Below are 124864 nucleotides of genomic sequence, written 5' to 3'. Positions count from 1 at the left end.
GTCTTTTTGGGTTGTTTCCCAATATGCCCAGGCTGCCCGCTTATGTTGCCTCTAATTTGTGTGTGTGTGCGTATCGCTTGTCTGCTGCCGTCCTGCCTGTCCCTCGGCTCCTTTTTTCCGTCATATTTCTGTATCATCCAGTCACGTTACCCTGCAGTAGGTTTGCATGGCGCCTCCTGATCTTCGACCACAAATGGAGGTCCATAAAAAGAGGGGACCAGCACGTTTAAAAGAGGCCAGGCCACTTCACTCCATCTTATTTCTTTATTAAAGTGGGGGTCCAGTGCAGTGGACTTTCTTCAATGCCAACACTGTTTTCTGATCAGGTGTTAACTGATCTACCAATCATAATGGCACCTGCTGGATAGGAGGAGCTTAGTGGCTGTGCATTCAAAGTGGGCGTGCCCATCCTTTGTGGCCACGCCCCTCTGCATGCCAAGTCAGGTTACAATGGATGAGAAACTCGTCAGCTCCCCCAGTCCCTGAACATGAGAGGCCGAGGAGCTCTGAAAGCGCAGGAAATGCAGCCATGCTGGCTTCCTCTTCAAACAGTCGTTTGTCTTTGATGGTTGATTTCACTGAATCTTCACACAAGCATAGTCTGCAGCTCTTTACTTTGATAAAATAACAAAACAAAAGGAGTCACTAAAGAAGCAGAAAGGAAGGAATCCCCCCCCCCATTCACCACCCCCCCATGTCCCTGTACAGTCCGTATCCGTGTGTCTTTTCTCCCTGTGTCTGCAGGGTTTTCTTTTCTTTTTTTGGATATTTTCCGGTTTCCTCTAATATCTTAAATGTGTGATGTTAGTTTCCCCCCCCCCCCCCAAACCCCTCAACCTGTTTGCTCTGATATGGGGGGGGGGGTCATAATTGAATGCGAGGCAGCAGCCAGCCCAAGAGAAGACATCCAGACTTACTCACCCTGGCAACGTGGCATCCAGTCTGCCCAGAGAGCGCGACCAACTTGAACCCACATCTCTAGCACTGTGAGGCAGCCGCCCTAACTGGTGTGCCACCCGTCTACTTTGAAGTGTGCCCTGGCTGTTTGAAGCCCCCTAGCTGAAGCTTCCTATCAGCTGAAAAAGATCAAATTAGAGTAAGTTTAAGGAAACTATAGAAATGTTTATTTCAACGCCTTTTGCGACAACACTGTGGACCAAAGTCCACAAAGATGGAATTCTTAATGAGTGCAAATAAGCCTGTAGTAACGAATATAATGTAAACTTAAAGCTCTCAGTCAAGCTTTCTTGTATATAGCGCCTTTAGCGCGGAGCAGATAAGCATTCCAGGCCGTGGATCGATGAGGGTGTCCGTCACTGCAGTTGTAAAGTGAGGTTCTCCATTTAAAAGTGGGGCTTAGAGCTGCGGTGGGACGGTGGTCTGTGAGCCACAGGGCTGTCTATTCAAGCCCAGCTGTGTAATGAATTAGATTTCTATAGCGCTGTTCTAACCTAGGGCGGCACAGTGGCGCAGTGGGTAGCGCTGCTGCCTCACCGTTAGGAGACCCGGGTTCGCTTCCCGGGTCCTCCCTGCGTGCAGTTTGCATGTTCTCCCCGTGTCTGCGTGGGTTTCCTCCCACAGTCCAAAGACATGCAGGTTAGGTGGATTGGTGATCCTAAATTGGCCCTAGTGTGTGCTTGGTGTGTGGGTGTGTTTGTGTGTGTCCTGCGGTGGGTTGGCACCCTGCTGGGATTGGTTTCTGCCTTGTGCCCTGTGTTGGCTGGGATTGGCTCCAGCAGACCCCCATGACCATGATGTTCTAACCTACTCAAAGCGCTTTCTGTGGACAGTGGGGATCCGCTGCTTAGTGGCGCCTCCTGCCTGTGCTAAAGTTAATTAGAACAACTTGCTAGAGAAAGGCACTATATTATACCCATTATCAAGTCTCATTAATCCACTACAGAGTTGTGGGGGTCTGAAGCTAAGACTGGGGTGGACGCCCCCAACTCGCTCACACGCCACCATTGTCACATTCCCCCTCTCTTACTTGCTTGTGTCACTGAGGTCTGACAGTTCGTTTCGCTTAGTGACGCCATTTTTGTTAAGAAGCATCTTTAATTAAAAGTCCTCCTCAGGGGGATCCGTAAGCCACGCCGAGGCTGCACACCTGCCTTCAGGATGGCGGTTAAGTGAAGCCCCCCACCCCAGTCGACACAGAATGGCTTCTGTTCCTGTGAAATAAAAGCCGTGCCGACGCAGGAGCCGCGTTAAGCCTCTGAGCTTAGCAGCTTATTTGTGGAGCTCAAAAACAATACGCCGAGTGTTTGGGACGTTTTGTTTGTGCTTTACTGTATCCTCCAGGAACGGGGACCCTTTGCAAGGGAACAAGTGAAGCTTTTGAAGGCGCAGAGCTTTTAGCATGTGGCGCTGGTCTCAAATTCATTATAAATGTCACCTTTCACGATATAGTGCCTTTCAGAGGGAGCAGCCCGGTGGCATGACCTGAATCTTTAGTGTCGTTCTTAATTCTCAAAGTCATGACGCTGGATAAAGCTGAGCGGCCTGTGCTGCAGCTCACTTTGAAACCCTGCCATTCAATATATGGTGCCTTTCAGAGTTTGGAGTTGAACAGCCAACACTGGGGCATTAGTCTCAATCACTTGAAATGCTCTCGTTTATTATACAGTGCCTTTCAGAAGGTGTGCTGGCATTTGATTGCATATTTTGACATTCAGCGGTGGGACTTGGAGGCCTGGAGTGCAGCCCGAATCTGAAATCCACTGCAGATGCTAACATTCACAACATGGTGCCTTTCACAGGTTACAGATCTGTAAAGCTTATGTTAACAGCCTCCAATTCATTATATAGTGCCTTTCAGAGGAAGCAGCTGAATGATCTGACGTCCACCGTAACATTTAAAACGCTGACACATGACGACACCGGAAAAACCTGAGCAGCCTGTGCGGCAGTGTTTGTCTAAATTTAATTTGAAATGCAACCATTCATAATATGGCGCCTTTCAGGGTGCTGCGGCACGAGCGTTTAAAATATATAGTGCCTTCCACAGGGTGCGATCCCAATCAGACATAAACGCTCTCATTTATTATATAGTGCCTTTCACAGGTCACAGCTGGGAGGACTGACACGCAGCACCAGTCACACATGCCTTATAAGTGCTAGCGTTTGCAATATGGTGCCTTTTGGGGCTGTGGCAGGGCAGCCTAGGCTCGCATTCATTTTAAAAGCTAAATTCCACAATGTAGTGCCTTTCACAGAATGCAACTGGGAGGTTGTAGCTCAAGTCAACAGATCTTCACAATATAGTGCCTTGGAGTGAGTGGGGCCAAACGGCATTTCAGCACTTGTCCCAATCACTCATAAACGCTCTCATTTCTTATATAGTGCCTTTATAGAGGCCTGCCACGCAGCACCAGTCACACACGGCATTAGAAACACTCCCCTTCACAATATGGTGCGGTAAACGCTATCATCTCTATCCTCTTTAATAAAAGCCATGTGTGCGTCCAGGGTGTCCGTGTGTGTGTCTTCTGGTGAAGTGCGCATGGCACCGTGGACGCACACACACTGGAAGCTGGGCACACAGTGAATGGCGCGCATGATAAGCAAATAAAGGACATCATCACACATACAATAATCAGCTGCACGCCAGCACAGATTAAAATACTTGCTGGGGAGACGCCACAGGCACGATTATCAGCTGCACGCCACACATTACGTCGGTTGCTGCCGATTGCCCACGGTTGTGACAGAAAATGAAAGGCATATTACGGACATCAAAGCCAGTGTTACTGTCTTACAAGAGACAGAATGAGGTCAAGGTCCCCGGCCATTTAATATAAAGTGTTCCTACTAATGTTTATGCACTACTGTCCTAGCGCCTGTTATTGTAACGGGCTTAATGTCTAGTATGTACATAAAATCCAACGTCTCTCTCTCTGTCTGTCTGTCTGCTTTTCACGAGAGAACTACTTCACGGATTTAGATCGGGTCAGTCAGTCGTTTTCCAGCCCGACATTCCGGTTGATTTTTGCGACTTCTCTCATCGCGCCAAGTATCACAGTTTGCTTGCAGGAGCGATATATTCGTGCCAATCCGAGACAGAGGCTGCGGGCCGAGGGGAGTGGGGAGCCGGGCAGGAGCCTCCTCACTCACACACCAGCCACTGTTCGAGTCGGTCTTCCTCCTGCCACGGTTTGGACCGCACCTCGCCTCCGCTTAGCTAGCAATACCCGTTTGTTTATTGATTTTTAAAGTTTATTATCCTGTTTCACGACTACCTGGATGGACCCACAGGGGACAGCTCGTTTATTATGTAGTGCCCTTCACCTGATGCCATTGAGAGGCCAGGACAGAATTCATGGTAGATGTTAGTATTTGCAATATAGCGCCTTTCAGAGGACAGGGCTTGGTAGTTCAGTTTGCACTACTGGTCTCATTCAACTGAAATATGGTGCCAGGGCTGCAGTGCTTTTCTGATATTCATTTCGTACGCGGGCACTCACATGTAGTGCCTTTCAGAGGTCTTCAGGTGGTATGGCGGCCCAAGGTGGTGACTGAGGTGTCCAGCATGGGGTCACCCGCAGCTGGTGACGCTGCCAACCCACTCATTGTGTCTCTTGCCCGGTCGCAGGAGACAGATGTGTGGCTGGTGAGAAAGTCTTGTGTTGACGGCCATGGGGGGGCTTGGGGTCAAAAGTTGAGACAACGAGAGGGACCTGCAGAAGCAGCAGCAGAAATTCAAAGGAGCTTTACAATCCAGAACAGTTGATGGAGTTTGAAGACGAATTTAAAGTGCTGCACTGTGTCAGTAGGAATGGCGATTTGACCCGCACGGTGTTTTATAGCGCCTTTCATGCTGTCAGCGCTGAACGGTTCTTGCGTTTTGAATGGCCTTTGTTACCCAGCTGTTGTTTTCCCCTTGAGTGCCATCATGGCAGTCTGGTTGGTGCAGGACTAATGCCAGTCGGCTGTATGGCACACTTTGTGTTTGGGTGGTCTCCGTAGACAACACGCAGACTCCACACAGAAGGACCCCTTCACACGGTGCCTGCTCATTGAATTCTCGTCTCGTCACTCGTGACTGGCACTGCCCGCCGGCGGGTGGGTTTTCAAGTGGAAGTGGCCACCGCTGAGCGTTTCCAGCAGGTTTATCTCCTTTTATTTGTGCAGCTGGGCTGGCTGGGAAATCAAAAGCACTGCGGGGGGAACAAAGCGGGTCCAGAGAGCACGTCAGGCACTGCCAGCCCACATGGCCTGCACTTTGGTGGACCTTTCAAAGACGAGCGACCGGCTAAGAAGGGGCAGGAGGGCCCAGCGTGGGATAGCCGGTGAACTTCCCTCAGGGAAACTTTCAAAGAGGACACTCGGTCTCCAAGGAGAGTGCTGGTAAAGTTCGAAAGGTCGCCTCTTTTAACTGAATCAGTAAATATTGGCTGACTTGACTGCAAATGCTGTAAATCACGAGAAAGAAAGAAGGTTACTATAAAAGCCCCCCCCCCCAAAAAAGGAAACTGCGTCTGTCCATCTCTGTCGAAACAAAAAGAAAAAAAGTGCGATTTAGAAAGTGGAGGCCAGCGGCTGGCTGTGTGTCTCGAAACACTCGCTCCAGGCTGAAGGGCGTCCGCGTCAGTCTCACTTCCTTTATCTCACTGCTTGTTTGCCACGCCAGCAGCGGGATTGGCCCTGGATGAGTGCCATCACAAAGGGGCATCATACAGTACCCAAGAAATGGCATGCGAGGAGAGTGGCACAGCGTTTAGCGCTTCTGCCTGCCTCACTGCAGTCTGCACGTCCTCCCGGCCAGGGTGGAATAAGCTGTGACTGTGGACTGCACGGAGAGGAACTGAAACAGGACGGACGGACGGACACGTAGATAAAGAGGGAATACGGTGCCATGGCTGTCTGTTTGTCTGTCTGTCCAGGATTTTAAATCACCTGTAGCTCCCAAACCGTTTGAACTATTGACCTGAAATTTGGTAAACATATACTATGTGACGTCTACTATCTGCTTTCTAGGTGATTATTGACCTTCAAGGTTATTCCTCTTTTTATTTTATTTTATTTTATTTTATTGTAGAATCAACTCTCTGTAGCGCCCAGCAGGACGGCCATGTTGTGCATGCGCACAGGCGCTATTCTCATCCCTACCACCTTTGCCATCACTTCCCCTACCTCTTCATAACTTAAATCTTCAATCTGCCTCAAGAATGATTTAAGTGCCAGGTTAAGTGAAAAATTAAGGAAAACGTACTAAGTAATTACAACAGAAACACTGACTTCATCAGTTTCAATGCCAACAAATGAAGAGAAGAAGCGGGCCGCTAGGGTGGAGAAAAGAAGAGCTGCTCAGGAAGCAGCAAGTGCATCAAACTCTGAGCAAACTAATTCTAAATGTACAGAGAAAGAGTCTGAAAACTATAAGTCAAGTGTAGTGTGCAGTGTGTCGTTACTGGTGTATATGTATATATATATATATATATATATATATATATATATAATATGGAAGAGAAGGTCTGTGATACGGTTTGCATATTTGCAGTTCAACTGGGACAACGTAAAAGTAAAATTTAAGGCCAGTACAAAAAGCGCCAGAGAGTTGGCCGAGTCTTGGCTATCAGATGAAAACGCCATCAACAGACACTTGGACATAAACCCAGCATATGCCAACTTAAGAAGGACATATGCACATTAATTAAACGATACACCCTAGCCCCCCCCACCCCACCCCCCCACCCCACCCCTTGATCATACTGACTTAGTTTATTGCCATTGTACAGTTACAATGACATCACATACCCCTTGGGGTCGGAGCGCAGGGTCAGCCCCATTGTACAACGCCCCTGGAGTTACAGTTACGGGTTAAGGGCCTAGTAATAATAATAATAATAATTCTTTACATCTATATAGCGCTTTTCTCACTACTCAAGAGTAGAGTCCTCTTCTGACCGTAACTGGATTTGAACTGGCAGCCTTCTGGATACCAGCACAGATCGTTCGTCTCAGACCCAGTCACTGTAGTGACTCTGAATCCCTGTCACTGCCTGAGGGGACTCTACTCCATTAGGCCCTTTACCTGTAACTGCTCCAGGGGTGCTGTACAATGGGGATGAAGCTGTCCTCAGACCCCAAGGGGTATGCGAAAACTAACAAGTTCCTAATACACAAAATTGTACAAGGTGAAATAAAGAGGAGGAGGAGAAGGTTAAGAGCAGACGCTGTTACAGCGCATTGCCGCACCCACCACGTGACAAACCACCTCAGGATCCCACATTTGGACTCGAGTGCCGGCATACAACGGGTGACACCTCAGCACCACACTAGTTCAGATGGAATGGAGCAGTGGGAGGTGTTTTATGGTGTCTGGAGTGCCAGTCCTGCCACCAACCCACACGTTTTCCCTGCAGGTTGGAGGGCCTGCTTGCAGGGCTGAACAACAACAAATAATAATGACGCTATAAATTATAGAGTGTTAAGAGAGACAGATGTGACACTCTGAAAGGGATGAATGGATAGATGAATGGAAAAGGTCTGGCCACATTATAGACACAGTAAATAAATAAATAAACAGATCGCCAAAAGGCACAATATGAGATAAATAGAGAGACAGGCGCACAGGTATGGAGAGACGATAGATAGATAGATAGATAGATAGATAGATAGATAGATAGATAGATAGATAGATAGATAGATAGATAGAAAGGCACTATATACTAAATATTCAATTCTTTCTTACCATGTACAATGTTTATTGCATGTGCCCTCGCAGACAGTGAACATAGACAAAAAACACAAAACCCACACACAGTAAATAAATTAATATAAATAAGTAAATAAATAAAACCAGAATCCTAGGAATAAATCGAGACAGTGGCAGAAGTATATGTGCAGGTAGCAGTGGAGGTGACACAAGGTTACTGATTGTTCATGAGTCTGATTGCAGTTGGGTAGAAACTGTTTCTGAACCTCCGAATGGACTTTAGTTGCTTCCCAGATGTAGGAGGGTGAAAAGTGTCAGTGCAGGGTGGCTGGGGTCCCGCCTGATACGGTTCACTTTCCTGAGACAGCGTGCAGTGTGGATGTCATGGATCGCAGGGAGCTGTGTGCCTGTGATCTGCTGTGCTGTGTTCACCACACACTGCAGAGCTCTGCAGTCCTGAACTGAGCAGTTCTTGTACCAGGATGTGATGCATCCTGTCAGGATGGATTCCACAGTACAACTGTAGAATCTGCACAGGGTTGTGGGGGACATCCAGGCCTTACTCAGTCTCCTGAGGAAGTAGAGGCGTTGTTGGGCTCTCTTGACTACTGCCGCAGTGTGACTTGACCATTTAAGGTCATCAGTGAGGGTGACTCTGAGGAACCTAAAGCTGCTGACCTGCTCCACAGCCTCACCTCCGATGTAGATGGGGCTGTGCTCTGTTGCCTGTTTGCGGAAATCCACAATCATCTCCTTAGTTTTACTAACGTTGAGGGTGAGGTTGTTGTCCTGACACCATTCTGCCAGGAGTCTGTCCTTCTCCCTGTAGGCCGTCTCATCGTCCTCGCTGATCAGACCTATTCCAGTGGTATCGTCAGCAAACTTGAGGATGGTGTTAGAGCTGTACTTAGCTACGCAGTCATGGGTGTAAAGAGAGTATAGCAGGGGGCTCAGCACGCTGCCCTGTGGGGTGCCAGTGTTGATGGTGATGATGGAGGAGGTTTTTCCACCAATACGCACTTGTTGAGTTCTGCGGTGAGGAAGTCCAGTACCCTGTTGCACAGTGAAGAGCTAAGCCCCAGATCCTGGAGTTTAGCGATGAGCTGGGTTGGAATGACAGTGTTAAATGCAGAGCTGTAGTCCACAAACAGCAGCGTGGCATAACAGTTCTTGTTCTCCAGATGAGACAGGGTGGTGTGAAGTGTTATGGAGATCGCATCCTCACTGGACCTGTTGCAACGGTAGGCAAACTGGAGGGGGTCTGGACTGTCAGGGGTGATGTCCTTGATGTGTTCTAGCACCAGCCTCTCAAAGCACTTCATGGCTATGGGAGTAAGTGCTACTGGGCGGTAATCATTAGGCAGTCTACTTTATTTTTCTTTGGGACAGGGATGATGGCTGTGTGCTTGAAGCAGGTGGGGACAGATGAAGATCTCAGAGATGTGTTAAAAATATCCGTAAAGACAGCAGCTAGCTGGTCGCAACATGTTTTTAAAACATGACATGAGACTCCGTCTGGGCCGGGTGCTTTGCGGATGCTGAGTCGGGAAAAAGTCTTCCTCACGTCATCCTCAGAGAGCCTCAGGCTGGAGTCTTGCGCCGTTGTGGGGGGTCGCACGGGCCTGTCTGTGTTAGCGAGCTCGAAGCGAGAGATAGATAGACAGATAGATAGATAGATAGATAGTGTGATGGATGGCCGGCTACATATTCCGGCCCTCACCCCCAGGCCGCCAGGAGGAGCTCTCCCGACAGCATGATCGTGTCCCGAGTTCCAGCAGGGCCTCATGGACTATGTAGTGTTTATACACAGCCATGCTGGATACCTTGGGGGCCACCGGGAGTCGCTGTAGGGGGGCTCGTGGGCTCTTGTGTGCCCTATAACCCGGGAGTACATCACGGTCACGTGACAGGAAGGAACGACGTGCTCCCGGGTTGAAGAAAAGGACTGTTTACCCTGACCCGGAAGGAATAAGGAACTGTGGACTGTTGGACAGGAACACCTCCAGGTCAGGGATTATAAAAGGACTGTGGGAAAGCCCAGACACTGAGCTGAGCTGGGAGGTAGGAGGGCGAAGTGTCTGGGCGAGGAGGAAAGAGTATTATTTAGTGGTACCTGAGGGTTCAAGAGGCGGAGCAAAGCTTCTACTGCTACAATAGACAGGAAAGGCACTATATACTAAATAGATAGATAGATAGATAAGGCACTATATAATAGATAGATAGATAGATAGATAAGGCACTATATAATAGATAGATAGATAGATAGATAAGACACTATATAGTAGATAGATAGATAGATAAGACACTATATAATAGATAGATAGATAAGGCATTATATAATAGATAGATAGATAGATAAGGCATTATATAATAGATAGATAGATAGATAGATAAGGCATTATATAATAGATAGATAGATAGATAGATAAGGCACTATATAATAGATAGGTAGATAGATAGATAAGGCACTATATAATAGATAGATAAGGCACTATATAATAGATAGGTAGATAGATAGATAAGGCACTATATAACAGATAGATAGATAGATAGATAAGGCACTATATAACAGATAGATAGATAGATAGATAGATAGATAAGGCACTATATAGTAGATAGATAGATAGATAAGGCACTATATAGTAGATAGATAGATAGATAAGACACTATATAATAGATAGATAGATAAGGCACTATATAATAGATAGATAGATAAGGCACTATATAGTAGATAGATAAGGCACTATATGATAGATAGGTAGATAGATAGATAAGGCACTATATAATAGATAGATAGATAGATAAGGCACTATATAGTAGATAGATAAGGCACTATATGATAGATAGGTAGATAGATAGATAAGGCACTATATAATAGATAGATAGATAGATAAGGCACTATATAATAGATAGATAGATAAGGCACTATATAATAGATAGGTAGATAGATAGATAAGGCACTATATAACAGATAGATAGATAAGGCACTATATAATAGATAGATAGATAGATAGATAGATAAGGCACTATATAGTAGATAGATAGATAGATAGATAGATAGATAGATAGATAGATAGATAGATAAGGCACTATATGATAGATAGATAGATAGATAGATAAGGCACTATATGATAGATAGATAGATAAGGCACTATATAATAGATAGATAAGGCACTATATAACAGATAGATAGATATAGACAAGGCACTATATAATAGATAGATAGATGGATAAGGCACTATATAATAGATAGATTAGATAAATAGATAGATAAGGCACTATATAATAGATAGATAGATAGATAAGGCACTATATGATAGATAGATAGATAGATAGATAGATAGATAGATAGATAGATAAGGCACTATATAATAGATAGATAAGGCACTATATAACAGATAGATAGATATAGATAAGGCACTATATAATAGATAGATAGATAAGGCACTATATGATAGATAGATGGATAAGGCACTATATAATAGATAGATTAGATAAATAGATAGATAAGGCACTATATAATAGATAGATAGATAAGGCACTATATAATAGATAGATAGATAGATAGATAAGGCACTATATAATAGATAGATAGATAAGGCATTATATAACAGGTAGATAAGGCACTATATGATAGATAGATAGATAAGGCACTATATAATAGATAGATAAGGCACTATATGATAGATAGATAGATAGATAAGGCACTATATAATAGATAGATAAGGCACTATATGATAGATAGATAGATAGATAATGATGTGACATAATGATTGTGTGTGTATATAAGAAAACAGGCTGATACACTGCAAAAAATGCACACATGAAAACAAGAGAAAAAACTTTTAATGGGTGTTGTTTTGCTTTTAGTTAGCAGAAGAATCAGCCAATGCAATAAGCAAAATTTACTTAAAGTTAGCTAAATAATTGGAAATACAAAATTTTTGAGGAGTCGATAATTCTTACAATAAGGAAAACGAGATTTAATGTCAGGATATCAATACTTTTCGCTTGCTTAGATTGCATTTTTTACAGTGTACGGCTCTGTAAAATGCATAAAGAGGGGCTAATGATGGTCGTGTGAACACCCAGATTGGCAGTTGACCGTTAAGGAGCGACTCATGACAGGTGAAGATGCAGTATCGACGCTCCGCTAGCTCTGACACTGTGAAGTAGTAGATGGTCTGTACGGATCGTGTAACATTAACAGCCTAATGCTGCCCAGGCTCAGTGCCTTGTGGGTCCGTTGCCTTAAAGTTACACAAATTCGGAACTTTGCTACTTTCTCCATCCATTCACTCTTTCTTTCGTTCTCTCTAGATCTCTTTTAGGGTCACAGTGCCACAGATCTGAACACCACAGCCTTGGTTACAATGCAGGATGCCAGCCCATTATTGGCACATTCACACGTGCCAGGCCAGTTTTGAGTGACCAGTTAGTCTAGTAGTCCATGCACACTCTGGAGCTGTGAGGCCGCAGCACTAACCACTGCGTCACCGTGCTGCCTGAAGTTACCCACTACAATTTTGCTCTGAAGTTCCAGAATTAGTGCAAAGACTGGGAATTGTGAGGTGCAACTCAACCCTGGGCGTCCAGGGCAGCAGCCACAATGGAGGCCGCAGCACTGTGGCCCTCACTGACCGGAGCTGAGAAGTCGTCCTGTGGTGTGACACATTGAGAGGCGCTGCACTGGAGGGGGTCTCAATGTGCGCACTTCCACTGCTAGTTCAGAGGGGGCCCAGATGATATCACGGTCTTATGACGTACTTCAGACTCGACCTCGATGAGTGTGCTTTGGGTTTTGTTTTCTGTTTTTGAGCAGACAAAGAAGTGAAAGTCTGTTTCATTGAAAAGGAAGTGCCAAACAGAAGTGCCATCTGTAACAGAAAAAAGACAAAACTGCAAAATAAAAAGGAAAGTTCAAGATGAGCAAACGTTTGGAATCGGCCCAGAAATCCACCATCCACCGTCTGTGCTCTTGGGCCCAAGTGAGCCTTTCCTTTTCTGTGCTGCAGGCCTCACTGGTGTTTAAGGAAGAAGCCAACTGAGGACCGACCCGTAAGGCTCTGCTGTGCTTGTCCTCTGCGCTCGTCTTCTTCTATCCCAGTTTGATCCATCGCCTCTTCTCCTCTCAAGACAGTAACAGAGAGCTTTGTGTGAAATCTTGTTTCTTGGCAGTCTATCACATGAAATTTCCTTCATTCTGCAAAACAAAAGCAAAAACCCAGCCGGCTGACTGGTTTCTCAAGAAAGCTGCTTCATTTTGGCCATTTTTTGAACTTCAAGAATGCTAGCAGCTTACCAGCCAAGGACTGGCGGCAGGTCGTTTGCTTTATTGAGGAGGATGGCAGGTTGGTGCTGCGCTGACACAATTCTGAGGGTTTCTCTAATAACCAGTTGGTATTTCTAGTTAATGATAAGACAAGGGAGTTGACCATCAGGAAGTGCTGCTGAAAAAGGGGCTTTGCAGTGATTGAAAGTCGGCCATTTCAAGCAGGAGTAGCCCTTATATACGGTAGTAGCTCATAGGCTCTATTTTTAAAATCAATTTAACGGTATCTTCAAATAACAAGTGTTCATTTCCTACTGTTTCATAGACCTTCCCTTTCACTCTTACAGTTACTCTTCTGTCACAAATCACTCCTGTCACTCTCCTCCACCCTGCCTGCACTCTCTTCTTCACCCCTCTACCTTACGAGAAAGGCGCTGTATAAATAAAATTATTATTGGGTGGTGAAGGCAGACAAAGTCAAATACTTGGGTTCAACAGGCCAAAGCAACGGAGAGTGCGGCAGAGAGGTGCAGAAGAGTGAGAGGTCAGGTCTACAAGATGGTAGTGAGGCCGGCTATGTGGTGCGGTTTGGGGACGGTGGCACTGACCAAAGGACAGCAGGCAGAGCTGGAGGTGGCAGAGGTGAAGATGCTATGATTTTCGCTTGGAGTAACAAGGGTAGGATTAGGAACGAGCGGACAACACAGGGACGACAGTGTGGTGACCGAGTGAGTGGGGTCAGATTGAGATGGTCTGGGCACGTGCAGAGGAGACATGAGGGGCACATCGGGAAAATGACGTTGAGGAATGGAACAAAGAGGAGGTCTATGGATGTGGTGAGGGAGGACAGTGTGGCAGAAAACGGTGTAAAAGCCAGGGATAGATGGAAAGGCGCTATATGAATAAAATGTAGTATTATTATTATTATAGATGGAGACGGATTATCCGCTGTGGTGACTCCGAAATGGGAGCAACCGAAAGTTCCCTTAAAATATGAACATTTCTGGGTGAGTCCAACAGTAATAATAATTCATTACATGTATATAACACTTGTCACGCACGCGCACTTAGGAGACAACAAGCCCTAAGGTGAGTGGAAGTCTGCGAGACAATGGGTTGATAATAAGCACCGACTCCTCTCTGTATTTCTACAGGCCGCATACTAACATACTTCCGGTCCTCCAAAATGGCCACCAGGCATCCCAGAATTCCCTTGCTACCATCTCCCAGAATCCATCTTCCCTCTCCACCCCTTGATGACATCACTTCCGCCCTCTGTTCGCTGCCATTTCCTGCCACGTCACTCCCTATCTCCATCTTGTCCGTATAAACCCGGTTACCGATTGTCAAATGTCTTTGAGTTTGATCGTGTGTTTTGGTTTATTGCAAACGTCCAACGGACATTATACGGGGCTAACTCTTTGTGCGCTCTCCAGAGTGTCTTTATTTAAGAACTCAACCTGTTACACACTTTTCTCACGCAGGGAGGAACCCGGAATAAGAACCCATGATGTCCTTCCTGCGAGACAGCAGCACTGCCGCTGCACCTCCTGTGTGGCCTTGACTGATAACATTTATTTAAAAATCGCTGCACATTGGGACAGCCTAAGAATTGGAAGCTTAACAAATGTTAACCCATTACGCTGAAAGGCAGATCCAAGAAATCATTGGCCAGAAAGCTTAAAATGCATTGTGGTTAAATTACAATTATTAAGGACAAGATGGAGCAGCAGGTCTGAAAGAGACGAGTTAGTGATCCGTCAACATGGCTTGGCACAGGGGACGTCTTGTTTCCGAAATATGACAAAGCATTCAATATGTGACGTGCATATGATGTTATTTATCTTGATTTTCAAAATGTGTGTGATAAAGTGCCACATGCGGGGTTGGGAATCAAACAGAGACGTGGGAGTTGAGGGTGTTGTGTGTAGGTGGGTGCACAGTCGGCTCTGACACAGCAAGCAGAGGGTGGTGGTGAGGGAGGAGAGCTTTGTCAGGATGAGTCAATGCTAGGGCCGCAGCTATTTTTAATATTCATAAAGGTCTGGTTACGTCTGTAGATGATACCAAGCTGGGTGGAAGGGCAGATGAAGTAGAATTGGCTAAATCATTACAGAGGGACTTGGACAACACACGGGCTTGGAGGTGAAATAAAAAACACAGCAAGTAGAAATGTTAGGCTGGAATCCCCGATGGGAGGTTTAAAACTTGGACCTCCCATCAGTGGATTGCAAACCCTAGGAGTCACAGTGGACTCCTCGCTTCCTACATCCAGACAATGTGCCGAAGCCATTAAGAAGGCTAACGTGTGTGGAGCGCAAGTCCAAGGAGGTTGTGCTCAAGTCATACAGTGAGGCCTCATCTCGAGTACTGCGTGCAGCTTTCAAGATGAGGCCTCACTGTGTGACCTTGATTTGATTTGATAAAAGCCACAGATCAGCTGATGTTCTCCGTATTCCCGTCTCCATGCCAGTAAAACCTTCTATGAAACTCCCAGAGAAAACCAGCTGTGCAGTCAGCTCTACCAGACCGACTTCATGGAGTCCTCTCTGGCTGTGCTGATTGCTGTTCATTCACCTAGTGCTCCTGGATTCTACACTTTGATCTCGATGTTCTTGGTTGACGAGTCCAAAATGATGTTGTGGGCACAGCTCTCTTTAGGCAGGGTCAAAGGTTTTAAAGAGCCGAGATGTGGGCTCTGACCGGACCATTCTAGGATATGGTGCTTCCTTCTTGGAGGCCATTCCTAAACTCAGATGGCTCAGATGTTCTTTTTTTTTTATGGAAGTGGCCTCCTTGTGCAGCTCAGTTCTGCGTTAGTCTCATCAATTCCGGCAGCCCCTTGGAGGTAGTCACCCCGACGAGCTGCTCACCGGTTCTGGCGGGATGTCCCGCTCTTTGCGATGTCTGGATGGTTCCTTCCGCTCCTTCAAGAATCGGTTTGGGAATTTCAAAGTCACTCAGTCGGAAAGAGAAAATGAAAATGACCCAATGGCATCTCGCTGTGGTGGGAAAAGAGCCAAAGTGGTCCACGTGTGCCAGTGGGGGAGGCTGGGAGTCTGCCTCGAGGTTAGGACCACTGAGCCGATGTCGTGCATTTTTGTGTTTTTAAAGTAAACACAGTGAGGGTGTGATGGGGTTAGGAGGGGTGGGAGGATTTGGTTGGGGGGGGGGGGGGGTCTTCTTAATTGTTTTTCTTCACAAGCAGTCGAGCCAATGAGCGCTGCCTCCCCGTTTGCAGCAGTGCAGCCCCCTTTTTTTTTTTTAATTTTATTTTCTTCTCTGCTGGCTTTATGTGCCCCCGGGGGATGTTTGAGACAACAGATGATAATCTTTCCACTTATTTAACTGCAGACAGCATTAAAGATGGAGATCCTCGAGAGACGGCGAGGGCACCCTGGGTAATTGGGTTCACTTCTAATTGAGCCGGAGACGAGACGCATGAGTGGGGAGAGACGGAGCCTTTATTTGTAGTTTTTGTGCAGTAACTTTGAGTCAGCATGATGGCTCCCTAAGGACCCTCAATGGCTGGAAGGGCCAGCTAGTGCCATCCCAAGGGGATAACTGTTTGCTTTGTTTGTGTTTAATTCTTGATTTCATTAAAAATCTCTCCCTCTTTCCCTCTTCCTCGCTTTGTTCACTTTCCCTTTTTATTTTTGTGTGCAGGCTTTCTGTGAACTTCAAACGCTGCTGGCCATCCTTTGATATGACGGGGGAGTGAGAGTACACTGTGGTGTCCGCCTGACTGAAATGTCACCCTGCCGAGAAAGTCGGGCCACCTTTCAAAGCAGGACCGGCCGATTGATCTGCTGCTCTTTTCACGTTTGTTTAGAAAGGAGGAGAAGAAGAAGAGGAAGAAAAAAAATACACTCGAAGTACAGGAGCAGTAAGTAGTACCGGCTTAGGCATCATACAGGGACGAAGGGGCTCGATATAGCGCCTTTTAGCACTGTGAGGCCTGCTCGGGTAACATCAGGAGGGTCCCAAGGGGGCCAGCCAAGCTTCAGGTGTTTATCCCAGGCTGATGGACACACAAGGGTGGCATTGTGCCACTACCCACAGGTGGCACAGCACCTTTTATGGCATTGGCCTGCCCACTCGGGGCCCTGAGGTTGCAGTTCACACACAGTCCAGAGATACACCGACTGTAAACTGAGCCTTTGTTACTGAGCATGCCCAGAAATCGTCTCCAGTTCTCCAAGACCCTGACCAGAGGAAGTGGGGCTTCACTGGATTATGTGTGGACTGGGCCACTCTGATAGTGATGACATTGGCAGGAGGTGGGCACCATGCCACCTGAGATACAGGAAATGCGAGCAATCCTTTTTTTTACAAAGAAGTTGGCAGATATGGCTGTGTGGTAGAGGACTTCTAGTCCCTTAGCCAAATGTGCAGGACTTCTTGTCCTGAATGATAAAATGGCAGTGACCTGCCGAGTCAAATGTCAAGTCCACCTTTAACACTGAGATGGGCCTTTCTGGGGGTTTCTGTGAAGCAGCTGGTAGGTGAAATCAGCCCATCTTGCAGGGTCCAACAAATGTGACATCGTCTCCAGAATCACAAACTCCTGACAACCAAATGGAGGTCAACGTTTTGCTGGTAATGGCTCAGTGTAGCACCACGTCTGCCAGCAGCTACTATACTTTATGGTTTGGACTGTAAATGTCCAGTGCTGACCCGTCTGAGGGTGGGTGAACTAGAGAGCAACTGCTACACCAGTGACGCCAAGATCAGGGCATCGAGAGGCAGCATCACTGAGGTGCAGAGGTGGGTGATGCCAGCCTGGAAAAGTCCAATACCCCAGTCAGCCAATCAGGAACTGAATTTCTGCCCAAGTCGAGCTTCACGCCAAACCCTCACAAGTCACAAGACTAACTCCAGCATAGTCGCCTGTGTGCCACACTCACTAAAGAGTTTGGGCTGGACACCCCAGGTTTAATCTGCACAGCTCATGGCTTGTATGACCCCAGACATGGCAGCCAACCAAGCCGGGTTCCTGTCATAAAACTCTGCATCGCAGTACTCTGACTGTAGAAAATACTGTAGATGGGTATCTCAAAGGGCGGCCATGTTCTACTGATCATCTGCAGTGACTGGAATGGGTCTCACTGTTAAATTATACTGGGCCGCACTGGGCCAATGTCACTTGACGTGATTTTGTAGTTGCTGGGTATGTCGGATTTGCCAACCAGCTGGATCTCAGCTGAATTCTTTCAACTAAACGGTGAATCACAAACTCGAGGACACCACACACATTGATCTCATTGCCGGACCATGTCAGTTTACACGACTGAAAATCGTTGGGCACGTCAAATTTAGAGTCTTGTTGTGCTTGCGTCTTTTTCTGACAGCCGATAACGTGCTGCCTGACCGAGCCAGCATTGTACGAAGGATTACCAGGTATGGCGATCACGGCTGCAATCTTGGCCCTTGTTTTTCTTATCTTCTTAAATGTTGCTGTGGTTTGTAAAACACGAGACATCAGACAGACGAGCTTCTCTTCTGTTTGTGAGGTCCTTACTCCTCGTCACTGCCTTGTATGCGTTGTACTTCTGGATGACCATTCATGGATTGTCCACTTTCACGCTCACCGAGCTCGCCCCTATGACTTCACACAAAATCAGACTTGTTGTAAGTGGAGTGAGTCACTGGGTACATCACCTTACACGATTGGCTTCAGAGGAGCGTGCCACCAAATGCCCCCGACTCGCTACAATTATGGAAATGAAGACTACGACTGAAAATCACTGGAAAAGTCACAGAATGTGATAGCTGTTATGGGAGTTTTACTGAAAGACAGTAGCACTGCACACAGGAGAACAACCAAGTGCATCATAAGGACACCTCTCTAGTCTTGAGAAGAGGAGACTGTGTAGTGACCTACTTCAAAAATCTCAAAGCCATTGATAAAGTAGATCAAGAGGATTCTCCCAACTAAATGGGGAATCACAAAGTCGAAGACACCACTGGTAATTAATGAAAGGTCCTTTGAAAGTCGCAAAGAGTTGTGGGAATCTAGAACAAACTACCGAGACATGTTCAAGGAGAAACCTTGACAACTTTTAAGAAGGATGTGGACGAGATATTGGGAGAGCTTAGCCATTAGCCAAACCAACGGGCTTCATGGACTGAATGGTCTCCTCTCATTTGTCAAATTTATTACATTCTTATACACCTGAGATGGAACCCCACCTGCACCCGAGTATCACAGAATGACCTGTGCTTTAACTCTGAGTGGTACAAGGCAAGTGCCATGCTAAGGCCTACACGAAATAAACGGCTCAGCCACCAACCAGAAGAAAACCCCCGACGACATCGCAGCCCCCCATATGTGCAGCAGAGAGGAATGGGGCACTCAAAACTGCAGGACGCTGTTCAGATAATTAGAAAGGCAGCAGGCCTGAGAAGTTCCACTGGCTCAGATCCCACCGCTGCCACACTGACATCCCGGGCAAGCTACTTAAATGTGTATTTGTGTGGCTGCCACTAGGAAAACAGTTTATAAAAGAACGATTACAAACCTCACTCCTCAAATACGGGCCGACACCCAAAGATATAAAAAATTACACAAAATTAAACAATCAGATTGTATATATGAGCTTGTAATGTTGACTGGATGTGTGTGTGTGTGTGTGTTCGCTCTGTGGCTGGCTCAGGTTCTTCCTTTCATTCCCAGTGCTGCTGGGATCGTCTCGAATTGGGACTGACCAGGTTAGAAAATGGATGGATGTCAGTTCCACAGCACAACAGGTGGCAGGGCCTCCTCATTTTTGTCCCACACCAACATCTGGGCGGCCAGCCGCCTCCTAAATTGTGTAGTGCCGCAGGACCCTCTGCTGTCCCTCCTGTGACCCCATAAGTGATGTTCTGAGATGGCCACAATGCTGGCCAAGCTTGATTACCTGAGATCACTGCATGACAGGACCCTTAGTGGGGAACAGGGTGGGATGGTGGGAGCACCTGAACACTTGGGGAATCTCCAAATCCGTCGTGTAATGTATTCATTGTCAGTTTTATGTCCGAATACAAATAAATCAAATAAAACATTACAACACAACATGTCTGAGAGGGACAGATGAGAATAAGACATTCAGAGTCAACCCCCAAATCTCTCATTTTAGAGGGTGAGATTCCAACATCGCCCTTTCTCCAGTTTGTGGAGGACCCTTTGCCTGGACACCTCAAAGGGGTACACAATACTTTCTAGACCCCCTAGGAACACTCCAGTCCATGATAGAGTCCTGCACCCCTATTGTTCATAAGGCACACTCTCCAGTATCCAGTGACTCGGCACCCCCCTGCTCAGTCTTTGATGACTTATTTGCTGGCACCTGACTCCACGAGATGGTCAAACACAAAATAAATGGGACATCCTAAAAAATTTGGAAGGAAGAGAATGGGGGAATCCCCAGTCCCCCCTTCATGTAAAAGTCTGGCAGACGTAGGCCAGCTGACCACTTGAGCCCTCTACACACGTGCAAGTGTTGAGGAAGGCAGCAGTGACGCGACAGAGCAGGCCCACCACTGGGATCAGACTGCAATGAATTTAATCTGCAGTTAGCCTCGGCAGTGGGCCACGAGGGTCAGCCTTGAGGGATTTTCAATCAATCACTCTTTATATGTTCTGACAGGCTTGGGGAATTAAAGCTCCTTAGACTCGAGCAGAGAAGGCTGCGTGGGGACCTAATCTGGGTTTTTAGAATTCTCAAAGGCATCCATAAAATTGATCCAGCAGGATTCTTTCAGTTAAATGGTCAATCGCTGACTTGGGGACACCATTGGAAATCGAAGGGAAGAGCACTCGTGTCAGGCATAAAGAGCCTTGGAAATCTGCAACCATGTAGGAGATGAAGGAAACCTTGAAGACTAAAACAAAGTGACATATTGGGACATTAGCTGACCAAACAAATTTGATGGACAGAGTGGGCTTTGTATGATAACAGAGTCCAGCATCGTACAAAGAATGAAATCCAGAAACACTTGTGGGTAACCAAAGTATTGGAGGTGAATGCATGCCAGTCATCGGCAGGAACACATGTGTCCCACTTGCCACGTCAGTCAGTCCATCCCTCATCTCTGGCCTGTTTCCTCCAGCTCTCCACATAAACCTTTCAGTAATGGCACATGCAACCTGCCTGCACTCTACGAGCTTTGAAGCCCTGATACCCAAAAGAAGAGAAGGCCCAACTGTCCAAGCTTGGGCTGTGGTTTGGCTTGTGGTGGCCTGACATTGCGTAACAGCAGACTTGAAGAGATACTGGGAGAGCACTAGCTTCAGGATGAGATGTCTAGATGGCCATGCATTTTGTGGACATGTTCTTAAAGAAGACTTCAAAGCTTAAAAAGGCTAACGATGACTAAAGGTGGGAAAGCAGGCAACCAAAGTCAAAAAGCACCTAAGAGATGAGATCAGAAATGTTTGAGGACCTAACAGCTTCTGTGTGAACATCAGGAAGAAAGGAGTCTCACCGACTGACTGAGGAAAGACGTTCACCAAGCTAGGCGAGAGTTCACTTTTAGATAACAAGAGGCTGGCTCCTATATAGTGCCTTTAAAACGTCTTCACCCACCCATTTTATTGCTCTACAACAGTGAATCGCAGTGGACTTTTGACACTGATCAACAGATTAAGAATGTTTGATGTCACAGTGAATTTGCAAGGTGGTCTAAATTATTTACAGATATAAAGATGGCATAAGTATTCACCCCCGTTAACATGACACACCAACTGTACATCATCGGTGGAGCAGACAGTTGGTTATGGAGGTCACCTGTCTGGGGTTTCACTTGACTGCAGTGTAAATGCACTTGTATGTGGAAGGGCTCAGTGTGGCATTTAGTGCTGCAGATGCACCTTTGTCAGCCATGACAGCCTTCAGTCCGTGTGCTCAGGTCTCCATCAGCTTTGCACACCTGCACACAGCCATTCTCCCCCATTCTTCTTTGTAACTCTGAACAAATCCCAGTCCTATGATGTGGTATCACCTACTGCTGAATTCTGCTCTGTACGTGTACTATTACTATTGTACTGTATTGAGGATTACTTGTGTTCTGTTCTGTGTACTGTACTGTATTGTATTGTATTGTATTGACCCCCTTCTTTTTGACACCCACTGCATGCCCAACCTACCAGGAAGGGGGTCTCTCCTTGAACTGCCTTTCCCAAAGTTTCTTCCATTTTTTTTCCCTAGAAGAGTTTTTATTCTTTCTTCTTAGATACTCAAGGCTGGGGGGCTGTCAGGAGGCAGGGCCTGTTAAAGCCCATTGCGGTACTCCTTGTGTGATTTTGAGCTATACAAAAATAAATTGTATTGTAAAACTGCTCAGGTTCTGTCAGGTTGCATGGAGATCATGAAGGGACAGCCTTTGTCAAGTCCAGCCATGAATTCTCAGTTGGATTGAGATCTGGACTCTGCCTTGGCCACTCCAGGATATTCACTTTGCTGTTTTTTAGACATTCTTATGTAGCTTTGGCTTTCTGCTTGGGGTTGTTGCCTTCCTGGAATATAAATCTTCATCCATGGTGTGCAGGTTTCTCACAGACTGCTTCAGGTTTTTCCCTCTCAACCCTTCCAGAGCTGGCATAACTCTGCCACTACTGTGCTTCACAGTGCGGACTGAATGTTTGTGATAATGTGCAGCGTTCTGTCTTATACCAAACGTGGCATTTAGTCTGATGGCCAAGCAAAGCTCGATTCTGAGGAAGATGCTTCCTCCAGCTGATTTCAGAGTCTCCCATTTGCCTTCTGACAAACTCTAGCAGAGATGTCATGTGTGTGTGTGTTTTCTCTCTGTACACTTGTTGTCTGCACGGTCTTTTTGGTCTCGGCCGCTGTGTCTTGTAACTCCTTCAGACTTCTCTTAGGTCTTTCGTTGGTGTGCAGATGTGTAAGGCTGACCGAGTAAGACGTGTGCTTACAGACTTGGGGCTGTCATGGCCGCCAGGGGTGCATCTGCTCCATTCTGATTTGAAGGGGAATACGTACGCTGTTAATTATTATTATTATTATTTTTTTCTGTCCTCCCAGTCATCTGACCTTACCTTGTTTTGTTGTTACTAACTCTATAATATCATTGTCGAATCTTAACTGTTTTTCTTTTCTTGCAATATTCTCTTTGTTATCGTGTAAAGCACTTCAAGCTACATTGTTGTACGCAGATGTGCTATAGAAGTAAATGTTGGTGTTGTCTCATTTATCTTCTTGCAGAACCTCTCAGTTTCTGTTGATGCTCTGCACCAGGCCGATTTCCAGCTGTGCCGTCCTCTGTCCATTTCTTAATTTAACTCGACTCCAAGTGATATTCTGTGACTTGGATATTTTCTAATCTCCATCCCCTGACTTGTGCTTTTCAATCACCACTTCCCGGAGATGCTAGGAGTGTTCTTCTGTTTTCAAAGTGTAGGTTAGACCGCCATACGGACACACCCCAGGTTGGACCTTCCACATATGGGGGCATTTATACTTCAATCAACTGAAGCCCCTGACAGGTCATCGCCACTGGACTAATTCTGGGACTTCTAAAACCAATGGGCTGCACCACCAAACATTGAGAGGTGTCATATTGAAGTCTTATGAGGTCAATTATTTTTTGTTTTATTTTTGTAATTATTTTTGGTATTGCAAAAATACGTAACAAGACCTTAGCAAAGACTTCTTTTGGTCTTCATAACTCTCACTAAACATCAGTAGTTCTGTTATTCATCTCTGCGCTGTGTGGTGTCTTGTTGACTTGTTAACATGAAGGAGTCACAGGCCTTACACTAAACCAATAACGGCATTCTGCATGATAACGTGCAGTGAACACAATTGACGTGAGCATTCCTAGTTTTCCTCCTCTTTCTCTGTACGTTTAGCATTCATTTGCTCAGAGGTTGATGCGCTTGTTACTTCCTGAGCAGCTCTTCTTTTCTCCACCCTAGTGGCCTGTTTCTTCTCTTCTTCCATCGGGATCTTTTCACGTTAAAACTGATGAAGTCAGTGTTTGTGTTGTAAGTACTTAGTAAGTTTTCTTTCATTTTTCACTTAAGCTGGCACTTAAGTCTTCAATCTACCTCAAGAATGATTAAGATATGAAGAGGTAGGGGAAGTGATAGGGAAGGTGGTAGGGAATGAGAACGGCACCCATACACATGCGCCGCAAGGCTGCCCTGCTGCCGAGAGTTGATTCTACAATAAAATAAAAATAAAAAGTGGAATAAAATTTGGAGGTCAATCATCACCCTGAAAGCGGATAGTAGACATCACGTAGTATATGTGTACCGAATTTCAGGTCAATAGGTCAGACGGTTTGTGAGCTTCAGGTGATTTAAAATCCTGGTCAGACAAACAGACAGCCACGGTAGTGTATTATATATACAGATACTGAATGTAATATCAAGAGAAGTGTGTCTCAGTTAAGCCCCTCAGACCACTCCAAAGTGAAGTGTTCTTAGCAGGTCACATTACAGAGATGAACAAACACTTCACTGATGTTTAATAAGAGTTATGAAGTCTTAGTTAAGGTCTTATTACATAATAGGAAATGAGTAAGAGATTTTTGCTGTTCCTAAACTAACGTGTTACCTTAGTTTAGACCACTTTACAGAAATCTCTCTTCACTTTGACCTTAAAGAGTCTTTTTCTGTTTGTCAACGTCAGAAGCACCAAATGAAATCCACTGAAAATCTGTGCCTGGACGTGAGATGAGCTCTTCACTCGCAGTCCTCATGCAAACCAGAGCTGGAGCCATTTAGCAAACGAGAATGGAGAACAAACTGCAGTGTGCAGATGTGTAAGGCTGACCGAGTAAGACGTGTGCTCACAGACTCGGGGCTGTCATGGCCGCCAGAAGTGCATCGACTACATACGCTGTAAATTATTTTGTGTTTTATATTTGAAATTATTTAAACCTCTTTGCAGAGATCTGTTTTCACTTTGACATTAAGGATCAGTCTGAAAAAGTCAATCCGCTGTAATTCAAAGTTCCATAATAATTAAACATGGAAACTCCCAAGGGGGTGAATACTTTTTATAGGCCCAGTGTGTCATGGTGGTCCCTCGTTTAGTTTATTCAGAGTAAGCAGTGCAGACAGCAGCGCAAGCATGTTCACTGTGGGGAATTTGGAGGTGGACAGAAGACGATTGCTGGAAAACACCTTTCATTACAGATACTTGGCCTGTAAATCCTTGCTCTTATTTCCAGATATCATGGCGTACCTGAGCATGTGCTTCTCAGGCCTGTCTTAATGTATGGGCATAATGGGCCCACGATGTTTCTGATGCCTATGTATGTTTCTGTTTTGCTATCCAGACAGGGACCGCAGTGTACTGAGGGGGCCTATGATGCTGTTAAGACGGCTCTGCTGCTTCTCCAGTTACACAGTAAGTAAAAGGTAATAATGCTGACTTGGACTCTATTCTGCCATGATAGAAGTAGAACTCTCTAGACAAGAACAGGCCATTCAGCTCAACAAAACTCACCTGTTCTATCCATTAATTCTTCTAAAATAACATCAAGTCAGGGCGGCACGGTGGCGCAGTGGGTAGCGCTGCTGCCTCACAGTTGGGAGACCTGGGGACCTGGGTTCGATTCCCGGGTCCTCCCTGCGTGGAGTTTGCATGTTCTCCCCGTGTCTGCGTGGGTTTCCTCCGGGCGCTCCGGTTTCCTCCCACAGTCCAAAGACATGCAGGTTAGGTGGACTGGCGATTCTAAATTGGCCCTAGTGTGTGCTTGGTGTGTGGGTGTGTTTGTGTGTGTCCTGCGGTGGGTTGGCACCCTGCCCAGGATTGGTTCCTGCCTTGTGCCCTGTGTTGGCTGGGATTGGCTCCAGCGGACCCCCGTGACCCTGTGTTCGGATTCAGCGGGTTGGAAAATGGATGGATAGATAACATCAAGTCAAGTTTTGTAAGTCCCTAACGTTTTACTGTCTACCACACTACTTGGTAGCTTATTCCAAGTTTCTGTCGTTCTTCGTGTAAAGAAAAACTTCCTAATGTTTGTGTGACATTCACCCTTAACAAGTTTCCAACTGTGACCCCATGTTCTTGACGAACTCATTTTAAAATAACATCCACCGTACTAATTCCCTTCATCATTTTAAACACTTCAATCATGTCACCTCTTAATCTTCTTTTGCTTAAACTGTAAAGGCTCAGCTCTGTTAATCTTTCTTCATAATTCATCCCCTGTAGCCCTGGACTCAGCCCAGTCGCTCTTCTCTGGACCTTTTCTAGTGCTGCTATGTCCAATGTATGTATTAGTTGAGCTAAGTTAAAGGACCAGGAGAGAAAAGTGCCAAACACACACAGCAGACGACACCAAAAGATCCATTGCCCCCGAAAAACCAAACCAAACCAAACATCACCCTAAACTCAAATTCAAAAGAAACACACAAAGTCCAAACTCCCTGAAAAAGTGAACCTCAAACTAGCACCAAGACAAGTTTTGTTTGGAATGTCAAGCATCTTGGACACCAGAACTAGCAGGCCACCATCTTAAATGTTTCCCGAGTGATGACATCATGCAGTGTTGGGTCACATGATGGCAACTGTTACCAACAACCTTATGACCACCATAATGGAAAAAAAAAATACCCAGCATAGCAGTAACTACCTGCGATAAACAAAATGGTGACACGAAAAGCATAAAACTAACAGGATGAATGAAGAATTATAACCAAAATGGATGAGGACGTATAAAATAATAAAAAAACGAATCCTGAAGAGTTTAATTCACAACAGACTGCAATACTTTGTAATAAGAAACAGTGAATTGTGTTGCCACATTCCGACTGTTGTGATTCACTTTTGTTTTTTTCTAGATTTATGTATGTGGTGATAGAGGACATGAAGGTGATGAGTGTGACGGAGCAAAACGCAGAGGACAGGAAGAGATGGAAGAAGATGATCTGCTGTGGCGACCCTAACAGCTGAAAGTAGATGAAGAAGAAGATATGGCATCTGTTTGTGGTACCTTTGCACTCTTATTATTTTTTTAACATGCAAAATTCACTTCTATTATTAGTTGTATATTTTGGGATCATTTTAATTGTATCAATTTATTTTTGCATCTTATCTCTCTATTATATAAAAAAATCCTGGGACGAGACGAGAATTTTTAGCCTGGGAAGAGACGAGACTTTTTCAGAGAGATACTTTCACGTCCCGCGAGACGAGACTTTTTCAGAGAGATACTTTCACGTCCCGCGAGACGAGACTTTGTGCCAAGAGAAAAAACCACACCTGGGGCCGGAAATAAAATACAAAGAGTAGAAGACAAAGTAGAATGTCGTAAAGAATTCAAAAACATTGGTGCGATACACATGCAGAGCAGGTTAGAGATTATGAAAGTACAGTAATCCCTCCTCCATCGCGGGGGTTGCGTTCCAGAGCCACCCACGAAATAAGAAAATCCGCGAAGTAGAAACCATATGTTTATATGGTTATTTTTATATTGTCATGCTTGGGTCACAGATTTGCGCAGAAACACAGGAGGTTGTAGAGAGACAGGAACGTTATTCAAACACTGCAAACAAACATTTGTCTCTTTTTCAAAAGTTTAAACTGTGCTCCATGACAAGACAGAGATGACAGTTCAGTCTCACAATTAAAAGAATGCAAACATATCTTCCTCTTCAAAGGAGTGCCTGTCAGGAGCAGAGAACGTCAGAGAGAGTGAGAGAAGAGCAAACAAATCAATAGGGCTGTTTGCTTTTAAGTATGTGAAGCACCGCGGCACAAAGCTGTTGAAGGCGGCGGCTCACACCCCCTCCGTCAGGAGCAGAGAGAGAGAGAGAAACAGAGAAAAACAAACAGTCAAAAATCAATCCGTGCCCTTCGAGCTTTTAAGTATGCGAAGCACCGTGCAGCATGTCGCTTCACGAAGCAGCTGCACAGAAGGTAGCAACGTGAAGATAATCTTTCAGCATTTTTAGATGAGCGTCCGTATCGTCTAGGTGTGCGAACAGCCCCCCTGCTCACACCCCCTACGTCAGGATCAGAGAAAGTCAGCGCAAGAGAGAGAGAAAAGAAAGCTGGGTAGCTTCTCAGCCATCTGCCAATAGCGTCCCTTGTATGAAATCAACTGGGCAAACCAACTGAGGAAGCATGTACCAGAAATTAAAAGACCCATTGTCCGCAGAAATCCGCGAACCAGCAAAAAATCCGCGATATATATTTAAATATGCTTACATATAAAATCCGCGATAGAGTGAAGCCGCGAAAGGCGAAGCGCGATATAGCGAGGGATCACTGTACTTAAAATTCGAAAGTCTCAAAAAACTGATAGTAAAGATCGCATTAGCGCTAAGAAATGGAAATTATTACTCAATGAAATAACGGAACAGCGAAAAGAGATCAAATATATGGACATAGGTGATATGACAGAAGTATGTAGATATTGTTTGGCTTTAAACTTTAAGTCGGAGACTTGTAGATCGTGTAATTCGTGTTGCCATCAGGGAAAAGTAGTGTTTCTTCCCAATGAAGAGGCTTATCTGTGAGAATTAAACGATTTGTTGTTTGGTGAAAGTGAAATCCACATACGAGAGTGGCAGAGATGTGAAGTGGTTGGCGCGTAGCGCAGGCCGGGGGGTTGGTGAGCGAAGCTCCCTAGTTTTTCTTTATTTACGTAACACAATTTTGTGTGATCGTCACAACCTCCGACGTCATCAGGTCTTCTGGTATACATATGGCGGTGATCACACAATCCAGTATCCATCCTTCCATTTCCAAACCCGCTCACCCTGTCTCTGTCTGTGTGAATAACATTTTAGTTAGGTCATCTTCAACAAGGTTACTTTAGGCTGCCTTTTAGATTTCTGACTTTGATTCCTTAAAACACTTTCCTTCTCGGGTTTGCTCTTTAAAACAACGTTGCTCTGGTTTTTGTGCTTTTCCTACTCTCTTGATCAGGGATCTCCAACTCCGCTCCTGGAGGGCCGCAGTGGCTGCAGGTTTTCAATCTAACCCTTTTCTTAATTAGTGACCTGTTTTTGCTGCTAATTAACTTCTTTTGAATTAATTTTAGTTCATTTGACTTGCTTTTTAAAGATTTGTTCCCCTGAATTTCTTCATCGTTCCTCTCAATTGCTTCATTTCTTTCCTTAAATGGCACCCAAACAGAAATGAAATGTGAAGTGAGGGAGCCAACAGAAGACCAACTAAGTCAGGGCCTCAAACTCCAACCAATTTCACTCCAATTAGGCGCTGAGTCTTGTCGTTAATTAAACCCGTTCTTTAATTCCACGGCTTGTTGCTGCTCTCATTGTGCAATAGCAGACATTTTTGAAATTGATGATTTTCTCTTTTCTAACAGTTCTGGGGACCTGAGCAGATCAACATTCCTGAGACCTTCATCTTTCTTTATTTTCAGATATTTTATCATGGACACAGTGTGCTGGTCATTTTATATCTCATTATTGTTTGGCTGCTAAGTAAGGAAAAGGAAACAATTAAGGGGTCTGAGTCTTCAAGAGCAAGTCAAATAAAATAAATTCAAAAGAAGTTAATTGGCAGAAAAAATAGGTCACTCATTAAGAAAAAGGTTAGAATGAAAACCTGCAGCCACTGCAGCCCTCCAGGACCCCCTGCTCTTGAGTAATCATCTCCTGGTCTTTCTTCGCTACTCTCAATAATCCTCAGGTGCTTGTTGTTACCTTTAAGGCTGAAAAGGTTCCGGAAGCCAATGACGTCCTGCCAGCTGCTGGGTTCCAGCACTCTGCATGGCCTTTGTCAGGAGGAAGGACGAACAGTTGTGTGTGTGTGCGGATACAAAGCAAAGCAAAAAGGAGAATTCAGAAATGAGGAACAAGCGGTCACTGGGAGGATCGTAAATGAGAGAAAACAACACAGCAGCAGGAAATATTTAAGATCTTGATTACAGGATGCCAGGAAGGAGGATGATTAAAGACAGTAGCCGTACCCTGCCCTCTCCGTGGTCTGCATGGACAATAGGGTAACTGCAGTGGCCGTCCTGAGAAGAGGAAAAGTTGTTGCATTCAAATCCTGTTTTTTTTCGGGGGTGGGGGGGGTGATGTCATTTTTCTTTCTCACCTAAAGACCTGCAGGACACATCTGAGTGGCATCTTTACATGTCATCCACAGGTGGCAGAGCCCACTCCGGCGTATGTGGGATCGCTCAGATGGGCTGACCCTCTCTTCATATGGGGTTGGGTTGAACTTCTCAATCAGATTACCGATGCTTGGGTTATTGTGTATAATTGTCTACTTATCTCTGTACGCCGCCTGCTGGGCTCCATCGTCCAATCCCATGGGTTCTCTTTATCAGTGCTATGAGGATGATGCACTTGATGACAATACGGTATCAGCTAGGGTCGTCATGTCTTACTGACATCTCAACTTGAATGAAGGACCACCATTTACAGCTCAACCTGGCAGAAACCGAGCTTCTTATGATCCCAGCCAGCCATCTTGGCTCACTGTCGCTGCCATGTCAGTACCCAGCCTTGGGGTGGTGATTGATGAGCAGCTTTATTTTTCTGACCACATTTCTACAGTTTCTCATTCATGCAGGTTCACATTGTACGAGATCCACAAGATCAGACTTTATCTGACAGAGTATGCAGCACAACTTCTGGTCCAGGCGCATCCGGGCTACTGTAACTCACTACCCACTTTTACTATCGAGCTGCTGCAGGTGGTCCAGAATACAGCGGCCCATCTTGTATTCAACCTGCCGAGATGGGCACACGTGCCTTGGCTCCCTGTGGCAGTTCACATTAAGTTCAAATCTTCAGAGTAGTCAGTGGGTCAGCAGCCGAGTGTACGGAGACACTGGTGAAGTGCTCTGCTCCTTCTCGCCCACTTAGGTCTGCCAGTGAACAGCGTCTGGTGATGTCACCTCTGCGTGGCATCAAGTCTCAATCCAGACTCTTTTCCTGTGTTGGTGGAATGGGCTGCCCACCTCCATCCGTACTGCTGACTCCCTCCATGTATTTAAGATGCGATCTGTTCTGTGAATGTCTGTTGAATTGATGAGGAAAAACAAAACTTTGCTCTGTGATCTTTTATATTGATGTTTAATTTGTTGTTACGGTACGTTTAATTGCTGTATCGACTGTAAATGTATGAGTTATTCCATCTTTTTACTTGGGGCAGTCAACTTTGGTTACCCGACCTCCTACACTTGTTGACCAAACGGGCCCAGGCCTAACGTTACTCCATTAAGTTTACCTCCTCTGAGAAGTCAAGCAAAGTGACAGCTGATGACAAAGTGCCTGAAGAAGGGGCCGCAGTTGCCTCGAAAGATGACATTTTGTAATCTGTTCAGTTGGCCAATAAAAGGTGTCATTTTGCTTGACTTCTCATTGCATCCCTTATGGCTCACCTGGTACAACACTTTACCTCTTTTGTAAGTCACTTTGGATAAAAGTGTCTGCCAAGCAAATAAATGTAAACATATGACTGACATCCCACCCAGGGTAGTGCTCTCCAGGACAGGGGTCTCCAACCTTTTTTCCCCTGAGAACTACTTTTACAAAATGAAAATGGCTGAGAGCTACTCATGTTGTCTAACGTTTATTCTCATAGCTTATTTCAATCCAAATAAACTGAATAAGCTTGTTGTACCTGAACATTTACAAAATGTTGGTGTCCACAACTCACGTTTTGCATTAAAACATCACAAAAATATCTAGTTTACCTGCAAGTGCATTTTGTATGTCTGTATGCATTTTCTAGTATATCTCACACTATTGAATTAAAACATAAATGCTGTCAAAACAAAACAATGCAATTCCAAATACACAGATATGACTTCTTCATTTGTCATTTTGTTCCATGTCACTGTGTCACTTTATTCACATGTCCAGTTGAATGTGTGACGTGTTTTTTTAGTTAGTCAGATGACTGGCACTGCATGGAGTCAACAAGAGAAGTAGGTGTATGGTGGAGTGTAGCCACTTAGGTTCACTCTTCTGGAGTCATTTAAATGTTCATCTGTCAGTCTTGTTCTGAACTTTGATTTCATGACATTCATGTCAGAAAAGGCCAACTCACAGAGGTATGGAGACCCAAACAAAGCAGACATTTTCAGAGCTGCTTGGTGAAGATTCTTACAGTTTTCTGGCTCTACTAAGCTCCAGAAATGCTGAGAATGCTGTTGAGACTTTAACTGCACATTATTTTGAAGGTTTACTAATATATAATATATAAAATCCAATGTCTGTATGTCTGTCCGCTTTAAACAAGAGAATTACTTAATGGGTTTTTTTCTATAATTTGCTTGAACATTTTGGTTGATTTTGCGACTTCTCTCATTTTGACTATGTATCATAGTTCACTTGAGGTACCGATTTATTTGAGCGAATCCAAGAAACACGCAGCGGGTCGAGGGAAGGGGCCTTCCTCACTCACTCGCCAGTTTCAGGGCGTGTTCCTTAACTCCGCTTAGCTAGCGAACGAGAGAACAATTGAATTCAACTTTGTTTGATATTTAAAATAAAGTGTTACTTAGGTCTTGACGAGTTTGAGTCCGGATATTCTCTTAAGTGTATGCCACATTGAAAAGACAGATTGCAATTGAGATTGTGGATCGTGATTTTGTGTTAAAAGAATCGTGATATGATTTTTTGGAAAGATCGCCCAATCCTAATTTGACTAATCAAGTTTCCAAATTTATGTAGGATTCATGAACCCTTTGGCGAGCTACTTGGAACCAGTTTCTCGCGAGCGGACGTGTTGGAGACCCCTGTTCTAGGGGAACCCATCATGGCTCTCAGCAATCCCAACCTCTATAGATGAATTTGAAAAACAAAGGAAAGCAACAGACGGTAAGCATTGGAAATGGTGAGGATTTGGACACATGGAAATCTTAGATCAGAGGAAGGCCGTTCCCAGTCACATGGCCCATTACTGTGTTTATCATGGTGCATGCTGGCCTGACGTGACAATAATAACACTTAGCCTTAAATTTATTACGACAATTGTATGCCAGGAGTGTCCTCCACTGGACTGGTGGCCTGGGCAGCCGTGGAGGAAAAGACAAGCCCAGAGAATGAAAGGGAGTGATGGACAAGCCTCAGCAAATTCAAATACACAACTGGCATCCATCACCAGCCCTGGCACACACACACATAACTGACCACGATTCTCTGCAAATCTCTCTCTGTGCCACGTCTCAGTCTCACTGCCCGTGTTGTCCATCCTGCACACAGCAGCGTCTTTACATACAGTAACTCGTCCCTACCCTGCCACCCGGGAAGCCTGTTGAGTCTCAGCAGTGCCACCTCAGATTCCCAGCCTGTTCCAGAGACGGAAAGTTAAAAAAGACCAACTGTGCCCACTTCTGGTATGTGGCTTACCACACACACTCAAACAAAGCAAAAAACTAAGCAAAAAAAAAAACCCAAGCTGACCTGGCAGACCTGAATTTACGGTTTTTGCAGCTCATCCACTTTTTTAAAAAACCGCTGGCCACCGCTTACTGGAATGAGGCCTAGCGTGGCCTGTGCCTCCTCTTTCTGTTTCGCTGCAGTCCCCTGCCTTGTCATGTGCTGCTTATTCAGTGCACTGGAAAAATATCGTCATGAGGAGCGAAGGGTATTGGGGGGTCGCACAGAGCTGCATCCCCCAAATTGCCTACACAGATGTTCTGATGGCCACGTATGCCACTTCTGACCTACGGAGGAAAATCTACAAGGTCAGCCCTACTGCGCAGCCCCCAAAAGCTACTTCTGAGGTACACCGGGAGCCGAAGGGTCCACTGAACATTATGGCCCCCCCGATGCTGACCTGGTAAACCGTCACACTAAATACAGAAATCAAAAATGAACTCAACATCAGGTCGGCAGTTGGCTCCCTGCTTTCCCACTTAATCAACCCATTTGCAAACATATTAGTGAGCTCGCTAATTTAATAAATTATAAATTAATTTAATACACTGTTAGAAACAGGAGAGCAAGAATTTCATTGTACTGTGTATGCAGAAGTATCTTGAGCAAGGGAAAGGCACTATATAAATATATTATTATTATAATTCTTATTATTATGCTGCATGACAGTAATGGACTTGAGTAGCGGGGCTGAGCTCACATTCGGCCTCTCTGGAGGTCACATGCTCTCCCTTTGTCCCTGTGGATTTCCCTCTGATGTTTCAAAGAGGGGTGTTGGCACGGAGTGTGGCGGTGTACTCGGTGACAGGTGGCGCCCGCCTGCTCTTGGCTCTCATTTTGAGCTCATTGAATCCTTGAGCTGGACAAACGGGTGAGAAAAATGGAAGGGTGAGACGGTTCATACTGTGAAGGATGTGATAGGAATGACTACTGACCTAATTCATCAGTTAAAGTCAGAACTGAGTCGACTGATATGTGCAGCAGATCACTCATAACTCAGGGCGATGGGCAGATCTGATGATTAAATTAACTGGGGCAAATTGGCACTTGTTTTCTTCCCTTACATAACTAAAGTGGGTTCAACTACATTACTGGCAAGCCAGCTGGTGAAGCTTTTATGTGAAGATGGCATCTGTCTCGTTTCTTTGGTGGGGGGGGGGGGGGGGTGCTGTCATTACGTTTGCCTTCTTAAGTTCTTTGTAACGCTCCACACGATGGCCTTCTCTGTAAAAGACTCAACGATATGCTCAGCACAGATCCAGCACCATTGGCTCGGGTGCCAAACGTGGCCTTTGTCCCTCAGATTTCTGCAAAAAGCTGGCCCTGACTAGAGGTCTGCAAAGTGGGTCCTGTGATGGACCTGGCACCCAATGCTCATGGGCTCTGGCTACCTTTGATCCTGACCTCGGACAGGCAGATTTATATCATGGGGAGCTCACTGGAAGAATTCACACTGGGAAACGTCATTCCAGTCAAAGCTGCCTCCTGCATGTGAGCCCAAGAGCGACCAAGCAGTGGTGCTCAGGCGAGGTATGCCACGCGTCACAGAGTCAAATGTCATGTGGGCACCTTCACAAGGTTCAACCCTGCCAACGTTAAAGGGGGACTGAATGGGAATGTAAAGTGTGCTTGCGTCACAAGGCCTCACACACACCCACCACATATACCATACATCAGCCTGGCATACACACACACCACATACACAATACATCGACCTGGCATACACACACACACACCCACCACATATACCATACATCGGCCTGGCACACACACAGACTTCACACATTGGCATCAGACTTGAAAGAAGGTGAAGGTCACTCGCAGCCCGAACTCCTCTGTTAGGGGTACAAGGAGGGCTTCTTCCCCTGTTCTGACCATATAATCCTCCCCACTAGCGTCCTTGAGATGTGTGCTTTGGTGTTGTCACGCTCAGGACCCTGAAATGAGTTTGGTGGGGCCCTAAAAACACTGCAGCCATCATGGCCCACATAACATCCACCCCACCGATGGCTGACCAGGTCTGACTTTGCCTGCCCTCCTAGGTCTTGTTCATACCCACTGAAGACTTCCTGAGCATTTATGAAGTAAAAATGGGGAATGGCACTGAGCTCTCAAATGGTCCAGCAGCTGCACCAGGATGCAAATATAAATTAGAAACCTCCAAGCTGACAGCAATGATTTGCACTGCAATAACCATCAGGGGTTCACTTCTTGTTAGCGGTCTGTACATTTACTGACAATTGAACCCCCAGTCCCGTTTCCGCTGGCCAGTACGGGACCACTGGTCACGTATATGACGTCTAATGATCTCCACTAGTGATCATATCAATCAGAAGTATCCTAAAACATAAACCTCTGTAGAGTACACTTCAGATTATATACCACCTTAGTGTAAAAAGAGAACTGAAACTGACCAAGTAACTCACGGATCAGGAAGCCGCAAATACCTGGACTGTAACCCAACTCTGACGGGGGCTGCCTTTCTATCAGGGGGATAAGTGAAGACCCCTGCATACCCAAACTGGCATTTCAACGGAGAAACAGCACAAACACAACTACTTCCAGATGGGAACGTCACCTTAACATCTTGGATTGGCTCTACCCACCAGGCGAACTAGTTAGGTGCCCATCTGTGCCAGCATTTTGTCAGCCATTACAGGCACAGCTAAAGAAGCCCTCAGACTCAGGGCAGCTCCAAGCGGATTCCTCCCAAAGGTTCTTTGCGGTAATTTCAGTGTAGCAGTGGGCTCGAATCTCCCTGCTCTTTCATATATTTGTGTTAACATTTAAAACACCAAGGGAGACCCCCCACTCCTTCCATTCAATAAATGTATATCCTGTCTGCCTAGGGCAGCAAACAAGTCCAGAGTTGGCACTGTCGACATACCCACGGGAAGAACATGCAAACTCCACACAGACACCACTGTGCATCACCAGGGCTGCGACTGAAGGTCCCTGGACCAGTGAGGCGTAGCAGGAGCTGCTCGGCAGTACATGCAACATCTCCATCCTCCTTCGAAAGTCATTCGCCCATTTAAAAGCTGGCACGATGGCGCAGTGGTATCGCTGCTGCCTCGCTGTAAAGACACCCGGGTTCACTTCCCGGGTCCTCCCTGCGTGGTGTTGCTTTATTATGAATTTCCCATTGGAATTAATAAAGAATCTATCTGTCTGTCTTTCTATCATTTAGTGTGCCATGCGACACACTGCAGCCAGGGTTGGTCCCACATCCCCTCGACTCCTTACTAGCTTTCGAAAACTGGAGAAATGCGAAAAGGCGCTACAGAGCAGGTTTACATGGGCACGTCATAAATCCGAGGCCGTTTAAGCGGCGTCTTGACCGTTAGCTCTAATCGTAAAAGAAGTGATTACTTGTGCAATCTGATCTGTCAGCAGTGAGGTGTTTATTGATGTTTTATTCAATCCACTCCCTCGAGCTGATTAGATCGTGCAATGCAAATTGACAAACAAAACGCCGCTGCCTTGGTGAGGTGGGCGCGCTCGCGGAGCCTCAGAGGGCGGCTAAATGACAGCGCGAGGCGCCAATGCAAGTCAAGCAGAACGCGGGTGTGGAACCGGGCGGCGCTAGGACCGCGGGGAGGGGCCAGGCGAGGTTGGGCCGGAGTAAGCACGGTGCACTTTTCTGTCCATTCATTCATCTTTCATTCATCGATCGCCTTGACATTAAGCTGTAATATTTGCTCGGCAGACGACCAAAGACTGTTAGAAGTGAAACGGGGAGCAATGGGACGAAGAGCCAGGGAAAACAGGCACTTGGATACGGAGGATGTCTTCCTGGAGTCAGAGACTTCGATGGACCAGCAGGATTTGAGCGAGGTGTCTATTAATAACATCTTCGCCGGCGATGACTCCTCAGTGGAGCAGATGGACACGTTCTTCAAAAATGTTCAAGTTTTATTGGAAGCGGCCAGTTTTATAGAGAGAAGCGAGAATAAAAATGGAAGTAAGTGCATGCAATTTCTCGTGAATGTAAAGCAAAAGATATGGAAACGTAAAAAAAAAAGTCCGAGTGAGCGTCGGCGCGGCTGACTCAGACAACAAAGGAGCGAGTCTGAAAAAGTGCGTGCGGCGGGCGCTGCTTGGTCAAGGCTCCCAGACAGGAGCACGAGGCTAGGCTTCATCCCCACAGGCGGATTTTCCATGCCCGTCCTGAGTATTTTTTTTTCTTCCTTTCTTTTTACCGTCATGCAGCAGCAGAATACGAAGAGCCCGCAAGTGGTGACTGGAAGCTCGTGAGCTCCGTGACACCGCAGGTGTGTTTAGCCGGAGGCTACGATCGTCGCCAGTGTGCCAGTTGACACGATTAGAATAAAGAGAACACGGCTAGATGCCCTCAATCTCGAATGCACTGCCTTAGTCATTTAAAATCGAAGCGGCGCTATTGTTGCGGTCAGCCGCAATCATCCCTTCATTCCGATTTGCGTGATTTATTAATCTGATTTATTCCAAAAGGTTAATAATGAGGATATTTATGCACGTGTAAACAAAAGTCTTGCACTTGTGTGAACTTTAATAGAAAATGCTCCATAATTAACTGAAAGAAACACGAGGCGAAGCAAAAGACAAAGGGGTTAAGAAAAAAAATTAAAGATTACGAATGTGTGTGCAAAGTTGGAACACCCCTCCCCCTCCCCAAAATCCGATCTGCTGCAGACAAAGATGAGACGTCTGCAGCCGGAGTCGTGTAACGCAACCTCCTAGGTGCGGATTATGGTGAAAGGCGCTATATACTATAAAAGCTCGACCTACGTAGCCCACCAAGCAGTGTAATATAAGCGGAAGAATCATTGGCTCTTGTTCATTCTCAACTTCATGGATTATTAATGATCTTTTTACTGTTTAACCGACTGTTACTGGCAACAGGACAGTAGCATATATGCAGAATATTAAAGGTCACGCGTTTAACCGTGATGTCCACAGCTCATAGTCACAAACTGGGATCCGTTATTAATGTCTTCGTCAGAAAAACAAACAAAAAAAATCGAGGACGGCGTCTCTGCCAATGACCACCCTGAACAGCGTGCAAGTTAAGCAGTAGAGGCGCATGTGGAGATAAGCCCCCTATTGTGTAATGGACACTTTAGTCAACCGGCTTCTGGACAGTCGTCCTGTCTTTGTCTAGCGCCTTGCGGTGAAAGTCGCCTGATGATTCGTCAAGTGCCCCTCGATATCATTCGAATGATTTCCATCGTAGACTTGACGTGCTGCAATTGTGTTATATGGTACAGTATATACAAGAAAACCCGTTCACAACCAGTTCCTGCGTTTCACTCGTGGAGTATGTTAAAATATAGCTGTATATATAGCGACTTTAAAGATGATGAACATCACCGTTTCCAAAGTTAATCTGTATACAGTCTGTATGTCAGCGATCCACTGACAGGAGTACCCGTGTGGCTGGACTGAGTGCACCGGAATACCGTGACCGCGACTCGGACTCCTCGATCATTACAACAAGGCATGCGTTTTGCACATTCATTCGTCAACTTTTACAACCAATTAACTTTATCCACATAATCGATCCAAACCAATTAACTATAAGTAAATCATCGCGGCATCATCAGAATGGATGAAAGTAATAGAAAGTCGAGACGAAAAACTGAGCGAGTTGTGCTTCCTGGTGCCTGCTGGAGCCTCACATGGTTCTCACATGGCAACGGATCTCTCTTCTCCTATTGGACAAGCAGGAGGTCAGTCTGACAACTTATCTGTGCAGTCTTTTATTCAAAGGCGACCCATTGGAGTCGTCATGTGTTGCTGGGCGTGGCTTCATGATGCCGGACTAACGTGCTGCGGAGATGCTTCTTGGGAATTACAGGCTGTGGTTTGGCAGTCGGCTGCTTTAAAGGGGGTCGCGGATTAACTACCGTCAAATGAAAACGCCTGCGACCGACGTGGAAAAGTGGACAGCATCAATGCTAGCACCCGTAACAGACGGCGGTGTTTTAGTGCCGCCGGACATGACAACTGCAGGTTTTAAAAAGAGGCGTTCATTGGAGCGGGGTACATTCTTTAAAAATGAAGGTGCCCAAGTGGTTCTTCAGAGCGATGCCGTAGGGGAACCTTTTTGGTTCTCAAAAGAACCATCCACGTGAAGGTTCCAGAAAGAACTTTTATTGATTTTAGTTAGTAATATGTTCTCAGATATTCATGAATATATTATAATAGATTAGTGAACAACTAATGAGATTCTGATTTTAAAAGGTCTCTTGTTGCATACAATAATACAGATTAAGGTTTCATGACCACAGTATCCTGCTAACCCAAAGACTCGATTTCATTTTAAAAATATCCTTATCAGAATGAAATAGTTATTTGTACCATATAACACGAATTGTTTTCTGGGGTACTTGTAGACCTGTGGTGGGTTGGCACCCTGCCCGGGATTGGTTCCTGCCTTGTGCCCTGTGTTGGCTGGGATTGGCTCCAGCAGACCCCCGTGACCCTGTGTTCGGATTCAGCGGGTTGGAAAATGGATGGATGGGTACTTGTAGACCTCCTGCTTGAAAATGCGTTACAGCTAAGCAATTTTGCACTGAGCACAGGTGTAGCTGGGGGCGAGGGGCTAGGTTTTTGGTTTTGATCCCTCAGATTTACAGTATTTTCATGACAGCTCCAAACGATTGATCACTTATGAAATTATGATTCATGTCCCACCAAATTAGTTAGTCAGTTAAGATCTGACAGGTTAAGTGGCTCAAGCAGGGGACAGTGCTCGAGCGCTGCACTTCAGTCCTTTAGCCACTAGGCGTCTGCACTTCTGCGGTATCGAGGTGGGGCTGCCATAAGATGGACGGATGCCTCTTGCAGCTTTTAGGAGGTATGGGAGATGATAGGTGAGGGTAACATCACAAGTCACTGAAACTGGTTAGTGAACTTAGCTCTCCTACTAGGACATAGCACTTGGACGACAGGCTCCCATCCATCCATTTCCTTAGCCCACGTATCCAGGCAGAGTTGTGGCAATGCGTGTATCTGTCACATCTGATGAATACCGAATGAGGAATTCAATAAAAAGTAGGGATGTACAATTCAGAAAGTGCTATGATTTCATAAATGCATACAAGGAGTTTAGTGGGTCACACACCTTCAGTTAAGAAACCCACAGCAACAGTGGACTGAGCCGAGTATCCTTCTGAGGAATTCAGACTTGGTCATTGGCTAGAATTTGATATAGCGCCTTTTATGCAGTGAACACCATGCCGAGGAAAATGGGTACAGATTATTATTATGATTATTATTATTGCATTCTTGAGCCTTTGAACACCAAACCTGAGGTTGTGGGTTCAAATCCCCCTACTGACACTGTGTGAGCAATGAGTAAGTCACTTGACCTGCCTGCGCTCCAGCTGGAAAACCAAAAGAAATGTCACCAATTGTATCATAAATGTTGTAAGGTATCAGCCAAATAAGTAAATATAAAATAAATGATTTGTTTGGGGGGTACACATGGCAGTCCCCCATTGCTGATTTTTATTTCCGCAGCTGAGCCACTCAGTCAGTTTTTACTTAAGTATGGCAAATTGTGTGGTTCAAGTGTCTATACAGAACAGCAATGCATGTTTTTACGGCAAATTTATATTTACTGATTTGGCTGACGCTTTTTCATGGCAACTTCCAACGTTTGAGATACAATTGGTCACATTTTTTAATTTGTCTTTTTCCATTGAAGCACAAGCAAGTGCTCATGGTGACGCAGTGTCGGCAGCAACCTCAGGGTTTGCAGTCCAAAGCCTCAACCAGTACACCACACGTAGGTCAATTTTATCTAAGTTGGTTGATTTTTTTTTTTTTTTACCAGACCCCAAAGGTGTGTGTTAAATTAAATGGTGACTCTAAATTTGGGACTGTGCCAAAAAGGCTGTTATTTATTGGTCTTGGAAGTCACTTTGGGTAAAGGTGTCAGAAAACTATACAGTTATACAATTTTATTCTATAAGAACTGCTTTCTTGGATAAAAGTCAAGCTCTGAAGATAAACAGATACAAGGACTAGCCATATAAGTATGGTCTCGTGCTATACCACAAAATTTGACTACCAAGAATGAAACGGGCAACAATAGCTCGGTGAGATGCTGTCTTTTTAAATCTCGACGCTGATAGGACTCCAAATCCCAGAGAGCTTTGCGGCCACGCTGCCACACTCCGCCCTCCGCCTGGAAGCCAGGTAAACAAACCCGGGGGAGGAGCGGAGTCAGGCAGACGGGGACTTTACAGGCTGCGAGCGCTCGGGGAATTTTATATCGTTTATAGTATTAGTAGTTGTTACTGTATTTTATTTTTTACGATTTCTAGTTGCGACTCCTTTCATATTTTTATTTTTTTAAAGACTAATACTAGCCAGCTTAACCTATTTCCGAACATTGAAGCACTGTTGGAAATCCAAATTCCGAAGCATTAGTCCTTAGAATTTCGAAGCAATAAGGCAACAAAAGTCAATCGATAATTCATATCAGCTTCTCTTTGAGCGTAGCTTTTATTTTGTCGTTGAAATCGAAATTTAAGCGAAACCCCAAGAATGACAGCTGTGCAGTTAATCAACATCCAGAGGCTGCTGGAAGCTGCTGAATATTTAGAGAGGAGGGAGCGAGGTACGTAATGCTGCTGGGGACGCGGTGTCGAAGTGTGTGTGTGTGGCTGTGCCTCTGAATAATCGAGTAACTTGCTGGGCAGCGCACAGGAGCCGCGGTTGGGGTGACGGGGGTGTGCAAGTGGTGGCTAATTATGGAGAACATACGGCTTGGGGTTGGGAGCAAATCTAAAGGACGGGGTTCACTGGGGGTCGACATCCTCTTTTGGCATCAAAGTGACAGTGCAAACATAAATTCATAAATGCACATTTGGGAAAAGAGAGGTAAATACAGAAAGAGGACAACACCGAATGAAAATAAGCAAGGGCAAAAAAAAAAAAAAAAAACCAACCGAGAGCGGCTCTTCCAGCGTATCGATTGTTATTTATGGCAACGCAGAGATTTGATTATAAGCTGTGGGCCCGTCCACTTCGTATGATGTGATCTGATTTGTGCCTTTGTTTTTTCTCCCTACCAGAATGTGAACATGGATATGCATCGACCTTTCCTTCCCATCAGGACTCCAGTTATCAAAGGCAAAGAAAATTCAGGAATAAAAAATATAACAACACCCACAACAGGTAAGCAGACTAACTAGTGCCATTTCATTTTTTCAGTTCCCCTTTAACAGGTCAGCGATTTCTTTTAACAGCTGAATGGAAAATACTACAAATGGTGTGAATAATTAACAGTGGGGTCGGCTGGAAAAGCCTACAGAAAGTATTAAATGCTAGAATTTCACAACATGGCAACTGCCCATTTAAACAGACTTGACACGTTGCCTGTTTGTATGATGTGTACAGTATGTATTTAAAAATGAAAGCAGTGGAATGTGTGTCTCTTGGCTATGCGATATGTGTGTACGTGACCTACAGGGAAGTTGGCCTCCACATATACTTTATAAATTACACCTTTATATGTTCATCAACTATTATTGAATTTCTGTCTATCCGTCCATCCTAATGCATTAGAAAGAAAATCCCCTGTAACTGAACACAAGATCGATTCCTAGGTAGGCCCATTCGCAGATGTATCGGCATCTTTGCAGCATTAACGTTTACGCGAGAAGCTTCCTGCCACTGCTGTGCACTTTGCGCTTTTTCGGCTACCGCTGCGGTGCTCGCTGTTTCTGCGTTACGTTACCAGGATTGCTTTCCCCTGCTCGCTCCCTTCGTCTTCCTCTTTCGCCTGCCTGCACGTTCGACTGTGTATTTCTCGATTTGCTCGGGGGGAGGGGCCTCCTGCTGGAACAGCTTCAGCCTCCCCCATCAGCTGATTGTCAAGCCGCTGCAGTGAGCTCCTCCGCGCCGACGCCAGTCAAGTCTCCAGCGCCTGATCAGGAGGCTTGCGACTGTTGGAACTCATCGCGGCGTATTTTAAAACGATGGCAATGAAACAAGTGAAGTGGCACACGGTTCTTCATGAAGAAAATAAAAAAATGTGAATCAATACGAGGGTTGTTGGTTTCTGTCGTGGTAGCTGCTCTTGGTGGACACCACCGGTAGGGGAAGCTTACAAGTTGAAGATCGAAGCCTACCCGACATGTTAGTGGTGTTGGGGATCATTAAAAAGGTGGCCGTGGCTTAAGAAAAGCCCCATTGTCGTGAATGGAGGTTGGTGATCTCATCAAAATGAACTTTAGGTAGCCTGATGGTGCTAGCAAGCAAATGAGAGCACTGGAAGCAAGAGCGGCGTTTGGGGATGGCAAGTGGGGCGACCGCCCCAGGCCCGGCGCCAAAGTGGGCCCCGCTTTTGAGGTCCGCATGGCCCGTTCGAGCGGATTTGACAAGCTATATTCTCCAGTTATATTGTTACAAAGTCCGCGTGTTATCTTGCAAAAAAAAATAGCTGAATACTGTAATGAGAAAATCCGGTGTGTGTTAACATTATTTTTATTAAATTCGCGTGCAGGTTTATACAGTCCACACATACCGGTAACAGCGTTTGACGTAACGCCCGAGGTCCCGCACACCCCTAAGGCCGCCTCTGCCTGTTTTTCTCAACAAGGCTGGTTAAGTATTGACCTGAGTTAGGAATGCTATCAAGGGGTACTGCCAGAAATATTGGTTAGGGTGGGCTTGTCTTTGTGGTCGTGGTCATTGCAGCGACTAAAACTCCTGTAGTGACAAAAGGAGAGATCTTAATGGAAATGATGGAAGGAATGGACGGTGAGGGGGAGTCTGGGCGAATGTTCCTTGTCAGACAGGTGTGCCGTTAGCCTTTTTTGAAAAGGAGGCAAGAAGGTGAATTCTATTCACGCATGATCATTACTCTTCTAAGCTATGCCAGGGTAGGAGGCTCCATGCTGTACTGAACTCACATCCAGGTGGAACAAAGCAGATTTTGTCTTGGCAGTGGTAGAGTGGACCGGCTGTACTTTTGCACAGATATTTGAGTTTTCTGTGAGATTTTGCCAGTTCTGTCTACGCCATGAAATCCCATGGAAGACGCTACACTTGTTCGGCGTTTCTGTGTCCTCTGCAGTATGTCATTCAGTCCCAGAGTTTGCAGAGCAAGTTATGTTCACATATGTGGCATCAGGTTGTGTTCAAGTCTCTGCCAAGGGTTTCTTGGCATGTCTTGTGTTCATGATTTTCATGGACAGATTGGTGGGTATAGAGGGTATCAAGTTTGGGACCCTAAGGTTTGCAGCTGTGCTGTTGTAGATGAAGGTGTCCTTTTGGCATCAGTAGGCCTACTCACGTCTGAGTGTGTTCTGTTTGGGATGAGAATCAGCATCTCCAAATCCAAAGTCTTGGTCCTCCAGAGTGGCTTGTTTTCTGCAGGTAAGGGGTGAGTGGCCTTCCCAAATGGAGGGTCTTATTAAAGAGTCAAAGGTAATTGTGAGACTGTTGCAGTTTTATGAATTCTGTGCTAGAACATGCTGGTGTAGCGGAGCCAAGTCTGTAGGTGAGACTGCTGATTTACACCACTCGTCCAAAGAGTGAGACTGCGAGTACAGGCAGCAACAATGAAGGTTCTTTACAGGATTGCTGGGCATATTCTGTGATGGGGTAAGGAACCTGGTAAGCCCGGTCCGCCCCGCTCAGGGTGTTCCTTTCTTGACCCTCATAGGTAACCACAAAAAGAAAAAGATGATGATGATTGTGCATGTCTGGTGATGGACTGGGACTGATGCTGCTGGGACCTGCTCCATCACTGTTCAAAATTACCAGGACAATTTATATTTACAAAATATTTTCAATCCTACATCAATATATGGTGCCTTGCAGAATCTCCACCCATCCATCCTGCATATTCTGAACCTTCTTAGTCCATTACAGTGTTGGGGGAGCAGAGCTCAGCTTTGGAGCATATGAATGTGTTTACTGTAAATAATATGCATCTTTGGAGAGTATTAAGCACAATTGTTTTAAATATTACTAATGTTAAGGACGCCACAAGGAGCTTGATGGAGGAGGTGGGCTGAAAAGTATACAGACAGTGACATTTCAAAATAAATATTTGAGCTGGGCCTCTTTCCTTGGCAGCTAGGCATTATTCCCTTTCATTTTCTGAACCCACCTAATGAACTATAGATCCTTTCAAACTGTTCAAGCGTACATTTCTTTTTATAACGTAATACAAATGCACATATAAGTGGAGCTGTCCCACTGGTTCTCGCTTTATTTGCTGAATGGTCTGTTGCTCCATCGTTTACTTGGACACGGTCCAATGCGGCTTTACCTCCGTGATGGGAGGAGGGGATTTTTTTTTAATATATTTGTGTCCTTTGAGGGTCTGTCTCTCCAAATCCTTCGATAAAACCATTTGGTGAGCGCCGCCTTGTGTACAGTTCATCCTAATAATGCGTGCTCACTCCCTATCTGTACATAATGCGTCTACTTTATAACATATGCTGCCATACAGTTCCACGGTGGGATTAGCTTTTCACATATGGATCCTTACGCCCGAGTGAAGCCCTTGACGTTTGGGACGTTTTATCAGAGGTCGCCTTTACATGCTTTATTTTAGTTTGTGGTTTAGCTACACGAGCTGTACAGAGAACAATATAAATCAAAGGTGATCATTATAAAGAGGGATATGTACAGAGAGGCAGAGCGCAGGCCACAGTGACAGGGGGACCAAGGATGGGACAGAAACTGCAGCAGAATCGGCACATGCAGCTCTTTAGGCCCTGGGCCTCACAGGAGGTTAGCACCATGGAACATCTACAAGGACTCCATGGGCTCATCATAAGCCTTAATGGGGAGAAAATAAAATACTTAAGTCACTTAGTTTATTAATACACACACACACACATGCTCACACTGTATCGTGTGTGTATATATATATATATATATATATATATATATATATATATATACTAGTGGGCACGCTACATGCCAGCTACTTTGCATCTCTGCCTCTCACGTTGTGAAGAGGGGGGCTGAACGCACGATAAGGAGATGCAGTCGCTCCTCCGAAACCCCCATCTAAAATGGTGATACAATAGGACCTCCTCTATGCTCCATCAGCTGGCTTGCTGCTGCTGCTTGTGCCATGTCGCGTGATTTGCATGTCGCGCAGCACTTTGAACATTTAAAAGCCTGTACAGCAGCTGTCCTCCTTGTCTCGCAGGACGTTAAAGTGTCTCCGAGGAAATCACGTCTCGACCCAAGATTTTTTTATACAATAGAGATAGATAGTAGATATGCACCCTAAGTAAATTGTTAGGAACACCTACCTGCACCCGTGCATAGCCATGCAGTTATCTAATCAGCCAATCACGTGCCAGCAGCACAGTGCGTAAAACCATGCAGGCAGAGGTCTGGCGCTTCAGTTAATGTGCTTTCTGTGATTTCAGCCCTAGTATGATTGTTGGTGCCAGATGGGCTGGTTTGATTATTTCTGTTACTGCTTATCTCCTGAGATTTTCACACACAACAGTCTCCAGAGTTCACTCAGAATCATTCATTCATTCATTTTCCAACCCGCTGAATCCGAACACAGGGTCACGGGGGTCTGCCGGAGCCAATCCCAGCCAACACAGGGCACAAGGCAGGAACCAATCCCGGGCAGGGTGCCAACCCACCACATTCACTCAGAATGGTACACAAAACAAGAAACATTAAATGAGCGACAGTTCTGAGACAGTTTTGTGGATAGAAATGCCCTGTTGGTGAGAGAGGGAGGTCAGAGGAAAATGGCCAGAATGGTTCAAGTTGACATAAAGGCTACGGTAACTCAGATTAGCACTCTGTACCAATGTGGTGAGCAGAAAAGCATCTCAGAATGCACAACACGTCGAACCTTGTGGCAGATGGGGTATAACGACAGAAGACCACATTGGCGTCTACTTCTGTCAGACAAGCTGCAGCTGGCATAGGCTCACCAACTGAGGATGGGAAAGTGTACCCTGGCCTGATTTGATTTCTGTTGAGGTGAATGGACGGTTTGGCACCGACGGCATGAATCCATGTACCCAAACTGCCTTGTATCCACAGTCCAGGCTGCAGGTGGCAGACCTTCTTGGCACACTTGGGGCTTTTTAATACCAATTCGGCATCACTTGATCCTGTTTGAGTACTGCTGCTGACCGTGTGGATCCCGTCATGGACACAACTTGCCCATTTTGTAATGGCTACTTTCACCATGATAATGCACCGTGCTACACAGCAAAAGTCATCTCAGACTGGTCTCATGATCATGAGTTCAGTGTTCTTCAGTGGCCTACCCAGTTGCTGTACCTGAATTCAGCAGAACACCTTAGGGATGTGATAGGAGGGGGGATTCGCAGCATGAATGTGCAGCTGACAAATCTGCAGTCATGTCAACATGGAGCAGAATCTCAAAGGAGATTTTCCAAGATCTTGTGAAATCCATGCCATGAAGAATCGAGGCTGTCTTGAGAGCAGAAGGAAGCCTCGCCAGTATTAGTGTAGTGTTCCTAAGAATTTGCTTCCTGAGTATTTAGAATATGCACTTGTTCATACAGGATGCCCTCCACATAAATCGCCAACACACAGCGTTTTGCAAAGCTCACATTAATATATCACAGTCATGAATATAGTGCCTTGCTGTCCCAGATAGGCTCGCCACACGTCTGAACCCACACCTCGTGTTTTGTCGCCCAAAGTCACAGCTTCCCATTGGTGCCAATTCCTCCTGCTATCTGTGCTGTCCACGGCCCTGAGATGCTTTTCGGCAGCAGTTAGCGATTGAGGAAAGGAGATTGCCTTCAAATCCAGGAAATCCCAGGTCAGAGTATTTATTCCGTTCCCTTGTGCCGTACCACGAAAGGTTATTCTTTTTAGGATGAAGAGTACAGTAAGTGAAGATGAGTCACTGCACTAATTTGTTTCGTAATGTGAAGCTGGACAAGAAAACAGAAGGCTGTAGGATCAACTCCTATGCCTGGCTGACGGTTTCAGCAAGTCGCCTTCTTAGTCAGTACACGCAGAAATATGAAACACAAAAAAAACAAATTGGGTCCAGACACTCGGAAGAGTCGCTGAATGAAAGGAAACCATTTAAAATGAAGTTGTTGACTAGCAGTGGAGGAGCCTTACGACTGATAACTGAAATCCCTCGGAGCCTGGACTGGATTAGTCAGATGACGGAGTGTACTGCCTGAATAAATCGTCACTCGTTTGTTTGCTGCTGTTGTAGTTAGTTCAGGCGCAGCTCTCTGTGCTAGGAATGAATGCTGCCTTTTCTATTCCTCATAAAATGGAGAGATGAGTGGATTAGCTTCCCGTTCACACAATCCATTTTCTTGATCTCCCTTTAAATGTTTAACTGGATTAGTGGCTGGACAAATGAACAAACAGTTGAATCAGTTGTTTCCATTCTTTGATCTGTAGAATGTCGACAGCATGGCCACTAATGGCGAGTCTGTGCCAGTGTTTTCTGAAGGGTGCATTGAGTGCCCCGCAGCACAAATATGGCCGACCGCGGTCTCTCCTTGGACTGAGATGTGACGACGCCGGGCCCCTACAGACTCCCTCTTCCCACATGGGAATCTGCAGAACCAACCCTGTCGATAGTTATGACTGAGATGAGCAGACATATGAGGACAATTCACTGATAAGGCCAGAGGATGGTGGAAAAAGTGCTCAAGTGCCTTTATTAAAAACCAGTCAGTGTTCTAAAAAGAAACAGTACATGTATAAATCCGTAAAAATCAGAAATAAAAAATCAATAAATAAAGCCGTTAAAGTCTGAGGTTAAAAATGCACACTATCTTCTTCTGATCTTGGTCCACCTCCTTCTGTTTCTCCCCGGCTCACCCATTGCTCCCCTCTCCTCCCTTCTTCCTTCGCGCTCACGTGGTCGCACCTCGGAAGCGTAGGGAGGGCACCTGCCTTGTTCGCCACACTCCACCTAAATGTTCAGTGGGGCAAACTAGCCCCTAGAGCGCCCCAGCTAACGCCCCGTCACGGGATCCCAGCTCGTGCGGTCTCCTCCTTCTAGGTGGCCAGATCGTCGTTCCCAAGCCTGCCTTTCACGTCCTTTAACCTCCTTCACTTTGACCCTTTTTCCCTCGTCTTTGATTTCTTTCTTCTTTGATTTCCTTCCACTTTCCTTGTGCCGACCCGCATATACACTCACGTCTCCGTGGGACTTCATCACACGCCGCAGGAAGCCAGTGAAGCAGTCGAGAACGTGCGGGTGCGACTCGCTCCAACTACCTCATTAGCTCCCCGCGGTCGTGCAGTCGCGCCCACGGAGAGCGACACGTCTGTACCACATGACAGTATTCCCCTAGCTGACCCCAACAGACATGACTTGTAAAACTTGCCTGAAGAGCCTTTGCCTTTGTGTCACAAAGTGTACCACGTGTAGCACAGGATTGGGTAAAAAGTGCATTTCACTTCTCCCGGTGACTTATATTTTATATAGTGCCTTTTACTTCAAGTTAGTGATTTACAAAGCAAATAATGCGATTTCAGCACAACTGAAGAAAGTTAATTTTAGTGATGGAAGTTCCAATGAATCACTTCCTGAGATACATGAGCTTAGAAAGGTCATCTGACCCATCAGAATTTGCAAAAGGCGATCAACTAATTGGGTGAACAAACATAAAGTGGCTAACAGTCCACAGGCGGCACCACTTTAACGCGGATTTTCAGAAAGCCCAGTGTCTGGGAGTGTGAATATTTGCACACGAATGTGAAGGCTCAGTCGCTGTCTTGTGGCAGTTACTGGAGTGCTGCTTCAGAGACAAAATGGAGTAGAGTGGGAACTGGAGGCTACGATCTGCTGCAGCAACGGAGCAAGTGTAGGCAAAGTGGCAGCAAGGCTGGAATGTCGCTTACGTATATCAGGACATATTTTAAATTTGGAAAGAGCTTAACAGGAGGTATCGTGGTCCAATTGCAAGCACTCTTTGCTTCCATTTGTCAGACCAGCGTCGTCCCAACTGACTGGAAAATGGGACTTGTCATCGCTATCAGGAAAGGGAAGGGTGACTGTCTGGATTGCGGTGACTACAGGGGGATAACACTACTCTCGGTACCGGGTAAGGTCCTTGCTAGGGTCGTCCTCAATAGGATCTGTGATCACTTGCTCACCTACCAGCGATCGGAGCAGTCTGGTTTTACGCCTAAGAAGTCTACCGTCGACCACATCCTGGCACTGAGGGTTCTCGTGGAGCGCAAATACGAATATCGGCAGAGTTTCTTTGCAGCCTTTGTCGGTTTTTGTAAGGCATTCGACTCCGTTGATCGAGCTGCCCTGTGGAGCGTCTGAGGGTTTGCGGGATCCCCTCAAGGTTGCTGGATATCATGGCCGGCCTGTACACTGGTACTGTGAGTGCTGTGCAGAGTGGAGACAGGACCTCTGTGTTTTTCCCCGTTGATTCTGGGGTTCTTCTGAGGTCTGTTCTTGCTCCTGCTCTGTTCAATGCTTGGAAAGGCGCTGTATACGAGATTAGTGCGTGTTACACCACAATTCACTTACACTTGGAGAGTGGGCAGCAGATGGAGAGCACACAGCCCCACCTCTGAAGCACGTGTTCACATCATATAGTGCCTTTAATAAGTTCCAGAGCAGTGTGAGATTAGGAAGTGGCTGGCAAGAGTTGACCAATCTTCCAAGTGGGTGAACTTCCCCTCAGCAAGAGTGTCGCTGCGCCCCCAGCACCCATCTGCGCTTATGTCATTTTTCATGTTGTTCTGCTGGGAGGTGTGAGTTGTTAATTAACGGCAGACACTTTATGTCTGTCAACAGGTTTTCTTCAAGCACAAAAAATGCGAATCTCTTTGATGTACGTGTGTGGTAATCAGAGGAAAGTGAGTGCATCGTGGTGTCTGAACGAATTAAAACTCAGCTGGTCAACAGGCTGGCTATCCAGTGAGCTGTCCATAACTCGCAATCAGTGGAACAGACCCCCCTACTGCAGGGAACTGTGACCCCCGCCGAGCAGAGCTGCAATTTTATTAAAACAAAAACCAAACCAGCTACTTGTACATCACAGCTGCTGGTTGGCGTTTCCAGTGTTGCCATACAGGCAGCTCTGTTTGTTAAATTATGAACCCCACCACGCTCCTGCTGGTACGGGTATCTGAGGGTCCAGCTTGAAGATGGCACCAAAGGCTAAATTACAGGCGAGATGGATGGATGGAGGAGTGTGGGCTGCAGCACCGTGCCTCGCTGTATTCTCTGCCATAAAGGACCACAGATCTGGAAAAAAACAAAGAACTCTTTGAGGCCTGGGGTTCCCCACCTCGACGCTCTGCCTTTTACTAGAAACAACACACATGACATGACGCCTCATATTTGTTTCTGAGCAGCAGTTTTTGCACCAGGGTACCATGGTGTATTGGGGGTCTTGGCTAGCGATGTGGTTTTTCTGGTCCGATGTGATTCTTGGTGGGGTGGCCTTCTGTGTGAGGTTTGCATGTTGTCCCCATGCTGGCGCTCCCACACACTGCTTAACAGCCACCTCAGTCCGAGTGTGCGTGCAAGTCTGTGCCCAGCTGTGGACTGGCGTCCCACTCACTATCCATTTCTGCCTTGAATGCCAACTCCCCTCGGACCCCATCGAGAAGATTAAACAATGAATGTTTTGAACTGCCCTGTAAAGCACTCTGTGATGGTGGCTATATGACAGAGCGGTTCAGGTGGTCTCACATTCATCTGCCCCCATTATGATGTTCTCAGAAAATACAACTTTAATGGACTCGATGGAATGTCTTGATTTTGAACTTTTGTTTTTTCTCCCTTCTTCTTGCAGGTCGACGCACAACGAGCTAGAGAAGAACAGGTCAGTAGGCTTCTGTTTCTTTACACGCCATGCACCGTTCTGTTGACTTTCTTGTTTCTCATTCCTAGTGGCTCACGCAGCCCAGGCATATCTCGAATAAAACTGTGTTTTTGGGTGTGGGCGCTACTGGATATCTGTGTGCCGGAGGAGCAGCGTGGTGTGCGAGGGGTTAGTAAAAGTGAAAGTAACAAGTGACCTAGTTCTCCAGCTAATCTCTAGGCTCCCTTTCTTTTAACTCCCTCCCAGCTGCTCACGCGATCCCTGCTGTTCATGCTAAGGTCTCGTGTTACGTGGCTTCAAGGAATGCTGTGCTTCTTGCCCGTTTCTAATCCGCAGGTCTCTTGCAGGTTTGGGGACCTGCGTTTCTGTGTAACAGGCCTGGCCTGTGGCTGCCAACTCGTCCATAGAGGCAGTGAAAGAGCTCATTTGGCAACTGACTTTGAGCTCTTCACTTGTGGCCGTCAGTTTTGCACCCTTGTCCTGTAACGCTTCTTCCTAAAAACCGGCCCACCCAGACTGATGTTTCCTCAAGTGAGCTCTTTTGTAAGTCGCTTTGGACAAAAGCTTCTGCTAAGCAATTAATTGTGAATGTTAACTGTGGAGGATCTCCTTCTGTTAAACCCCAGTAAGATGTTTTCATGCCTTTTTATAATGGGGTCCTGCTTACTAATATATCCCACCCCTTGACAAGGTGAACTTGTAATGAGATGACCAATGTTGGTCAGTGGTTTTAATGTCATGGCTGGTCGGTGGATATCTATTATCACTCCTACGCTCACTAGCGATAATTTAGAACATTAGCTGCATACTGAGGTACTGGAGGGACCGTTCTTTGGTTTGACGTCTCCACCGAGGGCCTGTAAAAGCGCTCTGCCTCTCTCAGGCCTGCTGTATTTCTAAGAATGACAGGGACTTACTTGAAATCCTGGCTAAAGCCAATTAGGAGCCAATGAAACCTGTCCCGTTAAAGCCTCTGTAATGCTGGACTTCTCCCCCAGGCTGCCTCGTCCTTCAGCCTTCTTCTGTGTTTTAAAAGCTTCACACAATTGCATGTTGCTCCACACACTACAGCTAGTCATGTGTTTTGATTTTATTTCACAAGGTCTCCTATATTTGTTTCATTTTATGTAGCCAGGCCTACAATTATTAAACTGTCTCTAGAACCAGGGGAACATCCGAATTAACAACCCTCTCTCAGCCTGCTTCATTCTGGGACACAACAAGCTGGACCTTCCCTGTCCCAATGTCAGCGCCTTTAAATGTAAACCTGTGGCACCACCGGGCAGGTCCCACTAAATCTCGCTGCCTGTTATCAGATGGCAGCAGCTGCTGTTTTTTTTTTTTTATTTTTTTTAATATTGATATTTTTCTAAGAATTCCATTACATTTTGCACTATGTGTATAATTGTAATTGACAAATAAAATTACACTTGAATTGATTACAAGCTGCTTTGGATAAACTGCTCCGCTTATACTGTAAATGTCTGTGTGGAGCCGAACCCTTTGGCCTGCCCAGCTCTTCTCCGTTCATATGGCATTGCGACGTTGGCCTCTGCCTTTTCTGCGCTTTGCCACTTATTAGATGTTTATCTCTTTGCTGTCTGCTTTAGCTTTTTCTACACCGGCCTCTCCTCACTTTATTACTTGTGGTTCTGATGGCACTAAGTGCTTTGTAATTGAATTGCCTGAAGAGCTGTGAATGTGTCTGCTCAATGGCTGCCTCGGATCACCAAGCCACGCTGTCCTCTCCACACATGTGTGCAGGCCCTCTCCTTCTCTATAACCCCAATCCATTTTTACCACATGGCTCGATGATCCGTAAAACTCTTCAGTGTTATTGAGGCTGGTAAAGAGATAAGCAGGCACGCGTCTCGGCCCTTTTGTCCAGCAACATAATTAGCCATTCAACCCACTTTGTGTGTAATGGGCCGCTACCTGCTTAATCCTAAGAGGGATTTCTCTTTCATTACAAGTCACATAACAGGCGACCCAGAATCCAAGGGTAGGTCGGGCCATTCTATAGCATGGCCTAGAAATGAGAGAGTCACGGTGGGAGAGCCCAGGGCTGGAGAGAAGGATGTGTGCTGAATGACCCGTGGGCCTCATGCACAGGCTGCAAATGGAAGCACCTCTGGGACGTGCTGGGACTCGGCTTTCTGTTAACTTCTTCATTTATTTTTCAGACCTCAGGAGAAAAGTATGTAATATTTCCTATGTTTGTCCATCCACATACACACATATCATGCACACACATTGGCAATCTCAAGTCAGGGGTACAAGGGACCAGAGCCTATCTCGGGTACCAACCTTACAGGGCACACACACTCACTAGGCCTGACTTGGAGCCACCAATTCACTTACCCTGCTGCTGACACAGTGAGCTGAGCCCATCCCGGCAGTGGCATCAGCCTCTGGTTACTTTCAGCGTTAGGGTGAATCACGTACTTGAGGAGGACTGAAGGCTTAAGCCAGGATTCACTTCTTTACATAAAGAGTTCTGGATGAGATATTGGGGCAGCTTAATGGCTGATGGACTGAATGGTCTCCTCTTATCTGTCAAAGCGCTCATGTTCTAATGTTGTGCCGTTCATTCCATTGGCCCTCCTTTAAATTGTTTATATTTATTATAATAAATCCAAAGCACATATTTGACCAGTGAGATTACATCTACACGGCTGCAGCTTTCTTAAACAGAACTTCAAGTGGAATGGCAGTGCGTTGGGGAAGATGTCCATTTTCTGCCCATTTAGCTACTGCCTTGACTGGTCAGGTAGTCCGAGTGCAGCAGTATGGGAATGAAGCAGCAGCCTTAAGATTTCACGCACATCTCAAGGCTCTTTAACAATGTGGTATGCCTGTCTCTGTAGACAGAGTCGTAATGTTGTTTACACGGTGAAAGCAGCAGTCCGAACTGAACCGAAAGCCTTGTGCTGTAGAGGACTGGCCAGCCGTGCACCCACTTCTGCCTCTGATAAGGTCTTTTATGAGTCTGCAGTTCTCTCTGCTTGTCATTCACAACAGTCAGATCTCTGGGGAGTTGTTTGTGCCGCTGATGTTTAGCACTGGCTCTAGTCAGAAGTGGGATAGTTGCACACAGATTAATGGAGAACCTTCGTGTAATGTACGCCATTTAAAGGCACTTCACAGGACCACATATGTTTTTACTGATTTTAATTTTTAACTAGAAGCAGATACCATTCCAAACATCCATCCATCCAGTATCCAACCCGCTATATCCTATCTACAGGGTCACGGGGGTCTGCTGGAGCCAATCCCAGCCAACACAGGGTGCAAGGCAGGAACAAACTCCAGGCAGGGCGCCAGCCCACCACAGGGCGCACACATACACACACACACACACATACACACACGGGACAATTTAGTATCACCAATGCACCAAACCTGCATGTCTTTGGACTGTGGGAGGAAACTGGAGCACCGGAGCAAACCCACGCAGGGAGGACTCAGGAAGCGAACCCGGGTCTCCTAACTGTGAGGCAGCAGCGCTATCCACTGCGCCATCGTGCCGCTCACATTCCAAACAATTAGGGCAAACTAAACAAAGCAAAATTCAACTCCCACCCAAGAGAAAATGAGGAGAGCCGACATCCAGAGCTACTCTATAAAAAGGAAGAGTGCCCTTTACCGTGAAATGGAAGCTTATACTAAAATGTTATTGATTAGATCCTGGCAGGTTTTAAACAAGTTTTGAACAAATCCTCTTAAGTGAGAATTTGATTGCTTCCAATTTCAAGTAGTATGGAACATTGGATACCCACTGACTTAAGAGTGCTGGGGTGGGATTCTTCCAGGTTTGCAATATGAGTCTCGTGCCAATAGAGAAGTAAAGGCGATTACAGTTTGATTGTCCTTCTCCACATTAAGCCCATCTGGTAGCCCACCAAACACGGCTGTTAATGGATTAGGAGGGACTGTGACACCAAGGCTGTCTGATAGGCATTGAAAGATTGTTGTCATAAATGATGTTAATATGGTGCACCCTCAGAACATGTGGCCCAGTGAGGCTGGAGCTCGATTGCAACGTTCACAGGTTGAATCTTGTCCAGGAAACATTAATACGCTCGATAAAAGATTTTAAGTTGAATGATTGAGTGCTTTGCACATACGGAGCTGGGATGTATCCTGTGCATGGCTGCCTACCACTCTTTTTCTGAAATATTAAGTGACAGATCCTTTTCCCCAGTGTACTCTGGGGTTTGAAAAGAAGGGACTTTAAAATATGTTTTAGTGTTCAAGGCTGATCAGTATTTCTTCTGGAATAGAAATAGGTGGAAGGTGAGGAAAATCGGGCAGGTTCTGTTTAGAAAGGTTTCTAGCTTGAAAGTAATGGAGGAGTTGTGTTGATGAGAAGTTGAATCTGAAACATAACTGTTTGTAGGATGCAAGACATTATCTGTGTTCGAGTCTCCAAGTGTTTTAATCCCGTATGTTTTCCAGACATTAAATAGTGTATAGGTTTGAGAGGGTGGTTGTCATGTAGAGGTGTAACAGATAAAAGTCTCTCTGTCTTAAAGTGCTTCCTACATTGGTTCCATATTCTGAGTGAATGAAGGACAATTGGACTATTAGTGTATTGACGGTAATTTGTATTTACTGGGGCACAGAGCAGGGAATATAAAGAAGTGCTGCAAGATTTGATTGCTATTGCAGACCAGGCTTGTGTAAATTCATCGATTTGTGTTGATGTCCAGGTCTTTATCGCTTGTTTATTTGCCACCCAGAAAAAGAAATGAAGGAACTGCTTTAGGTCGTTGTAGAGTTGCCCATTGGATACGTGGAAGTTTCAGATTCCAAATATATAAAGTTATGATTCAGTCTAATGTCTTAAAAAATTATTTGTTCATGTACATGGGGATGCATAGAAAGAGGAATTGAATGTTGGGAAGGATGGTCATCTTAACAATGTCGATTCTCCTTGCTAATGTGAGATGGAGGGTGGACCATCTATTCTAGTCTTGTTTAATTTTCTCCATGCAGACAACAAAAGTGTGTTGAAAAAGTGCTTTATACCCGCTTGTGATATTTTAACCTGATCTGCTAAAATAAATGGGAAAGCATCCAGTCCGACACAAGACCACAGATGTTACACAAATGTTTGTTACGGCGGGAGCACAGGCAGCTTTAGCGACTTGCCCAATGCCATACAGTGGGGTCACGGGTGGGAACTGATCTGGCAGCTTTCTGATTTGAGCTGCTCAGCCGCTACACCACACTGCCTTAACACGACTGTAGCAATCCATGTGAAGAAGCAGCCACTCTGACCCCAGCCCAGGGTCCATGTGTACGGCCGTCACCCCCTCTGGGATACAAACCAGAGTCCAGCTGTCTGCACAGAAAGACAGAAACGAAGCGGCTTTGGTGGGCTAGGCCCACCGGGAGCTTGTGCTACTTTTATTATTTTGATGAGGCTCACATCACCAGAGCCTTGTTACAGTACAGTTGCAGGCTGTGCACCTCATAGGTCATGCTGTCATTTCTTTGGTGTGAAAATTGCATATTTTTCAATGTCTCTCTCATAGGGTAATAAAAAGATTAGTTGCTGGGACAAAGCTAACCATTGAATGTCTTTTACTGAATGTGTTGCAAGAGAGGGCAGACTAAGGTCATAAGATCCATAAGCCAATATGTCGATATGCCTCGTCCTTGTTCCTGTTTATCAATACGCAGCTGCTGTAGCGCTCTGCTCCGTGCTAACAGGACGGCCTCAGCCAATTACTGTCTCCATATTTAAGGCTCACATCTGTATATTTTTAGTGTTATGCCTACACAAAGCCATAAAAGCCCCAGATTTACCACCCTAAATAACAATAAAGATAAAAATGATGATCACACACCCAGCCTGCTACCGAGATTCTGTTTATTTTAGGGTTTTTTGTGATGATAACAGCTGCGGAGCTTTTATTACAGTTTACAAGGCAGATGAGCAAGAAAAGAAAATCCTCTGTGAAGCTCATAAATGTGCACACCCTGCCATGATGATGTATGGCCGCACTTGGTGTGTGCTTTTCTTCCCTGCCCTACTCCTACATTTACATTTACACTTCATCACTTGGCAGATGCTTTTCTCCAAAGCAATAAAGAAAAGAGGTCAACATAATCGAGGAAACATCAGTCTGGAGGGCTTGCTTGGGGACGAGCGTTACAGGACAAGGGTACCAAATTGACCATTGCAAGTGAAGAACTTTAAACCAAACACAACGACACAAGACTACTAACTCTTTCCTTAGTTAAAAGAACCCATCAAAACCAGCATTGTTAAGAAAGACATTCACAGAAGTCCGCAGGTGGGCCGCTTCCTCCACCAGCTAGGAGTTACACGTGAAAAGGTGTGATGCCACCCAGAGGTGACATCACCAGATTCACTAGAAGAGAGTGGGTCAGAAGGAGCATAAGATCTCACGAGTGGCTCCATATACGTAGGTGCTGACCCACTGACTACTCTGTAGGCAAACATCAAGGATCTGAAGGTAATGTGAGCTACGACTTGAAATGAGGAGTGACTTGTGGCCGCCTCGGCTGGTTGAATGCCAGACATGCTGCTGCATTTGAATCGTCTGCAGTCAGTTGATGGTACATGGAGGTACACCTGCCAGCAGAGAGATGCAGCAGTTCTGACGTGACAGGACCAGGACTTGTGCCGAGTGCACTTGTCAGATGAGGTCTGAACTTGTGGGTGTTATGCAGAGTGAATCTTCATGAACGAGACACAGGTCAAATGTGGACAAGGATTCCTGGTCGTGCCGTGTAAAATGTGGGCCTGGGATGGGTGTGGGCACAAATGGAGTCGCTTCCTGCCTGGCAGTGCGTGATGGGTGGGTTCGTTTTTCACTGCTGACTATTTAAGTGTGTGTTATGTAATTAGTGATTTACCTGTGAATGTGATACTCCGTGAAGAACACTACACACAAATAATTAGTGAACACTCACTTAAGGCACATGTTTGCGAGCAAAAAGGCGTCCACAATCGTAACATAACGTTAATGGACAAGCTTAGATTTTTATCTCTCAGAGTTCTTTACGTATTGAATTTTTTAAAAATTTTCTTCTTAATTTCTTTACAAAACGCTGCGCACATCAGGCTCTGTAATAAAATATGGAGTTACCGGACTGATTTAGTATTTGAAAGAAAAGCAAAACCCTGAGCAGTCACTGATCGCACTGTTTAGACACAGTAAAGGACATTTGTTTATGATCCAAGTTATTTATTTTAGGTAGAATATTATAATATTGGACAGTATGTAGTTGTGACCCTGACTGTGGCAAAATACAAGAGAAAGTGATTACAGTCAGAGGGTACCATTTATTATAAGATTAATCCAGCTAGAAGGACACAGAGAGCATGCAACAGAAGCATCAGCTTCACACCCTGAACTTCATATCAAGATTTCACTTTTAATTAGGACTTTTTATTACTGTATTTGGGTCTTAATCATTTGTGTGTGTGTGTGTGTGTAATGTAAAACAGGAAAGCCTTAGATGACTTCTTATTTCTAAGAAACTTCTTACCCTCTTAAACTGTTAATGTAGACCTTCACAGATGATGATAATGCCACTTACATTGAAAATGAACTGATTTTCCACATTAGCATTAAGCTTAGGGCTGCTTGGTGCCACAGTGGTTAGTGCAGCTTGCCGGGTGCCCATGTGCAGTTTCTGCGTTGTTCCCTTGTCTCATAATTTCTCCTTCCACATCTCTAAGACCCTCAGGTTGGGCTAACTTGCGATGCCACATTGGCCCTGGTGTGGGGGTGCCTAGTGCCCCCAGGTCAGGCCTCAGCCCCCCTGCTATGTTAACATTACGCTTATTCTTATTTAGGCTTCCCTACATGACAGACTGCTAAACTGGCACATTTATCGGTAGGCCTGCCTCCATTGTTTCCTTGCTTTCAGCACGTTGTGTTAACTTAACATGTATTTTTAACATTTTGTAATTTATGCCTGGCATATAAGCAGGATTAGCTCAGGCTAACGTTGCACAAATAAAGCACAGATAGATCATTTCAGCAACTGATCCCTGCTTTAATTCCTCCTAATTCCTCCACACAGCCGTGAAGCCTTTTGTCAATCTGTGTAGTCCCAGTTTGTCTAGAGATGAATCCATCCATCCATCCATCCATTTTCCAACCCGCTGAATCCGAACACAGGGTCACGGGGGTCTGCTGGAGCCAATCCCAGCCAACACAGGGCACAAGGCAGGGAACCAATCCTGGGCAGGGTGCCAACCCACCGCAGGACACACACAAACACACTCACACACCAAGCACACACTAGGGCCAATTTAGAATCGCCAATCCACCTAACCTGCATGTCTTTGGACTGTGGGAGGAAACCGGAGCGCCCGGAGGAAACCCACGCAGACACGGGGAGAACATGCAAACTCCACGCAGGGAGGACCCGGGAATCAAACCCAGGTCCCCAGATCCCCCAACTGCGAGGCAGCAGCGCTACCCACTGCGCCACCGTGCTGCCCTAGAGATGAATCCCCCATCTCAAATATGAATCCCATTTTCTGCCACAGGATGCAGAAGGTGATTCTCTTTGAATATTTACACATCATCATGAATTATACTGTACTTCTCTCTGTAAGCCACAGTTGTGTGTCCCTCCCCTGGACTGTTGTCCACTGCGTCTGTGGCGCTGATGTCCTTTTTGGCCCCGAGTCCCCAACGCCCACCCTGGCTGTGTCTTTATTTTTTTGTTTTCAAATATCTTTTTTCCTAAATTCTGTGACATCTGCCTGTTAGCTGTGTTGTGGAGACTCACTGTTTTCTAATTACTGTGAGTACTGAACAAAATGTTTTTTATGCTCTTTATTGTGTAATGCTCTCCTTTATGGCTTAATGAAGCGTTCCACAGTAATGTCGCCTACTGGTTTAAAGATCATCTGATGGTTTATTATGGGCACTTTCTACCCTTGGGTGGCACAGTGGTGCAGTGCTTACTTAGCACAGCTGCCTCAGACCTCTGGAGACTGGGCTTGAACCCTGGGCCTGGCCTGGGTGCGGTTCCTTTCACATGCCAAGCTGTTCATGTTAAGCTGTAAATTGGATCAGTGCCATCAGTATGTGAGTGCCATGCAATGGACTGGTACCCTTGTCCAGGGCAGTTTCCTGCCGTGCTCCTCACGCTGTAAGTGGATGCAAAAAAATACAAAGATGGACATTAGTAATAAATAACATGTAGCAGTGACCACAGAAACAATATTAAACTAGTTTAAGAGATATAAAAATATACTTTTTTGAACCTGAACTTGATGAAATATGGAGACAGCCTTCAGAAAGTTAGCTACCATTGGAATGAGACAACATTTGCCAATGATCTGCATGTGTTCAGTACCACCTAATAGCGCCTGACATGTACAGCACGGCTTAATGTTTGGAATAACAGACATCTGTAAAGCTTGAGCTCAGGCTGGGCGAAGGTTCAGTCCCCATGACAGACAAAAGTGAGACAGGCTGTCAGCCACCCTCATCTCACCTATGGAGGAAGCTGCTGTGCTGATTTCCCAGCCCCTTTACCCCCATAAAGGTCCACTATACTAATACTGGCGAGAGCCTTGCCTCAGTTCTTAATGGCATGGATTCACCAGCATGTTGGAAACGTGTCCCTTGAGGTTCTGCTCCATGTTGACATGTCTGTGTCACTCAGTTTCTGCAGATTTGTCAGCTGCACATTCATGCTATGAATCTTCTGTCCCACCACATCCCAGAGATGTTCTAGTGGAATCAGACTTGGTGACTGGGAATGCCACTGAAGAACACTGGACTCCTTATCATGTTCATGAGATGACTTTTGGTTTGTGACATGGTGACTTATCATGCTAGAAGTAGCCATTAAAAGATGGAGACGTTGTGGCCATAAAGGGATGCACATGGTCAGCATGTTTTATGTTTTATGCTCTTTATTGTGTATTGCTCTCCTTTATGGCTTAATGAAGCATTCCACAGTAATGTCGACTACTGGTTTCATCTGATGGTTTATTCAATCATTCAAGCAATGATTGATTGGTATTAATGGGCCCAAAGCGTGTTCAGAGAACACTACTCACGCCAATACCACCACCAGCAGCAGCCTGGACTCTTGGCACAATGCAGGTTGAATGCATGGATTCATGCCGTTGATGTCCAAATTCTGATCACGTGTGCCATAGCAGAAATCAAGATTCATCAAACCAGGCTATGTTTTTTTCAGTCTTAAATTTCCATTTTGGTGACCCTGTGCCCACTGCAGCCTCAGTTTTCTGTTCATAGCTGACAGAAGTGAAATCTGACATGGTCCTCTGCTGTTGTAGTCCATCTGCCCCAAGGTTTGATGTGTTGTGCATTCTGGGATGCTTTTCTGCTCACCACAGTTCTCGGCTCAGCCCTGTTAGGTTCCATGGGCAGCACAAGGGGGGGGGGGGCGCTAAGGGGACTTGTGAGCCTTACTTTGTCAGGCTCCAGTCTCACCTGGAAGTGTTTCTGAGCCAGAGCTTCAGGACACCAAAAGTGCCTCCAGGTGTTACATAAAAGGAGCAGCCCTTCTTCAGTCAAGGAGTCAGAGTCCAGAGGAGGAGGAGGAGGAGGAGACAAGAGACTGGAAGAAACCGAGCATTGCTGTGTTTTGGAGTGTGGTTGTGGTGTGGGAAGCTATTCCTGTAAGAGTTTTGCACCAAATAAAATCCTTTTGTTTATTGTGACTCGTGTCCAAGCCAGTATGTCGGGGGTTTGGGGAGCTGCAGCACCCCCTGGTGACCACAGTGTATAATATATAATACAGGTTGGGCATCCCTAATCCAAAATGCCTGGGATCAGACAGAGTTTGGATTTTGGAAATTTTTGGATTGTGGAATATTTGCATCTTCCTAAAACATCTGACATCAGTTTCTCCAGTCCATGCACTTTAAGCCACTGGGGGTTTAGGGAGAAAGCAAAATAAAATCAGTAAAGGACTTGAGAGTAAAATGCTAAAATAACCGTCACCCATTCAGGATGTCAGAAGCAGAAGGTTAATGATTAATATGTACATTATAATGAGTGTGAAGACAGACAGACGCACACGAAGACCACTGCAGGTAATCGGCCCCACATGTTTGTGAAGTGCTTCTGTCTGCTCTGCTATCTTTCTACCATTTTAACTATTGCATGATTAAGTGGCTTAACAGCAGCAAACACAGTTTAGGCATTGTGGTGCATGTTATATTAGGTATGGCGTGGCATATATGCATTTTCAGTTCGATAGTAATGTTAACTTTCTTTGTTTGTTTAGACGTGCAGTCAGAAGGCAGATGTTGTGCAGCCTCATCTGTGTGTCTACTGCTGGTGTTAGGCACAGGTGTTGATTCGGGTGTGTCGAGTACTGAAGTCTGCACCTCCTGTGGCTCAGCGTAATCCGCTCTCTTAGTGGCAGTGTCCGAGTATGAAACATTATTTACTTTGAATGCATATTTTACAATTCATATTTTCATAAACATACCTGCCAATTCTTTCAACCTTACATCGACTCCTACAGCATCAACTGCAATTTCAGTTTTGGAATTTGAGATTAGGGAAGCTCAATCTGTAATATAACATATAATACAGTGTACTTGACCTACAGCTCTCTGAACGGTTTTGCTCCTCAGTATCTCCAGTCTCTGTCCCTTCCAGAAGTCTCCGCTCTGCCTCTACCTGTCTCTGCACCATCCCAGCTGTTACCAGACGTACCAAAGCTGGACAGCGTTTCTCCATTCTTGCTCCAAAGCGGTGGAATGATCTCCCTTTCTCTATTTGAATTGGACCCAACTGGCTTGTGTTTTGAAAACGCACCTCGTCATTAAATATTTTGGATCTGTTTAGCTTCTCTCCTACAGGATAGCTGCTCTTGTACTGAAAAAGACTTGTGTACTGATTTTTGTGTCATTGTCTCATTGCAGGTATAATTATGTAGTTCTACTTACTTGCTTTTTATTTGCTCTCTGTTGCTTTGATGCTTGCACCTTCTTGTATGTGTTATATCTTGCTTTGTAAGTCACTTTGGATAAATAATAATGCCATAACATAACATTTTTAAGTCGTGCTAAATTTTGAGTAGGGTTACAGGGAGCTGAAGCCTGACCCAGCAAGCATGGGGTGTAAGGTTGTAAAAATCAAAAGCTGGACAGGGCGGCAGCCCATTACAGGGTATAATATCATATCATATAATATGTAGTGTTGGGGGGGAGAAAAAGCAACTCAGAAGACATTTTCTGAAATATGTTTAAAATCTGAGTTAAGATCTTTCAGTTTACAAATTTTTGTCTATTGATGCCCATTGTCTGAGTTGTCAGGATATGATCAAAATACACTTTTGGGTTGTGTGGTTCCTTCTGCAACTGTTGCTTGTTTCCTTGTGCATATGAAGTAAGTTCCTTAGGCTTTGAAAAAGTCCATGACATGTGGACAAAACAAGAAATACTGAAAGTGTCATGGACTATCTATCTAGCAGGATACTAACCTGAAGTTAGTCTGGCCGATTGTATGCTGCAGGAGTCCTTTTCAGATCAGGAACACGTTGGTATTTCTCAGACCTGCTATCATCTGTTCACGGCTATTTGTGGAACCTGCTATGGACCTAAATACATAATGTTTATTTCTGGAACCTTCATGTCGATGATTCTTTTATGAACCCAAAATGGATTTCCTGTAGCATCCCTCTAAAGCACTATAGGATCATTGAAATCATTCACCTCGCTTTTGACCATCACTACTCTCTCCCGGCCGCCTAATCAAATGTATTGTGCCAAACAGATCACTCAGTCCAGATGACACTTGGTTCAGTTCATCGCCATATAAAATGTTAGAAGCCTGTTAATTTTTAGCAAGTCATGTTGGACACATGGACATCAGAAGTGTTAGAATACAATGTCCATTGACACAAACCCCAATGACAGCACTGCCCAGGACCCAATGGGCATCTTGCTTGCTTTGGGCAGCATATGCACTCCAATCTAGAACAGTCTGATCCTTAACATGTTAGTGTTCATTTAAAGATGTGCTACTGTATATAAAGACTGCTGACAGGATAACTTACTTACAGTATTTATTTTAGGCGATGTTGGATGGGGATTTCAAGAAATAAAAAGCCTTGTTTTTAATTGATGGTCGATTTTATGGGTATAGCACATGAAGCTGCAGTCGCTTTTCCAAAATCGGGTACGTGTTGGAATGCGTGATGAAAAGGAAGACGCACGTCCACCCAGCCCCGATCTCCGGACAGTTCAAGAGGAAAACGGCGGCGCAGATAAGCGACGCCAGTGACGGCCACACGCTGCGCGCGGCCCCAGGAAGGCGGCTCGGAACATTCTGTTCTCGGCGGTGCTCTGTGCTTGTGAGAGTGCAGCCGCCGCGCTGGGCCAAGTGGAATCACTCGGTGTGCTACAACGTGAGGAGGCCACATGAGTTGTTCTCGGCCCCGGAAAGCTGCTTATTGGACCTGATCTGTGCTTGACAATTACAACACATGTCTAGGCACGTTCGTGCTGGGGCGAGCTCAGGTACGGCAGCCAGCGAGGTGCGGTACAACAACCTGAGTTGGATGTGTTTTAACAAACCCAGTAAGACATGAATCACAGCATAACTGAGCTGTAACTGTGGATCATAAAAATATAGACTAACGGTTCTCGAAATCGTAAAAGAAATAAGCATTTCGATCAAGCGTTGAGTGACAATTAGAGAGCTGCTATAGCAAAGTTCTGCTTGCCAACAGTGAGCTCGGCGGGTGATTTGAACCAAACTGCGTGCAGAGAAACGATTGGGACGGCATCAAGGGTGGTAAACGTGCCGAGCCTTTTCGCGTCCGTAAAGGGAAGCCGGAGTATTTGAGTGCGGGATATAAACTGAGGGGAAACCCAACCATTCTGTTCGTTAATCGGCACGTTTGCTAGAGGCAGAGGATTAAGTGCCTAATATGTCGAGATCTGCCGCTTGGATTAAGCAGCCGCACGTGCCGCGAGCCGACAAGGGGCAAGGCGGAGGGAGACTCGTCTGTCACCCGCAAGGCACTGCCTACGCACCATCAGCATTACAGATGTAAAGATTCACTCACTGTAACTTTATCACATGTACTCTTAGGTTTTTCATTCTTTGAAAGTTCACGAACACGTGCAAAGGAGCCGTGATCAGCGATTCCAAATTGTTGTGTGTGCGTGGATACAATCGTCTGCTAAGTGTGCGTGTTACACAGGAGCTGACCGCGGCCCAGGAACAGCACCAGAATTGCCCTCTGAACCCACCCCAGCCGAAACCCAAACTGCACCAAGTTTTTTGAGTGGCCATTTCGTATTATCCACAAAGGCTTTTTATTTTCCATCTATAACACGTTTTGAACGATTTTAAGATCTGAAAATAATTCACGCGATACAGACTGGGAAACATTTTCACGAACAGCCTGCAATCGGGGCACTGGGGAGGCTGCAGCAGCTCCAAAACTCAGCAAACAGCATTCTGCTCTGGCCTTAAAGCAGCTCTCATTTTAGGTCAGTTACATTTACGAGGTGCACCATTTTGGAGTTCTGCAGCACTCTGCATCTGTACTATCCTTCCCTGCACACTCCGCTGTTTCCTTGTTTGTCTTTTTAAAGGCTAATGCTGTCACAAAGTCAGTAATAGGCATTGATAGACCAACAGCTTATGAGGGAATACTGTGACTAGCACTGGTCCTTCTAGTTTGGCAGGTGGCTTCTGGGTGGGGTGATGCAGCCGTTGTTACAGGGTGGGAGTGGGCCTTATGATATGATATCCTTTCACAGGCCCAATGTCTGTGGTGGCACCCTTCCTACCAATAAAAAAATGTCCCAAAAGTTGTGTTACAACCTACAAAAGATGTAGTTTCATTTACAGATACTTTCCAGAGTCACCCACCCATCAAAATAAACTTCACCTTCTGCTGTATCAGTAGTTTTCCTAAATCTTTTTATTTTTTTTTCCTCAAACTGATTTTTTTTAGTTGATACTGTATCGACTTTCCATTGCTTTTTTAAACACTGTTGGTAAAAAGCACTGTTAATCCTCGCATGTGAGCGTTACTGCACGGTGATGACAGGAAAAGATGTCGCTTCATTCTGCAGATTTGTTGTGTTCAGTGGTGTTGTATCCCTTTTTTGTTTTACTGATAATTAAACTAATTTTACTTTTAAATGTGATGCTGACATTCAGTGCTTAGTGAACTGAGATTTTTTAACACATTTTAGGCATGATATAAATTATTATTATTATTTCAAGATGTGCATTTTGGGAGAAAAAAATGCAAAATATTAAGAATCACAAGAAACAAATTAAAAAAAAAAACAGTTTGGGGTCCTGCCAGAGGTTCTGGCCTGTGTCATAATATACTCATTTGTTAAAATGAGCAAATCTCCTCCTAAATTTCAATCATTCTACAATAAAGAGTGTCTGTGTGTGGAAGCAGATTCACACTTCCATGGTCAAAACGGTGATCAAAGTGGAGCACAGGATATTATTGATCTTGTCTTTCAGGAAGTGTTTGATAGGTGGCAGGTTGGGCATCAAGCTAAAAGAAGTGGGAGTTCAGGGTGATGTTTGTAGATGGGTGCAGAATTGGCTCAGACACAGGAAACAGAGGGTGATGGTGCGAGGAACCTCATCAGAACTGGCCGATATTAAGAGTGGTGTTCCACAGGGGTCAGTGCTGGGCTGCTGCTATTTTTAATATAAATAAATGATTTAGATAGGAATATAAGTAACAAGGTAGGTAAGTTTGCAGATGATACCAAGATAGGTGGATTAACAGATACTCTGGAATCCATTATATCATTAGAAAGGTCTTGGACAACATACAGGCTTGGGCAGATTTGTGGCAGATGAAATGTAATGTTAGTAAATGTAAAGTATTACACATAGGAAGTAAAAATGTTAGGTTTGAATACACAATGGGAGGTCTGAAAAGTGAAAAGTGGTTTTCCCAAACTGCCCCATTGCTGGTAGGCTGATCGGCACCTTCAGACTGGCCTGGTGGGAGTGAGTGTAGCTCTGAGGGTGAATGGAAAACAAATGAACAAATAAACCTATCCAGAATACTTGAAGAACACTCTTACTTCTGTGAACATTTTTCTGATTATGATTTCAAAATGTATACTGTTTTTAATGAGCCAACTTTTTGTTGATTTCACTAGCATTCATTACAATCTGTTTCATTTGGCCAGGAGAACTACTCCGTTTCCGCAGAATGCTTGGCAATATGTACCAACAAGAGACAGCACTTGTGCAGGCCGTGAGTCCTTTTTGTTATGGTACCATATTCTCACTTGAACTCCAAGATGGACTTCCTACATCCAGACTCTCTCAACTTGCACAAACGTCATGCTGTCCTCCTTCGTTACGTATCCGATGATTACAGATTTTTTTTCTTTATGGCAAGCACTGGCATGAAGTTCATCAGTGCATGGAAGGTGTGGGCAGACTTCAGTTTTTCATCCTTCTCTACCGCAGCACTTGTATAAACTGCTTGGAGACACTCGGGAGGTCCTATGCGCCTTCTCGACCACTCAGATCTGCCGATGTCACCATTTTGTGACATCAAGTCTTGGTCCAGACTTGTCATGTGTAGCTCCTAGTTGATGGAACGAGCTGTCCACCTCCGTTTGCAATTCTGACTCCCTCAATGTCTGTATGAAGTGTTTGAAGACTCTACTTGATGAATTTCTGTCCACCTGAAATTAGATGTTAGGTTTTTGTAACCTGAATATTGTAACTCGCTTGTATTTTATTCTGAGCTCATCATTTGTAGCGATCAATTTTGTATCCTTACCGTGTAACGTTTGTTCCCAAACAGACAACCCGACTGATGTTTATTCGATTATGTGGACTTCTTTTGTAAGTGGCTTTGGATAAAAGCATCTGCTAAGTAAATAGATATAAATGTAAATTCATCTATCAAGTGTTAAGTTTTTGCTGCAGAGCGTTGCTTCTAAAATATCTGCTATCACTTCAGGTTCTGATGCAGAGTAATAATTGAGGGATCAGTTAACATCCCTGATGCCAGCTCCACTGGTCCATTCTTGGAGATGTGAATGGCTCTGGAGTAATGGCAGCTGTCACTAGGGAATCCATTCCCAGACTCCCAATTACCGGGAGCCCGGGATTCCTGGACATTTTTCATTCCCGGGAATGAAACTGCTGTAATTCCCAGGAAAACGGGAACAGCCAAGCTCACATATATAGCGTATAAAAGTGTAAAAATCAATCAAGAAATAACAGAGTTATAGTTGAAAATAATTAAGGTGGCACCATTGCTGCAGCTTGCACTTCATCAGACAACAGCTCTGAGCAGCAACATGAAATTGCAATGCGTCAGTCTGTTGCATCCGTATTATCTGTGCCAAGAAACTTGCCATCACAGAATGATGACAAGAAACTGGATGCATCAGTAAAAGCTGAAATGGCGGTGTTTCAGCGCAACAGCAAGCGCGGGCGTTGTTTAGAACAAGTGTATCAGTATCTGATGATTGTGCCGCCTACTTCAGTGGAGCAGAGCGTGCTTTCTCAGTGGCTGGTGTACTTCTGCATGAAGCTGCGCTCTCGCATGGATGACCGCACGCTGGACACGTTAATAATAATAATTCATTACATTTATATAGCGCTTTTCTCAGTAGTCAAAGCACTATCCACACAGGGAGGAACCGGGAAGCGAACCCACAATCTCCCACAGTCTCCTTACTGCAAAGCAGCAGCACTACCACTGTGCCACCTGTGAGGACATTGTGCTTTCTATGCTCGTATTACCGCAACTAAAAATACATGTACTTCTATGACAGCATGAACTGCTTGTAGATAAGGTTAGTCTTTTATTTGTGTCAACGTATTACAGTAGTTTTATTAAAAATAAGTGTCGGTCGTTCTAAAACCGTTCACATGTGAGATGCCCAGGATTCCCGGGAATGAAATGTGGGATTCCCGAATTCCCGGGAATGGATAAACCCATCCGGGAATGGATTCCCTAGCTGTCACATTCACCTGTTCTGCCATTGGCAGAATGGTTTTCTTAATACTGCTGGCCATGCTCTGCTGGGGTTGTCTTCATCCATCCTAACTGATTTATAATTTTGCAATCTGTGAAAATTAACGGAAATAAAGTAGCTAACAAATCAAAACAAACATGCTAACCTGCTAAATTGCTGTAAAATGTAACATACAATGACCAAAGTGAAGTGTGTAAAATAATTCGAGGTCCCTTGTTTGTGAGGTCCCTTGTGCCTCAATCTGTACATTAGAACATTGAAACAATCTAGACAAGAACAGGCCACTCAGCCCAACAAAGCTTGCTAGGCCTATCCATTTAAATTCCTCTAAAATAACATCAAGTCGAGTTTTCAAAGTCCCTAAAGTCTTCCACACTACTTGGTAGCTTATTCCAAGTGTCAATGTTTGTGTAAAGAAAAACTTCCTAATGTTTGTGTGAAATTTACCCTTAACAAGTTTCCAACTGTGTCCCTGTGTTTTTGATGAACTCATTTTAAAATAACATCCACTGTACTAACACCAATCATAATTTTAAACACTTCAATCATGTCTCCTCTTAATCTTCTTTTGCTTAAACTGTAAAGGCTCAGCTCTTTTAATCTTTCCTCATAATTCATCCCCTGTAGCCCTGGACTCAGCCTAGTCGCTGTTCCCTGGACCTTTTCTAGTGCTGCTGTGTCCTTTTTGTAGCCTGGAGACCAAAACTGCACACAGGACTCCAGATGAGGCCTCACCAGGCTGTTATAAAGCCTACGTTTTTGCTAGCATGCCTCATAATGGATTACAGTTGGAGAAATGGAAAGTTATACTGCCGTCATTTCAAACATGGCTTAAGGAATGAGATGCATCTTCAGTAGCTAAAGCCTGTTCCCTCATCTTATTTTTTCTTAAAGTGATATGGATACATTTTGAGCCTTCAAACTTTGCATCACTCTTAAGCATTGCATCCTGTAAATGTGGACCTCTCACACTTTGTCTAGTGCTGACCTGCATTTATCTGAAGCCAATTCTTGCGTGTGTACAGTAGTGAGGGATTGGTGGGGTTTTTCTTTCCACATAAATTATTTAAAGGTATCTTTTACCATTGCCTCCTCTATTTTCTGAGCCTGCTTAGACTAGTACAGGTTTGTGGAGTGTTGGAGCCAATCCCGGCAGCATTAAAATAGAAGGCAGCGATCGACTCTACAGTGAACTGGAGGATACACTTTCAGTTACACTTAAGGGTCAGTGGTCAGCCTTTGAGATGAAGTCTAGCCTTCTCTTGTGAAGCCATTTAAATTTACATTTATAATAGAAAGTATATCAACCCCTGCTCCTATTCCACAGAGCACAATTGAAGACTGCAACTCCAGTTCTCTTGCCTTTTGTTTAATGAATGAAACCACAGCTACGTGATGCTGGGGTCCCAGGCACTCAGTAGGGGGCTATGTTGATTTTTATAGACATCAAGCCTGGGCAGCGAGGGGAGCAAACTGAGAAAATGGTCCTGGTGGAATGTGGGTCTGTGCTAACTCTACTAGGAGTTAGTGCAGATTATCCTCCATGGTGCCTCCATGAACTTGGACACGTTAGCAAGTTCAGGCTTGGTTTGGAGGCATGTCTCACTTTTAAGAAAATTACATGGCAGGCCTTCACTTTTCAGCAGTTCAACAGAAGAAGCACCACAGGATTGTCTTTGCTTTATTTCATTTTTTCTTATTGTACTTTCAGGATAATTAAAGAACAAGCCTTAGACTTACCCTGAAGAGCACTTTTCTATAATCAACTTTTTGTTGTTGATGTTTTTTGTAAAGAGATGAAAAGTGTAAATGTCAGAAATCAAATTAACAACTCCACAGACGTGAGTCGGCCATGTGTTCGCATCAGGCAGCACAATGCTTCAAATTGGAACAACGTCTTAGGATTTTAAAAAAATGGCAGAATTATAATTTGCAAGAAATGCATAGATAGACGGTGAAACACTTGAGGGTGACACACTCATCTGGGGGGCTGCAGGTCTAATTCCAGCTGCTCTCTTAATTAATGGCTGATTGCTGCTGTTACAGACGTTGTTGCCTTTGTTTTTCAGTTGATTTTCTAATTTGTTTCTTTCTTCCTTAACCAGCTGCCAGTTCACTAACAATAAGCCCTGAGCTGCTCCGGGTCATTTGCATGACGATTTCACAAAAAGAAAATGAGTGCTGTGAGAAATGTTGGTTGTGTTGCAGTGAGTGCCGCGCCGAGCCATGTAATTAAAGAAAGGTTAACAACAAGTACCAGTGGCAGCGAGAACTGGCTTCAAATTATAGAAAACCTGAAGCCATTTTGCCCCTCCTAAAACTGATTCTGTGACCCCTGCTCTAGAAACAGTAGGGGGAATATTCTTAGGCGTTTTCACATTCCTAGTCCAGGTGTTTTGGTGTGAATCAGGGGATGATCCATTTACTTTGTTTCAATTTCTAGTTAGTTTGGTTGCGTTTCACACTGCAAACCTTCAAGGGCACTAATAAACAACCTGTGGGCACGTCATGGACTTCTCTCACTGGGCAGACGCTTATTTTCCCTGGGGAAAAAAATATCACGGTGGGTCACTAACGCTGCTAACTTTTATTTGTATTTGGTTTATTTACCAAACACATCTCTATGAGCAAAATGCCTGTTATTGTGCAACTACTTGAAAATGATGTGCTATTACACATGGTACAAAAAGGACACGTTACAAATTAGACAAGAGTACTGAAGAAGGCGAGCTCTGCTGATGTGCGACAGTAGGCCTCTATCAGGTGAGCATCATGTAGCCGTCTGATGCTGCGTATTTACTCTCCATATGAATATATCCTCAATTTAGTTTAGCTCAAGTCCCATGTCTAACTGTGTGTTAATAATATTAATTGTGGAATGTTTGATAGTGCGCTTTTTAACCTGCTGATCATATTGAGAGGACATCCACAAATCACTTTCATGGTGTAAGATTAGGAGGTTTGATCGCTCGTGTCTCACAGGGCAATGCTGTTTGTTTCTCACTACTTCTGTATGTATTTTAATTGGCCCAATCACAAGTGAATTTAAACTTTTAAAAATCTCCACTGCTGCCTGATAGGTCACTTGACAGTCTGAAAGCCAAGAGGGGTCCAGCTGCAGACCACCGCTGAACAGCCAGCTGCACTGTATGTTTATGTCACTTGGTTTTCATGACAGTCCTTATTATGTGAGTCATGTAACTCTCCCACCACCCTAATCGTAGTCATAACTGGTTATATCGCGTAACACCACAGGTGTGTAATGTAAAGCAATAACGGGGTCCTCAATGGAGCGCAGCTCGGGGTGTCTGCGGCTAGACTCCACTGTGTGAGCCCGAGTCAGGTGCTAGGCTTGCTCTGTATGGCTGGTAATTATGCAAGTTGTTTTTATGTGAATGGTGGCACATTTGTAATTATGCGTGTTATTTATTTGTACCTTTTTATTGTATTTGACTTATTACAATGTGAATCAGAATCTCTAAATACTGACAGTAGATGCCTAGTATGACTACCAGAGCACACACAATTTCACCCATAATGCACAGTATTTCGTGTACTGTAGTTAGATCGCATTCATACTTCATGAAAATCACTCCAAGGTTTGCTTGGTATGGCACCGAGACCACCCTTTCCAAAGGGTCTCAGTACAGTTGTTTTGGGCCACACCAAAGTGTGACTGCCATGTTCACATTTACCAAAATAATTGGACTTTTGGGGAGATTGCACCCAAAGTTTGAAAAAAAAAAAACGGTCTAAACGAACTCAGTTTTAAGAATGTGTACAGCAGATGGACTTGTGCTGGTGTCTGGGTGCCCCTCAACTTCTCTGTCGATCTCATTCACTTTATTTGACTGTGATGCTGACAACTCTTTATCTGGCTTTTGAACCCTTGGTTTAAAATGGCATTCTTTGCAAAACTATAGGTCTTAGCCCATTAATAAAATGTAGAGTATATGTTTGCTCTTAAACTATTTTCTCCTGCTTCTTGCATGGAACTGCTAGCCTGATAAAGAAGTTGAAAGATTATGTTGGCCTGTTTGGTTACATTATCAGTGTGTGATCTTCAAAGCTTTCATTTACGTGGGAGTGAGTGGTCCCAAAATTACTCCACTGGTTCTGTAGTTTAAGTATGTTTAGGCTCTAATATCTTCTGAACAAAGAAGTTATTAGTCAGAGCTTTCCAAACTAAGCCACAAACTCAACTCTTCAGAAACAACTCACAGAGCACATGGATGTTGCAGTCGGCACAATCAACGTGCAAGAAAAGCAGAACTTTGAGCTGAAAGTGGATGAAGCATTGCTGTAAAGTCTGATATTCAAGGAGCCAGTTCATGTTTTTCAAATTTTGGCCAAGTGTTGCATTGTGACGGTTCACAGACCAATACTAGGAAACATCCTTATCATGCTCAGGCCCTAGGTAGCCAGTATCACAATTACCAGTGGCTTACTACAAGTGCAGTGCCTTTCACTTTCCTTTGCTACATGACATGGGTCTGAGGAACAGCAGCACTGCCTCATACAACACAGCGCAGCCTTCTCAAACCTCCTTAATCCACTTCATTATTGTGGTCGCCAGCACCTATCCTGGAAGCACTGAACACAAGAAAGGATTTAGTCCTTGATGGGGTACAGTCCTCTGCAGAGCTCACACATGCACTCAGCTACACATGTGGCCACCCTGGGCCACTTTGGACGCAGCAAGCTGAAGATGTATGTGGTGGGAGGACTGGAGTACCGAAACACAAGGGGATGTGCAGACACGTGGTCAGCGACTGGGCGCAAGCTCTGAAAATAGAAACTAGAATGTCTGTAAGGCTAATCATTCTGCCTCGTATAAAACATTATTATATATAACAAGACTGTTTTATCTAAAAAAATGGCAGAATTTAGAATTATTTCATCATGAAATACTATCCACAGTTATGTGAAAATGTAAGTGCACCCCATGGAAACTGTTGACGTTTTCAACATCTTTGAACAGCCAAATAGTACAGTAGATCTTCATGCAAACAGTGCCTACAGATAAAGGTGATACACTTCAATAAAACTCAGCAAAAATATCAATAGACATAATGGTGAGTCCACCCTTGGCCTCAGAAGCTGGTATAGCCACCTTTAGCAGAAATGACTTCCTGTAGGTGTTTTGCATAACTGCCCATCAGTCTCTGACATCGACTCGGTGACATTTTTGACCAGTCCTCCATTTGTAATGCAAAGGTTGTGAGAAGTTTGTGTGTGTTCTTGCATGTACTGCCCATTTCAAATCCCACCACAACATTTCATTGGTATTCAAATCAGGGCTTTGACTGCGCCAGACCATAACCCCCCATTTCTTCTTTCTGTGCCATTCCTTCGTGCCTCTGCTAGTGCGCTTTGGATCATGATTGTGTTGATAGGTCCATTTCCAGTTCAACTTCAACTTTCAGACTGATGGCCTCACATTCTCTTCAAGCACACTTTGATTTCATACAGAATTCGTATTTGACTTGATGACTGCAAGCTGTCCAGGCCCTGAGACGGAAAACAACCATGCTTCACAGTTGCTATGAGGGTCTTCTCCTGAAATTGCTGTTTTCAGTTTGTGCCAATCATTGATTCATCTGTCCACAGCACATTGTTCCTGAAGGCCTAGGTTTTGCCTACATGTTCAATGGAACACTTCAGTCTTGTATTAATGTTCTTTTTGGACAGCAAAGGAACACCTCGCATGTGGGTCATATATGTACAGTCTCTTTCTGATTATAGATCCTGCAATGAAATGTTGGGGTTCTTGGAGACTTCTTTTAGTATATCAAACAGTCAGTTATTGGACTGCATTTAATGGGCCAGAATTCTTGGACTAATGAATAGTCATTTAAAGTCCACGCCACTTGTAGACAATTATCCTTACATCAGAATGATTGACTTCAAATAATTTGGCAACCTTTTTAAACACCTAGGCATCCACAACCTTCCCTCTAAGGACCGTAGAGGGCTTTTTAAATTGTGGCGTGATGACATCACACACGTCAATAGCGAAGAAAACATGAGACCCTCCGATTATCTGCAGTTTAAATAAGACACCTGCATACTCCCTAATGAGGTTCTAATTGTTGGCACCTCGTCTGGAACACGCGATTAAGCATTTGAAGTAGAGATAAATGTCGGGGTGGCCTTTCTTTTTCCAAGTGACAGATTTGCATTTTTGTTCATTTAGATTAGGAGGATGAATGTGCCACGTCAGTTTTATGTGTCATTTCTGCAAGTATATCGCCCTTGTCTGTAGGTACAGTTTGTGTGAAGATAGCCATTTCTATGGGGTGTACTTACTTTTTCACAAGACTGTATCTTTCTATCATTTATAGAATGCCTTCGCCGTAGCTATCAGCACCACTGCACACAGGGCTGGTTTTACCTTAGCTGATTGTTGCATGTTTTGGCTGCAATAAAAGAGCAATAATGTCATTATTTTTCTTGTTGCCCAGGTGCCACATACGTGAAAGATCAAAGGTGCTGATGCAGCCAAGCCTTTACAGTTTTTATGCTTCTATTAAAAGAAATAAAATGCATTCTTTTCTTCCTTATAAATTCTTTCATAACACCTCAGTTGAACTTTAGGCATTTGTAGTCCTGATGAGTCAAATCAGTTTCATTATGAACGACGTACCCGCCCTTGGCAGTAGTAAATTCCTGGCACATTCCTGGCATCTATTCAGCTTGTAGTATGAGATTTATTTGTACAGCTTATTTTTGCTACTGTTGCATTAAAAGCTGGCTATTCATGTTCCTCATTTTGGCTTGTATGGTAAAATGACACCTTTTATTGCCCAACTAAAAAGACTACAATAATGCAAGCTTTCGAGGCAACTCGGGCCCCTTCTTCAGACAAGATGTAAGATGTAACACTCTGCTTGAAGAAGGGGCCTGAGTTGCCTCGAAAGCTTCCAATATTGTAGTCTCTTTAGTTAGCCAATAATAGGTGTCGTTTTGCTTGACTTCTCATTACTTCCATAATGGCTAACACGGTACAACACCCTATCTTGTATGGTAGAAAGTCAGAAACTGGCATTTCAAGATTAACGCACCCACCTGCCCACACACTCACAGGAGTGGCTGTTTGCAATTCTGTGTACACTGTAGGCCTTGCCATTGTTGGCCTTAGCTCACATAACATCCACCCAACCATTAATATTCCAAAAACGTTTATCCCAGAGAAGGGTCATGGGGAGGCTGCAGCCTATCCCAGCAAGCATCTGGCACAAGGCAGGAACAATCCCTGGACAGAATGCCAATCCATTGCAGGGTGAGCCCACTCACACAACCGCAATAGGGCCCAGTCAGCATCACTAGCCCACCTAACCTGCATGTCTTTGGACTGCAGTGGCCCACTTGTAGTTCTGTCCCTGCATTGATAAAATGACACACACCTCAAGGCCGTGTCACATTTGATGACTTTTCCAGCGATTTTCAAGTCAGTGGCACACTCACGCCCCGTGAGCACCAGTCACCCAGTGACTCACTCCACCTAGTCTGTGATTCTCCCTGATGTTTGATTTTGTCTTTTAGTTGTTCACATGGATTCTGCGTGTCTGAGAGCCTGCAACCAATGAATGCTCATCTGAAATTACAATTCATATAATGCAGAGACAAGGAATAAGGAAGGCGGGTGTTTTTGGACCTCGCAAACAGAAGGGAAGCTTGTCTGTCTGTTGTCTCGTGTTTTATGTTATTGGCTGTCACAAAAAGGGGCAAGAATGGCTGTAGTGAAAGGTAGGCACACAGTCACGAAATCTAACATGTCCAGTGATTTTCATTCGTTTAAACTGACACAGTCTGGTGACAAAGAACTTCTGTCAGCGAGTCAGACATACCCAACAAGTAGAAATCACGCAATGTGACATTGGCTTTACTGGAAAAGTTCCAATCACAAGCAATCCCCCTTTCAGGGGGAAAAAACAGGATAGCTTTCTGAGTGGTTCACTAAGGATTTGTTTGCTAAATAATCTTAAAGTCTCTTTCAGTATAATGCTGCTAACAGGAAGCTGAGAACACTCTTGCTACTAGAAAACATCAAGGAATGCTTTAAATGTGTTTGGGCTTTGTAAAGGGAGCGCTTTGTTTTAGGAGGAGTCCTTTGTTACGTAATCTCAGTGAAGATTTTTAGCACTGGTACATAATTAAAGCCTTCTGAGGTGCCAGCACCACCACCATACAAACACAGCATTTCTAGTGCTTTCTAAGCAGACATCTGCAGACTGAGCAGCTACACACTGTAATTTGTCACGTGGCTCATCACAGGCAGGATCAGCATACAAGCAAGTCCTGGAAGAAGGGCCAGTATGCTGTGTATCTCAGGTTTGATCTTCGTCAATTGAATGGTGCATTTTAATTCTATTAAGTATTAGCATTGACAGATCATATAGTGGTTAGTGAAGCTGCCTCCAAGCTCCAAAATCCTGGGTTCGGATTCTGGTCTGGTCATTTTCTGTGCCAAGTCTTCCCTTCGCTGATTTTTAGAAAAACATGTTCTTCTGAAAACACGGCCTGAGCGTCGTAGTGTGGACGGGAGAAAACGCAGACTCTGATTTGCTTGTGCTTATTACGTAGGCCTTCTCTTAGTGGATGCTGCCCATTATAATGTCTCATTCTCTGACTGGTCACCCTTCATGGAAGAAAACCATAATCCAACATAGCAGGCACTGAAGAGCTGCTTTCTATGGCACTTGTTTTTTTGCTTTCCTGTATGCATTGTTAAGATTTTTTGGGGCACCAAACGGCGATCCCCATGTAATTGATTTCAAAATAACAAAATCAATTTAACACTCAATTAGTCAGAATGTCTTTTCAGAGGGGAGTCTCCGGATTGGCCTAGAAAAGATGTCAGTGGTGGTGGTTATTAAGTCGATGAGGCGGTCCTATGAGCCCCATAACCAGAAGGAATGTCATATGTCCTTGAGATGTTGGTCTCTGGACCTACAGATAGAAGGAGATGAGAGGTTTTATAAGATGGCACCAACCCTCAATTCAGGGTGGAATTACAAGTCAACAAGCCCTATAGTTGTGTCCCAGGAGCGCTTGTGTGACAGCATTTTAATTGCCTTTTGTACAGTTTGACCATTGCACACATGTGCAAAAGGCAAATGATTTACTGGTGGCTACAGTTTTGTGATAAATCCTGTGGCCAGTGGCAGTACCACCCCTTCAGAGATTGAAGAGCAGATGCCCAGTGTAGGTGAACATCTATGTCATACACATTTTTGTTTGTTTTAGTGTGGTTGGAGATACTTTCATAAAATATGTCCAAATGCTAGTTTTAAATGAAAACGTTGTAGTGTTAATGTAGCCTTAGAGTAGTGGGACCAGCTTGATGCCCGTGTGCCCTAAAATAGAATGGCGCTGTGCTGTGAGGTTGGTCAGTGCTTTAAATCGTGTATTTCTGGCACTCTATAACGCAGTATTGGAATAAACTAATTTGAAAAGAGAATGTGTACATTGGCAGTATGGTCAGTTAATTACAGGTTAGGCTGTGATCAGCCTGAGTTTGCCCTGTGATGGACTGTGGCAGGTTCCTGCCCAGTGCCCAATGCTACCAGGACAAGCTCTGGCTTCTGTTTCACTAAAATTGGATGAAGAGGTTTTAAAAATGAGTGGATGGATATGGATGTATATGTAATCAATTGTACTACGGCATTGTGTAGTCTAAAGCAATGAGCTATATATAACGTAAAGGCATTGGATCATCCATTGTGAGCTACTGTACTGTTGCACATGGCCGTAAGTTGTTACTTTGGTCCTCTGATCCATTCAATAGCTTGTTAAAGCCTTCTGCATTTAGTTTACTCTGGCAGTCTAGCAAAGGTCAAAGTCATTTTGTTTTTCCTGTATTCAGAAAGGGTGCTCCCTATACTCAGTATGTGCGATTTGATCCCAAGATGCCATGGCAGCCAGTGAGCATTCATGGGTCGGACAGGGCCTATTTCCTGGAGAGCATGCTGGGAGAGAAACTGACATTTGCATAATATTTATTGTATCTTGTAGCTGCGCAAGGAGAGGGAGGGAGTGTCTAGTCTGTGGCTTCCAGTGAAGAGGGCTCTATTCACAGGCCTGCTTGACTACAGAGCCTATTGTGCTGGGAAAGTGGGGGGGCTTCACCATGTAAATCCCACACGTGCCTCCAGTCTGTCTAGAAACACAAAGCGCCCCTTGATGTGCCTCTTTTGTAGATCAGTATACCGCACTGTTTTCCATGTTTTAGTGTGTGCACGTGTATGTGTAAGTTAGTGTCTGCATACTGATGTGTTGGCTTATTGATAAATCTGGCCCACTTAGTGGACATGGTGGGAGTTGAATTGGCAAACGCGAGGCCTTGCAGTTAACCCAGGACTCTTGGCATTGTAGCAGCCCTACTTTTGTAGCCTACACATCAAGTGAATGGGGAGGGCTGTGCAAAGAAGAGAGGCCAGGAGCAGTCCTGGACTGGAGGAACTTAAAGGAATACTCCATCCAAAACATAACCCCATGTATGGCAGCATGGTAAGGAGACCAGGGTTTGTATGACGGATCCTCTCTGAATGGAGTTTGCATGCGTTTGCTTGGGTGTCTTCTGGGTGTTTCAGTTTCCTGTCAGTGTTCAAAGACATGCAGGTTGGGTGAAATGCCAGCGCTAAACTGGCCCTGGTGTGTGTTTGTGTGTGTGTTTGCCCAGTGATGGACTGGCACCCTGTCTAGGGTTTGTTCCTGCCTTGTGCCCTGTGCTGGCTGGGATAGGCTCTAGTCCCCTTGCAACCCTGGTCTGGACTGGGCAGGTTAGGAAATGACATGACCAACCCCATGTGATGGCCATGATAATTTTTTAATCTCATGTTTTAATGTTGAATGAGAGGAAGAAAGTTTATGATATCATGGAGCCTGACAGCAACCCGTGCTGCACAACGGCAAACAATAAGAAAAAAAATTCTGTCATTATTTATGTCGTATAATCTCCATCCACAATTGAAGACCCACATTATGGGAATGTATTTTTACTGTTTACAATGAATGCTGCTTTTTCCAGATGTAACTGTTAGTAATGTTTTAGAAAAAATGCCTGTGTTTTGCATACTTTAAGCACATGACTGGATAACAGATTTTTCTTTTTTCCATGGATTTTTTTCACGTCCTTTGCCACTGTGCAGCACAGGTGGTCATTAGGCTACATTTAAATATGCTCTTCTTGTTCAGCATGAAGAAATGAGATTCAAAGTTTTTCTTGGCCATCAAAACAAACTATATGGGGTAAGAAACATGGAAGAAAAGACCTCAATTTTTGGGTGATCCATTCTTTTAACTTCTGAACACAGTCCAGATCTCCAAATTCTCAACAGCACTGCTGAAGTCGGTCAAGAGTAAGACACTGGTGGAAATTAAGGGGAAGTGCATGCAACAGAATAAAAGACCCTTTGGCCCTCCAAAAACTGATCAGTGAGGTAATGGATCCACTCAGCTGTTGGCTAACAAAATGAGCAAAGAGGAATGAAAAGGTAAAATTTCCCAAGTAATAATGAAAATGGCAACTCCAGCACTTTGCACTTCAACACACTTCTTGTCTTTAGAGAAGCTACTTTAGACCAGCAGTTTTCCACCTCATTGACCAGTGGCCCCGGTTTTAGTTTGAGGATGTCTCTGCAGACCTTTACAGAGAAATCACATAGCAAAGTTGGTTGGTTTTGAGGTGCGTTCCCGGGTGGAGAGTGATCACCAGGGTGTCTCAAGTGGTTCCATTTATTAACATTAGATTGGAGGGAATGTTGACAGGTTGAACTTTCAAGTTTGAAGCTTCCAGATGTATTAAAAGTGGAGAGCGCCATGGGCTGGTGACATTCCAAGCCTCCTTTCCGCAGTTCAGCAGTTGGGAATGACAGCACTGATATACTTGCCTTACCTGATTTGTGTGAACCGGCAGTTGGGCAGTGCTGCTGTAGACGTCTTTTGAATATTAAACAGCCAGCCCAAAGGAGGAAAAGCTTTAGTTATCTTACTGTTGCCATAAGTTTAGTTTAATATACAGTATAACCCTGTACTGGACTAAGTAGGGTTGGAAAATTAGTGAATAAATGATTCTTTTACGTTTTGATGAATGTCATGTAATTTACCAGTTTGCTGAAATGAACATCAGCTCCACTTCACTGCAACAAGAACACATGGAGCAGCAGTCTGCCCGAGTGTCTTGTTTCCAGGAGTTTGAAATTGCTTATTGCGAAATCACATGAATCTCTTTTCCTGAAAAGAATCCACAGGCCTATTGAGTTTAATGCATTCCCTAAAATAGAAAGCAATCTAATGGACAGCTGCTCTGCTATATGCCTGCAGCAAAGAGGATTCTTTACATGCATTAGGCCAGTCACTAAAACGGCATTTATGGAAAGATGAAGCGAAAAAATAAAAAAAAAAACACAAAATGAGGCAGAGTGTGAGCAGACGGGCCGAGCACGCGACCAGCTCCCTGTGACTTGGCTGACGTGCTTCCACACTGCTGAGCTATGCTAACCACAGAGTGGCACGTGATGGCAGCGCTCAGGACCAGGTGACTTCACAATCACAACATCCCTTTGCATACTGCCTGGGAAAAGGAAGAAAACAAAATCTGAAAACAGGAAGTTTTGTTTTGTTTTTTTTTTCTTTTTTAAATGTTAGAGAGGTCACATTTATGCTACACAGTGCAGGAAATGGCTGTTTATGTTGGGCCAAAAAAAGATTTTACTAGGAATGACACTGTGCCAGCAGTCAACAATATGAGAGGCCATTCTAGGTTTCCATAAACAATAAAGTATTGTAAGGCTTCCCCTTCTATTGAAAGTGCTGAGGCAGCCCTTTAATCGGAGAGGTTCTCACGACAGGAGAGGAAAGGAGAAGAGCAGGACCGGGCAGGCAGGTACTTAGCGACTGGTTGCTGAACTGTGGGTGTGCAGCGAGGCGGACATCTGCAGTGTGTGTGCTGGCACGTTAGCCTAATCCCATTAATGAGAAATGGCACTATTTCTTTGAGACCGTTCTTGCTATGAAAAACGCTCTGTAGAATAGGACACTTGGCCACTGAAGTCCACTATACGCACTCCAACAATTAAATCACTGAATTACGTGATCTGCAGAAAGTTTCCAATGACACAGCTGCAGTTGGGGGTTATCAGTAGTGGGCAGGAGAATGAATACAGGGCCCAAGTGAAGGACTTTATTAAATGGTACAAGCTGAACCAGCTGTACCTCAATACCAGTAAAAGAAAGGAGTGTTATCCTTGATGGTGAAGATGTGTGGGGGGTGAAGACCCATAAGTACCTCGAGGTGCACCTTAATGACAGGCTTGAGTGGAGTACCAACACAGAGGCCATCTGTGTACAAGAAGGTCAGAGTTGCCTCTGTCTCTCGAGAAGGTTGAGGTAGTTTGATGTGTGCAGGCCGCGCTCACTTGTCTTCTACCAGTCTGTAGTGGCCAGGGTTGTTTTCTAGTTGTAGAACAGATGGCGCATTCACTAACGGACTCAGCCAGACTCGGACAACAGCTTTGCTTCCAAGGAGTGCTATGTGAGGTGGTTTCCACCTTCATCCATCAGGCTCTATAATGAGCCACCCCTTGGCCGAGGTGGTCTTATACTCTGTGAACCGAATGGTACTGAGCTGGCCTAGCAGACATCTTAACAGACAATGGCACCTTGTGCAACATACTGTGCCAATGACCGACATCCTGAACTGTGAGATTTTAACTTGTACTGTATGTATGTGCAATTCTAACCACTTAACACTAGTCGGCTTATAGATAATTCTTGTTATATGTCTATTTGTGCCTTTTGTGTCTGATTTTGTAACCCTTAATATAGTTAAGTATCTATCTATCATTTAGTACCTTTATTATCTATCTATCTATCTGAGATGCAGTCCTGGAGGTTATACAGTACATTTTACTGTGAATATTACAACAACATGCTCTTCAAATCACACACAAATGCAAATCATCATGGCCTGTAGATTACAAGATAACCTCTCACCTCATGGCTAACCTTGCCTCTTTGAGCTGGGAAGTGGGCTGTTGTCAGATCATCTTCACAAGGCCTTGCATCTGGCAGCTTGTAGTGGCTGAAGTTCTTCATGCTCATCAATAAAGTATACTTCAACAGAATTTTGAATTACATTACAAATAAAATAGATTTTTTATATCTATTTATTTTTTTATAAATAGTCCATAATGTGCCACAGAGGCGCTCTCTTTCATTTTGTCGCTTGGAATAATTTGCAGATGGATCTTGAAAGCTGCATGTTCACTTCTTACCTGTTGTAACCCCAGACACAACCACCAGTCCCAGGTTCAAAAGACTTTCGATTCAGAGCAGTACCTTTGCAGGTGTTCTTCCAATACACAGTGATTTCATTCCTCCACTCCCGCCAAGCAGGCTTTGGCCACCTCCTCCGACTCCCAACTCTCAGAATGAGGTGAGATGGCTCCTTTAATGCCAGACCTGGGAGTATTTACAATGCTAGAACACGGCACCCAGGAAACACTTTCAGGTCTGGTAGAACCACCATAAAACAAGAGAGTCTCTCCAGGCAATGGCCCCTGGTGGCACCCAGCTAACACAACAGGGCTGTCCTTCACAATTACACTTCCCAATTTCAACACAATCCAACCTCTGCTCCTTAGGGACAAGCTGACAGAGATGGGAGTAGATTCATACCTGGTGGTATGGATCGTGGACTATCTTAAAGACAGACCTCAGTATGTGCGTCTTGGGAACTGCACGTCTGACATTGTGGTCAGCAACACAGGAGCGCCACAGGGAACTGTACTTTCTCCGGTCCTGTTCATCATATAGACATCGGACTTCCAATACAACTCGGAGTCCTGCCACGTGCAAAAGTTCGCTGATGACACTGCTATCGTGGGCTGCATCAGGAATGGGCTGGAGGAGGAGTATAGGGACCTAATCAATGACTTTGTTAAATGGTGCGACTCAAACCACCTACAACTGAACACCAGCAAAACCAAGGAGCTGGTGATGGATTTTAGGAGGCCCAGACCCCTCATGGACCCAGTGATTATCAAAGGTGACTGTGTGCAGATGGTGCAGACCTATAAATACCTGGGAGTGCAGCTGGATGATAAATTAGACTGGACTGCCAATACTGATGCTCTATGCAAGAGAGGACAGAGCCGGTTATACTTCCTTAGAAGGCTGGCGTCCTTCAACATCTGCAATAAGATGCTGCAGATGTTCTGTCAGACAGTTGTGGCGAGCGCCCTCTTCTATGCGGTGGTGTGCTGGGGAGGCAGTATTAAGAAGAAAGACGCCTCACGCCTGGCCAAACTGGTGAGGAAGGCAGGCTCTACTGTAGGCATGGAGCTGGACAGTTTGACATCTGTGGCAGAGCGACGGGCGCTGAGCAGGCTCCTATCAATTATGGAAAATCCACTGCATCTACTGAACAGTGTCATCTCCAGACAGAAGAGCAGCTTCAGTGACAGACTGCTGTCACTGTCCTGCTCCACTGACAGACTGAGGAGATCGTTCCTCCCCCAAGCTATGCGACTCTTCAATTCCACCCGGGGGGGGGTAAACATTAACATTATATAAAGTTATTGTCTGTTTTTTTACCTGCATTATTATCAATCTTTAATTTAATACTGTTTTTTTGTATCAGTAAGGTGCTGCTGGAGTATGTGAATTTCCCATTGGGATTAATAAAGTATCTATCTATCTATCTATCTATCTATCTATCTATCTATCTATCTATCTATCTATCTATCTATCTATCTATCTCTATCTATCTATCTATCTATCTATCTTCCCATGCAGCCCTGCAGGTGCCATGCCAGAGGAGCATTGCCACCAGTCATACTGACAGAACATCTGTTCTTGGCAGGCTGCCTCCCTCTATCCATCCATTGTATAATCTGACATCCACTAGGGGGCTCCGCCCCCTGCTCGCTTCGCTCGCCAACCCCTGGCGTTGGGGCATGACAAAGAGTGAGATGTATGAATTAGATATAGAATAGTGTGCAGGTTTGGATGATGCCTATATAAATACAAAATAGAGTGTTTGGCATAGAGTAATGTTTTATTGGAATATTTCTCTGTATACAACATTAGTAGTAAAGATGGTGTCTTGTCTTTGAATGAGTCTTCCTTGGCATGGATCATTTTTAATTTTAACTTTATTGTGAGATGAACGTCGAACACATGAGAAGGCAAAATAAAGTTGTGCATGTCCAAAAACGGGTTCAGAGAGGTAGATGCCAACCTTGTCCATGGTTTGTTCTTGTGATTTTTTGCTGGTCATGGCAAATGCAGGTTTAATGGGGAACTGTCGGTGTTTCAATGTAAAAGGTAATTCTAGGTCAGAACTCGTAAGGTCAATTCCAAGAATGAGAACAGTATTGTTAGCATGTGAATCTGAAAGAACTGTTGCTTGAATAACATCGTGTGTCATGGTGTTGACGACTAACCGTGTGCCATTGCATAAACCCTGTTTAGTGTTAAGGTTTCTTAATAGCATGATTATTGTTTCGTTTTTAAGGGTAAGGTTGTGTTGTGGTCATCCATCCGGGTTAATAGTGTTCAAATATTCTAATGGGAAATTCAGATGTTCATTGTCGTCATCAGAGTCAACTTTGTCAGAGCTTAGAAAGAGCCGTGTCTCTCCAGGAAGTAATGAAATGACCTGGTTAATAATGTGATTAACATGAATATTTTTTGGACATAATATAGTGCGTTGTGTTAACCACATATGCGAAAGCAGTATGGGCCATTGCCTTTTGGTGTCCTGTTATGTTCTCTGGTAGATGCAAAAGCAAATGAACTATTGTAGGATCTAATGTAGTTCATAAAGTTTTTACTTTCAGGCATATCCTTAGTTAGAAGCTTCTGTAGATATTCCGGATATGAATGTAAAGGAGACAGTCTAATCTGCCCCTTTTGACAACAACGTGTAAATTCATTATTTGTATTGCCAGTTGTTTCTTCTGTGAAGTTAAGTGAATGACAATGATTGCAAATGATATTCATTAATCCCAATGAATTTTCCTCAATAGTGGACTCATTATTGAAAGCGTTGTCAGCCAACTGGCGTAAGAGTTTAGCAGACGTCTGGTGTTGATGTCTGCGACGGGCATGTTTTGCTTGTGGTGTTTGAGTGCCGCGTTGTTGCATGTCCATTATTTGTGACGCGCTATTTTTGAGTTTTAATTGATCCGCCTCCGCTTTGCGCAAAGTCCGTTTCACTGTACGTCGTGCATTGTTTGTATCGTGCCTTGTCCGTTTTTGTATGTCGGTCAGTTGAGCTTTCTGCTTTTTGAGTCCTGCTTGCTTGTTTTCTGGCCGGTCATATGCGCGTTGCTTTGCTCCCTTTTTTGTATGTCTGAGACGCAAGCTCTTTCTTTTGAAATCGTGCTTGTTTTGATGCAGCACTTTGAGACGCGCGCTGTATGCATCTACGTTCAATGTGTCTGTTCATTTGGGCACGTCTCTGTAACGGGGTTACTTGAGCTTTGCGTTTTTTGATCCGAGACATTTTTTCTCACGTATTTTCCGAAGCGCATTGTATGCGCCGCCGTGTATTCTTTTTGTTTCATTCGTGTTCGTGTGTTTTGTTCCGTTATCCGATCCGAATAGTTTTGTACCCGTGACCGTGTATGCATGACTTGTTTGTTCCTCAGCGTGCGAAATATGGATAAGTATTTAGTAGGATCGCACTCACTGTTAATATGGAGCCTTTTGTCCAGTTGAACGGTTAATAGTGCTTTATTTTAATGAGATCCACCTATGCTGCCTAGTGTGAAGGTTTTGAGATGACGTATGTTTAATATGGACGTTTCCTTTAGATATGTGGCTTTGGGTGTCACTTCTTATTGATTGGGGGGGGGGGGTGTGGGTGAGGATTGTTGTTGAGCGAGCGTCTTCTTTCGTTTTGTGTTCCAGGGGCTTGTTGAATCCCCCTCTTTGTGTGTGTCCCGTCCGTTGCTTGTAGGGTGTGTGGGGCGGTTTTGTGTTCTTTTTTTTTGTGTTCCAGGGCTTGTTAAATCCCCCTCTTGGTGTGTATCCCGTCCGCCCTTTCTTGCGCCTGCGCAGTACGTCTTTTTGCAGCTACGGCCCATGGCCGGATGTGCCTGCGTCCATCATCCGGTTTAGCATTCTCGGTTAGTAATATGGATTTTAACTTCATCTCAACTAGAAAAGAGAATAGTAACCATTAGAACTGGGATGTCTATCACACCATCCATCTGTTTTGTATTTGCATATCTAGTTAAAGGTAGCAGGAAGCTGAGGTCTGTGCCAGAAACATCATCACGGGGCACACACATTCACACACCAACATGACTCATACTGAGCAAATGCAGAGCTGGCATTTAACCCAGTAAACACATCTTTTGGGTTTGGGAGGAAAAGACACAAGAGGAACGTCCAAAATCCACCCTTTCAGTGTCTGGACCCCAGGACACTGTGTCATGTTTTATTAATATGGTCATTTATAACAGTTGTACCATCTAGGGCCCAATGGGTGGGCTCCCTCCACCCACCCCTGCATGAAGTTCATCATACTCTCGTATAAATAATATTACATCTTTCAAAGTGTGTGTTACCATGAAATCGTAAGTTTACAAAGAAAACAACACTGACGTAACATTTGAGATTGATGTACATAACACTTGGGTGGGTAATGCTTAGTATCATATTTGGTGCCACTGTGTGAGAATTGCATGCATAAACTAATCTATTGGCAGTGTGGCATAGTGTTAAGGCTATGGACTTAAAACCCTGAGGATGTGTGACCACGAGAAAGTCACCTCATCTGCCTGTGTTCCAGCTAGAAAAAGAAAGAAATATAATGCAATTGTACACGCATCTCAAATGCTGTAAGTCACCTTGGATAAAATAGTAAGTGATAAACTGACATATTTCTTTCAGAAATGAAAGTAGGACGCCTAAATGCCACCTTATAAGTCGGGTCACAGTTGGCATGCTACGCTTTGATATAGTGGCCACCCCAAGAGTGAGTTGGTCCCCAGACTTGAGGGGCACACGCCTTTCATTTTCTGAATGCCTGATTCGTCCATTGGCTGTGCTGCACACTCGGCTACGCCACCCACTGCTGTAGCCTTTGTCACCAGAAGAGTCACATGCATGTGCATCCTGCCCATTGCGCTGGGCACTCACAATCCCAGCTGCCATAGACTTGAAGCATCATATAGAGACATGCTGCATTAGATAGTTAGTTAGTTGAATAAATTATATGCAACAAAACAAATGGTGTCAGCTGCTGCAGCAGCTGTGTGTTACTTCTGAACAAGAAAACATATGACGTACTATTGAAGGCTTCTTCAATTTATCAAATAACCTAAGCTGGGATAGCTGACAACATGTTCAGGTATTGTTATTGGAACATTAGGTGTTTATGTTATGAATGAGTCTTTATAAAATGAACATTTCATAGTCTTCTTTGCATCTCAATTCTACTTTTCTGTGATATCTTTGAGCACCAGAATTAAAGCTCACAGTAATGAAACTAAAACAAACACAATGCTGGTGACTGGAGGGCCAAATAAGGAAAAGAAGAACTTTAAACTTGCTTCTTACACTTGTGGCTTTATTGCTAGCATAAGCACTCTGACAACTGTTACTATTGGCCTGCTTAACAAACATTGTTTATGTGACAAAGTGCCTTTGACGAACAATATGCCCACCATTCAATGACTCTAAAGACTGTAAAAGTGGGAAGCACACACGTAAAATGGCTTCCTCGGGCCCACCCAGTGGTGGAGAGGTGGGGATTGTAAAGGACATCTGCCAAAGTAGGGCTGTCAGGAGTCGGTCCATCATGTAATTTTCAGGGTTGTTTCCTACCTTGTGCTCCTTGTTCCCAAAACAGGCACAACGACCCTGACCCAGAATTGGATTACGCAGGATTGAGAATGTATTTGTCAATGTAAGGGGGGGGGTGCGCCTTGAAGACCATTCATCATGGAGGTGCAAATCAATGTTTCCTCTAGAAAATCACATGGTCAGTTATAAGGCAAAGCTCTGATTGTTAATTTCAATTACCTACCTTTAAAATACGCATATATTATACAGTCTTAAGTGCATTTTTAATCTAGGTACCCTGTTTCTACTCCCACCTTCCCAAAGATGCGTGTGTGTTTGGTGATTCTAAGTGTTCTCCTTGTAAGTGAGTGGAGTTGTGGGTATGAAAAGACCCCATGTTGAGCTGACGTCATAACAGGAGCTGCTTCCTGCCTTGTACCCAGTGATGCTGAGCACCCCGCGACCATGACCTGGACTGAGCAGATATGAGACAACTTGTGTAGGTGACAAATGGACATGAGTGTACTAAAAAGACAAGACAATCTGGCTGAAGATTACACTGAGAAGGAACTCATCATTCAGACGCTGTGTTCAGACACAGAAATTCACAAAGCCGCATTACACAAAAACTTGGGTCATAACGGGCATTATGAATGGATTGGTGGTAGTGAAGACCCCCTCTGTGTCCAAAGTGACACTTATGAAAGGAAGGTGGGGGATCTTCTTCCTGTCACAGGCTCAGTTCTACTTGGACTGAAAAACTTGTGCTTTTTTGCTTTTCCTTTTCACAGTTGACCGCTGGGGCTGGGCCTGGGCCTGGGCCTGGGCCTGGGCCTGGATGAGAAGACACTTCTTCATACCATGACACAAGTAAATGTAGATGTGCAGCTTCAGTGTACAAACGCCAGGGTGCACAAAGATACTATGGATACTGCTTGGGCTGAAGAAGCATGAGTCTGGGTGTGTGTCCATCGCTGCAGGGAGAGGCGGAACACACAAACTTTTAATGGAAAAAGTGGGGTCAGAAAGTAAAAGATGATAGACGTATATGACCATATTGAGTATGTATATTCTGAAAACGTCTTCAGGATTACAGGGGGCCAGTGCATTGGACTGGGCACCAGATACACTGCAGTGCCCACTCATGCGCCCACCCACACTTACAGCGTCAATGTAGGATTACCCATTAGCCTAACACGTTAGGGACATTGGAAGGGAACTGGAATACTGTGTGGAAATCCAGCATTGTCACAGGGAAAAGAAGGAAACTCCAGTGCGGGGCCCGGGTGGGGTCTCACTGTTGCATCCTGCATATTAAATACTTTCCTAGATTGTCTCTATTACAGTATATGTTTCTGATTTTTTAAAGCTGAGCAACATGATATATGGGTAGTTCAAATCTAGACATCTAAATCAGAAAAATGAAAATGTGTGCCACTGCTTTGATAGAGGGTGGGGCGTTTTAAAGTGCTGCTAGTCCATTTTGGTCCCTGAGGTTGTCAATTGCACATAACGTTTCTCTGCTAATTATGGCTCGATATCACACCTCAGAAACAAAGTGATGAGCTCAGTCTCACTGCATTTCAGTCTTGGTAGCTGCCAGATCTGCTATAATGAAGTCCTGCAAATCATGGAGGCTTTGAGCAAATTGGTAATGTTCATAAAACTCCATCTGCTGTAACCACCGAGAGTCAGCAAGTTATCACTTTTTATGCCTTTTTGTAAAGCTGCTGTTACCATCACAGTGATTGTTGGGAGTTGGAAGCCACTCTAACAAAACAATGGACAAGGCAGGAAGCACTTCTGGACAGGTCCCCATTGGCATATAGCACCCAGACCAACAGGCAAGTCTAAGAGATGAAGGAGAAAAACCTATGCTGGTTATTGGGAAAATGGAACACCACACAAAAAGGAACTGGGCCAGGATTTGAACCCGGGTTACTACTATTAGTGAATCATTCTGTATTATCTGTGTCCTTTAAAGAAGAATATGAGGGCTGTTTATTTACTTATTCTTCTGCAAGTGTAAAACATTAAGCATGGAGAACAGAGGAACATATAGGAGTGGACACACCACCACAACAGAAATTAATCCAATAGTCACATGGCCTCTTGAGGCACCATTTTGACAAACAGAGGAGTTTCATATCATTTCTGTCATTTCTTATCTGTTAAGCTGTTAAAATGTTCTGCCTCAATTTCACCTTCAAGTTCTCTTTACCAGTCCCCACCAGGATCCACAGTCTTCCATCTTCAAACTCAATAAATTGACAGTCACCCAGCACTACTCATCACCTAAGTGAAGTGCACACAAGCACTTTAAAAAGCAAATCAAATGTTGATTTATATTCACACTAGTGAACAGTTCTGTAGGGGGAGCAACCAAGTGCATCCTGGGCCTAAAAGGCATGTCCTACTCTGACAGGCTTGGGGCATTGAAGCTGTTTAGTTTTCAGCAGAGAAACCTGCATGGGGGAACTAATCCAGGCCTTCAGAGTTCTCAAAGACATCGATAAAGTTGATCCAGCAGAATTCTTTTAACTATACAGCAAGTTAAGTGAGCTAGGACGTTAGGAAGCATTTTGTCACTCCAAGAGTTGTGGGAATCTGGAACAAACGACCGAGACATTTAGTTGAATCAGAAACCTTGACAACCGTTAAGAAGGATACGAATGAGATACTGGGACAGCTACGCTCTTAGTTAAACCAGTGAGCTTGATAGGCTGATCTCCTTTTGTTTGTAAATTGTTAAGGACTTCTTCTTTTAAATGTACTGCTAGATCCTGCAGGGATAATGATGGAGCATCAGGTCTGACAGCAATCAAGAGTCCTCAAAATCCTGTTTCGTGTCTGTGGGTGCCCTCTGAGCCCCCAAAAAATGGCGCATTTTAAAAAAATTAGAGAGCCTCTTGAGAGTACCTCTAAAGCTCTGCCTTGTGTCTACATGGCCCCCTCATTTGGTCTCAAGTAATTAGTGAAGCGTCTAGACGGTGTTGCTTGTTGTTGCTAACTCACTCATTTAGTGAACTACAGCTACAGTGTGTCTTTTTTTTTTCTTTTTGCATTGCTAATTTAGTTTTCGCCGCTTAGTATTCAGACATTTTGTACAATGACTGTATTCAGCCGTAACCCTCCACAGTCTCCTCAAAGAAGAGCGGCAAAATGTCCAGTAATTGTGTTTGGCGTGTTTTCTAGCTAGGCTTGATGGATGAATGAAGGAGGATTTCCATCAGCCGGCAAATGTCAATCAATGCATTTACTTCATCGCTCAATGAACTCGTCTTAAGAAAAGAAAAGACAAGAGGAGGTCAGAAAGGTGGCCATGCTGGGGAAAACAATCTGATACTCCGCCAATATATGTAATATTTAGGAATGGACTCCTAATAATAGTAAAAAGGACTGGCTTTTAAGTGGGCTCCAGATTGAGAGAATTAGTAGCAACATTAAAGTGGGTAATTAGAATGGTCGTTGTGCCAAGCATAATTGTAAAAACTGTCATCCATTATTTATATTTGAACAATTTGTTATTTAACTATTATTATAACTCTTTCTGCACATTTGAATATTTTATTATCTAGTTTTAATGTATACTTTTAAATGTAATTGCACAGTACAAGCTGCTCACTGAGCTGCATTTGACCCTTAAGAGTGTACATGTGACAAATAAATAAAATCTTGATATCTTCCATATAATAAGTGAGTTCACTACACCACAGCCTGTCTCAGAATGACCAGGTTAAGAGAACAGAACAGAACTGGAATAGGATACCAATCTAAACCACCATGTGTGGAGCCATAATAACTCAGAATACTAATGAACACTGCAGCCAGAGCCTTGGCATGTGAAACGAAACCCGAAGGCCAGGAGAAAAACAACACAGATGTAGGTAGGGAAAAGAAGCATATTCTACCCAAACAGCAATTAAACCTGGGCACCGGTGTCACAGTGGCAAGAGAACTAGGCCTTTGGCCACCAAGCCCTAAAATGTAGGTGCTAAAAATGTATAGTCTGTGCTACTCTTGTTAGAATATTTCAACATTTCGTGAGCTTCTGAGAAAGCTAAATGGGACCAATAAAATCCATCTAATATGGTATATAGTGCTCTATCTATCTATCTATCTATCTATCTATCTATCTATCTATCTATCTATCTATCTATCTGTCTATCTATCTATCTATCTATCATACTGTATAGTGCCATCCCTATCTACTTATCTGTTAATCATACTATATAGTGCCTTTCCCATCTATCTTCGTGATACTGAAACAATGTGGCTTTAACTCCTTTCTTGGTAACTGCCTGTGTGGGCTCTGCACATTCTCCCCATGTCTAAGTAGTCTTTCCTCAGGTTACTCTGATTTTTTTCCTCATATTGAGATGTTTGCCTGTCAGTTTAATCAGTGACTCTAATCTGGCCCAGCATTTGTGTGCCCTGTCCACAGCCGGTCCCCGTCATGTGCCCAGTGATGCCAGGACAGAGCTCATTTAGTATTAGTCAGGCGCAGGGTCATGACAACACTACCTAGCAAATGATTTGATAATTTTAGAAATATTTGTTTTAATGATTGCAAAATAGGGTGGCACGGTGGCGCAGTGGGTAGCGCTGCTGCCTCGCAGTTGGGTGATCTGGGGACCTGGGTTCGCTTCCCGGGTCCTCCCTGCGTGGAGTTTGCATGTTCTCCCCGTGTCTGCGTGGGTTTCCTCCCACAGTCCAAAGACATGCAGGTTAGGTGGATTGGCGATTCTAAATTGGCCCTAGTGTGTGCTTGGTGTGTGGGTGTGTTTGTGTGTGTCCTGCGGTGGGTTGGCACCCTGCCCGGGATTGGTTCCTGCCTTGTGCCCTGTGTTGGCTGGGATTGGCTCCAGCAGACCCCCGTGACCCTGTGTTCGGATTCAGCGGGTTGGAAAATGGATGGATGGATGGATTGCAAAATATGAACAATAATACCATTTAAAAGGAAAATTATAAAGGCAACAAAACAACAATTGATTAAATTTGTATTATTTGAGTTCACTCAACTTAGCCACTTTTCCTCAGGATTCTTCAGAGTAAGTTTTATGGATTTAATAAAGCCACTGGTACAGAGGGTGGCATGAGTGAAGAAGACACTTTCAAGTCTAACCATTGAGTTCACAGGCTGTGCTTGGAAGCCATAGTAAAGTCAATATAAAAATATATTTATATTCAACTGTCCATCTATTTACTTTGCATGCTTAAACTTTGTTAGGATCATGGGCCACTGGAAAACAAGTAGCCATCACTGGTCGGAGCACAGGGTATGTTCATGCACACCCCCATACTGGACCAGTATAGAAACCCAACTTATTCTAACGTTTTACATCATCTTTGGGATATGGGAGCAAAAATCAGAGTACTCTGAGAAAATACGGGGGGGGGGGGAACGTGCAAGTCCATACAATCGATGACTGAGTCAGGCTTTGAACCCACTCTAAACAAGCTGTGACTGTAAACCAGTGTGTTGCCATGCTAAACTGTTAAATACAAGTGTGGATGTTAGTAGGCACAAGTATCATGGCAGCCGTGCTTTTATTACATCAAGAAAACCAATTTGAAATGAGGGCAAACAGAACAATAAAGGCTCATTTTTTCCAGTTTTCTCATAGATAGGCTGCAGTAGTGATGTTAAATTTTAAATATACTTTGGAGCGATAAAACTTGAAATATTTCTGACAGCCATAAAACAAGTTTGGTTTTAGAACGTCAGGTAGCAGCAGTGATAATGTTGAAGATGCCGCTGAATCAGGTCCTTCCTTTTGTGGCTATGTGATGGCCACCTTACTTTAAAAGCGGTGTGCTTGTTGGAAGAGGCGGCTTTCTGAAAAATGAGACCTGAATTGTGAGTCAGGTTACCACTGGTGTCAGTCACTGAGCACGGCAGGGCTGGCAAGCCTGGACCTGCACGCGTCTATCAAGTGACAGACGTCAAGATAAGGAAGCCACAAAGAAGCCAGATACGCATGGCAGGCTGCTCAACTCGAGGACGCACTTTCTTTTTCTTTCTCTTTCCAGGTTTGCTAAACTGGTTCTTGCAGATGGCATTGTTTGACTTACCAATGTTACAGTAGAAAACAAACAGAAAAAATACAAATATCACAAAGTTCATTTTTGTTTTGTTTTTTTATGTGTAGTTTATATTCATGGATTGTGGTGTGCGTTTTATCAGGCCTGCAACAGACGCAAACACAGCTCCTGCTTTTAGTGCTTATCTTCTGTCTGCATTGCATAATGGTGTATAAATGGATCTAAGCATGGCGGACCATCCTGTCCTGCTGTGAAGGGGGTACAACTTGAAATGTCTGAATAGAGGATTAGCAGCACAATAATACACTTTGTCTGCAATATTTGGTTGTTTTCACTTATAAACACTTTTTATATTTACATATTAATGTCATGGCTGTCGTCTTAGATGTTTCACAATTGTAAGATTTTTATTTTTTTTTATAAACCCATTAAATGATTAAATAATTTCTTACGTCCTCGTCCTAATTAGTTCTGACCTTCTCAAATGTGCCTGAACCAGTCAAGGGTTGCAGGTCATTGCAGCATTGGGTGCAAGCCAGTTAACAGACCTGGGGGGGCACACTGACATGCAGTTCAGAGCCTCCAGCTTACCTGTCTTGGGGATGTGGGCAGGACAACCAGAGCGCCCTTAGAAGGCCACACAGACGTCTGACAGAACAATCTCTTCAAATTCTTTTTACCATAAGCAGCATCTCATTTAGCAATTGGATGACAGTAAAAGTGTACATTTGTGACAGGGTACTGTGGTGGTGTAGTAGCTAGCAGCGCTCCATCACCCTCCAGGGACCTGGATTTCCAGAACGGACAATGCCTGTGTGAATTTTGCACATTCTTGTTATGTCCGATTGAGTTTTCCTTTCAATCCAAAAGACACTGCTGTTTAATTGGCAGCTTTAACTCTGCACAAATGTATGATGGAGTGTTTGTGTTGTGATGGACTGGCACACTGTTGGGCTGCAAGCCCCACCACTCTGAACTGGGTGAGCACTTTGGACATGTTGTGGTACCTCTGGTCTCGAGAGCCACTGCTGAATACTTAGTTCAGCCATCTTAACAATGCTTGCTTCTTGTTTCAGACGAGCGCACCTCCGGTTATGTCTGGAGCGATTAAAGGCACTTATACCACTGGGACCAGATTGCAACCGACACACAACATTGGGGTTGCTGAACAAAGCCAAAGGCACATATTAAGGTAAGATGCTCAAGCACTTCTCTCTGCAGTTCTTAATGGTGACTTGGCACTGAAGATTTCTGACTGTTGAATCTTCACCATGTCCAACTACTTTACTGTTTTTTTTTAATCTGATGCCTGTAATTTTTGTGTTATCCTTCAGTTTTTCAAACTAATAATGAATTGTATTTTTTGAGTGACTTTCCCATACTGAAAACTGCTTTACAATATTCAGTTGGGCACAATAGGAATAAAAGCACAGAAAGAAGCCCAATACATTAAACTGGTCAGCGTGGTGGAAGCTGCAGTCCACAACAACAATTTATTTCTTGTAAAGTTTCAATATGCCCTTCGTTAGACTGGTGCCTGCTGCAGTTTTCTTTCTTGCTTACCACATGTCTCCACATGATCACAAATAGCACACATGGACTATAAACTCTGAAAGAATGGCACTTTCAGCAGGTGCTGATCTTGGGTGGGATCTCAATGGTTATTGCTGCTATCGCACAGATTCACTGCCATGAGTTCAAATCCCATGCCTGGCTGTTGACTTTGTGGTATCCTGAATGGGTCTTCCTCTGGATGCCCTGTTTGCCTCCCACATCCCAAAAGATGTAAGCATTAGAGTTGATTAGCACCTCTATAAACATGAGCTTTAGTGTGTGTGAGTGATCCCTGAAATGGAGTGTCGCCTTGTCTAGGGATATAGTCCGCTTTGTGCCCAGAGATGCCACAATAGACAGAACAGTTAACAAGCAAAGTGGCTTTGAGACTCTTATGTGTGAACGTCATTTCTTGATACTTTACCATTATGGTTTCCAGGCTACCCTTTTATCACCAGACCCCCAGTGCCAAGTTTTCTGCTATTTTATTTATAGTCATCCATGTAGGATGTCCATTTAGATACAGGAGGCCCTGCCGACGAGTCACGACCTTCATTCCCACCATCTGACAAATCTCAGAAATTTGGGGAGTCTGCTGCCAAGTCACCAGGCAGCATCTCGCCTGTCCCAGCAGTCTCCATGGCTGTTGTAGCTTTAAGTGGCTTTGCTGTCCCCTTACTCCACATACTCAAGGAGACAAAACGAGACAAAACAACTAAACACAAGAACCCAGGAAGCCAAATGTACTGCTGCTAGTGTCATCCTAGAGCAGCACTCCAGATTCAAAATGCAGCCAAATTTGAAAATGTAGCCATATGGCTGTCAGCTGTGAGCTCCATGCCATTTGAGGACCTGTTTACTTGTTTTTAAGACAATTTAAAATGCTTACTGTGACCCAGATTAGGACAGATTGTCTAGTATTTTAACTGTTTATTTCTTTAATTAATGTTTTAATTCAATTTTCTTAAATATAGCTGGTACGTGGTTAGAAGCGCTGCCTTAGATACAGAGAACTCGGTCCCAGGCCGCTGACTATCTAGGTGTCCCCCCCCTGTGTCTGTGCTGGTATGCTGTTCAGATTCCACCTTCATTCCTATTGTCTGGTGGCTCTGAACTGGCCTGGCATTTGTGGGCTTCAGCCAACCGAAGTACCATACAAAGATGCATACTGTCATGGGTGACCCTGCTGCTTTAAGCTTGCACGCCCCACAGACACCTCACAACCCTTTACTACATTACACAAGATCAGAGGATATACGATTTGTACCTATGGTATGTTTATCATTATTTAGTGGAAATACGTACTTCAAAATGCTATTATTTCATTACCGTATTCCTTCCCATGGCCCACTGACAGGGCGACAGAGGAGCGGGAAGGACAACTCAGTGGGTTCTGTCCTTGGAACCCCCAGCCAATTTCACAATCAGTTCATCATCCTTACTTTTAATTGCACTTATTGATTGTTTATCTTGTCTACAAGTATTGCTGAAAAATTCATAACTGTCCATTTTCTTTTCTTACATTACTTTTGCCATTTTCCTTTTAATTTACCCTTTAATTGTATCCAAGTGCTGATGATCAGCAATGAGCAGTGCTGACGAAGGTGCCAACAACCTTGAATATGAAGGGGAGTAGCTCCTTCACTGGTCTGCTAATCCAGAAACGCCCCTTACAAATGAGAGACGAGAATCTGGCACTAGCGTGATCACTGCCCTTCTGCATTCAGTACGTTGAATACGATTAGGTTATTGCAAAGTGACAAAATGATATTGAAATGATAGATCAACAGAATGAATGAACAAAGGAACAAACTTTATTTGGCCCATGGAAAAATTAGGCAGAGGCTCAAGAAATATAAAAATAATATAACAGACAGCTGCCACCCCACTCAAACACATAAAAGAATTACAAAAAAGCAGAAACAAAAGTCTGACTTGACTAAAGTTAGCAAGCAGTCCCAGTGAGTCATTATGCAGGCATAGTGCTGTTTGTATAAAGGAGCCCCCCATGTTGTTTCTTGACACACTTCTGCTGAATGATTTGTTGGCTGAAAGTCCTCAGTGTTAGTTTGTCACAGAGAGGATGTGCAGCATTGTCCATAATGGCACTCAGTTTTATTTTAATTCTCTTCTTTGCTACGACCTCCCGAGGATCCAGAGTGTGTTCTCATAACTGAGCCTGTCTGATCTTTTATTTAGCTTGTTGATGTGATGGGCCTCTCTTGAAGTGATGTTACGGGCCCAGCACACCACAGTCCATCACAGAGTGGTTGAAGATATGAAGGATGTCACTACCCACACCAGAGGAGCACAGTCGTCTGCTCCGTGTGGTCCTCTGAGACCAGTCCGGCCGGTCGTTGACTGTAGATACCCAAAGAGTGCACCACCTCTATATCCATTCCCTTAATAGTGACCAGGTGGAGAGACCCTTTGGTGTGTTTTAAATTAATAACCAGGTACTCTGTATCTCCTCAATACACCCCGTAAGTTCTGCAAATGACTTGACCTGCTCTTGTATTGATAGTCCAAGGCGTACATAGGACAAATCCAGGCTAAAATGTATTACACCCTTTCCAACATGCTGCCCAATCTGATGCCAGCTTTCCCATTTGTACTGTGCCCCAAAACCTCAGTCGATGATATCCAGCGTCCCCTTATTCTTCCCATAACTTACCCTAGAGATGTGGAAAGGAACTGCTGCACCTGCCACCCAAATGTTATACAACACCTCTCTCTAAATTGCCCAATCCTCTGCCACTAGGAATGTAAACAAATTTATTTCATGATCATTTCACTTTACCTAATTAATTTAAGTGGAGTTTTTAAAATATATGGGGGGGGGACTGCTCCAGCACCCCACATTACAAGCCACCACTGGCCGGGTTGAAGGATTATATCAATCTGCATCAAAACCAATGACATGTAGCCAAGGACTACTCCTTGTGTTGCTCACATGCACTTCACAGATGCTGTACTCTCTCTACCCGGTAGACAGTCCATCCAGGACACCACAGGCTCATCCACTTGCATACCCCTGAGCTTTATCTGCTGTTTTGTCTGAGCACATGTCCGTACACTCACACTAACATATATGGTATATGACTTTCAGAAACTTGAAGAAACAGATAGGAGAAGCCAACACCAGCTGGAGAACTTGGAGAGGGAGCAGCGGCACTTACAGAGACAGCTGGACCTGCTTCGAGGGATCCAGAGTGGCGAGCGAATAAGAATGGACGACATAGGATCTACCGTGTGTTCTGACCGCTCGGACTCTGAAAGAGGTACCTACCGTTGAGCACACTGTAATGCGGCTGTTAGCTCTGGTTTAGGGGATGTGACGGCCTTTATTTATTTATTTATTTATTTATTTGTTTTTCTTTTTTTCACAACGTAACCACAAAAAAAAAACAAAAAAAAACCAAACAGTAATTGTTGTAATGTTAGGTATATCTCAATTGTACTGTATATACTGAAATACTGAACTACATAAAACAAGCTTTGATAAAGTAAAAATACCTAAAGCTGTGGTTCCCCACAATCAATGGAATTTGTCATTTGTGCTGCTGCTGCTGCGGTCAAAAACAGCTGTGACACAGCAGTACAGTACAGTACAATACAATTTATTTTTGTATAGCCCAAAATCACACAAGAAGTGCCGCAATGGGCTTTAACAGGCCCTGCCTCTTGACAGCCCCCCAGCCTTGGCTATCTAAGATGACAAGAAAAAAACTCCCAAAAAAAACCCTTGTAGGGAAAAAAATGGAAGAAACCCTGGGAAAGGCAGTTCAAAGAGAGACCCCCTTTCCAGGTAGGTTGGGCGTGCAGTGGGTCTCAAAAAGAAGGGGGTCAATACAATACAGTACAATACACAGAGCAGAACACAAGTAATCCTCAATACAGTATAACAGTAAAATACAAATATTACAATTACAGAGCAGAATTTAACAGTAGATGATACCACATAATAGGATTTGGATGTTGTATTATGAAATCAGCAGAGACCACCCGTCCCGCCTTAGCAGCAGCTCTGCCTTATCTGACATGAGGCCGATTGTAACAAAGTGTGTTCTCCTGTCTTTTGTGTGTTTGCAGAGGAGATCGAGGTGGATGTGGAAAGCACAGAATTCTCCCATGGAGAAATGGATAACGTGAGCACAACCAGCACCAGTGACCTTGATGACCACAGCAGCCTGCAGAGCATGGCCAGCGATGAGGGCTACTCCAGCTGCAGTGTTAAACTTGCCTTTACTACCTAGAGCCCAATGGTGGCCCGGGGATGACGATGATGGCAGCTGGAATCCCTGAGGTGCACAGACCGACCGCGTGTGAATCTTGCTTCAGATTTTTGTTTTTCTTTTTTTTCCCCCACAGCCTTAATTAGTAAAGCAGGAGATCTTTGCAGGTCATGAAATCAAACACAGTATTAACTTGTGTCGCGCCGCGCTAGCATAATGGCGGAGAAACGCAACGCTACAGAGGTGGCGTACATTGGATTAGGCGGGTTGGAGAAGTTTTTCCTTTTTTTGTGGAGTGAACTGCACCAGTTTGAAATCAAAAGCAATGGTCCGTCACAGAATTTGATATCTGTATTTTTCCAGAAGCAATTTTAACGCCGGATCTTGCTGGTCATGGAGTTGAGAGGAGTCGGCAATTTGCTCTTAAGAATTTATCTTATTTAACTTTTCTATATTTATTATATTTTGTTGTTAATGTGGTAATGCGAAACAGATCACAGGGCATGATGTGACTTATCTCTGTTAAATCTCTTGTAAAATATATTGAAAATGTTATTTTTTAGTAGAAAAAAAAAACAAAAGACAAACATCCATGGAAGGGAAAATACGCAGTCAAATTAGGTGCAGATTGCAAACTGGGAAGACTGGGAGCAGATCTACATAGGAAAAAAAAAAACAGAAAAACTGAAGCAAGTTCACATCTAAATCCAGGGGGCCCAGTGGGCTAACATCTTACTGTCACATTCTTCTGGAAAATGGAACAAAACAAACTCTAAAAGCTGGGATTGCAACTCCTTGCCATATCAACATTTCTGCTGGTGAACATTGTCAATGGTGTAGCAGTTTACCCCATCGTGCTCTACCACCCCAGCTCTAAGATCGGTGCTAAGCTGATTTCATGTCGTCATAACAGTCACAATGGCTACACAGCATGGCCTTTCACGTTGACCAGGAAGACAGATACGACAGCTGTTCAGAAGTGTGGTAATGCAATAGAAAAGGAAGGGGAGAAAAAGAAGGTGGTCCCCTCTGGAATGGGTTAGGAGGTCCAACCAAGGATTCAAATTACTAACACTTGTGAGCAAGAATTTAATAGCAGAGTCCTTAGCAATAACAGCTACTCATTTTGACTTGACTGTCCTGTCACGTACACGATAAAAAACAACACTAGGCTCAGAATTTATACAAAAATCAATAGCATTGTATAATGGGAACCATCAGTACGAGCTTTAGAATGCAACTGCGATCAAACATAAAATCACAGACGTCCCTGAACATGGCGAAGGGCACAGCACAAAGCATCACTTGGACAAAACACTAAAACAAGGCCGAGCTGCCCCAATGCCCCCGGGCACTTCACTGCTCAGTGCCCCATGAATGATTTTAGTAAAGGGGAGGAATGAGCAGAGGGAGCATCACTCAGATACAACACTAAAAGCCACTGTCTCGCCCCCACTGGGCTGGGGGTCACTGACCAGGCTTACCCCTCAACTCCCTGATGACTGCGAGGAGACCATTCAGTCCATCAGCTTGTCCAAATGCTTCTTAAAGGTTGTCGAGGTTTCTGCTTCACCTTGAAGCTCACCAGTGACTGCCCACTCTCTTCTGGCTGCTCATCCTCCATGCCATTTAAAACTTGGCCTACTACTGGCATCCAGAGACCCTTTAAAACCCCCTCTGGGGTTCACTTCCAGGAAGCCCTACAAAGTTGCCAGGTCAGAGTGCCTTCACTGCTACCTTGAGAGTCCACGATTTTGTTTAAGAATTTCGGGACCCCTGAAGTCCCACAGGACGCCCTTTCCCCCGACATCCTTCTCTCACCCTGGTGCCTTAGAACGTTCTGCTTCCAGGGCTCCCTCTATGAATAACCAAGGGCCACCACAGCCACTGTCCATACCTGTAAGCCTAAAAGCTGTGTTTATTGGGCACAACAACACAATAAAAGTCACCGCCTCCAATTGTGCTTTTAACAGTGAGCACTACTCTGAGCTTCCTAATATTGTTGTGAGGGAAAAAAATAAATATGGACACAAAATCCAGGATTGGTTCCCTGCCTTGTGCCCTGTGTTGGCTGGGATTGGCTCCAGCAGACCCCCGTGACCCTGTATTTGGATTCAGCAGGTTGGAAAATGGATGGATGGACAAAATCTAGTTATCCACCGTAGTAAAAGGATACGTATCTGTGTCTGTTATTCCAACAGGTGGCGTATCACAGACATCTGTAGTAATAAAATGCATTACATTTGTTGTTCCAACAGACAGCACATCACAAATATTAACATTGTTATATGCCATACAATATAGGAAAAGCAGAGATATATGCATTTCATTTGTCATTCCAACAGATGGCATATCACAAACATCTGTAGTAAAGCATCTCGTTTGTTGCTATAAATGTTTATGATGCGCCAGCTGTTGGCATCACAAATGCACTACAAAATACATTCCAACAGGTGGTGCACTGCAGACGGTTATATTGATTGCTTAGACTTCAAGCCGTCTTGGATGCACAGCTACCAAATGAATTAATTATATAGTGCCTTTCATAAGCAGCACTATATCGGGAGTGCTTCACAAAGCAACCGAAGGTGACGCCACAAAGCAAAATCAATGTGTTCATTAGGGGGTCCGATAGATGTACACACATGGGCCGAAACGCTGCACTATAACACTCTGCGACCCGAAATGAAAGGCTCAGACTGAAACGCCGAAACACTCCCTCACTTCACCAGTTTTACAAAGAAGAAGCCATCCAGTGAATGACAGAAACGTCAAAGCAAAATGAGTACATTGTGGTGTTTCATTTACTTTCAAATGAAAACTACTATTTTGTAAAATGTTACGTGAGGCACACTTTTATAACATCCATTTAAAAATGAATGGACAAAAGAAAAAAGCGAGAACTTGCCTCCATTTTTATAGCCATGCTTGGCCACTGTGGCAATGGCGGCTGATTGTCTTGAGATTTTTTTTCCCCAAGTTGCACTTGAGGTTTGGCCACTCTCTCTCCTCCTCCTTTAGTACTTCTTCGAGTTGTTGTTTTTTTTTATTATTTTATTTTAATTTTCCTTTATTGAAATGACCAACTGCTTTGCATCTTTTTCTATCAATGGCCAAGACCTCGCCGAAGAGATTTGGTTTAAAATGTATTTTATTTTTTTTAATTCATGTTTAATTTAAGAATGTCCACCCCCAGATATAAAAGGTAACTTATTGATGGATTCTTAGGTTGTTTTTGTTGGATTTCTTTCATTCTTGTTATTTTTCCCTGTTTGGAGCGTTCGGAGGACGTAAATAAGTTATTAATAAACAAAGTCTGATCTAGCAGTGCAGCCGGTGTGTGCGTTTGATTTGACTCGTAAAAAAGCGACGGCCGAGACAGCGAAGCACAAGGCCGCGGAAGAGCAGCCGCTCGCATAGCCGTACAAAGGAAATCCAACGTGTGCGCCTCACTCTGCGCGCCCCTCAACACGAGCAACCAGTCACTCACAACACGAACTGCCCGCCCTCCGCCACTCACAAGCCGCCCGTCAACACGAGCTGCCGGCCATCAGCCAGTCACAAGGCCTCCCTCAAGACGAACTGCCCGCCCTCCGCCACTCACAAGCCCTCGAAAGCGCCTTCACCTCCTGGCAGTATGCACACTTCCTGGAGATACAGCACTGAATGTTAGTGGATTTCTTTCAGTTTTTGAACACTGAAGAACAGGTAAAAACAACTAAATTAAAAAAAAAAAGGTTTCATTCTTACTTACCCTACCGAGTCCGTAGTGATTTGGCCGAGAAATAAAAAACGTTCCTTCAGAATGAAGACGAATGAGTGAGCCAATGGTGACGAATACCATAGGAGGGCAAACGACGTGGAAAACGTCCAAGGAAAAATGAAAAAAAAAAAAAATATTTACGTTGCTCAAGTCGCAAAATCCACAAGACGGGACACCTGCCCAATGAACGAGCAGGTCTAAAAATCCGTCCCACGTGGTCTGTTTATGAAGTGTTCCCGAAGTTTCCACTTAACGATGTCTTACCAAAGAAAGCCTACGACGGGATAACTGATGTGTGAATTATCCGAGTCGAGTAACGTGAGATTTGGTTCGTTTTTCCATGGACGTGTTTCACATCGTTTGCTGTTGCACACCATTCATTGGTCAACATTCAAGTCTGTTATATCAAAGTTGTTTTTATCTCCTTGATGCATGAAAACGTCAGATTATTTTTTTTCTCGGCCATCACTACAAACTCCATGCAGGAAATAGCATTTAAAAAAACACATTTTTGGGTGAAGTGTTCCTTTAATGTCAAAGTGAAAACAGATCTGTGTAAAGTGGTCTGAATGAATTACAAATCTAAAACACAGTAACTGATCACATGAGTGGTCTTTAATAGGACACAATGTCGTCACTGGTGGTTTTAGAGGTTCAATGGAGACCAGCTGCCTGTAGTCTTAATGCTCCCGAATTTCAAAGAGTGCGGCACATCTAAAAATCTGGCATAGTGGGCTGTCCACAAAGAACCAAGTGATCAAGCAAGAAGAAGAAGAAGACGACGACTAGTGGAGGAGGCCACTAAAAACTCTCTTGCAGCATAAAGTGGGCAGTGTAGTGGCACCCAGCAGGTTTAACAGGCACTCAGAAAGGCTGTTGCACCCCACCTGCTAACCATCGTTGCACCATTCCTTAGGTCAGCTCTCTACTTCACCAATCTTCTTCTTCTTTCGGCTGCTTCCGTTAGGGGTCATCACAGCAGATCATCTTCTTCCATATCTTTCTGTCCTCTGCATCTTGTTCTGTTACACCCATCACCTGCATGTCCTCTCTCACCACATCCATAAACCTTCCCTTAGACCTTCCTCTTTTCCTCTTCCCTGGCAGCTCTATCCTTATCATCCTTCTCCCAATATACCCAGCATCTCTCCTCTGCACATGTCCAAACCAACGCAGTCTCGCCTCTCTGGCTTTGTCTCCAAACCGTCCAACTTGAGCTGACCCTCTAATGTACTCGTTTTTAATCCTATCCATCCTTGTCACACCCAGTGCAAATCTTAGCATCTTTAACTCTGCCACCTCCAGCTCTGTCTCCTGCTTTCCTGATCACGTCAGTCCAAAAGACGCCCAAATGGACATTCATTTAGGTTTGTAACCGTAGACTGGATCTGATGGACAGAATAAGGCACCTGTAAGTGGGCAGTGGATCTGTGACCGGAGGAGACCTTGATCCAATCATCAGAGGTTACACCTTCCTTCAGAACTTTCTGCATTTATTTATCCCTTCTGTCTCTTCGGGAACCAGAAAGCTGAAGATTTGCTTTCTTTGGAGCAAAAACCCACCCAATGACAAACTCTCTGGCAGCGACTCTCCATAGAGCCCCAGTGCCTGATGTCCTGAACCAGCTCTGAGGTCCACTCTGCCAAACCAAAGTCCTTGCCAGTGACCAAGCCCAGTCTGAGAAGAGTGAGAAGCAGCCACGACTTCACGCTTGAAGTTCAGCACCTCCACCCTTGCGGCAGACTGAGAGAGTAACGCCTGTCGCTGTGAGGTTGCAGAGCGCCTTCCCAACCCACTCAAAGCACTTTACATGGGGAGTGGGGAGCCACTCCAACCACCACCAATGTGTAGCATCCACCTGGATGATGCACCAGCAGCCATTCCTGCAGCAGTGTGTTCACCACAGATTCACCGTTAGGTGGTGAAGAAGGTGATGGGGATAGTTAGCCAATATCATGGGACGATTGGGGTCCAGAATCGACAAGGCAGTGGGGGCAACTTAGCCAGGACATCAGGGTATACCTTACCCTTTCTCAAGCTTAACAGAACTTAGGAAGATCACATCCACACCACACCATGGACCAAGGACCACTTAGCAAACACAGAGAGTGCACTGCAATGCAAGAAGGGTCCTCCAGTTGAACGCGGCACAAAAGCACTCACCTCCACACTGCATCAGACACAGCATTCATCCTTGACCCGTGATAAATTACAACTCGAAATTGCCAGTAGAAAGACCCCCGTGTAACGAGCTCACATTCGTGTGAGGCAAACCGCCGTTTAACTGCATTGGAGAAGGGCCTGCAGAGCGATGTCATGCTAATATTCCAAAGTGAAAATCAAGAAAACCTGAAAAGAAATTAGGAACAGCCAGCCGCTTCTGTGGTAAACGTTTGTCTTGTCTGTCGTGCATCCCGTGTTAAGTGCCAGTATCTATAATTATATAATCCTTGTGTTTATCAGTAAATTGTTATTTTGTTTCTTATTACATGCGGGCTTCTGTTACCTAAATGTAAGTGTAACAGCCGGTGACCCCGTCCAACAGCAGAGAGGGTCCTCATGAATTACTGGCAGCGACCATTAATGAACTCATTAACATCAACCAATCGATTCTCTTTCTCCCATACTGTGAGAACTCTAATGGAGTTACAAGCCACAGTGGGTAGAACTGGCGAGTCTACACAGACAACAACGGCTGTGCGACTGCTTCAGCAGTGCCAAAGAGCAGAGTTGGCCAAAAGGCACGTGGGATGCCAAGGTCAGTAGGAAGAAGGTTCTGTGGTCTGAGGAGACCAAAACAGAGCAGTCTGAACCGTGCATATTTTTAAAAGCACAGAGTCCCCACCTTGAAGCACGGTTGGTGGCAGCATGAAGTTCTGGGGATGCTCCCCTGCAGCAGGAATGGCGAGGCTTGTGAAGGTAAAATGAATCCCACAGAATACTGAACGTGGAAATCTTGGGGAAAACCTGATGGCGTCTGCAAAAAAGCTGCACCTTGGGAGAGTCGCCTTCCAGCAAGGCGATGACCCCAAGAGTAATGAGAATGGAAATGTCCTGGAGTGGCTGGGTCAGAGTGCAGGTCTCAATAATTTTGGGAATTAATGGTGGGACCTGACAAAAGCTCCTCATTCACAGTGCCACCTGACAGCTTGGACCAATGAAGAATGGGGGAAAACCGCAGAGTCCAGACATAGAAAGTAGACAAGGCTGTCACGGCCGCCAACGGTGCATCTGCTAAATACTGAATTGAAGGTGTAAGTACTTCTGTGATCAAATATTTTATGTTTTGATATTTGTAATTCATTTAGGCTACTGTGCAGAGATCTGTTTTTACTTTGGTCAACAGAAAGAGACTCTTTAATGTCATTGTCAAAAAAGTAACTCAATTGAGATTCAACGTTGTATAACAATAAAAATGTGAAAATGTCCAAGGCGGTGAAGACGCTATATAGACCCCAGCCGACGTGAGACATGCTGTTCATGCACAGAAGCTCATGTCCACCCCAGCACTCCCACAAGCAAACTGCAGACAGGGCCATCTTAACGCATGGGCACGCTGGGCAGTTGCCTGGGGGCTCCACGAGTATAGGGTCACCATGCTAATCTACAAATGTGACTTGTTGAGTGGTTGTGTAGGTAGGGACCCCAGTGCACTGCTTTGCCCAGGGGCCTATAATGCTGTTAAGACGGCCCTGACTGCAGATGGTGATTAAGTGACGAAGCGTGAGAAAGAATAAGACGACAAGATACTGAAGCACTTGGCCCAGGGGTGTCGAACTCCGGGCCTGGAGGGCCACAGTGGCTGCAGGTTTTCATTCTCACTCTTTTCCTAATCAGTGACCAGTTTTTACTGCTAATTATATTCTTTCCGCTTCATTTTAATAGCCCTGTTTTTAAGGATTCTGTCCTCTGAATTGAATATTTTCTTCATTAAATGACAGCCAAACAGAAATGAGATGTGAAACGAGCCGACTGATGACCAGCTAAACTGGGATTTCAAACTCCAACCAATTTCACTCCAACCAGTTTCTTAATAAGAAGCTAATTCTTGCTTGTAATTAAACTCGTTATTTAATTCCATGGCCTGTTGCTGCTCTCATTCTGCCACAGCAGACATTTCCAAAACTGTTCATTTTCTGTTTTTTCTAAGAACACCGTCAAAATGTTTTGATGACCTGAGAGATCAACCTTACTGAGACCTTCACCGTTCTTTATTTTCAGATATTGTGTGATGGGCGCAGGTCAGCTGGTCATGTGGCACCTTGTTTTGTGTCTCATTATTGTCAGTCATTATCCAACCCGCTATATCCTAACTACAGGGTCACGGGGGTCTGCTGGAGCCAATCCCAGCCAACATAGGGCGCAAGGCAGGAACAAACACCCGGGCAAGGCGCCAGCCCACCGCAGGACACACACTAGTGACAATTTAGAATCGCCAATGCACCTAACCTGCATGTCTTTGGACTGTGGGAGGAAACCCACGCAGACACGGGGAGAACAAGAAAACCCGGGTCTTCTAACTGAGAGGCAGCAGCGCTACCACTGCGCCGCCCCTCATTATTGTTTGGCTGCTAATTAAGGAAAAAGAAACAACTAAGGGGTGTCAAGGGGGAGTCAAGTTAATTTATTTTGTTTTAGTTTTAATTAATTATCAGTCACTAATGAAGAAGACGGTTAGAATGAAAACCTGCAACCACTGCGGCCCTCCACGACCAGAGTTCGACACCTGTGGCTTAGCCAAACAAGAAGTAATCCTGAACATGGAGGTAACGACTCCCAGGCATGAAGACAAAGTCCAGGGTACGGAATATATGAACAAGAGCGAAACGCATGCCGACAAATGAGAAGAAAGTCGAAACCTCCAAGCATATGAAAGCATTGCTTTTACGTCCTTATATCTTATGTTCCTTTAAAGACCACTACTTGGGCAAGTTACACCAGCGATGTGGTCAATGTCAAGCTGTACTTTTTCATGTGGAAAACATCTAAGACAACATAGTGGAGCTTACCCCAGGTCATGTTCAGGGTCTAATAGCAGACACCATCGGCCAGGGCCTGTCTGGACTTATGGAGCCTCGAACCAGAAGGTGGTGGGCCGGCTCTGGGTACGGCGGCCATGTTAGTTGCCTCACTCGGTGGCTTCCTTGGAGCTGCGGGTGGAAAAGGAGAGACTGTTAGTGTGAGTGCCCCCTCTCGTCCCGGAGTGATGCCACTTACCTCGGCAGAGCTAGCAAGCTGATCAACAGGCCCACGTGTATGACACTCTAGACGAGCCACCAGAAGTTATTAAATACGTTATCCCTTCTGGATAAACTGAAAGAAGTGACTACATGAGAAAAGCGCTATATAAATGTAATGAATTATTATTATAATTATTATTACTTAGAAAACATAAGAGGTATCAACAGCTCCTTCTCTTTAATTTGTTTTTTATTGGCATTTCATTTTAAGACTGTAGGTCAGCACGTTTCATTTGGATAAATAAATAAATGACCACCTTGACAGTGAGCATTCTGTCTGCAACGAGGCTTACAAGTGGCTGCCGACTGCATTGTTTGTTCCACAATTGTCTAAAAGATGGCAGCTGTGAACAATAAGCTGCTGCTGATAGAAACCAAAAGGCCCGAATGAGCGACAATCCTGAACGACCCCTCCGTCTAAACAGGCCCTCTAAAGCCAGCCGCACTGACACTGCCTGCCCCAAGTCTGGACGGTGTGCATCTCACCATTCAGCTGCCATCGGCTCAGTCCTGCATGCTGAGGGTTCGGAGCTGAGAACCTGACGCCATCGTTCTGATATTGACTCCAACCCAGACAGCCCGATCACATCAAAGCATTTGCAGTTTAGGGAAACATTTGCCTTTATCAGTCTGCTACTGCTTTGGACGAGCAGCTGTTTCCAAAATAAAGCACATGGAATGGCCCCCTAGTCAAAATAAACTGGAAACTCACCTCAATAGACGAGCAGTGGCACCTTCACCGCTCGAGAAAAGCCGATCATGGCGTATTTCTGCATGCCAATTTGAAACAAGGAGATAACAACAGATTTATGGTGCAAATCCCATGAACGTCAAGTATATTTCTAATTAGGACAGTTTTATAGTGGAGAACACAGAGCCACAGCAAACAAAAGTCCAAGTGCCGTGGGCCCTCCAAGTGCCACATTCTCAGGCTTGACGCCTGTTGACCACCCTGAAGCTTTTCAGCAGGGTCAAGCTTGTCAGTCGGTGGCCAGTTTGCTTACTGCACTCGCTACGCTACGATCACATGAAAGCGTAAGTTCACTCTTTCAACGTATTTGAACAAGCAGACAGTAGATCTTCATGCAAACCGTGCATACGGATAAAGGTGCTATACTTACACAAAAACACAAGACAAATTGGCCTTTCCTATCATTTATTTGACATAAATATCATTAGATGTAGTAGTCCACCCTTGGCCTCAGAAGCTGGTATTGACACTTTTAGCAGAACTGACTTCCCATTGGTGTTTCTCATGACTGCCCACCAGACTCGGACATCAACATACAGTGGTGTGAAAAACTATTTGCCCCCTTCCTGATTTCTTATTCTTTTGCATGTTTGTCACACAAAATGTTTCTGATCATCAAACACATTTAACCATTAGTCAAATATAACACAAGTAAACACAAAATGCAGTTTGTAAATGGTGGTTTTTATTATTTAGGGAGAAAAAAAAATCCAAACCTACATGGCCTTGTGTGAAAAAGTAATTGCCCCCTGAACCTAATAACTGGTTGGGCCACCCTTAGCAGCAATAACTGCAATCAAGCGTTTGCGATAACTTGCAATGAGTCTTTTACAGCGCTCTGGAGGAATTTTAGCCCACTCATCTTTGCAAAATTGTTGTAATTCAGCTTTATTTGAGGGTTTTCTAGCATGAACCGCCTTTTTAAGGTCATGCCATAGCATCTCAATTGGATTCAGGTCAGGACTTTGACTAGGCCACTCCAAAGTCTTCATTTTGTTTTTCTTCAGCCATTCAGAGGTGGATTTGCTGGTGTGTTTTGGGTCATTGTCCTGTTGCAGCACCCAAGATCGCTTCAGCTTGAGTTGACGAACAGATGGCCGGACATTCTCCTTCAGAATTTTTTGGTAGACAGTAGAATTCATGGTTCCATCTATCACAGCAAGCCTTCCAGGTCCTGAAGCAGCAAAACAACCCCAGACCATCACAGTACCACCACCATATTTTACTGTTGGTATGATGTTCTTTTTCTGAAATGCTGTGTTCCTTTTACGCCAGATGTAACGGGATATTTGCCTTCCAAAAAGTTCAACTTTTGTCTCATCAGTCCACAAGGTATTTTCCCAAAAGTCTTGGCAATTATTGAGATGTTTCTTAGCAAAATTGAGACGAGCCCTAATGTTCTTTTTGCTTAACAGTGGTTTGCGTCTTGGAAATCTGCCAAGTAGGTTGTACTTGTAGGTTTGGATTTTTTTTCTCCCTAAATAATAAAAACCATCGTTTAAAAACTGCTTTTTGTGTTTACTTGTGTTATATTTGACTAATGGTTAAATGTGTTCGATGATCAGAAACATTTTGTGTGACAAACATGCAAAAGAATAAGAAATCAGGAAGGGGGCAAATAGTTTTTCACACCACTGTAAGTGAACATTTTTGACCAGTCCTTCACACGTTTGTGGCTTTTCTTGCACATATTGCCCATTTCAAAGCCCCCCACCTCATAACATTTCATTGGTATTCAAATCAGGGCTTTAACTAGGATATCCCATAAACCCTCCATGTCTTTTCTTTGGGATGGAGTGGTGGCTCAGAGGTTAGGCATCTGCGCCGGCAACCAGAAGGCTGTCAGTTTGAATAACAAGTAAACATCAGAAGTGACTCTGAACAAGACCCTGAACCTGCAATTGCTTCGTCTTGGGTGTGACGTTAATCTGCATGTAGATTACAGAAAACTTGGTGGTTGGTGGCAGGATTGGCATTACACCCCCCATAAAAAAAACAGCTCACATTGTTGGAGTGTGGTTCGTCGTGTGGGGGGTGCGGCAACAAGCTATCAGCGTATGCTGCCAACCCCTCTCTCACTCCTTTTGGATCATGATTGTGAAAGGTCCATTTCCGCTTCAATGTTTGCACAGATGGCCTCACATTCTCCTCAGGCAAACTTTGATATGATGAAGAATTCATAGCAGACTTAATGACTACAAGCTGCCCAGGCCCAGAGGCAGAAAAGCAACCCCAAACCATTTCCCCCACTGGGCTTCACAAGATGGCATGAGGTTCTTCTCCTGAAATGCTGTCTTTAGTTTGTGCCAAACATGTCTACTGTTACTGTTACTGTGGGCCAACAACTCGACAGCATCTTTGACGCATCTGTCCAAAGCACATCGTTCCAGAAGGCCTGCTCTTTGCTTGTATCTTCCATGGCAAACCGTAGTCTTGCTTGAATGTTGTTAGACAGCAAAGGCTTTTTCCTGGCCCATCTTGCATGCGGGTCAATCTGCTCTTTCTGATTGAAGATGCATACACTTGGCCACCAACCTTTACAAGAGTTACCTGCTGATCCCACAATGAAAGTCTGGGGTGCTTGGAAACTTCTTTTAGCATCAGACAGTCAGCTCCTGGGCTGAATTTGCTGGGCAGGACAGTCGTGTAGAAATCAACAGTCTATGCCACTTGTAGATGATTTTCCTTACAATGGAATGATTGAAATCAAACAAGTTGGTGACCTTTTTAAATCCCTTGCAAGACTCAGAAGCATCCACAACCTTCTCTGTGAGGGCCTGCGAGACACCAAATACGTCAATAATGAAGAAAACACCAGACCCATGATAGGTGCAGCTTAACTAAGTCAGTCAGGTCCACCTGCAGACTCCTTAAGGAGGTTTGAATCATTGGCACCCCATCTAGAACCCCTGATTTGAATTTTGCAGATTTCAAGTGGAGGTAAATGTAGGGGTGGTCTTACTTTCTCCACCTGACAAATCTGCATTTTTGTTAATTTAGATTATGAGGATGAATTTTATGTGTCAGTTGTTCAAGTATGTCACCTTTATCTATAGACACTATTTGCATGTAGATCTCATGTTTGCTAATTCACATACTGTATGTTTAAAAAGTCAACCATTTCCATGGGGTGCATTTTCTTTTTCACGTGAGTCTAAGAGTGAAGGCAGAAATACCTTGAGTTACAGAGCTCCGTAATCGGCCAACTCCTAACTAGCTCTGTCACTCGGCTTATTTTGTAACACACTGGGCCTCTGTTAATGAGCTGCCGGTTATTGCTTATATCTATATATCTATATCTGTATCTATACATATACATATATATATATATATATATATACCTATACTGCTTCGCTCACCAACTCCCGTGCCTGCGCTATGCGCCAGCAACTTCGCATCTCTGCCGCTTGCAAACAACAAATCTTTTAATTCTGGTGCATATGCCTCTTCATTGGGAAGAAACACTACTTTTCCCTGATGGCAACACGAATTAGACAATCTACAAGTCTCTGACTTAAAGTTGTAAATCTGAACAATATATTCGATCTCTTTTCACTGTTCCGTTATTTCACCGAGTAATAATTCCCGTTTGCGCCAATGCGATCTTCACTATCATTATCTCTAACCTGCTCTGTATGTGTACCGCGCCAATGTTTTTGAATTCTTTAGAACGTTCTACTTTGTCATCTACTCTTTGTCTTTTATTTCCGGCCCCGAGCGTGGTTAAATCTCTTGGCACAAAGTCTCGTCTCGCGGGACATGAAAGTATCTCTCTGAAAAAGTCATGTCTCATCCCTGGATTTTTTTATTATAATAGATAGACAGAAGTATTACTAGAATTTCCTTCTAGTTTTGATATCCGAGTATGAATGAGGGCATGTTAAAAATTAAATATGACATAAATGACTTTAGGCTTCTAAAATGTGTGCATGTATACAATCCAGTCAGCTATTTTCCAAACCCACTTTCTCTATTACAGGGCTACAGGGAAATGAAACTCATTCAGCTAGGAAAAGTTTGCAAGTTAACAGTGGACAGCAGTCCACCATAAGGTGACTTATGCATTCATTTAAATTTTGAGTTTGGGATGAAGGTGCAAACCAGCCAGCCTGCCTGCCTGCCAGCCAGATAGGGGGATAGGTGTCAACTCCACATACATACTAAAAAACAAACCTGTTAAATCTGTTCGCTAGTCCGCTGCAGAGGTCTCACCACCACATAATCTAACTTATGTGTTTGAGACAGTTCAAAACTCTCTGAATGGTCCTGCTCCTCAGTAACTCCAGTCTTTGGTCTCTCCATGTGTCCATTCAAGAAGTCGCTATTCTGCCTCTGCCTGTCTGCTGACCATCCTTCTTCATGAAAGTCGTGCCAAAACTGGACAAAGCTTCCCAGTCTTTGCTCCAAAGTTGAGGAATGACCTCTCTTTGTTTGTCTGAACTGCACTCAATTTACTCCCGATTAGGCATCTTTTAAAAATGCACCTTTTGATTAAATATTTTGAAACTGCTTATTGTCTCTTCTAGAGGATAGCTGCTGTTGTCCTGACAAAGAGTTTCGGATGCTGCTGTCTGTCTTAGTCGAGTTGCAGATTTAATTGTATGTTGCAGTGGTAATATTATACATTATAGTGGGAGTACTACACCCTTATGCTCTGTGTTTTGAAGCTTGTACCTTCTAATAATTCTTGTATAAATTATACCTTGCTATTTTAAGTTACCTTGGATAAAGGGGTCTGCTATATAAATTGATAATAATAATAAGTGTGGTGAGGGGGCATTCAGGCAGACAAGGGGAAAATATGAAAACAGCAGCTGGCCACTGAATTTGAACCCAGGACAGCAGATCTGTAAGACAGTAGTAATTAGTTTGCACCACTATTCCACACGCTACATCCGTAAAGAAGAGGGCCTTCAGCATCATGTATCTAAGGTTCATTTTACTTTTTTGCATTTATTTTTCAACATAAGACAATTAAAACGATGCAGCTCAAGAGTCAAGACAATTTGTAAATCATGTCAACTATGGCAGCTCTGGGTGAAATGTAACCCACCAAGCAGAAGATGAACTCCCTGAAGAGTATGAAGCAGCTGGCAGGCCACAGGGTGTTGCACATTGAGCATCAGCAGGTAGTGTGGAGACGCCACAGGTTTCTGCTCTGCATGTGACTCAGCACTGGGTAACCTTAGGCAATTCAGTTAAGCTGCCTGCGCTCAGGCTGTAGAGGATTCTGATTTTACAAGTCATCAAAGTCATACAATATAATTTCAATCTTTCATAGTAACTACCATGAGAAGCCTTGCCCAATCTCTGCCTTCTGCAAAATGAACAAGAATTCTGAGTGAAAGGTGTGAAATCACCATTCATTAGGAGTTTGCTTGCAATAAAAGCTTCAGCCGGCGACCATTACAGCAGTCGCCATTCAAGAGGTTCAGTTGCCAAAACACACAATGACCGTCAGCGGATTCAGGGCTGCATCTGCAACAGGCAGCTGCAGCTTTGTATATTCAAGGAAAAATAAACTCGGGCCAGCAATGCCTACCCGTCCCACCTGCTTCACATGAAGTAATACAGGCAAACTGCAAGAGTCGAAAAAGAAATCTGCAACACTTTACAACGTTCCGTCTGCTACAGAACGAAAATATTTGTGTCTTATCTTCAAACCTTCTTCATCCAGTTCAGGGAGGTATGGGGTGGAAACCCATTAGGACAACCCTGGATATATTGTGGGGGCTACTCACACAACAGCTCACCCACCCTCACACTGGGCAGTTTAGATCACCAAGCGCCCGTACCTGCTCACTTCTGGGTAGGTGGTGAGGAAAACCGTAGCAGTGAGAAAATAAGATGGGACTCGTATGTTAAGGAAGGCATGTAGAGACGGACACACTGCAGCTTAGAAGAATGTCATATGTGGAGAGTAACCATAGCATGGAATCCACCCTTTCTTCAGAAAATAATTGGCAACAGCAAAAAAAAAAAAAAAAAATGAGCAAAACTTACTTGGTCTAGCTAGATTTCTCCATCCATAGTTGGCAGTCAATGCAGACATCTTACTGTGTGCTTCTCTCTCTCGTCCCTGATGTTCTGCAAAATGAAACCTGTAAACACCTTCAGATCATTCATTTTTAGCTTTCCTTGGAACCTCATATCAGTTTTAAAGTGTAACGAGGTGTACACTCAACCTGTAGGAAATTACTTTGCACATACAGTAAGTAAACACATTCCCATTTTCTGCTTATTCCAAACCTCTTATTTGTTTTTCAAAACCGCTGCAAGGAAAAAGCACACAAGCTATGGTGGTTCAAAATACTCACTCAGACCTCAGTCTCACAGCCTTTGCGCACCCATTAAACCAGGCTTGTACTCTTGTCTGCATTTACAGCAGCCATTGTGGTATGCAGTAGTACTCATTACTCTACTCTCAAAGAACCCTGCCCTGTACAAGCACTGATTGCATATATTTCTAAATATTTCTCAGGAGATTTGTCTCTACTTGAATTTTCAACAGCTTCCATGCCCCTTGCATACTTGTTTTAAAGCACCATTCACTAGTATACTCTAAATAGCCTTACACATCACACTTGTCCTTACACATGTAAATCTCTCTTTTTAGTGATTGTGATTTGTATGTGACAGTATCAATCATACTCTTTTAATCCCCTATTATTTCTTTGTTCAAAGTTCAGTATCGTCTTTCTGTGTATGTACCATGCTACCAAAATACAAGGTCCTAGTATATGAAGGGTGTACCTGGCTAATAAAGTGTGATTGATTTGGATTCTCATTTTATAGGTTGCACCACTCGTGTCCCCTTATGTTAAGAGTCTGTGTGTGTGTATATATATATATATATATATATATATATATATATATATATATATATATATATATATATATTACACACACACACACACACACATTGGATTCAGAAATTATTCAGACCCATTCATTTTCTGCACAATGGGCGTTGTAAATTTTCAATGGATAAATTTGCTATGTATGCCCATCAATCTACAGTTTGCAAATTTATTAAAAATTAAAAACTGAAATCTCTTTCATATAAAAATTCAGACCCTTAATTGGGTACTTTGCCAAAGCCCCTTTATCAGCAATTACAGCTTTAAGTCTTCTTGGGTACATCTCTATAAGCTTTGCACACCAAGATCTGGGAAGATCCTCTCAAGCTCTGTTAAGTTTTGATGGGAATCAAATGTAAACTGCCATCTTCAGGTCTCTCCACAGATGTTTTTATATATATATATATATATATATAATTTTATTGTCTGCGGTAGGTTGGCACCCTGCCCGGGATTGGTTCCTGCCTTGTGCCCTGTGTTGGCTGGGATTGGCTCCAGCAGACCCCCGTGACCCTATGTTCGGATTCGGCGGGTTGGAAAATGGATGGATAATTTTATTGTAATCATACAACATTCCATACAAATAGATACATTTTTACAAAAATAGGATCGAAAACAAAGCAACCCTCTACAGATATTCTATGGGATTCAAGTCAGAGCCATTCAAAGACAGTGAGAGACTTGTCCTGAACCACTCCAGCATTGTTGTGCTGAAAGGTGAACCATCACCCCCGTCTGATGTTTTGTGTACTCGGGAGCAGGTTTTCTTCAAGGACCTCTAGCCTGACTAGTCTCTGTCCCAGCTAAGGAGAAGAATCCCCATAAAATGATGCTGCCACTACAGGAATGGTATTAGGCAGGTGATGAGCAGTGCCTGGCCTTCACCAAACACAGTGCTCAGAATTCTGCCTAAAGAATAAAATTTGCATCTCATCCAACCTGAGAATATTTTTCCTCATGCTCTTAAAGAGTCTTTTAAAATGTTATATGCTTTTAACTCAAGAGTTGGTTTTACTTGGCCACTCTACCATAAACACCTAAATGATGTAGTGCTACTAAGTAGAAGAAGCTCTGTTAGAGTGACCTTAGGGCCCTTCTTGTCTAGTTACTCAGTTTGGCTGGAAGGCCAACTCTGGCAAGAGTTCCAGTGGTTCCAAACTTCTTCCAAAATTTCATAATTATTGACATCACTCTGCTGCTCCTGAGAACACTCAAAAGCTTTACAAATGGTTTTATCCTCTTGTTCTGATCTACTCCTCACCACAAATTGATCACGGAGGTCTACAGGATTTCATGGCTGGATTTTTGTCCAGACGTATAGTGTTAATTGTAGGACCTTCTATACACATGTGTGCACCTTTGTAAATTCTGTCCAATCAATTCATTTTGCCACACATCCATTCCAAGCAGGTTCTAGACACATATCAAGGAGAATTAAAGTACACAGAATGCACCTAAAGCACATTTTGGAAAGCCACTGCAAAGGGTCTGAATACTGACATGAATGAGAGATTTCAGTTATTGATTTTTAATAAATAAATTTGCAAACCTTTCTGAAAACATGTTTACACTTTGCCATTATAAGGTATTGAGTGTAGATTGATAGGCAAAAATGGCAAAATTGTCAAATTAAAATAAAACCTCCAATACAAGTGCAGGTCTGAATACTCTCTGAACTCACACTATATAGATATGAACACAAGGTTGACCTAATTTACTGCAGTTCTGAAAGACTTCTTGTGGTAGCCACACTATAATCAAATGTGGCTTACAACACAACCGCTGCCAACTCAAACATGACGGGTTTCTCCATCAAGTCCCAGATAGCCACCCACTGAAACAAACATAACGCTAAAAAGCAATCCCATTTGCTCTCCAGAAATGAAGGATTCCAGCTTTTCTCCACACTGGACTGAAGCCATGTTCTGTCACTTTCCCAGAATAGCCATCATGAGAGGAGAACAGGCTGTGCAGAATACAGTTCTTACCTCAGACTTGCTGTATGACTCTGGTGAAATGGTTAAAAGAATGAAGAAAAAAAAAAAAAAAACAAAAACAAAAACCAGAATGAATGTAATACTCGTCTTGCAAGTCCCAAATAGAGAATAAGTTGAGGCACAACAAAAAGGACCTCCAGAGCTCATTGTTTCAGTTTCTCCTGCTTAAAGGCTCATTCATTTGAAAAGAAAAGATTTTGCCCATTTTACGATTACAGAAACAAAATCTAACAACACAAATCAGTCTTGATCTGCATACAAACCCCTTCTCACCAGGACAAAGCCTAATGTGCAAACAGTCAGCGTCTGGCCTGAAGGAGCCAGAACTGAATTACAGGACTGCTTTGATGATACGGATTGGGAACTGTTCAAACAGGCACCTACACAGGACAGTCACACAGACCAAAAGGCCTATGCCTCCTCCGTCTTATCCTACATTAACATCTGTATTGAGAATGTCACCATTACATCCATACTTTCCCTAATCGGAAACCCTGGATGAACACGAAGGTCCAAGACCTATTGAAGGCGCAAGCCATTGCTCTCTGTATGGGAGACCCAGAGGCCTACAAAACAACATGGTCCAATCTGGAAGGCATTAAGGAGGCTGACACAAAGCAAAACAGTGGAGCATTTGACCAAGCTCTACTCTCGGCACAGGGCATGTGGCAGGGCATTAAGTCCATCACAGACTACAAGGGGAACACCTGCTCGACCAACATTAGAATCTCATTTCTTCCTGATGACCTCAATCACTTCTTCACATGACTTGACAAGGACAGCAACCAACCTATCACCAAACTAACCCAGCAATAGGCCCCATTATAAAATAAGGCGAGATGGGCTCTAAACCACATTAATCCTAACAAGGCAGTGGGCCCTGATGGGGTTCCTGAATGGGTCCTGAAGCATTACGCGAAACAGCTGACCGCAGTGTTCACCAGCCTGGTTAATATCTTTCTAGAACACTGTCCCCACTTGCCTCAAGTCTGCTACAATCATCCCTATTCCAAAACAGGCAGTGGTAAGTGCCCTGACCCCTATTGTGATGAAGTGCTTTGAGCAATTTTTTGGAACAATTTCAAATAGCAAAACACTATAGGAGGCCAAATGCATCGCCTGCCCAATGTCTTTATTTTACCATTTTTAAAAACAATAGAAAATAATGCAGCTGAAACAGAGGACTGCACAGTTGTCAGACCTATTTAAATATGGAAGCCCAACAAACAATGAAGTCAAGCATACATTCATCTAGAATAACCCCTATGGACAAGCTACCCTCACAATCCCCTCTCACTTTGAAGTAAGAAGCACATGTCATACACATCCTGAACAGAAAATCAAACACAGCAGCTTTTGAATGCTAGGTATTCAATATTTTTTTCTACAATTTTTATAGTAGGAACTGTACGATATGAGCTTCATGTACCCAATTTAAACAGCTAAGTTTTCGTTGTAATCTGTAATTGCTTACTATTATGCATTTTCTTTACACAAATAAAAAAAAAAATTGTTCAGAAGTTTGGAAAGAAGGAAACCACAACACAAAAATTAAAGGCCAGTTTGACTGCTTGGCCAGGGGACATGCTGCCACCTAGAGGCAGAGAGGCCACAGCTCAAGTCTGTATGCCACTTTTCAGACTTGAAAATGTAACTGAGTCTGGCTACACGTTTGTTCACGTTAAACTGCAATAGATTAATGTTATAGTGTGCTCTACTTTTTTTATTTGTCAGTTAAGTACATAAATGTTTCTAAGGCACACAATGAGCAACCTTGAAAGTTCTAGTCCCAGGAGCTTTCACATACTCTACTGTGATTAGCTATAGAATGTTTAGGCACAAAGCCATGTGAGATGAACTGGGACCCTGCACTTGTTCCTGTTTTAGGTCAAATTCTGCCAGAGCTGTGCAACCCCTATTTAGATTAAGTGGGATTGAGAATATTGTGTTCTTTAGACACAGCTGCCTGCACACTGGAAGTTTTAAAACTTCCAAATGTACATCATGACATTAGCATCCGGAAGTTGCACTGCAGCCATAAAGCATTATGTACACAAATGTTTTTTCCCTAAATCAATACTAGAATGCAGGGGCCTGTCTTAACAGAATATGGTGCATAGCAGGACATAATCCACAACGGGATGACAATAGCCTGGTTTGCAAGGTTCACTCATTCCAGGCTAGTTTACTAGGACATTGGGATTTAAGAGCCAGTGCAAAACCTGAATATATGCAGTAACCAAGATAGGCACTGAACCTGGCGCACTGGCATCTGCAGAACAACACCGTTTTAAACAATGCAATTTTAACACAACTTAGTCTAACTTTTTAACAAGAATGAAAATGTATGCATGGCACAAGTAGAGCTTGGCTAGCTGGTTTGAAAGTTAGGGCATTTTAAAAATTGCTAAACACTTCAAAGAGTTTAGCATAATATTGTTTACTACATATTTTAGTAACAGCAAGTCTGCATTAATAATAGTAATAACAGAATTTAACCACTGTGTACTAGTAATGTACTTAAATCATGTTTTTGATACCATTTTACAATATGGTGTCACTAAAATTGTTTTCATAGACATCAGAGTCCAGCTCGATTGATGAAAATACTCCTGTGCTAGATGCAGTTTCAACTAACTGTAGTTGAAATTTATTAAACAGAATATTTTTCAGAGATGTAGATAATGGGGATTCAGAATCTATGCTGTTTTTTTTTTTTTTTTTTACTTTTTTACTTTTACAGACATGTCTCTTTTTTTTTTTAATTTCAATCAGGAGAAGTGAGCTGCTGTGTCTTAGGTTCACACAAGATGATGTGCAGCTGCACAGACGAGTATGGAAGGAGAGGAGGTAGAAGGAAAACTAACATGATGAGACCTACCACTGTGTTCTGGCACAGCAGGGATGGTGCTGAATAAATAACCAGTATCACTGTATTGAAAAGGCGATGATCCGCTGTGGCAACCCTTAACGGGAGCAGCCGAAAGAAGAAGACGACAACTGTATCGAAAAGGCAAACTAATTCATAGAGCTGCAGAGAACGTTTCCATTTTAACAGATGAGTCTGCCAATGCTCCATGGCTTTTCAATGGGAGATTTTAAAAGTTCAGAAATGTGTACATATACTGGGGTTGAGAGATCTCAATGAAAACTGAACTGTTTTGGCAAATTTCCTCAACAAATAGTGAGCCAGATTTTAGCAACATCGGCCCACTGGGGGCAAGGCTATCAAATGCAGGTGGGTGGGTGGATAGACAGACGAGACACGAACAAACAATGACATAAATAATTTGTGAATGGCTAAAATCTACTAAGTGGTGTTTCTCTAAACTGTATTGATCTTTAATTCAGTGGTTCCAAACTCCTTCCATACATCTTATTTAATAGGCCAACAATTTTGGTGCAAGTTCTACCTCAAGAAGTACACTCACACATTGTATAACACTTGGCTAGAGCACAATGTATATTCTTACATCACTTTGTTCGTGCTGTACTATTTATTTACAGCAGTCAGGTTACACGATTTGGTCGGGTTCATGCATTGAAAGTGGGGTCTGAATCAGCAACTCTGACTTACTGCTCACAGTATTAGCTACTAGCTTACACACATATGTAGGCATTCTCAGATTCAATCAAATTTGGATTCAGAGTACAGGAGACTACTGTATAATATTGAACATGTCAATGTTTTTCTCAGTAAATATATTTCTAATAGGGCTATTGACATGACATTTCAACAGATGTCACCAACAATCCAACTAATCCACACATACAAAGAAATCAAAACAAATAATGTGTAATAAAGTGGAATGACACAGGAAAAAAGTATTGAACACATGAAAAAAAGGAGGTGCAGAAAGGCATGGAAAGCCAAGAAACCAGCAGAAATCTGTCAGTAATTAGAAAGCAACCTTGCCCCGTCAGTGCAAGTTAATATCAGCAGGTTTAGCCCTAATTGCAGGCCTATAAAAAGGTTTCTCATCACCAAGGTGTTACACAAGAAGCATTTCATGATGGGTAAAAGCAAAGAGCTCTCTCAAGACCTTTGAATCTTATTGTAGAAAAACATACTGCTGGCATTGGTTAGACGTATTTCTAAACTTCTGAATGTTCCAGTGAGCACGGTTGGGGCCATAATCCGGAAGTAGAAAGAACATCATTTCACCATAAACCAGCCACAACCAGGTGCTCCTCACAAGATTTCTGACAGCTGAGCCAAAAGAATAATCAGAAGAGTTGTCCAAGAGCCAAGGACCACTCATGGAGAGCTTCAGGAACACCTGGAATTAGCAGGTACAGCGGTTTCAAAGAAAACAATAACGAATGCAGTCAACCGCCATGGCCTCTATGCACACTCAAGTTCCTCGTATTTTGTCACTGAATGCTCATCTCTAAATAAGGTTCCTACGACCTCACTTGCTGCTAGTACTGGATTTCTGAAGTTGAGTTTACCAAGGTCGAGCTGTTTAACTGTCCAAAACAATCTAAAAGTAGGTTAATGGACTAAAGAAGACTTGTGTGTAGTAAAGATTGAAAATAGTTTCAAATTTAAAGTGTTC

General features: G+C 44.1%; 1 protein-coding gene across 1 annotated transcript; it reads left to right on the top strand.

Moving 5' to 3' along the window:
* Positions 1-36833: 36833 nt before the first annotated feature.
* mxi1 (max interactor 1, dimerization protein) lies at positions 36834-105025 on the top strand. The gene is given in 7 exon segments (XM_028795846.2): positions 36834-37225; positions 42330-42432; positions 52032-52061; positions 96981-97080; positions 97082-97096; positions 100568-100739; positions 101551-105025. Coding segments are annotated over 7 exon segments (804 nt in total). The 5' UTR covers positions 36834-37005; the 3' UTR covers positions 101715-105025.
* Positions 105026-124864: the final 19839 nt, after the last annotated feature.

The sequence above is a fragment of the Erpetoichthys calabaricus genome, chromosome 2 (genome assembly GCF_900747795.2).
Source record: "Erpetoichthys calabaricus chromosome 2, fErpCal1.3, whole genome shotgun sequence".
NCBI lineage: Eukaryota > Metazoa > Chordata > Cladistia > Polypteriformes > Polypteridae > Erpetoichthys > Erpetoichthys calabaricus.
The sequence above is the reverse complement of the archived record's forward strand: the minus strand, read 5'-3'. Positions and strand labels throughout refer to the sequence as shown.